This window comes from Rousettus aegyptiacus, unplaced genomic scaffold (assembly GCF_014176215.1).
Source record: "Rousettus aegyptiacus isolate mRouAeg1 unplaced genomic scaffold, mRouAeg1.p scaffold_m13_p_5, whole genome shotgun sequence".
NCBI lineage: Eukaryota > Metazoa > Chordata > Mammalia > Chiroptera > Pteropodidae > Rousettus > Rousettus aegyptiacus.
This window is the reverse complement of record NW_023416308.1, coordinates 75246952-75391130: the sequence shown is the minus strand read 5'-3', so window position 1 is coordinate 75391130 and position 144179 is coordinate 75246952. Positions and strand designations below refer to the sequence as shown.

Genomic DNA, 144179 nt, shown 5'->3' with positions numbered 1-144179 from the left:
CCAGTTCACTTTTGTGTACCTGGTGCCTGGCATGCAATAAATACGTGCTCGGCAAATATTTTCTAAACAAACCAACAATGGGAGAAGAGCATCTTGAGTGTCATTATTAAAGATGGCCATTCCATCAGTCAGCAGAGAGGGAGACTGAGGAGCTTACTAGAAAGGGCGTCAGGCCGGTAGACCTAAGTTCCAGCCCAGTCCTGCCATTGGCTTGCTGAGGTACCTGGGGCAAATCGCATCACCAATCTGGGCCTCAGTTTCCTCATTTGTTCAGTGAAAGGGTTGGACAAGAGAAGCTCTTGGGTAGCTTCTTGGCTCTCTGGTCCTTAGGATTTGCTAGGAGGTGACCATGTGTCCTCCCCATCTGGGTCCCTGATGACCACAGAACCACTCTCCTGGCCCTGCCTTTCTTCCCTTATGTTTTCTTTCTTCATTTTGCTATTTTTCACTCTGATTGGGCTATTTTCATTTGCAGAAGTTTAAATGCTGCTTTGGTATTTTTGTACAGATGTGACCTACCCCCTTACCCCTACACCATTTGGGGAGCTCCCTGTGGGCGGCACTGTCTCCACAACCTACCTTATAGGCGAGACTGACTTCCTCGTCAGCCAGCACATCCCTGCCCCCTTCTAATGGGGACATGTCTCATCTTCTCACTAGGTCTCTCCCCTGGATTGGACCCAAGGCTGTGACTGCCCTCACGACGGGTGGGGTGAGGGGTGGCAGAGTGACACACTTGCTGACAGACTGAGGCGGCGCACCGAGGGGAGCAGGCCAGCAGCCGCAAAGGTGCAGCCTGTGCCAGGTGGGCCTTGCCAGCCGAAGCTATTTTTAGAAGCCATGTTTGCAAATTTTGTGTTAATAGTGTCTCTGTCCAAGCTCTGGCTTCCAGGGCTTAGAGAGAGAGAGCAAGTCTGAGAAACCCTCCCTCCTTGCTCTTCTCCTTAGAGTTCTCCTCTTCACAGGTGGCTGGGATTAGTGGGGGATCACATCCAGCTATCAGTCTGTAGACACAGGAAACATTGGGGGGGGGCGGGGCTTAGAGCTCAGATTGCTAGAGGCCTAGTCTCAGAGGGGCAGCAGGACCCCAGCCACAGGAATCCTTTGTCAGCACTCATGTCACTGGATGGGAACTGTCAGTCAGTCGCCTGATCAGTCATTGCCTTAGGTAGTGAACTGGGGCCCCCACCAGGGTTCTGCATCTCTCTGACAATGGCCACCCTCACGCCAAGTCTCCCAACTGGGCCTTAAACTGAGCTTCTTCCAATCAGAGGAAATACTAACCAAATCAGCTTCCCAGCCCAGTTCATCAAGAGGGTACTGGTAGCAGACAGGTGAGCCAGGTCCATTCAGTCCCAGCCTCAGGTCTGGCAGGGAAGGCAATGACTTTGAGCAGATCACCACTTCTGTGATGGTTATTCCCAAGGTCACATGGTGGGTGCTCTGAGCTGACAACTGCAGCATAAGTAGAAGTCAGGTAAAAAGTGTGTGGAAGAGAGGTCCACATGGTAGGACCAAGTTCTCATTACAGGAGGTGGGAGCATAAAGGCCCAGAGCATGAGCCTAAGTGATTCTGTGACCTTAAAAGTCAGGGCATCCCTCCAACCACAGGGGCTCCCAAGGAGGAGACTCTCATCTCTTCCTGGTTCCCACCATCCACACAGACCTACACACAGCCCAATCCTGACTCCTAGTACAGCCCAGCATGGAAAGTACCTCCGCAGCAGGGCGGTGCCACTGTGCTTAGCTAGGGATTCTACAATCCGAGTTGAAGGGATGCTTGGAGAGCCACCACTAGGTGTATTTAGAGCTCTGTTTGAATACCCCAGCGCTGGGGAGCTTCCTTCAATGGGTAGCTTGATAGTAAACAGGCTGTGAGCAGGAAAATCCTTCCTGCAGAAACCCACCTTTCTGTGCCGCCCCCAACTGGCTCTAGCCCTGCTCTCCACCTGCTAGGAGGCAGCCTTCTGTAGCTTCTGGAGTCACACAGTCTTGGTTCCCCAGCCTTACTCCCTCATTTAAAGCTGTGTGATCTTGGGCAAGGTGCTCAACCGCTCTGGCTATTAGATATTGTAAAATAGAGATATTAGAGTTAGGGGGATTAAATAAAATGAAGTGAGAAAAGCCTTAGCACAGAACCTGGAATACATACAGTAAGCGATCAATAAATATTACTTCTTAGTAATACTACCAGGTTACCATCACTGATACGTAATACATAGGGAAACTGAGGCCCCGCGGGGAAGGGACTGGCCCAAGGTCGCCGGGGGCGGGGGGCGGGGGTGAGGACAGCCGAGCCGGGAGTAGGGTGCAGCCGGGCCTGGCGGCGGAGGGCGGCAGTGGCCTCAGGGGCCCTCTCCCGGCTCTGCTGCCCATGCCGCCAGGGCACTGGTCGGCTGCTGCGCTTTACGAGCAAAAACAAACACGTCCCACAAGCGGCCCCTGTGTCGTGCCGCGCCGCCCCGCGCCCGCCAGCGCCGCCGCCGCCGGGTCAAAGCCGGCTTTGTGCCCGCCCCGCCACCCCCGCGGCCCAGGCGATTTTAATTAGTGTCTGGGTCTGCGCCGGGAGATGGGAATCAAAGCCCGCGTTCTTCCAGCGCCCCGACCCCGACCCCCGCCTCCTGCTCCCCGGGTCCCCAGGGCTCTGCGTACCCCTGCTGGCAGCCACGGGAAGTGGAGCCCTCCCGGAGCCACCGCCTCGAGTTCGAATCTCACCTTTTACAGAGGAGGGCTCTGGGGCATGCCGTCGACGCTCAGAGCCTCGGTTTCCTCATATTATTCCCTAATAATAGCACTCAGATGAGTCAGCTAGCGCTTAAAATGTCGCTGGGAGGGTTGATGAGGTCTAACTTCAGCTGACATAACCACCAGAGGAACTGGGAGGAGGAGGATGCCTTGAGACTGTAGGCTGCCTCTTGGACAGCATTCTGGATGATGGAGATCTTGATCCTTAGGCTCTTGGGGGTTTCTTAAAGGTCCTGAAGGCCCACCCGGGGTAGTTGTTTAAAATTCCAGCACCTGGCCCGACTCCACGCCTACTGAATCAGAACCTTTGTGTCTGGGGCCCCCAAATCCACATTCTGAAGAATCCCTGTGTAGATTCTGGTGCATGAATGTGGGATGCACAGAGGATGAATAAGCCATAAATTGGAGGGAAAAATGTCTCTGGTCCCCATTCCTCCAGCACCAATACAAAAGTGGGACATTTGGCCCCAATACTTAATCTCATTCCCCTCATGGAGCACCATGTCCTTCAATGGACTTTAGTGTGCTTGCCCACAAAAGGGGCACAGCCTTGCTCATCCACTCACCTTCCTAGGACTTTGGGAGAATCAAAGGTGCCCTTGAAAGGAAAAGTCCTTTAGAAGCAGAAACCCTCTACAAACAGTCCCCTCTCCCACACCTGCCATCAACTCCTCTAAAGGCATTTTTGTGCATAGCTGCTGCTTCTCAACACCCTTCTGTTCCTCTGTTAAAGCACTGACTACCTTCTACACTGGTTAAACTCTTGGGTTTGGGAGTTTGACAAACATGGTTTGTTGCTGATACCACCACTGTGTGACCTTGAGCTAATCCCTTAACCTCTCTGAGCCTCTATTTCCTCCTCATGATTATTGAGGAGATTTGGGGACATAAGGAATGGGAAAGTACTTGGGGCAGTATCTAGTCAGGGCTTGGGGCAGTATCTAGTCAGGGCAGGGTCACGGTTAAGAGCGCAGACTCTGACTAGAGTGTGTGGGTTTGAAACCATGTTTCACATCCATTCACCGGCAGTATGACTTTGGATAAGATTACTAAACCCCTCTTTGCCTTAGTGTCCCCAACTCTATAATATGGATAATAATAGTAAGGCAGACAGTCTCTAGGGTGGTCCCCATGATCTTCGCACCCTGTATAATTCCTCTCTTTGAGTGAGGGTAGGACCTGTGATTTGCTTTCCAGCCAGTGAAATATGGCAAAAGTGAAAAGATTTTGCAGATATCATTAAGGTCCCAAATCAGTTGATTTTGAGTTACTCAAAAGGAAAACTATCCCGGGTAGGCCTGATTTAATCAAGTAAAAGCCCTTAAAAGAGGAATTAGACTTTCCCTGGAATCAGAGATTCTGTCCTTGACTTTGAAGAAGTAAGCTGCTATGCTGTGAGAGTCTATAATAGGGCCGTATGGCCATGTCTAGGAACCAGGAGTGGGTCCTGGCTGACAGCCAGCAAATTAATCTCCTATTACCACAAGGAGATTAATTTTGCCAATGACCTGAGGGAGCATGGAAGTGGATCTTTCTCCCAGTTGAGTCTCCGATGACCCAAACCCTTGCCGATACCTACGTGGACTGGTGACACCCTAAAGCAGAGAACCCAGCTAAACTATATCCAGACTTCTGACCTATATAAACTGTGAAATAATGTCTTTTACACTGTGAAATTTGTGGTAGTTTGTTACTAAGGATAGAACACCAATACAAATAGTATCCACCTTATAGGTTCTGGTAAAGATTAATCGAGGTCACTGGTTACCCTGGTGCCTGGCTCATGGGAGATGCTTAGTAATTGGTAGTAATTAGCTGCCATTGTTATTAGGTTTAGAATATAGCACTTTACAAAAATAAGCTTTTAATCATCAGCTTATTAATTAGCATGTTTTTTTAAAAAAGCACTACAGGATTGGCAGGCAGGAAACCTACTTTTGAGCAAACTTGCTTTAAGACCTTCATCTTACTGTTAGGATGCTTTAGGCTGCAAGTACAGAAAACCTGACTAATGGTGGCTCTCTTGGTTTGAGATTCCTAGAAGCAGAACTTGAAACGAGGAGTCATATGAAAGTAATGTATTAGGAAGTGTTTCCAAGACAAACCAGTAGTAGGGAAGTGGAGAAGTGGGACTGGGATGGGGAGTATGGTGTCCTGCCAAGCCCCATAAAGGGGAACTTTGGCTCCATCTTGCAGAGGAGCTGTAGAGACAGTGCAGATCACTCCTCAGAGCTGTCCAGGTCAGTGCAAAGCAGCTGGAGAACTGACACCTCCATACTCATCTGTCATGTGTTAATAGGCACCATTAGGGTAGGGTGTAAATTCCCAGGTGCTTCTGGTTTCCCATGCTCACAGGCAAAGTGGGCTCCAGCAGCCTGAGGGTGGTCCTCTGACAAGGAGAAGCAGGTGCTGACTGTTAAGCTTGAAAGCACACTGGGAGCCGGTGTGTACGAAAATGTTAAAGTGATGAGAGGGTCATTGGCAGCGCTACTACAGTGGCATAAGCTATAAGGACATCTGTTGTTTTCTTATCAAGAAATGTAGGTGGCGCCAGACTAGCTTAGTGTGGGTCATCAATGCCATTGAGGACTCAGCTCCCTACAGCCTTCCCCAGCATTGCTGACTTTCATAATCCTCAGCCTCATGGTCACAAGATGGCTGCTTCAGCTCCATGTCTCATGCCCTTAGCTAATAGCATCTGAAGTAGAAAGCACAAGGAGGGCAGCAGGTAAAAAAGGCTTTCTTCTCATGTGATTCTATCCTATGCGGAGGAATAGCTCTCCCACCCCAACACCTCACCAGAACTGGATTATGTACCCAGCCTTAGACCAGTCACTAGCAGAGGAAGGTTGGAATGCCAAGGCTGGCTTTGGTCAGTCATGACTCACCCCAGGTGCTAAACACCCATCCAACTGGAATTCTATTAGCAAAGAGGAGGTAGGGAATGGCTTCTGGGTGGGCAGGCAATGTTTGCCACAAGGCATCACTTTTTCTCATTTGCGAAATAGAAATATTGATACCTGCCTCTGAGATTCGTGCTGAGGATTAAATGTGCTGATTCTAATTGCTATGTATGTCCACGCTATTTCTTTGTTGCACTGTGAGTTCATTAAAGGCAGGGTCCCTGTCTGACTCACCCTGGCATTCAATGATTCTACCCTCTAAATAATGCTTAATCCCCTCCACTTCTTTCCATCTCTATTGCCACACCTGGGTCCAGACTTCCATCATCTCTCACTGATAGCTGCAATTACTTACGGATTGCTCTGCTTTCATTCTTGGTTCCAAGACTTTCTCCCACAGAAGCCTGAAAAATCTTGGTAAAACACAAATCTCATTGAGTCACATTCCAGCTGAAAAAAACTTCCAGGCTCAAAAAAATAGGGGTGATATTCAAAATAACTGCTGGTTTGGAGCAGGCCCTAGGCAATCAAAATAGGCACCAGTATTGACAACCATGCCAGCACATCCTCTGTGAACATAAGCCCTGTTCTGAGGGCTCTGGAAGAGCTGGCTTCTGCCTACCTCTCCAGGCTTCTCTCTGCTGACTGATACCCCACTCTCTGCTGCCTGCACCACCCGCCTCCACTGCCCAACGCAACTCTCTTGCCAGGCTGATCTGCTTGCATTTCCCCAAATGAACCACTCTTGCTTGTTGCCAGGCTTCTGAACACTCTACTTTCTAGAACTGAAATGTGATTTCTCTACTTTCTCTGGCTACTTTCTTAAAGTCTCCATTCCGACCTCCCCTAATAATTATCTTCCAGGATGCTTTCTCTGATACCTTCCCCACCATGGTTTCTCACAGTCCCCCTGGGCTTTCTTTTGTCAGACTGCTTATCATTCTCAATGCCATTTTTTATGTCTCTTTATCTCTCATCTAGACTGGGATCTTTTAAAGGGCACAGTGGGACGCAGAAGACAATTGCATCACCTATGCCAATAGTAATAGGTGGTGATAGTGGTGGTGATAAAAGTGTAGGGGAGGACCACTCAGATTCGTGGAAGAGGGACCTCCACCCTGGGCCCTCCTCTGACTCTCTTTCAGCTACACCTCTTTCCACACGGCACAAGGAGTCTGTGTGATCAAGGGGATGTGTACTGCCTACCTGCTTCTAGACCAGGATCCTGCAATTGTCTCCTCAAACAGTCCAAGTCTGCTTCCAGGACTGCACAGTCCTCTTCCTCAGGTCTATTCTCTAAGCCTGAGGGATAGTTTGTTGGGGTGGGGAAGAGGGGAGGCTTGGGTAAAACATGGATATTGTTCTACTTACTATGGCTACCTAACAAGTTTCTATAAAACTGAGCAAATTAAAACAACTATTTTCTTGTTGGTTTCTTTTGCTGTGAAGGAGCTTTAGTGTTTGATATAATCCCATTTATTTTTACATTTACTTTCCTTGGCTTTGAGGTCAAATTCATAAAATATGCTCTAAAACCAATATCCATGAGTTTAGTTAGTACCTATGTTTTCTTCTACGTAATTTATTATCTCAGGTCTTATATTTAGATCTTTGATCCATTTTCAGTTCATTTCGATGTATGGAGATAGCAGTTTAGTTTCATTCTTTTGCATGTAGCTTTCCAATTTTTCCAGCACCATTTATTGAAGAGGCTTTCTTATCTCCATCTGTGTTTTTGGTTCCTGTGTCAAAATTATTTACCCATATATATGTGGGCTTATTTCTGGGCTCTCAGTTCTGTTCCATTGGTCTGTGTGTCTTTCTGCCAATACCATGCTGTTTTAATTATTGTTGCTTTGTAGTATAATTTGAAATCAGGCAGTGTAATACTTACAACCATATTCTTCTTCCTCAGGATTGCTTTGGCTATTTTTTCATGATTTCATACAAATCTGATGATTTTGTTGGTTCTACTTCTTTTTAAAAAGTCATTGGGATTTCGATGGGGATAACATTAAATCTATATATTGTTTTGGGTAATATGGCCATTTTAACTATGTTGATTTTTTCAAACTATGGACACAGAATATCTTTCCATTTCTTTGTGTCTCCTTCAATTTTTTAATAATGTCTTGCAGTTTTCAGTGTATAGGTCCTTTACATGCTTTATTAAGTTTATTCCTAGATATTTTATTCTTTTTGTTGCATTTGCAAAAGGAATTGCTTTTTTTGTTTCATTTCTTTTTTCTGGAATTTCATTGCTAGTATATAAGAATGCAATGGATATTTGTACATTGATTTTGTATCCTGCAAATTTACTGTATTTGTTTATTGTTTCTAATAGGTTTTTTATTTGTTTGGTGGAGTTCCTAAGGTTTTCTATATAGAGAATTGTGTTATCTGCAAAAAGTGACAATTTGACTTCTTCATTCCCAATTTGAATGTTTTTCATATCTTCCTCTTGCCTGATTGTTCTAGCTAGGACTTCCAATACTATATTGAATAAGAATGGTGAGAGTGGGCATCTTTGTCTTGTTCCTAATCTTAGAGGAAAAGGTTTCAGTTTTTCACCATTAAGAATGATATTAGCTGAGGGTTTGTCATATGTGGCCTTTATTATGTTGAGGTACTTTTCTTCTATACCCATTTTATTGAGTGTTTTAATCATAAATGGATGCTGTATCTTGTCAAATGCTATATAATTTTATTAACCAATATCACTCCAATAAATTTAATATTAAAAAAGAATACACATGCAAAAAAAATAAACTATTTTGTAAAGCTGATAAATTCTGTAGATCAGAAACTTGGACAGGGCACAGTGGGAATGGTTAGTCTCTGCTACACAATGTTTGGAGACTTAGCTGAGAAGACTAAGTGGAGGGGTCTTGATCCACATGTTTGAAGATCGATGCTGGGGCGGTTGACTGGAGCACCTATACATGGCCTCTCTGTGTGCTTTGGGCTTCCTCACTGCATGGTGGCTTCAGAATAGTTGGACTTCTTATATAGTGGCTTAGGGCACCAAGAGCAGTATCTTGGTAAACAGAGCAGTATCTGCATTGCCTTTTCTGGCCTAGTATAATTTCTGCTTAATTCTATCAGTTACAAATGAATCACAGCCTAGATTTAAGGGGAGAGGACATGAGCCACATCTCTCAATGAGAAGAGATAAAAGCATTTGTATACATGTTTTAAAAACCACCAAAGACATGCAGACTGGGGTGTCCATCTGTATCCCCCTCACAATACAGGATAGAGCTGGGATGAGAGGAGAGGTGGACCGAAAGAGGGAAGCCAGGGGCCAAGGATTAGTCTCCCTGTGCCTCCATATTCTGGCAAAGAATTCAGAGAAGTATGAAAATTTTAAATTTGAATTTGGCCTTCTAGGTCATTAAGAAGGTATAATTTGTCAAGGTAGGAAGATAGGACATATTTATTTAATAGTTCGTTAGTTTGATTTATACCTTTTAAATATTTAGAATATGATATGTAGGCTCCATTTGTATTCCCACCTATAAATGTGAAGGGTGTTCCTGGTGGTGGAGGTAGCAGTAATGGTGGTGGTGGCAGTGATAATGGTGCCAACAATGGAGGCGATGATCATTCAAAGGCTCAACAACTACTTACTGAGCACCTACCATATGTCAGAGATCAACCACATCTCACAACCATTATCTTCACCATCAGTGTTGCTCTTCAATTCCTCATCTCCTTCTTCACTAAGCATGTATCGAACACCTCCTGGGGACTAGGAGCCATACCAGGGGCTGGGAATGCAAAGATGATCACTCCGTGGTCTCTGACTCAAGAAGATCATTGTCCAGTGGGAGAAAGGCTCAGAAACAGATCATTGCAGAACAAAAAAGATGAGTTGGATTACAGAAGAGCATACAATGCTGCAGCAGCAGAGAGGGCTCCTCTGAAGAGGACTTAAAGGATCAGCTGGAGTACAACAGGCAGAGAATAGGGAAAGGCATTCCAGAAAGCAGGAAAAGCATGTTTAAGATGTGGAAGAGAGGACGCTGGTTTAAGAAATGGTCTGAAGTTGTAGCTGTGGCAGCCTGGGGAAGAAATCCCTTTAGTGGCAAGTGTTTGCTGCCCATCCCCTTATTTGGTAGGAACTACTGCCCCCCTCAATCATTTGAGCCTAGTACCTCATCCCTGACCACTGAAGATCGATTATGCACCACCCTAGATGAACTGATCAGAGTCATTCCCCAGAATCTTTCAATTGGAAGGGACAGGCAGATCCTTTGTACGCTGTCTGATTGAGAGCTATTAAGATGCTGAGCAGTGTGCATGGCATCTCGTCTGCTTCTTGAAAGAGTTGGTTGGAAAGAAAGTGCTGATATGCAAGAGGCAACAGAGAATGTCTCGAGGGTATCTGAGTCCATGATTCAGGTCTTCCTGGAGCCCGGATCCACCCCAGCTTGGTCAGAAAGGGCAGCAACCTGAACCCTGGGGTGCTGCTGGGAGAGATGGTAAGGGAATAAGAGCTGAAGAGGCAGCAGAAGTCAGATCCTGGAGGTCTAGGAGAGGGAGCTTGGATGTTATTCTGAGGGAAGAGAGAAGGCATTGAAGGAAGGGCTTAATGATGGAGAGGTAGGCTAAGATTTGTGTTTTGGAAAAGTTATGTTGGGCTGATAGGCAAGACTTTCTGGGAAGGGAAAGAGGTGTAGGGGAGAGGCTGGTGGCAGAGAAGCTGGTGAGAAGGCTTTTCATCTTTGGCCCAGACACCATGGAGTCAAGAGAGGAGGCAAACTTTAGAGTTAGACCCAATAGGTTCCAGGCATATCCCCAACTCTCAGTTGCTATTCGACTTTGGGAAAATTATGTGAGCAAGTTATGTGAGCTCCCAGGGGTGGATAAAGTTGAGATGAGGGAGAGATGTCAAATGTCATGTGTCATTCAGACAGCCTTGGGCTGTGGGCCAGAGATCCAGGTCCTAATTGCCTATTCTAGGAGGTCTGAGATACCCTGTACATAGATACCCATGCCACCCCACCCCCTTCTAACCTTAGTCAACCTTGCATAGCACTTCCGGTTCATCTTCCATAAACTGACTCTGTAGGAGGAGAAGGAAGGCAGGGGTTATCTTCCAGAGACCAGGGAGAGCGGAAGGAGGGTGGTTGGACCTGCCCTGAAGAGAATGCCCGGTGGGGCCCCAGGACTTCCTTCACCCCCAGGCCAGCCCCAAACCACAGGCCACGTCCTGTTTCTCAGAAACACTGCCATTTACCAGAGCCCAGGCTTTGTGGGAGGATAGAGGGCGGTGGCTTCACAGCTGCTGGAGAAAGAAGAGGAAGCCTTTCCAGGGAACCTGGGGTCCAGGTTTGGCTTCATAATAGGATGATTAAGTTTCAACGCCAGGAGCCTACTTGGGAAGGTGGAGTGGAATAGAGGCTCTGAGCCCAGGCTGGCTGTGCCTGCCTCAGTCCAGGACCTGGCTCTAGATCAGTGCTGTGAGACCACCAGGGCACAGAATCACAGACCTTAGTTAGAATCCAACCCCTCCATTTACTAGTGTGTGATCTTGATTAGGTCACTTCCTCTCCCTGAGCCTTGGTTTCCCCATCTCTTAATGCAATATTCCCCACCTCACTGGGTTGTCTTAGGGATCAATGAGACAACAGACTTGAATGTGCTTTGTTAACTAATGGCCAGACATATGGGAGGGGATGTGACTACTTCACCTAGAACCCAGGCTGTGCCCAGCCTGGAACCAAGCTGGGCAGTGAATCTCGTGGGACTCCCTGCTGGAAACTTCCTGAGACCCATGAAGAGAAAGCCCAGCAGCTCTGGGACACTACTCTTTCCTACTCCCTCGTCACACTCATGGGAAGACCAGCCAAGGTTCACAGTGAGTTAATGGCTGAGGAAGAATGGATTTTAATGTGTTCCTAATCCTTTCTTTCCTCCATCCTCACTCCTATTTATTCTCCCTTTCCTTCTCCTGTGAGGTCTCCTAACTCCCAAGACTTGCTTAAATATCCTCCATCTGAAAATCCCTCTTCTTCCATCTCACATCCACTGCCAGCCACTGCCCTGCCTCTCTCTTCCCTTTACTACCAAAGTTCTTCAAAGACTTATCTTTTTCCTCACCTTTCAGACACTGCCTCAGCCTCCCAAAACTAGCTCCTGCCTTTCAGCTCTCCTGACATTGCCCATTGCCACAGGCACCAGAAACCCCCTTGTCCCCACTCTGGACCTTTTCCAGGCCTCATCTCATTGGACTCTCAGCTACCACACTCTACTGGCTTCTCCCTCATCCCCATGGTGGTTCCTTTGCTGATGCTCCAGGATTCAGTCCTAGTGCCCCTTCTCCTTTCACTCTACAGTTTCTCCCAGGATAGTGTCTCCCATCTCCTGGCCTTAGTTACCACCTGCTGGCCAACAGCTCCCAAATCCCTGTCTCTGGCCCAGCCTTCTCTCCAGACCCATAACAAACCAAAAGACCTAGGAGTATCTCTCGAGACTCACTCACTGTGTGCTCAGCTGAAAATTCTGGGCTCTCCCTGGTCACCACATGAAGAACCAGCTACACATCAGACTCTTTTTTCTTCCTCAGCCCTATGTCTACCAACAGCTTTGCCTTCTTCTCATTCCCATTACTTCTGTCCTGCCCAGGCTGTTGTCCCTCACATGGATTCTTACACCAGCTTCTGACCAGGTCTCTGCCTCACTCCACCCCACCGTTCGTCACTTAGCAGGCAGAGCCAGCTTTCTAAACCTCACATCTGACCTTTTCAAGCTCTGTGTTGCCATCGGGATGAAGCCAAATGATCTCAGCTGGGTATCAGCCCCATCTCCTTTGTTCTTTGCCTCAAACTCTCTTATCCAGCAATAGTGAGCTGTTTGATTCTCCCCAGAACATACTATTTTTCTTCTTTCATGCAGCTGTCTCTTTCTACACCGTCACCTACTCTCTTCCCTCCCTCTACCTTTTTTTCTAACTCCTGCTCATCTATCACAGCCTGCTGCAGTGTCCTCAGTTGGGGAAGGGCTGTGCTCCCTTCAGCCCTGCTGTCACAGTCCTTAGCACTTATGGTGTGATGTCTCATCTCCTTCTCAAGACTTTGGCTTCCTAAGGACAGGCAGAGCCTTACACTATATTGATGGTCTAGCATAAGGCCTGTTCCAGAGTAGCTCATGGAATATTTTATGAATGAATCCACAAAAAGGGAAGATAACAATTCAGAGAGGGGTAAAAGCATAGAGACCTGCTTAGACAAGCCTTGTATTTACACACTGAGAAAGGTCTGGACCAAAATGAGGAGATGCTGATATGCTGAACTGTGGAAGAGGTTTGGGGAGAATATCATAGGCTCTGGATAAGCCCATCAGAGAAACCAGGAAGGCAGTTGGCCTATAACACCAGGAAAAGCATACAGGGAAGTCCATTCCTGTCCTGAGGCCCTGGAGCTGCCTCCAACTTCATTCTCCATCAGAAGTGAGGGGCCATTGTGCAGGCAGCAGGGGTGGGGTGGTGGTGGCAGAGACAGCTTCACTAAGAAGAAGACGTCTGAGCTTAATTGAAAGATGACCAGAGTTTACCATGTGAATGACTGAGCTTCCAGATTTCTATGTTTTAAATGCCGGAGGCTCGGAATACATCCTTAGAGTTCCAAGTTAACCCCACATGGTGAGCAAGCGAGACCAGAATGATGAGTCTTCTCTAGGAGGGACAGGCAGAGGCTATGAGGAGCTTGATGTCTTCTGACTCACAGGATGAGGGGAGAGATTCCAGCCATGTTCTTCAAACCCCAGCCTGTCAAACCAGGCCCTTGGAAGCTAGCAGAGGTAGTTCAAAGAAGGTGACATCAGTCCCTGCTCAGTGAGGGCAGCATTGGTAGGCTGCTTAGTGTACTTCCTGAATGTCATACAACAAGGTATAAGACCAGGCTCTGAAGACAATAGCCAAGGCCCTCTAAGTGGCTGCAGGTGGTAGAACACCAGCCAACAGGCCACTTTCACTATCTCTCCATGGCTTCCAATCAGACTTGGGGTAGGGGAGGGGGCAGGCATGGCTGTACTGGGGAGCGAACAGGGGTCTGGTAGTCATTAGACCTAAGTTCTAGTACCAGCTTCACCACTTATCATTGTGAAGCTTTGGGTAAGACATTGGCCCATCACGAGCCTCTGTTTCCTCCTCTCTAAAATGGTGGTAAGGAAGGTCCAAGATGGCAGCAGCATAAGAGGACACTGAACTCACTCTCTCCCATGAACAAACTCTAATACACATGTATATATAGAGAAATTACTTCTGTGAGACAATTGAAGGCTGAATAAACACCTTCTGAACAACAAACAAGAGAGACAGAACAGGTAAGGCTAGGAAGCCGCAGGAGCACCCCGGGAGTTGTAGGAACCCTCTGGCCAAAGGAGCCAGTGAGCTATATTCCCCCTGACCTCGATAGAATGGGCTGGAGCTCTGTTTGGGTGCTTTGAGCTACCTACAAGATCACCACAGCAGTTCCCAGCTACATTGCCTAAAGCCTTTTGCTTTGGAACTAAGGGAGCAAGCAGGAACAACAGGGTGGCACCATGTGCCCCTTGCCTCCTTGCTGGGAGCCACTCTGGCCTGGCAAGCCAGTACCCCATGTGCTGTACGCACCTGCCAGGTCCCAAGCAGCTTGCCAAAACCACCCAGCACTTAAAGCCTACACAGAGGTCACATCTACACAAAACCAATTTTGATATAACAATACAGAGAGAAATTATACAGAGAAGGCTGGGGAGCCATGGAAGCTCTCCAGGGACTGTGTGAATTCTCAGGGGTTGGAGGGGCTGATAAGCACTATTGTTACATCCCCTTCCACCTCCATAGGGTGGGTGAGGACACTATCCAGGTGCTCTGGCTACCTACCTACAAGGTTGCTGCAGCAAGTACCAGGACACATCATCCAAATGAATTTTGGCCCCAAACACAGAAAGCAAGGACAATCAACAGGACATTACTACGTACACCTGCCCTCGTCACCTGGAGATGTTCTAGCTAGGTAGGCTAGAGCCTCGAATGCCTTAGGCACCTACTCCAGCCAATCTAAAGCATCCAGCACACACAGCCTACACAGAAGCTGCTTCTATATCAGGATAATTTTTTAAGGCTAGTAGAGGCAGCTATTTTGTCTAATTCAAATAAACAAACATAGAAAGTCAAACAAAATGAAAAGACAGGTGACTATTTATCAAATAAAGAAACAAAAAAAATCTCCAGGAAACAGAGGTAATTTGCCTGATAAATAATTCAAAGAAATGGTCATAAAGATGCTCACTAATCTTGAGACTGATAGAGAAACTTGGAAGAACATCAACAAAGAGTTAGAAAGTATAATAAAGAATCAAGTAGAGATGAAGAATACAATAATTGAAATAAAAAAAAATCAGCAACAGATTAGCTAATACAGAATGAATCTGTGACCTGGAAGACAGATTAATAGAAATCAACCAATCAGAACAGCAGAAAGTATTTTAAAAAAGAAAGAGAATAATTTAAGAGAACTCTGGCATCAAGGACTCAAACATTCGCATTATAGGGATTGCAGAAAAAGAAAAAAGAGAAGAAACAGACAATTTACTTAAAGAAATAATGGCTAAAAATTTTTCTAACCTGGAAAAGGAAACAGACATCCAGATCCAAACAAGATAAACCCAGAGACCCAAACAAATGAAAATGAAAACACAACTTTTCAAAATTTACAGGATGCAGCAAAGCAGTTCTAAAGCGAAATTCATAGCTATACAGATCTATCTTCAGAAACAAGAAAAATCTCAAATAGACAATTTAATTCTGCACCTAATGGAACTAGAAAAAGAACAAACAAAATCTAAAGTAAATGGAAAGAAGGAAATAGTTAAGATCAGAGCTGATATAAATGAAATAGAAATTTAAAAAGCAATAGGAAAGATCAATAAAACTAAGAGCTGGTTCTTTGAAAAGATATATAAAATTGGCAAACCTTTAGCCAAGCTCATTTTTAAAAAATCCCAAATAAATGACATCATAAATGAAAGAGAAGTTACAACCAACACCACAGAAAAACGAAGAAACATTAAAGAATACTGTGAATAATATGCCAACAAATTTGACAATCTACAAAGAATTGATAAATTTCTAGAAGTATATAACCTTCCAAGACTAAACCAGGAAGAAATATAAAATATAAACAGACCAATTATTAGCAATATAATTTAAGCAGTAATCGAAATACTCTCAATAAACAAAAGTCCAGGACCAGACAGCTTCACATGTGAATTCTACCAAACATTCATGAAGAATTAATACCTATCTTTCTTAAACTATTTCAAAAAATTAAAGAAGGAGAGATGCTTCCATACTCCTTCTCAGGAATTACCCTGATATCAAAACCAGTAAAAAATATTACTAAAAAATAAAATTACAGGCCAATATCCTTGATAAACATAGATGTGAAAATTCTCAACAAAATATTAGCAAACAAGATTCAACAATACATTAAAGGGATTATACACCATGAGCAAGTGTGATTCATCCCAGTGATGCAAGGAGGGTTCAACATCCATATATTAATTAACATGATACTCCACATTAACAAAATAAAGAATGAAAACCATATGATCAAATGCAGAAAAAGCATTTGACAAAATTCAACATTCTTTTATAATAAAAACTCTCAACAAAGTGGTATAGAGAGAACATATCTTAACAGAATAAAGGGTATATATGACAAACCCGCAGCTAATATCATACTCAATGGTGAAAAGCTGAAAGCCTTTTTTCTAAGATCAGGAGCAAGACAAGGATGCTCACTATCACGACTTCTATCCAACATAGTATTGGAAATCCTAGTTGCAGCAATTAGACAATAAAAAGAAATAAAAGGCATCCAAATTGGAAAAGAAGTAAAACTCTCATTATGTATAGATGACATAATACTATATATAGAAAACCCTAAAGACTCCAGCAAAAACAAAACAAAACAAACTATTAGAATAAATGAATTCAGTAAAGCTGCAGGATATAAAATCAATATACAGAAATCTGTTGCATTTCTATACACCCATAACAAACAATTGGAAGGGGAAATTAAGAAAATAATCCTAGGTATTTTCAACCAGAGGTGAAAGACCTGCACTCTGAAAACTCTAAGACATTGAGAAAGAAACTGAAAAAGACACAAATAAATGGAAGGATATACCTTGCTCATGAATGGAAAGAACTGATATTGTTAAAATGTCCTCACTACCTAAATATACAGATTCAGTGCAATTCCTACTATAATACCAACAGCATGCTTCTCAGACTTAGAACAACTAATCCTAAAATTTATATCAAATCACAAAAGATCTCATATAGGCAAAAATAAAAATAAAAATCTTAAGAAAGAACAAAGTGGGAAATATCATGCAAACCAATTTCAAACTATACTACAAAGCTATAAACAATCAAAACAGTATGGTACTGGCATACCGAATAGAATAGAGATCCTAGAAATAAATCCTTGTTTAAATGGTCAATTAATCTACAACGAAGGAGGTAAGGACATACAATAGGGTAAAGACAGTCTCTTCAATAAGTAGTGTCAGAAAAACTTGACAGATACATACAAAACAATAAAATTGGACCATTTTCTTATACCTTAGACAAAAATAAACTCAAAATGGACTAAAGAATTAAATGTAAGATCTGAAATAATATACTTTCTGGAAAACCTAGGCAGTAAACTCTTTGACATCGCTCTTAGAGATATATTTTTTAGATATGTTTCCTTGGGCAAAGGCAATGAAAGAAAAAATAAACAAATAGAACTACATCAAACTAATGAGTTTCTGCACAGCAAAGGAAACCATCAACAAAACAAAAAGCAACCTACCGAAGGGGAGAAGATATTTGCCAATGATACATCCAATAGGGGTTAATATCCAAACTATATAAGGAACTCATACAGCTTAACACCAAAAAAAAATCCAATTAAAAAATGGGCAGAAAGACGGGATAAAGGGGGTCAAATATAGGAGAGTAGGGGGAGGGCAAAGTGGGTAAAGGAGATCAAACATATGGTAGCTGAAGGAAACTGGACTTTGGGTAGTAACACACAATAGAATATACAGATGTCAAATTATAATGTACACCTGAAAATTATATAATTGTATTAACCAATGTTACCCCAAAAAACTTAATTAAAAAATAAAATAAAATAAAAATAAAAAATGGGCAGAACACCTGAATAGACATTTCTCCCAAGAGGACATACAAATAGCCAACAGATATATGAGAAGATACTCAACATCAGTAATCATCAGGGAAATACAAATTAAAATCACAAGGTGTTATCACCTCACATCTGTCAGATTGGCTATTATCAATAAATCGACAAATAGCAAGTGCTGATAAGGATGTGAAGAAAAGGGAACCCTTGTACACTCTTGGTAGGATTATAAATTAGAGCAGCCACTATGGAAAACAGCACGGAGATTCTTTTAAAAATTAAAAATAGAGCTGCCATACGATCCCGCAATTCTACTTCTGAGTATTTATCCAAAGAAAACAAGAACACTAACTCGAAAAGGTATTTGCACCCCTATGTTCATTGCAACATTACTAGTAATAGCCAAGACATTAAAGCAAACTAGATGTCCATCAACAGATGAGTAGATAAAGATGTGGTGTGTATGTATATATATATAAGCACATATGTGTACATACGGTATATATGTACATATATGTATATATGTACATATATGCACAATGAAATATTATTCAGCAATAAAAAAGGATATCTTCCTATTTGCAACAACATGAATGGACCTAGAAAGTATTAATGTTAAGTGAAATAAGTCAGAGAAAGACTGTATGATTCCACTTACATGTGGAATCTAAAAAAACAAAATGAATGAATAAACAAAACAAAACAGACCCATAGATGTAGAGAACAAGCTGATGGTGTCCAAAGGGACGGGAGATGAGAGGATGGGAGTTTTTTTAATTAATACATTTTTCTTAAATGGGGGTAATTCCTACATTTCACATTAAGTGAAATCATAGGCATTAAAATGTCTTTGAAATCACCAGGAACTGTGCACGTGGGCAACATAAATTATTGATGTTGTCTTTAATCGTAACTGTTAGCTCCCCAGACTGTGGTGCCAGCCTTAGCCATGTGACTGCCAAGTCTTCGAAATCCTCTGAGGTGAGATTATTTGGACATTGGTCACGGTGGAATGGGAGAAGAGTGCTAGCCTGGAGCAAGAGACCTGGCATCCACTTCCAAATCTGCTACAAACTACCCTGCTCTGAGGCTTCAGACAAATTATTGCTCCTCCCCAAACTTAGCTTCCTCATTGTAAAGTGTGGCCGACAATTGCAAACATCCCTGGAATATTTGCTGGGAAAGTGCTTTGAGGATATATTCACCCCCTCAGCTGGCTAACTAGAGTCAATCACTCTTTTTATGCTCAGCGCCAAAGAGCTCTGGGAGGGGAGCTGCCTATAAAAGCAGAAGTGCTGTGCTGGGGCCTTGGGACGGAAGTTGTACAGGCCTTGGGGGCAGACAAGGGCCTGGGCGAGGAGGCTGGGAGAACTAGTCCTGGCTCTGGTAACAACCCACCGTGAGGACAGGGTCTAGTCTCTTCTCCTGCTGCATCTCAGTTTCCAGCCCTGTAAAATGGGGATAACCAGGCCTGCCTTGAAGTCGTCGTGAGAACCCAGAGAGATTGGATATGAACTTAGCAGGCAGAGTTGAGGGATAATGCAACTTATTTATTAATATATAATAACAAAAATGATAAAGCTCATATCTGTAACTGTTTAGGTCTTTGTTATAAGGTCTTGGTCATTTTGTCTGAACTGGTCATAACCTTCGGCTCCGGGGTCTGGGCTAGGAAGACGTTCCAGTGACCTGTATGGAGGAAAGCAGAAGAGTTGTGTGTGTAGGTATAGGTGTAGGGGTGTGTGTGTGTGCACGCGCACGCACGCGCATGCGCAGAGATGTGTGGTATGTGTGTGGGGGTATACGGGGTGTGCACAACAGAGGCAGAGTGACTGGTGTGGGAAAAACAGAGTGAGGATGACTGCATAGACCTGGGTTTGCATCCCACAGGGAAGAAGGAAGTGGGTGTCCCCATCATACCTCCATATCTAGATCAGTTCTGATCCGGCCTTCAATAAACCAACAACTGGAGGCTGGGCTGGTTTCCTGATACTTTTTGGTGACACTCCCATGTGTAACTTCCTACCCCCAACCTGCGGTCCCACCTGGGTCCGCAGTGTACTAGTGTAGACCAAATTGAGGGCATCAGAAGGAAGTGGTTAGGAGGCTTTCAAAGGGAAATGTCCAAGTAAAAAGGAAGGAGGCAACACCTGTGTTTGGGGCTCAGACCTCCCACCTCTACAACCCTGTGTCCCCCACCCCAAGACCAAATCCAGCAGACTCTTCACTCTCCCGCTCCCAAGCACCGGAGTTGAGAAATCTCTGGCTCAGACGCCCACTGGATTCCTGTGCCGGGAACTGACGTCTGTGGCTGACAGCCCTCCCTCCTGGCACCAGCAGCCTGGAACTCCCCGAGAGGCCCTGGCGTCTAGCCAGACTCTCTTCCCAGGCCCCAGCCTCAGCCCAAGGTCCCACCTTCGTGGGTGCTGGTGAGCGGCCGGAAGTTCTGTGCCTCTTTCTGGAAGTCTTGCTTCCTGACTTTCTTGATCTGAATCAAGTGGAAGATTCCTGAGGGCAGAGACAAAGACATAAGCAGGAAAGGCGGGACCGTACATCAGGGAAATGAGGGAACATGGAATGAACCCCATCACCTTCCTCCCCTCCCCTGTTCTGGTCCGACACCAAAGCCTGCAGACTAGATTTCCTTAATATTTTGAGTCTGTTCTCTTGTCCCCACTGCTGCTCTCCCCATTCAGGTCCCATCATCTCTTGCTTGGGTCACTGAACTAGACTTCTGATCATTTTTACTCCCCCTCTAACCTGTGATCCTAACTGTGGTCATTTGAAAATACACGTGTTGCCCTGTCATTCCTCTTCCCTAACCTCCCATCACCTTGCCGCTGGCCCTGCCCCTGTCCTCATCTCCATCCTGTTCTCGCATCACTCACCTATCTACAGTGCAGAATGGAGGGGGGAGGGGGAATGGGAGGAAAGCTGCCAGACTTGTATGGATTGGTCAAGCCTTTTGCTGAGCATAGAACATATGATAAAAATCAATAGGCATGTTTATTCAGACACCAGAACACTAAGTGTTAGAGTTGTAGGCCCCCTTTCAGAGCAAGGCTCAGTTCACCTGACTCTCTAAGTGGTCTTGCCTATCCTCCAGCCCTAACCAACTACTTGAAGACCCCTGAGGGCCCAAGCCTTTACATATGCCACTCTATTTGCTGGAACTCCATCAGGCAAACTACTCATCCTCCAAGCCTTAGCTGGGAGTTTTTCTTGATCCCCTCCCTCAATTCCCACCTCAGGTAGTTATAACTTCCAATGAGCAAGCTACAACTATGCATAGCTCTTGGTTTCTATTGGTGATTGTATTTATTTCTAATGTGCTATGACTGTATCTATTCTTGCTTCCTCTACCAGATTTGGAACTTCTGGAGGGCCTGCCTCTCTGGGTCCCCTTGAGCTTGGCCCACATTAGGCATGTAGAATGAATGAATGAATGAATCCCTGGATGGATGGATGAATGAATGGATGGATGGATGGCTAAGCAAATATATGTGTACCCAGTCTAAGCCAGGCCTTAAGGAAGGATGAGGTATTAGCTGGATCTCCTGATGTTTGAATTCCATGGGGAGCTGGCCACTGGTACCACACACGGTGCTAAAGCCCTGAGCACATGGGCTATGTTTGCACCAGCTGTTACCACCAGGGTCTGTGGCCAGAAAGAACAGATGTGACAGCAAGGTCTCTGGTAGGCCAGTACCAGCCTCAAGGAAACCATGAACTGGCCTTGCTGATGGGAATCTGAGTATGACCCCATAGAAGAGAGTGTACAGCACAGGGTTCAGGACTGAGGTCCAGGAGGCCAGGAGTGTCTATCACCGTCCTCGGGATCCCCAGCCCAGATGCCAAGGACCAGGATGTGGGAAAGACTTACTCTAAAAGCCCAGGCTATGTCACAGCATAAGATGGGGATGAGTCCTTCTGTCCCAGGCCTGCCACTGCACACACCCCAGAACACAAATTGGAGAGGAGGTGACGGGGATGCAGGCAGGACCCCATACTGTAGCCTGTAAAACGTGATCGAAAGGACTAGCTCTTGGGTTCATGAGGGTCCCTCTTGCCCTTTGAAGGGCGTGAGAGGTCTGAGGGCAGCTGGACTCTGTGGACCCTTAGGGCAGAGGTAGCGCTGCTGGGTGAGTCCCTGGGGATAGGATAGGCTTGGCTTAGTGTGAAGACAAACCTTCTCTGGGAAGAGCCATCCACAGTGCTGGAACTCAATCATCTATCTAGAGCAGGGCGGGGGTATGTGCACTCAGGGGCTAGAGACTATCAGTGAGGCCACAGGGTTACTTCCTAGGTGGGGGTAGGAATTGAGATCCTTGAGGTCCTTTCTATTCTGAAACTCCAGAATCTAAAAGGCCCTTAACCCTAAGCCAACTGTCTACTCAGCTTCAGGGACCTGGGGCTGCCCCGCTGTGGTGTGGCCTCACTGGGCCCAGGTTTCACTGTCCACATACTCACTGTGTCTCCAAGTCAATTCTGCCCTTCCTCTCCCAGCCTTCATGGCCTGCTGTTCCACTCCTCTGCCCGAGGAAACAGTGCGGGTTTCCCACTGACAATCAGTTTGTGGGAAAGCGTTTGACTTCCACGGGCAGGGACAGCGATGTGATGGGAGGTGGACGGGACATTTAGGCCACCTAGGGGGGTCTGGAAATGGGGAAAGGGAGGTATGCTAGTAATAGAGTGGTAGGGCCTAGCACTGTGAAGTTGAAGAGTCCCCTCAATCTTGTTTCTTTTCTGCTGGGCCTGGTGGTAATGAGACTGGCCTTGAGCTAGAATGTCCCCCTTTGCGCCATCCTGGGCACACTTTGGCCTTCCTCAGGCACCTGCCTAAAAACATAAAGTCACCTCTGCAGAGGGAGCACTAGGGCCAGTCAGAACTGGGTTTGAGTCTTTGTTTTACTGCTTAAACTGTGTGACTTTGAGCAAGTCATTTTACCTCTCAGACTCAGTTTTCTTATTTGCAAAATGGGGTATTAATACATAGCCCTTGGTTTTCTTATGTTGATTAAATGAAGCACATTATACATAGTGCATGCTACACACCAATCCCAGTACACAGATCACATAAGCATGAGCTCTTGAGCCAGAGTTTGAGGCTGTCTCTGCCACCCTGCTTGCAATGTGCCCCTCTTGCCTTTCTAAATCCTGTCTAGCCCCAAACCCACCTTCCATGAAGCCTTCCCTGATCAGCTCAGCTCCCAGGGAGTCCTGCTGCAACCAGGTCACCTAAGGACAGAGGCTGGGTTCTATTACTCTCTATGGTCCCAGCACTGGTTGGGGTAGGAGAAGCCCAGAATAAACAAACATGCAGCCAGCACCTGTCCAGGGACTGATGGAGTCTCAAGGTATAAAGACTTATAAAGTTACTGAATCTAACTCCCAGTGGCTGGCAGAATCCCCATTAGTCCTTGCTTGCACACTCCCATGAACGGAGCTTGTTCCCTCCCTTCATTACAGAAAGGCTCTAAGTATGAGAAAGTCCTTCCTCACATTGGCTGAGACCTCCTTCTCTGCAATTCTGACTGATTGATGAAGTGGGATGAGAAGGATAGTGACATTGTCAGCACCTACTATAGGTCAGGGGCTGTGCCTATGTTATTCATTGAATCCTCCAGAAGCCCTCCCCCCACCCCAATTAACAGAAGAGAAAACTGAGGCCCAGAGAGGTCAAGTGATTACCCAAGGCCACACAGCTAAGAAATGGCAGAACTGGGATTCAAACCCAGCTCTGATTCCAAAGCCCCTGCTCGCTGTTCTGACCCCTATGGCCCGTCAGAACACAACGGCTCCCTCTGCCTGGGGCAGTCCTTCAGAGCCATGAAGCCAGCGGTCCTGTTCCCCTGAGTCTTCTCTTCTCCAGGCTGAACAGCTCCGCTTTCTTCGTCCATTCCTCCTACGACAGGGGGAAGAGTAGAGCAGGGAAAGAGCCGCGTCTGACGTCACAAGACATGGGCTCTAGCTCTTCTACTTACTGGCTGTGTGGCCTTGAGCCAGGCACTTCACCTCTCTGAGCCTCAGTTTCCTCATCTGTAAAATGGGGATAATAATACCTAACTCTCAGGATCGCTGAGGATCAAATGAGGTAATGAACATGAAAGCACTTTGGAAACTCTAAAGTGCTTTACACATTGGTTGTTATTATCATTGTTATCATTCTTATTATCCCCTTACTCCCCCTTCTTGTTGTCCCTTCTCCTCCCACCCCCACCCCCAGCCGAACCCATCAGTAGAGAAAAGCAACCTTAGAGCTAATTCACATTTAAAGGGTTAAAAAGTTTGTTTCACTCTGCTCAGGGGAATCTATGTTTCTTGAGGAGAGCCAGAAAACAGAACTGTCAGCAATTCCCATATCAATGAAACTCCTCTTGATTTTCATTTGGTGATATGAGCAGCCTGTTGAATAGGGTTTCTCACAGAATGAGAAGTACATTCTGATGTCAACTTACCTTGGAGGGATAGAATCTACCATACAGAAGAGGCTGAATGAGACTAGCCTTAAGTCTCTCCTACTTTGAGGATGCTTTGAGGGTCCTGCTGCCTGAAAAGACCTCGCCTCACAGAATGCTGGAATTCGCCAACTGACATCTCTCTATTTCATCAGGGTAGACATTACTCTGCCAGGGCTCCTTGCAAGATGCAACAACCCCTTCACTCCAGGAGAGGGAGCACTTCAAGGCCCTGCCATCTCAGAGTGGGTGAGCTTATCAGAACTTTCAGAGAAATCAGACAGATTCACTGTCTTCCTCTATCTCGAAATCAGGGACTCTTAAACCTGGTAAGCCAGCCAGTGGCAGGTCTTCCTGGGCCAGAGGCACTTGATCAACCAAATGCCCCAAGGCTCCCAGGGGGCCTGGAGCACAGGAAAGGGGACAGATCAGAGGTATGCCCAGCTGAGAGAATGCCAACGCTCACCTTTTACCAGCTTCCAGAGGTAGATGTCCACCTGCTCAGAGGCCTCACGCTCTAGGGCAAAGCGACGCAGGTTTTCTGGGCTTGGGGATACTGATGTGTGGATGAGGACCCGGCCCGGTGCCTTCGGACACCTGGTGGCGCTGATCTCACTGTGGCCAGGGTCTGCCTTGTCCTCTGAGAGAGACAAGGAGCTTTTGTGAATGCTCTGTCTCCCCACCCCCTGGTAGGCTCAAAAAGAGGGGCCACTGGTCTGACATCCCCCTCAGGGTCTCTATGATCCTTGGGAAACTTCTGGTGCCCCCGGAAGAGAAGGAGGTCTCTGGGGAAGAGAGAGGGGGCATCTTCCCTATTCACCTCCCATTGATTAGCATATCAGAAAACTTCTCACCCTTCAGGACCCAGCTCGCCTTCCACCTTCTCCACACAGCCCACCTGGAACGGCTTAGCTCACCCTGTTTTCTTCCACTCATAGCTTTTAAAACCCTTCCTGTTTATGCCTCCCACTCATGCCCTTAATCCCACACTGCCTTGCATTGCCTTGTAATTGTTTCACTTGGGTATGTTTTCTTTTTAAAAGAGAACCGCAAGGTGAAGGGCAGGAACCATGTCCTCCAAGTCTTTTGAGTCGCTCGCACCAAGCTCTTAATGAATACACATAGAATAAAAAGTTTGAGAGGGGCAGAGGTGATCATGGCAGTAACGATAATGATGGTTGTGACAATAGAAGAGGTGGTGATGGTGATCAAGGCGATGGCAACTGCAGTGGGGTGAGGCATGCTGGGGGCGACAATGGAGATGGTGGGGATGGTGGTAATGTTGTTCAGGGCCAAACTGGATCCAGTCCTAACGCTCTGACATGTTGGAATTCCATGGACATTCTCCAGAACTTTCCATGTATCAACATTCTCTATTTTTTAAGGACTGAAGTAGTAAGTCCCTATACATGCATCCCCTTCTAGACTCTTACTAGTTATGAAGCCCTTAGATATGTCCAGCTAAGAGCTGTTACAGTCTCTGTATTTTTCAGGGGAAATGGACTAGCGTCTGGTGACAGAGCCCAAGACCAGGTGTGTTTGTGAAGAAGCCCAGGAGTGAGCCTCAGCCAGTCTCATAGAGAGTCAAGTTGAACCCGCACTCCTCATGCGTTCAAGCACCATCCCATCATGCGCCCTCCCTGACCCTGTCCCAATAGCATGCCACTCTGATAAGTAATAGTTATTCTTGATGTTTGGATCTTGACTTACAATTCGTAAAGCATTTTCATCAACTCTGTATCTGAGACTCAGAAAGGTAAAGTAACTTGTCTAAGCTCAGAACAGGAAGTTAGGTAAGTAAGTAAGTAAGTCAGTAAGCAAGCTAATGCAAATTCAAATTTCCTGATGTTAAATGGTGGGGTAGGTGGAGACTCAGGGTAATTGTAGCCACTCAGTCATCTCATTTGTGAAATAACTGAGCTGTGAGGATTAAACGAAACACGTGGAATCATCTGGCACTAGTAGATTCTCAGCGCATGTTTCCTTTCTCTTTTTCTTTTCTGTTCTTCTCCTTTCAGCTTTGCCAACCCAGCCCTCGAACCAGGTGTGGTCAGGGCAAGACCTTATCTTGCACCTCCTACCCCACCTTCCAGGCTGCTGAGAACGTGCCTGCCCCTCACAACAGCTACTGTTGACACTCACAGTCTATGCTTCTCACTCAAATAACTCTTTCAGCACACTTATTAATTCTAAGGTCACATGACATTGTTGAAAGAACTCAGCCGGCAAGTCTAGAGGCCTGAGTTCTAGTTCCAGCTCCACTCACTATGACTTTGCTGTGTGACTTAGGAAAGTCCCTTCTCTTCTCTGGGTCTCAGTTTTCTCATTTGTATTGAAAGGAATGGCTTGAAAGAAGACAACAGAAGTCAAGAGTATGGTCTTTGGAGCAAGAACAGGGCTCAAACCCCAGCTCTGCTGCTTGCAGTTGTATGACCTGGGATAAGCCTCTGCACTATGCCCTCTTCTAGACTTATATTCTCTCTGTGTAAATAGAGATAGATATCTGCCATATCCATTGTAGTAAGGGTTACACAAATTCATGCATACAAAATACCCACCTGGCCCATGGTAAGTGCTTGATAAACACTGGCTATTTCTCTTAAAAGTTCTGATATCCTAATATGTTATGACCTCGTAGAATCCAGAACATTATTTGAGTCTATGTATATACGAGAGCCTCGGGATCTGTCTCTACCACATTAGATGGCTCCATAAGTAATATGTTACAAGTCTGTAATTTCCCACTGTTGTGCTTCTAACATACTGTGCACCTAAAATTCTTGCATCCTGTGGCTCTGAGTCCCTGCCCCATCCATGTCAGAAATGTTCCAAGTGCCTGTGCCCTGACAAGAGAGACCCAGGGCTCACTAGCGCCTTCTCAGCCCCCAGCATCTCTTTGTACCTGGGCAAGTCTTGCAGCACTTCCCAGCCACTCTCTCGGGGTGATGGCAGGGATACTCAGTGGGGCAGATCACCCGCTGGCAGTCTTGGCGGCCGTCCTGACAGGTGCACAGGATGCAGGGCAGGGGTCCAAAGGAGCGGAAGGCTGGGTGCCACACCTCCCCATGGGAGTACGTCTTTCCGCCATGCACACAGGCTGGGCCAAAGAGGGCAGGAAGGGAGGAGGGTCAGTGCCTTGGACTCCCTCCAGAGTCCAGTAATAGGTGAGGATGGGGTCTTGGGGAGCCCCTGTTCCACCAATCTGCCCAGCCACACTGCCTGCAAAATGGTGGCCAGGGTATAAAACTGGTCCCACATCCCCGACATCCCCCATCTCAGCTCTCAAGACTGAGATGTGCCCAGTAAGGACTTTCTGAAGATGAAGAGTCCCATTCCCCTCCGAGCCCCTCTGGCGGGGCAAGGAGGGGAATGGCCTGACAGTAGAACTGACATCAAGTCCTGCACTACCTAGCTGTGTGAGCTCTGGCAGTCCCCTCCCCCTTTCTCAGCCTCAGTGTCCCATCTGCACAAGAGGTTCTGGGACAGATGCCTCTGCAGCCACCCCCACTCCACCAGTTGAGGTGCTCTGCAGTGAAGCCTCTTTGCTCCACTGTGCTGCAATGGCTGCCCAAGTGGCCTCCTTCCACTGCCCTCCCACAGCCCAGCTCTGTTCCCTCCTTCCTTTGTCAAAACCTTTCCCTCAGCATTTTCTTATATGATCGTTATTTACATGCCTGGGGCCCCTCGAAGACAAGGACCATTCTCCATCTCTCTGTTCTATGCCCCTCGATTCCCAGCAAAGACATGGCAGATGCTCAAAAAAATACTGTTATACTGACCCTCAGTCCTGATTCTAGGACTGGTTCTCTCTCTAACTCAATACTCTGAACCTCAGGGTTCTCATCTGTCAAATGAAGGTTTAGACATGATGCTCTTTAAGGGTACCTTAGTTTTGATGTTCTATAAGTCTACAAGCTCATGCCCAAGTTGAGATTGGAGAACCACTGAGTCAGGGGGGTGCAGGGACGGGAGGTGGGAGCAGTCGGGGCCCCCTTTTCCCACCTCAGGAGTTGGTTGGAGAGGTTTCGGTCCCCACCTTTCTTATGTTTCTCCTTCAGGACGATCTTGACTGTCGTGCTGCCTGCCCCCTTTGGTCGGAAGTGGCGAGGAATGAAGCTCAGAGGGGAGCTGAGCCCAGTGGGGGCAGGGGTGCTCAGGCCACTCTTTCTCCCACCATCCCCTGAACATGGGTCCTGGGACTGTCTCTGCAAATGGCAGGAAGGATGGAGATCACTGATGGGCCTCTCCCAGTGGAGAAGCAGCGAGACAGAGGCTACAGTGAGCAGCCTAAGGGTAGACACCAGCATGACTCCCCAGTGAAGAGAGGGCACAGGCTAGGGACAGAAAGATGATCTGGATGAGGTCTAAGACATTTTCAGACAAGGGATTTTTGAAAACTCTCAGAGGATAGTGGTTTGGAGATGCAGCCTCCACTAAGTTCCTCTCAGGCCTCTCAGAGCCGGGCCTTGGGGCTGGGGTGGGCAGAGGGCGCTGAGGTCTTCATCTGGGAGACATAAGTGATTAAGGACCTGGAGAACTTGATATTTAAGAAATAGAAGGTGAGAATGTAGTGAGGATGAGAGTCAGGAAATTCTTCTTTGAAAAGATTTAGGTGATGGGACGAGGGGATAGGCCTCTGAAGATCCCACCAGACCCCTCAGATGCCCTGGCGCAGGAAAACTAGGAGAAGGCCCCAACCAGAGACAGAGGGTCTCCAGAGCTCAGGTCTCCTTTCCTGAGCCCCTGGATCCAAGATCTCAAGACCCTGCCCCTCCAGATCAGGTCTTGGGAAGGCTGACAGTACCAGCAAAGGGTGTGTGGCGAGGGCAGTGTAATGGGGCAGGAGCTTCACAGCTCATAGTTTGGGGACTGGCAACTCCAGGTTATGGGAGAGGAGCAAGTGACTGGCTTGGGGGAAGAGGCAGAGCTTCTCATCCCCTTTGCTGACCCCCAAGTCAATCACATTCCTTCTCCTACAGTCCCTTGCTGTCCCGTAGTGTTTTAGTCAGTCCTCAGATGGCTGGACTGAGTCCACAAGAACTCTCAGAGTAGAAACTGTGTCTTGGGACCCAGCACAGGCCCAGGCACAAAAGAAACTCCCAGGAATGCTTGTCAAGTGGAATGGAGGCAAGAAGGAATCGAAGGGCCCAACCCCCAAATGGTGACTTGCCCACATTATCCAGTAAGCAGTTGCTCAGGGCTTTACTTCACGCATTGCTTCCTAGGGAGAAAAATGGAAGGAGAAGGAATGCCCTGGCTCAGGTCCTGGGGCACAGAGGACCCCACAGCTGATCGGCCTGGCTGGGAAAGGAGGATGAGTTGGCAGAGGAGAAGGGAGAGTATATTGGTTCACACCCCTGGGGACTCTCTGGGAAGGGAAGCCTAGCCTCCAGTCCCCCAGGGACCAAGTGACCCAGGTGGAGTTGTTCACTTTGTAGACACAACACAGATGGAGGATAGGGACTTGTTTCATTGTGTGAGCCCATTCTCCCACCTCTTTCTACTCCAACCACAGAGGACTGGGCAGTTTGGCCCATCCTAGCTCTAGACCAGGATAAGAGGAGTCAAGACAGGGGGTGGGGGGAACAGAGAGGTAGTCCCCAGACAAAGAGCTGGTGCCTCAGAAGCTGGGTGGGGAAGGCCGACCCTAGTCAGAGGCCACTCTGTCAGGGGAACATGCTGCCCAGAGGTGGCCCGAATAAACACAGACACAAGCTCTGGATGGAACAATGTCAAAGAGATTCCTAGGAGGGAAATCAGTAAGTTTGGGGCCTGCTCCTACCTGTGTGGTGCTTTTTTCCCAGGCCCCTTCTGGCCCATTGGTCACAATGGGAGCCATAATGGGAGGCTAGAGAGAGAAGCTGGACATGGTGGGGTAACGGAGCTGACCCAGGTGACCAATGAGAAATGAAGACAATAACTAGTATTGTCTGCTCTACAGTCATGGAGAGTTAGGCCCTGGATACCAGCCCGCCTCACCTCCTCTAACCACCTCTTCAGTAAGGCTGTGCACTCACCAACCCATGGTGTGACTGTGTGGTGTCCTCTTCAGCTGATTTCTCACTTGACTGATCTGAAAACCCAAAGGAAAGTTGGGTCAGCCTCTGCCTCCTCAGCCTTGCTGGCTGCTACCCTGCAGGTCTCCACCTCTAGGCTCTGCCATTCCAAGGCCTAGTGCCATTTCTGCACCTCCCATGCTCCAGCAGGTCCCTTTCATCCAGTGGAGACTTATCCTTACTTCTCATCATAGCCTCATCACCCTTGGGTTGGTGCCTCAGTTTCCACACTGACTTCCTGGTCACCATGAGGACTGAACGGCTTGGCTGGGGCACAGTATCTAGTTAAGCACCCGTCATGGATGGCTCAGAATCCCATCCCTGCAGCTTGCTTAGTTGTAGTCCCCCGGGCAGTCACTTTTGAAATCACAAGGCCTTGGTCTACACATTACGCTCCTGGGTAACACCTGTCCCTCACTGCCCAGCCCCTCTGCCCCTCCAGCTCGGATACTCTAGGACTCCTCCATCTTCCACCCCATGAGGCACCAGGACACAAGGCCTGTTGGAGCCCTGGGACTTCGTAATGCCTGGAGTGGACCTCTCTCTCCCACGCCCCTGCCTCACATATAGTCTGGCTCCCTCCAAGCATTCTTGGTTCAAAGACCAAGAACACTGGAATTATACTGTCGATTAGGAATCACTGAGGCCAACCTCTCAGTGTATTTTGGCATAGCTGAGGCCCAGAGAGGGGAAGGGATCTGCAGGAAATAGCTGAAAGAACCAGGACTAAACTGGAGTCACCTGGCTCCTGGTCCCGTGCCTTTCCACAACACCAACATCCAGGGAAGCATTCTACTGGGGTACACTCCCCTCCCCTAGTCCTGCCTCCTCCAGGAAGCTTTCCTGGACTACCCTAGCCAGTAGGGAACAGTTCGACCATCTGCGCACTTCCGCTTAAGCTGTCTGTCCTTCACTAGCTGAGGTGTTGGCGTATCTCTGTCCTATACAGAAATTCTACCTGGATTCTTCTTGACACGCATGCTCTGAGCCCAGGCCTAGGCCCAGCTCTGCTGTGAGGAAGACAGGAGGAGATGTGGTCCCTGCCTGTACAGACCCCTCTCCTGTGCCTCTTCTGATCCTCTCAGCTTCATCTAACCATGGGGATCTCAACTACTTGTTACAGACATGCAGCAGCGCCCTCTCCACATGGGCTCTAACCGACCTCCCTCAGGCTCAGCCTGCAAGCACCTGACCTCACGCTCGCACCTCCTGTCATGTCTCCTGGCCCCCACTTCTTACTCCATCCCATTCCTTCCTTCTGCTCCCAGGAAGACCTAGCACCCATGTGTGCACATACGAGGGGGGACCATGAGGGCATTCCCACCCTTGGGTGAACCTTTGACCAATGGAAGTTGGTGGCTTGTGGACAAATTCTTACCCTTCCTCTACCACCTCCAGACTTTTCTGAGAAGCAGATGACTTAGAGCAAGCAGAGGCAGTTCCCCAATACATTCTTGTGTTGCTTCCCCTTCCTTCCCTGCTTACCTCCCCCTTTCCCTCCTTCCTGTTCCCTGGAATTGCAATAAAAATGCACATCAGCCTTTGCCACAGGCTTAGTTTTCTGGAGGAAGGAGCAGGCTAAGCTACCTCAAAGGAGTGGTCGGCTACATGCGTGGTGTCCCCCGAGGTTCCCCCAGCTCTGATAGTCCATGGCTGAGCCCCTGGGGTGGGGTGAGCAAGCACTGCCAGATCCAGGGACAGACTCACCTTTGCAGACCTGGCAGCAGGTGGCGGGCAGCGGGAGGGGTGCAGGGCAGCCTGGTTCTGGGCAGGTCATGAGGCCGCAGTAGATCTGGCCCTCCTGACAGACAGAGCAAACAGGAGCTGGGAAATGAGCTCTGAGGAGGCCTAGCCTTGGGGCTAGGAGAGTCCCCTGCCCTTGAGGCATATATTCCTGAAGTCTCCCCTGAGGTGGGGGAGGGAAGGAGCAGCAGAGCATCCTGGGCAAGGCCCAGCCAGCTCAGAGGAGGAATCCTCTGTACCCTCCCCACTCCCACTCCAGGCCCTAAGGTAATGGTCATCCTTCAGATTCTGAAGCATTTTCACAGGCTCTCCCAGCCACCAGATGAAGTGGGATCTTCCCATCTGACAGATGGGGAGAGCCTGCAGAGGAACCTGGGCTGCCTGAAGTCAGAGACACAGCCAGACAGAATGGACTAGAGCCTAGTCTTTAGGCTTTTCCTACTGAAATCAATGTCCTCCCTTGGCCTGGAACAAGTGGCCCAGCATAGGAACGGGAAATAGATCGGGAACACCTTAGGCTCATCTTGCTCTTACTGAAAACCCTAGGTCCCCAACTTTAGGACTCAGCCTAGAGAGGCAAGCCTGCAGGGGAAAGGGCCTTCTGGGAATCAAGAGGCGAGATGACCTTTGGTGAGTCACTTCTCTGCTCTGGGTCTCAGTTTCCTCCTCTGGGAAATGGGGGCACTCCCATCTGGGCTGTGAAGATCAAGTGAGGGAATGACTGTGAAAACCCTTTTTAAACTGTAACGCACACTAGTAGGTATAATGGACTAGACCACTGCAAGAAGCTTAGGCCGTGCAAAAATTTTCACTCTCTAGGTTGACTTACAAGTAGCCACCCTTGTCATCTGTAAATTGTTTGCTCTGGAGCACTGAGATTTTAAGGTTCAAAGCCTAAAACTGATGTGATCCTCTCACTGACCAGTTGGAGAGATAGGCCTAAGAGAAGCGACTCGCTCAAGGCCACAGAGGGAGCCATGGCAGAGTTGGAGCTCAAACATGGTATTTGACACCTAGTCTAGGACTTCTCCCCTCACATGACTGCTAAATCTGATGATTATTTTAGACAGAGAGGACATTAGAGAGCGCCTGGTCAGACTCACTACACACACAGAGGAACTGGGGTCCAGAGAAGTTTGGTGATCAGGCAGTAAGGAAACTGGAACAGCAGAAGAAACTCCTGCCAATGTACAGATGAGGAGCTAAACCCAAAGGTAAGAATGACATGCTGAAAGCCACCTATAAACCTGTAAAAAGGCCACACCTAGGACCGCTCTGAGGAGGAGGGTGAAGACTTCCCAAATCGGGCGTTGTTTGACTTCAGTCTCTTGTTCCCTGATAGTACTGCAGAGTCAGTCCTGCCTGTCCCTAGGCCCAACTCTGACCACAGCAAGGGGGAGTTTAAGCAACTTCAAATTAAATTTCATTTGCTATAGTCTGGCCCTGTCTCTGTGCCCTAGGATGGATAACCGATCATTCACTCATTCACTCATTCATTCATTCATTCAGTCAGTCATTCAACAATCATTACAGATATCCTCTGTGCGCCAGGCCCTGGGCTGAGACCAGCAGTGGATACAGAAAGAAATGGGTATATCCCCTCCCCTCCAAGAATGCAGAGTCTACTGGGAAAACAGAAAAAGAATGGGCAAACGTCATTGTGAGGTGACTGATGCTGTAACAGGCAGCTCAGAGAGTGCAGAAGCCCTGAGAAGGGCAGAATGTTCTAAAATCCAATGTTCCCTTCCTCCTGAGCCGGTTTGCTCTCACTTTGTTTTGAATAGGGGGAACAATTCCCCACCCCCATCCTGCCATACACACCACCATGTTTTGCAGGCTCAGACCACTGGCCCGGGCTAAAGGGAAGGGAGAGGTCTTACGATACAGCTGCAGAGGACACACTGGTTGGGCAGGCGGGAAGGGAACAGCTCCTGGGCACTGAAAATCTCTCCATGTTGGTACATGGTCCCGTTGTGCTGGCAGGATTTTGGGGGGGCCCGGAGCCCAGAGGGGGTATGAGGTTCTGCAGGTGGGGAGGGGCAAGAGGAAGAAGAAAGTAAGGTTTCATGTGATCTAAGAGCTTTAATTAAGAATTAATTAAGACTCACCATGTGACACTTTCTAAAGATTTTGCATTTTACCCCATCGTGGCATTTAAACCAAGCTCTGGCTTCAGCCCTCCCAGCCAGTCCCCATATCAGCTAACCAAGAAGACATCCCCCTGACACCTACATCCAAATTTGTCACTCCCCCGCCCCCACCCCATGGCTCCTCACAATGGTCTTTCAGCTCCTCAGCGTCTGATCTGGTCCTGACCAGAGCAAGAAGGCAAGACCAGAAGCTTCAGCTCCACTGCGCCCCACTCAGTGGGGACCTGTGTTAGTTCACTCAGTATTCAAGGAGCATCCCTGGAGCACCTCCCAGTGCTAGGCACTGCTCCAGGTGGTGGGGACACAGTAGCAAACAGAACAGAGTCCCTCTTGGAGTGACATCCTAGTGGAATCAGCTGAGATGACCTAGACTGTCACTGTGCTTAAGGTAAGCTCCTGTCATTCACTGGCTGCCAGAACCCTCCCCATTGCCTGCCAATCATCCAGTCCTCATCCTGCTGGGTAGAGGGTTAAGTCTCTAAGCCTCCAGTCCTGAGAGAACTCACTCATTCTTTCGAGACACCTTTACTAAACACCTTCTCTGTACTGGTACCATGCTAGACATTGGGAATGGAGTGCCAAACAAGATCAGTCCCTCCCATCAAGAAATTCATGATCTATGCCATGACATGAACGGACCTAGAGGGTATTATCCTAAGTGAAATAAGTCAGACAGAGAAAGATAAATACCTTACGATATCACTTATATGTGGAATCTAAAGAACAAAATAAACTAACAAACAAAACAGAAACAGACTCATAGATACAGAGAACGAAACGGTGATTGCCAGATGAGATGGGGGTTCAGGGGCTGGGTGAAAACAGTGAAGGGATTAAGAAGTACAAATTGGTAGTTACAAAATAGTCATGGGGATATAAGTACAGCACAGGGAATATAGTCAATAATATTGTAATAACTACGTATAGCGCCAGATGGGTATTGGACCAATCGCGGGGATCACTTCGTAAATTATATAAATGTCTAACTACTATGCTGCACACCTGAGGCTAATATAAAATAATATCGAATGTCAACCCTAATTGAAAAAAAATCAAAATCTAATTGGTAGAGAGACATGTCATAAGCTGTGACACCGTCACATGGTGAGGACTGGGGCACAGAGGAGGAGTTGCTAACTCAGCTACTTTATGGGAGTGGGGTCTGGGAAGGCTTCCTGGAGGGGCTGATGGCTGAGCTGAGTTATGAAGAAAATGTAGAGCCAGGCAGGTGAAAGGGCAGGGCCAGAAAAGACAGAAGGAGAGAGGAGCATGTGAGGAAGAAGGGGACTGGGCCAAGGCACAGTCAGCAAGGAGCCGCCAGGACTCCTGGGGTCAGCCTCAGAGAGGGCGAAGGCATAATGCCCACACCTCGTTCGGCACTAGGCAGGATGAAGTTCAGAACTCCTGCTCCTTGAAGGAACCCTGATCCAGGAATCTCTGTGACCCAAGGCAGAGCCATGATCAGATGCTACTGGGGTCCCACTTGGAAAATAAACCTCTCTATACCCACTCTGCACAGGTCCCTAGCTCACCAGGAGAACCCCAATTCCAGAGCCTAGAGGCTGAGGCTATAATCTGGAGCTTCCCTTCATTACCTTCTTGATGCTTCTAAACAATGATTCTTCTCTCAAGATCCTTCCACCTCCACCCCTCTAACTCTCCTAAGTTGTCCTCCCTGCTGGCTGCCTCTTATTGGACACTTGGTTATGCCAGTTTCTTCTCAAACCACCTCTCCACTCCTCTCTCTTACCTCTACTTCCAAGAATCCTAGTCTTAGAAGCTCTTAGTGTCTTAAAATCATTGGATCTTAGACATTTAGCATCAGGACACGCAGAGTCCCTGAAACTCTACACTGGGAGGAATCTCAGAGCACATGTACTCCAGCTCCTTCAACCATTCCTAGCCCCAGGGTGGAAATCCTGGGGTCTCCCTGCAAGCCCTCCCAGTCCCAGCTCACTCATTGCCACTTACACAAGCATGTCCATTCCCTATGGCTACTACAGCTAGCCAGAGGGAGACTGGAGCCTGAGTGTGCCATCGATAGGCCAAGCATGCCCCAATTCCTTCAGCTACTCTCCACATTTTCTCTCTCCTTCTGCCAAGCACAGCTACTTAAAAATGAGATATTTGCTGCTTGGGGATCCAGGATGTTTTTTCCTCCTTTGAACCTTTGCATCAACACCTCCGATGGCTAGAGACTGCCCTTCTCATTCCAGGGGCCTCCTTCTGCCAGAGGCCTGCATCGGGAGTGGGATAAGAGTCAGTTGTCACAAGGGGAAGAGCAAGGCTACTTACCCATACACCGGGGACAGCACTGCTGTGGCTCGGTCACAGGCTGGGGACAGTGGACAGGTGGGCAGTGGAGGCGGTAACAATTCACATGGGCACTCTGCAGAGGACACAGGGGTCGGTCCTGGTTCCGAAGAGCCATTGCGTCCCACCTGAACCCATCCTCCCCCCAAAATCCCCATCCCAACTGTGGGGCGCTGCGCTCATTTTAAGCCTGTGATGGGATAAAAACAATCGACTCATGTGTCCAGCCTCGCTTCTTCCCTGTTCACTTGCGTGACTCACTCATCCATGACCATCCCCTGCCACTGAGTGGGGCACAGAATGTATGGGTTTGTGCAGATTTTGTATCCCCTTCATGGTGTTTGAGACATACAAGTAAAAACATTAAGTTATTTTGACATTGATCTTGACTGTGTTATTTTAATTCCAAGGCTTTGTTCTTTGATCTCTGGGCCTAAGCTTCATGGTTAAGAGAGTAACGTGACACATGAGAGCAAGTGACAGGGATGGGAACTAGAGACCTGATGTGGAGAAGACAGGGTTTCGTGATCTATTCCTTAAATCTCTGGGAGGTTTGGGTGACCCTGCACGAAGTCCTTGGAGTTGGCACCAGAGACAGAGGAGCCTGAAGTTCTTAACACTTTTCCAAGTACAGCAAATGAAAGAAGGGAGCAGAGAAACGCACAGAGAGAGATGAGGAGCTGGAGAGAGAGAAGCTACCCTGCTTTTGGCTGTTTTCCCAGCTCCCCAGGCAGTTTGTCAGCCCATCCAAAGCTTCCCACACCTCTCATCTCCTCTGCCATAGAGGTCATTGCACTGTGTTGTCACGAACCATTGACCTCTGTCTCATCTATTCCACCACAAATTCCCAAGAACAAGGACCAAGCCTCATTCTAGTCATCTCTGAATCGTCAGCAGAGGGCCCGGCTCCAAGTTAGTGCCTGCTAAAGTTCGAGTGAATGAATGACAACAAGGAGGGGAAGGATAAATGATTTCTCTCTTAGAGGAATGGAGGCAGCTTTGTTCATACTTTGAAGTCGGCAAGTTTGTTTCCAGCCTCCTTGACCACATGAGTGCCCTCAGCATTTCTCCTAGAGGCAGCCTTTTGCTCCATGGAAAACCCTGGACTAGGCCCTCGTCCCTCTGGAGTCACTGCTTCCCAAGATGGCCAGAAGTGATCATAAGGATTAATCAGTGCTACAGAGCATCATAGAGTCCACAGTACTGGGCTGAGCTCTAAGAGGGGCCTTCTAAACTGAGGCCCTCAGATATGAAAATAGGGTGGAGCGAAAGGAACCGTGTGGCCTGAAGAGTTAGAATCTCTCTTGATTCTGGCCTTGAAGGAACCAAGGGACGGAGAGGATCAGTGACGTACAATAGGAGATAAGACGGAGACACATTAGGGGTTAAAAGGCAGGTGGCCTTGCAGCCACACAGCGCCTCTTGGGAAAGCCATAACTGCCATGCATTGAGAGGCTACTTGGTAGGGATTTTATGTGATATAGAAACATATTATCTCACTTTGTCTTCTCAACAACGCCAGGAGTAGATACTATGATTCGCACTTTCAAAATGAGAACAGAGCCTCTGAGAGGTTAAGTCGCCTAAGACAACACAGCAGGTAAGCACTACCTCCAGGGCTGTGTACTTTCCGCGATGCTAAGCTGCCTCTGGTGGGTGGGGCAGGGACTCCCGTATTCACTCAATATTAACTGTATGACTGCTGAGTGCCAGGAACATAGCAGGGAGTGAGACCGACAAGGTGTCTCTGCTCTCACAGAGCTTACACACTAGCAGGGGGAAACAGAACATAAAAAATAAACGAGTAGGATCTAGATCATTTTAGATGTTAAATTTACGGTAGTAATCAAACAGGGTAATGCGATTGAGTTAACGGAGTTAGACTATTTTTGAAACAGCAGTCAGAGAAAGCCTCATAAGGAGGTAACATTTCTGTTATGAACTGCGGGATGAGAAGGAACCATTTACAAGAAGATTTAGGGAAAGAACATTCCAGGTGGAGGAACAAGTACGTCGGCACAGGTAGAACAAGGCAGAAGCTGGATCATATAGAGCACAGCAGGGAGTTTGAATTTTACTTTAGGTGCAAAAAAAAAAGAAAGAAAAAAAATCGTTTGGAGAGTTTTAAAAGCTTCTGGAATGACATGATGAGTTTAATGTTCAGAAAAAATCCTCCGGGCCACTGTGCAAGAGGGAGCAGGGCGACCCGTTGGGAAGCTCAAGTAACATCCAGGTGAGAGATGAAGGTGACTTAGATTAGGGGGAGCAGTGACGGTGAAAGATGTGGAGTATTCAGGGTCTATTTGTGGGGTATCAGGGTGTTGGCTATAGCCTTTCGGATTGAGGAAACTGTATGTGTGAACTCTGGGGACAGAGAAGTGATTAGCTCCAGTGGATCACAAAACTTGGACTTTGTCAACTGGATCTCATGCTATGTCTGGAATTTTTCTGTTATGGTTTCCTTCCTGTTCTTTGACTATATTTCATTAAGTTCTTTTTGAAAAGCTGATTGGTCTCAGATGTGCTAAGGAAGGGGAGGCAGTCGTCAGGGTTGTGCCCCCGTTGGCATCAGAGTTCTACCTGGGGCCAACATGTTGGAAGCAGTGGAGAATCGGAGGGAAAGGTCCCAGGAGGACAGAGAGCCCAGTGGTCAGAGTCAGGAGAGAGGCTGGCCCTGACCCCTCTATCTCCCAGTGTCCCCTCAGAAGCTCTTCTCTGCTCCCCCCATGAGCTGAGGACTGTTGTAATAAGGAAAGCTGTTACTGGCTTTCTGCATTCTTCTCTTGGCTTTGTGTAGGGAAAGAGAGGACCCAAGGCACTGGCTCCAGCTGAAAAATAGGTACCCTCTCTTTGCAGTTACCAGCATCCAGAAAATGCTGAGGATATCATGACAACCAGGCTGGGCCTCTGGCAGCTGAGCTAAAGCCAAGGGTATTTCAAGCCTCTTAAATCCCTTCTCTCTTGCCCACCCTCCAACCTCACACCTGGCCTAAGAATTCTGAACCATATGAAGGTCTCATTTATTCCACCCAGTTGATTGTGCAAGACCCTGTGGAAGATGCTGGGCTGGGGGTAGAGTGGCAGGAGACAGAAGGGAACAAGAAGACATGGTCTCTGCCCCAGTTTGTTCAGCCTTCAGCAGGACACGGAACTGGGCATGAAGGAGCCCCTAGGAAGACCTGCTCTTGGGCTCCACCTACCTAGGAGGTGCAGTAACTGGCAAACATAGATAACTATTATACCTGGCAACAGCAGTCGGGAGAAAGGGATGGAGAAACTTACATGGGATCCCAGAAGAAGAAAATACTTGCAGGTGAGAGATTGAGTAAGCCTACTAGTTGAGGTAGCATTAGGCCAAAGCCTTGAAGAACAACTCTTTGGATCAGTGGAATTCGGGGAATGCGTACTAAGGCAGGGCGGCAAGAGAGGCCTGGGAGAAATAGTATGAGGAAAGGAAGGAATGGGAGGCCAGGTCTGTCTGCTGTGCGGGAGGTAGGGAGGCTGGTACCAGCAGAGGTGTAAAGGCTGGGATGAGAGATGGGAGACTCAAGTCTCCAGCCAGCCCGGCCACCGATCCATTGAATGACTCATCTCTGAGAGGTGCACAGCAGTGGTAGCAGGTACTGAGTACTCGGTTGTGAAGTGGCATGGCCCCAAGTCCCCCAGCTGTAGTTAGAAGAGCATAATTCTAGAAGGCCTGGTTCTGGAGTGCCTCTGACCTTTAGAGTCAGGCGCCCTCCCTTTTCCCTAGAGCGACTTCTCCCAGAGATACCTGACACAGGTGGCTGGGTGGCTAGAGGAACGTACCTCAGAGCAAGTGCAGCGCAGGCAGTACATCAGGCCCTGTGGCTCCAAGTAGGGGTGCCAGCTCTCGCCGGGGGAGTATCTCTTCCCATGGAAAAGGCAGAACATGTCCGGGCCTGGCAAACCAAGCAGGGCTTTGTCAGTTCCAGGAGGCTCCAGCCCAAAGACCATGCCTCATCCCTCCTTTTTTCTGGTTCTAGGAAGGATGTCATCTGGACCACTCAGGCAAAAGTGAGTTTGTTGGACATGCTCTCCCAGTCAGGGGGCCAGAATGTCCAAGGAGTCTGAATCTCTGCTTGACCACTCACTTACTGTGTGACTTTGGGCATGTCACTGTCCCGCTCTGAACTTTAACAGTGGTATAAATCTAGTTATTACAATTAGATGAATAGTCTGAGGCCCAGAGAAGACAAATTATACCTCTGAGGTCACATAGCAAGTCAGTCACCAAGCAGTGACGAAAGCCCAAGTCTCCAGATTTACAGTCCAGTGCTCCTTCTGCCCATATAATCACACTTGCTTCCTCTCGTCTCATTTTGTTTATTTATTTACTACACCTCTGTACCCTAGACTCTCTTACCCTCTGCTGTTGCTTTATTCTCTCTCTCACCTACCTTTTCAATAAAGACACTCACGGTAGCTTTCTTGTTTTCATATTATACTGTGTCCCATGATGGGAAGTGCTTGAATTGGGAAAACGAAGTGCTGCCTAATAAAAGATTAGAAAATTGACTTTTAACCCATTTCCATTGCCCCGAGAACACTCTCCAGTGGCGCTTGCAGCTGCAGCATTTACCCCGAGATAATTCACGGATTACAGTCCTAACCTTATCTCCAAAGTTTGGCATAAAATATCTCGCTTTTAATATTTTCGCATTGCTCTAGTATATCAATAGTCTTTGGAAACAAACAACATCATTTTATTTATTGCATTCTGTTTTTAGTAGTAGTACTTCCATTTACAAAATACAGTAATTCTCAATTGCTGAAAATGTCAAATCCTAGAAAATGTAGCATTCCTACACGTGAAGTTAAATTAACACTGGCAGCGAGCTGCACTTTTTTTTCTTAAATGGGAAATGGGTTAAATATCCTTAAAAACAGTCATAGGTGCTACTGTGATTGCAATCAATTGATTATTGTGTGTGGGACTGCACATCAATTGATTATTTTTGTAATCTGCATATCAGTTGTCAATATGTAGACAAATCCTTCTAAGAGTGATTGAAATTGTTTTCTTATGTGGATTAGATACCTTTCCTGCAAACCTGCTTTCTTGAAGCCCCAACCTCTTACCTATTACAGCCAACCATTTGCCCAGGCTTTTGGGCTCTCTCTAGGACTCACCTGCCCTCACCTCTCATCTGCTCACCAACAAGCCATGAGTCAGGGTTCCCGGTCCAGCTCACAGCCGCTGGTCCCACCCCTCTGCCTCTTGCCCTATTGCTGCCAACCTTCCTCCACTCAGGCACCTGGTGATTTTTACCACCCAGAAAGGATGATGCTACCATTCCAATAGAAAAACTGTCCATTACCTACCTAAAGAATATCTGAGTTCTTTTAGGAAAAAACTGGGAGACCCAGCACAAGTGAAGTGTCCACAAAGGCTTGCTGAATTAAATAAGATTAAAATATGGAAAAAGGAACCAACATTCATTGACTATCTTCTCTGCACATCACTTATCTCATTAACATTGTTGTTTGGAGAATTCAATTGGAAAACACTTGTAAAGTGCTTACTTAGCCCAGTTCCCAACACTTAGTTGAATGCTATTATTATGATAATCATGGTAAGGACCCAGCAAGACGGACATTATCATCTCAAATAGATTTTTATACTCACAGAATCCCAGAGCACCAAAAGCAGTACACTTGTAAGGGGGAGCTCAAATGCAAGGCAGAAATTCCCTCAGTGCTGGTGGTGGGGTGGGCTGGAGGGCAGCCCCCGACCCACAGCAATAGACCCGAGGAGTTCAAGGGCCATTCCCAACCTTTAGAAAGTTGCCTTTGTAAGAAGCAGAAATCGGCCTCTGGCTCCTTGCACTGCTCATGCCCTGCCTCTTGGGCCTCCCAGAACAAAGGTCTGAGGTCATGGTTTTGATGCCCTCAGAGGCTGTATTTTGATGGCCACTGGGGACCAAGGAACACAAGGCTTAGTTCTCTCCCCACCCCCTCCAAACCCCCAAAGCAGAGGAGGGGATCAGACAGCAGATCCCGTTCCCAGCAAGGCCTCGGCTGGCCCGGGCCCGTATCAAATGAACTGTTTATCTCAGCCTCCGCTGGCAGTGAGGGCGGTACACAGGTCCAGCTGGGGTGCTTGTCAGAGTCAGCCCAACTCTCCAAGGACTGAATAATGTCTTTCTTCCTCAATCCCCTCCTCCCGCCAGGGAGGGGGGCGATTACAACACTACTGTGGCCTTAGGTCTCAGCCTTGCTGCTGAAGAAACCTGTGTTCCACCTTCCTTGGGGCAGCCCTTTATCCTGGCCCCTGAGCCAATTGGCATCCCCTCTCCCTCACAGATTGCTCAGAGCATGAAGACAGAGAGAATGTCTCAGCCCAAGGCCAGGCCTGGAGGCCCCTTCCCCTCATCAACAGACCTGGCAGCAGCTGAGAGTGTGGGGGGCCTGGCAGGCCATCCCTCAACCCCAGGAGGCCTGCTGGAACCATAATCCCCACCTTATCACACCCTCCTAGGTGAGAGGCACAAGGAAGGGAGGCATCTCTGGAGCTCCCTCGTCTTCTAAGGAGGAAAGTGCCCAGGGCCATGCTAAAACCAGGCAGGGGGTAGAATCGCCAGGCAGGCGGTGGCCTCTGCCTCTATCCCTGCAGTCCTGGCACTAGCCCCAATCCCCGCACGTGGCTGGTGGAAGGAGCTCTAGCTCTTTGTGCCACAAATGCACTGTATGACGTTGCAGACGAGTCTTTCTGAGCCTCAGATTCCCATATGCAAAATTAAGTGTGTGTCTGGAAGTGAACTTTTATCTTCAAAGGTTTTCTGCGCAGATGGTTTATGAATTCATGCATGATTCCCAAATTCTGTGACTCTAAGGTTCTAGGTTTCCAAGATTCGAGATTTGAAAATTCCATGCTTCTAAGAGTCTGCATTTCATTAGAACATGAAGATTTTGTGGTTCTAAGATTTGATCATTTTAAGCTTCCACCATTTAGGATGTGTTTGCGGTTCCATACACCCAGACTCTCAGGGGCCCCAAGGAGGATTAGGATGAGGTTCGGGGAGCCAGTGGGGCCTATCCCGAGTGACGTGGAGGAGACAAAGTTTGTCTCTCACATCTCCTCCCTTCCACTTCTGCCCTGGCTTTGGGCCTGCCCTGCTTCCTCTCCCCACCCACCACTATATCTCATCCCACCAACCTGTGCCCATATCTCTCTCCCCAACTCAGGGGGCTAACGAGGCTCTCTGTCAGAGATCTTAGAATTAATGTCTGTGATGTCTAACCTGGGGAAAAGACTGTTAGTGGGGGAAGTTTACGTTTGAGGACAATTGGCCCTGTTCCAGGCTTTAGAGAAAAAGATAAGAATTAAATTTGGACAGGTCTCATACCCCTCAAAACTCCTCATTCAGTGGATATGTGTATATAGTCTAAAGACCCTGTCTTCAGAGTTAGATAGGCCAGGGTTTACATAGGATTTGCTTTCATCTACAGCCTGAGGTTAGACAAATTACTTAACCATTTCAGGACTGTTTCCACATCTGTTGAATGGAATTGGTAATAATCTCTACATTTGGGGGTTACCATAGAATTAAATCAGGGAATATATGTAATACACCTTGTGCCTGACACATATTAGATGCTCAATTAAATGGTAGGTTAAAAACGGACAAAAAGCAGATCTGGGTGCTGACTCATTAACTTCCCTAACAGTCTGTTTCCCATGGTAGTTTTTACTCACAGAATTCAATGAAAAGCTCCAGGTTCGTAAGGGCAAAGGAAAGCCACAGAAAAGCTTCAAACTGGGGTGTGTCAGTTGTCAGGTTTGCATTTTAGAATCATCGCTATGGCCACAGGAATAGAGAATGAATTGGAGGGAAAGACTGGAGGCAGAGAGACCAGGCCGTTGCCATCATCTGTTTTGAGACCATGCTGGCCTAGATCAAGACAGAAGCAGTGTCCATGGGCAAAAGTGCAGGTTTGAGAAACACTTAGTAGGTACAGAGGGCAGGCTTTGGGACAGACTGGACTTGGATGGAGAGGGTGAAAGAGCAATCAGGATGGAATAGAGCTTTCAGGCTGGAACAAATAGCTCGGTGTGGGGTATTTGGCACAACAAGCAGTAAATGTAATTATCATTAGTTATGATGCTATCATCATTAGTAATAGTAATATTACTTCCCACTATTCATTTATTGAGCTTTTACTATATCAAATCTTATACTAGTCATGGGTCTGGTACATGACTAACTAAGACACAGTCCCCATCCTCGAGGAGCTCACAGACTAAGGAAGAAGACAGATAGATGTAATGCATACAATCTGACAAATGCTGTGATAGTACAGAAGCATAGGCTCTTCAGGGAAGCTTCCCTGGGAAGATGCCTGAGCTGGGTCTTGAGGAGCTAACGAGGTATCGACAGGCAGCAGAAGCATCATGCAAAAGCACAGTTGGGTGACCATGGTTCTTGCAGGCCATTGTGGGGGGCTAGGGCGGGCTGGGTGCCAACTCCCCTTCCTGCAGTGTCCAATCGGATAAGACACAGCCAAAGCTCTTCATCTAGCTGGATACTGACTAAAGTGATTGGATTTAGTTGGCCTACCCTGAATTCAGGACAGCAATGTTTACCAGACTCCAAATGTTATCAGGTCACCCTTGCCTGTCACGAGCTAGCTCCCACCTGCTTTTCCAGAAAAACTCTGTGGTAGCCCTGTTTTCAGCCTCATCTCCTCTTGCTGAATTTCTTACTCTTCCACCACCCCCGCCAGGCTCCTTCACACTTTTGTCTTCACACATGCTGTTTCCTCCACTTGGAATGTGATTCCCCATCTCCAGTGTCTGACCAACTGGTTCTTCAAGAGCTTGTTTAAGTGTCACCTCTTCTGTGAAGCTGCTCCAAACTTCCAGGCCACTGGCCAGTCCTTCTTCAGGTCTCCCACAGAACTGAGTCCAGCCCTCTATTACAACTCTTCTCAGACTGGTGTAAAAGTACCCATTAAGTGGGTTCTTCTTGCTTACTCAGTTGTGAGCTTCTTGAGAAAAAGAACTAGATTTCATTAATTTTTGTATCTCCAGTGCACTGTGCAGAACCCACATAGAGATGATGCTTGCAGAATAGATGTACAATGAAAGAATGGAGTCAACAGAGAGGGAAGCTCCGGAAGAGAAGGTGATTGATGGCTCTTATTCCTGAAAACCACTTTCTTTAACAAAAAAGAAAACTTCATTAGGTGATAGGAGAGCCAAATTCCTCTCAGCATCACTTTGATCTTACCACCCAACAGGAATTAGCCCCTTTCCAGCTCTCACCATCTGAACCCCCAATCACCTACCAAACCAAACACCATGTACAAAAAGGTCAGGAACCTGGGCAGGTAAGGGAATGAGTGATTCCATGATTTTCACATGTAAGTCAAAAGTTCCAAACTGTTCCATCCAAGGTCATCCACTCTGCCTTGAAACTCCCATGTTATGACAAATGTCTTGTAAGGGGTAGTTAGGAGTGGGTAGTGTAGTTGGGAATTCTTCCAATAGGAAGCAGAAAATTCAACCAGAAAGAAGCTTCTGGGCTACAGGAGAGGCTGGAGGGGACTGGGAGGAACTTGGGTGTGAGGAGAGAGGCCTGGAACTGTGGCTGGCCTGTCCCCAGCCTGCAAGGGCTCAGGAGACCAGAGTGAGCCAGGCTGTGCAGAAATGTGAGAACGTTTACATCTTTTCCCTTGCGCCCACACAGCCATATTTTCTCTATTTATTTATAGTCCTCTTTTCTCCAAAACAAACTTGCTCCCCTCTAAGACATAAGCTCTGCTCTGGTACCCGATGTGGGAGGCCTCCTAAGGGAATCAGAAGTGAAAACCTCAGCTCCTCAGGGGCTGAGCTGTGCAACCTAGGGAAAGGGTCTTCACTCCTCTGATGCTGACTCCTCTAATCTGGCATGTGACAGATGTGCAGGAGCCTTGAATGACCTCAAAATTGAGAACCATCAAATCAGGAAAGGCAGCTCTGATACCCAACAAGAATCCGGGGGCAATGTTGAGACTGTTTATATTCTATTCTGCCTTGAACATATACACTTTAGATTCACAGAATCTTAGGAAAACTAGGGACTTAAAGATGACATCCAATCCTCTATTTTACAGATGTGAAAACTGAGTCCTCGAAAGGGATTGGGAGTTGCTTAAGATCATTGATTTATGCCAGCACAAACTCCAATGTCAGTCTTCAGATCCGAAGGGGGCGCTTATAGAAACATCCATTCTCTAAGGGATAGGATCGGAAGAAATGGCTTTAAATGACAAACAAAAGGATCCAGGTGAGACATAAAGAAGAATCCAATTACAAGATGGGTAACAGAAGAATACTGTGGAACGGTCTTCCCTGGGATGGGCTTCTGCCCAGAGGCAGAGGCAGGCCTGAAATGATCTCCGCAATCGCACCTCGCAGCGGCACCACTCTCACACCAGTCCTTTTATTTGGGAGTCCAAGAGAGTCAAGGTCCCTCTCCCAGAGCCCGGCGGGGGCGCCGTGGCCAGTGGCTGGGGGAACTTGAGAGGCCAGTCCTGGAACAGGTGCAACAGCTGGAGCAACGGGCGCAGCTGTTGCCCAGCTCCTGCTCAGCAGTTTGCAAGTGAGTGAGTGAGACAGAGACCTCTACTGGTGGGAGAGAGGAGGTGCAGAACCTCCCAGATAGGCTCAGAGAGGGGCCTGCCTGGAGACAAATGTCCCACCTTTCCTCAGGTGCCTGCCACTCCCTCAGGTACATCTTGACAGGTGGATGGGGATGCGACTAAGCCGAACAGCAGGGCAGGGTCCCCACTGGAGAGTCTCCCTCTACATCCACTGTCCGAGGCTCTCTAGGTACTTTCTCTTGAGGGTCTGTCTGTCTACTCCTCTCTGGGGCAAAGGCAGGAGTGTCATGTTGCACACCCACACTTGCCCAACTCCCTTTTCTGAAGGTCTGAGTAGACTCAGAATAAAGACACTAGCATCGTTGGATCTTAAAGTCCTAGAATCATGAGATGTTAAAGCTAGAATGGTCCTCAGTGATTATCTATTTATGTCCAACCATCTTACTTCACAGCCAGGAAAACTGAGGGGCAGAGAAAAGCAACTTGCCCTGTGCCACAGTTGGAATTGGTGGCCGAGCCAGGTGCTGGAGCTCTGACCTTCTGATTCCAAGTTTGTCTTTTGCAACACATTATACCATGGGAGCTCCCTTTCTGCCCCATCTCTGCTTCTGGGGTCTGGGATTCTGTCACTGGGGAACAGAAGCTTCGAGCCCCTCAAAGAAAGAATAGAGAGATCAATGTTTTTACTTGATAACTTGACTCTCCCGAAAGTGGGATTGGATGGAGGGAGGGGAGAGAAAGCAGAAGCATGCTGGATACCTTGTAGGGGGAGACAATTAGTAAGGGTAGGGTACAAAGGAGAGGAGCTGATAAGGGGACACAGCTCTGGAGAGGAAGTCAGGATACTAGGCAGATTCTCCTTCCATAGAGGGATGAGTGATCAACATTATGCATGCATGTGACTCTGCCTGGGGCTGGAATCAGTCCTGTTTAGAGACCAAGTTGGGGACTCAGAATTGGGGTTCAATCTGTGGTCAGGATTTGAGGATCAGGGCTCAGCCTGTAGCTGGAGTTGAGGCTCAGTCTGGGTTGGGATCACAACTCAATCTGTGCCTGGAAATAGAGCCGAAGATAGAATAATCTTTGTTTGAATAGCCTTGTAATTTAACCAAGGAGCAAGCTGCCATGCATGCTCACAGGCCCTTGGCATTTGCAAGGCTGGGCCACCTCAAGAGTCTGACACCACAGAGACTTGAGAATTTCCATCTGTCGGCACCACTCCTAAAAGCACCTAAGATGCCACCAGGAGATTTCCTACTCACAACAGGCCTAGGAACTTACTTAAACTAAGACAAGGACCTTCATAAGAGACTTTCAAATAGGACCCTGGCAAATAACTATAGTATTTATACATTGTCATCAATAGACAAAATGAAGCTCAGAGAAGGGAAGTGATTTTCCCAATTCATACAACCAGTAAGTGACAAATCAGAAACTACAAGCCAGGTCTCTATTCTTTTCTTTAATAAATTTGCTGTGTGACCTTGGGTAAGCCGTTCACCCTTTCTGTGCTTAGTTTAACTATAAGGATAGGAAAATCGAGGGGTAGAAGCAGATGACTTTCAAAGGCTTTTCCAGCTCTGACATCTCAGAATTTTAACACAACCCTCTGAATACCAGACCACCTCAACTTAACTTAATAAGTCTGCTCTGAGTTATTATGTGTCTCGAGTTAAGCTCCGGGCTGTAGGAGAGACTGCATAGTGGCAGGACCCAGTGAGAAGTATGGACCTGAAGGCCAGTGGAGGCATAGAAGAAGGAGATCAGAGTGGATCTGGTGGCCAGGGAAAAGTTTGCTGAAAGGTGTATCTAAGCAAGGTGAATGGCTGACGAGATACGGGAGGCAAAGAGGGGTATGGGTAGGACATGAGCAATCCTGCATAATGATCTGATTCTAGGGCATCTTTCCAAGATGCATCAAGGGCAATGATATCTGGAGAAAAACTCTGAGACTGAGAACAATGTGCCAAGTAGGAGAGAGGCGGTCATGGAGGGCATCCTGTGCTTAATCCCTTTTAAGAAGCAACAGGTAAAATTGTTAAGAGGAAACCTCTAGGGCTCAAGGAGGGGGAGGAGACATTTACTGAGTACTAGGCATTGTACTGTACTGAGCACTTTAACAGTCACCTCCTTTCATCCTCTCAAGAACCCTTTGGATTCCAGGTGAATATGTCTGAGACAGATGACGACATCAAGGCGCAGAGAAGTTGTGACTTATGAAAAGGAGCAAAGCCAGAACTTGAACCCAACACTGAGCTCTTCCCATTACTTGTTACTAAGGACATCTATAAGTCTCATGCTGCTGGCAGCCCGGGGAGGACTAGACATGAAGCCTGCCTTCGCTGGGAGAGACAGGAATGAAACAAAATCCAGCCCCATAGGCTCAGAAAGTCACAAGCAAAAGAAAGGCAGATATGGGGGAGCTGAGCTGTGGGGAGGAAATAGCATTAGCCTGGGAGGTGGAAAACTGGGGTCTTCATCCCAGGGTCTGCCCAGTGTAACCTAGAGCAAAACCACTGCCCCTCCTGGGCCTCCGATTACTGGATATTCAGGTTTTGAACCAAGTGCCTTCCTTCTTATTAAGAGAACCTTTAGTTTTGTTATCCATTCTCACAGCATTCTAAGAAATTGGCAGGGAATGGGGATGGGGTCCACCAGCCTATTTGGGCGTTAGGGAGGAAACTGAGGTTTAGAGAGATTATATAAACTGTGTAAGGTTACACTGTATCCAAGTGGAAAAGCATGAATTAGAAAATTAATATTTTTAAAGAACCTATCATGTACCAGCTAGATGCTGATGCTAGTTGCTTTACATGTTTTCTCTAATTTGATTCTCACAACAGTCCTGGAATTTTTACTCCTATGTAATAGATTAGGAAACTGAGGCTCAGAGAGGTACCCTCCATGCTTGCCTCACACCAACTGGTATTCACCAGACCTGGGATAATGAATATTGGGCTCTCTCACTGTGCCCTGCTGCCTTCCAGGGTCTCACAACTCTAAATCAGGGTCCCCCCCCAGACCCTGTGGGGCAGGGGAAGAAAGCACAGGATTTGGAATTGGAGAACCCTGGCTTTGGATGGTTTACTAGCTCTGTAAATGTGGGCAAGTTTCTTTCAGCCTAAGTTTTCTCATCTATAAAATGATACCCACCTCTTCGGAGTGAAGATCAAGAGAGATAAGGGATGAGGACCGTTATCCTAGTTAGCTCTCTCCACGGGTTCTCTTTAAAAGCAGCCCTGCAGCTAAACACATGGGACTCTCTGATAGAAAAAAACACCCCCACCCCTAAAGCAGTGATCTACCCTCTTTCCCGATGCCCTCGGTCTTCTATTCTCAGGTCCATGGCAGCAGTACCCTTGGCTCTGAGTCTTGCCAAGTTCCACCCAGTCTCCCAGTCATCAGCCCATACTAGTCCGCAGAGGAGCGCCACCCTTTCGGCACAGGTGCTGCCTGAACGGCAGTCAGAACACCTTGAGGTTCCCAAGTCTGCCACTTTCCCGCACATCCCAGGGGCCTGAACCCCTCTTCTGCCCTCCCAGCGACCCGCGCCTCCCGCCATCTACTTACGAACTCGAGCGTGGGAGTCCAGGGGGAACCAGAGCAGCGCGAGTCCCAGCAAGGAGGAGAGGACCCTTCCCTCGAGAACCATCCTTCTTTCCCCCAGGGACAGGCCACTAGGCTCTGAGCCGGGAGGGGAGTCAGAGACAGTGAGATGAGGGGGACACTGAGGCACAGGGGCACAACGTAATCGACAGCCCAGGGGAAGGCTGCTGCTACAGTGGGGAGAGAAGGGACTAGAAGGTGGTGAGGACAGAAAGGGAGGTCTAAGGTGGGAATAAGAGGAAGGTGTTAAGAGAATATGTGAAAAGGAGGGAGAGAGATGGAGAGAGGAGGAAGGTACGGCAAGGGGTAAAGGTAATAAAAGCAAAGGAGAAGGTGAGAGGAAGGGGAGGAGAAGAAAGACGGGCGAGGACAGAAGTCTGCAGAGCGCGCAGCGTTGGGCGAGGCGCGCGGGGCCAGCAGGCTGTTCTGGGCGCGTGGGCTAGAAGCGGCCGGCGCCCCCAGTTCGGTGCGCTCGGGGTCGGGCCGCGGGGTCCTGGGGCCTGGCGGGGCGGCGGTCCCGGCGGTGGCGACGGCGCGGCGGCCGCAGGGGAAGGCTGCACGGGGGCTGGCTGTGCACGCCAAGGGCGCCAGGCGCCGCGCTCGGGCGCATTTGTACTTTGCCGCGGGAAGCAGGCAGCCCCGGCCTGGCGCTGGCCTAGCACTGGCGCCTCCTCTGGGGCACCGCGGGCTCGGTGGATTGGCCACCCGAGAAACAGGCCCACTTTTTCCCCTCCTCTCTCGTGCCGGTCTCCGGGACCGACGCTCCAGGCGCGGCGCCGAGAGGAGGCGAGGGGGCTGGGGAGGGGGAAGGGGCCACCCGGGCCACGGGTTTTAACCCCTGACTCCCCGCGACGCCCAGAGTGCGGGAGGACAAAATCCAGTTTGGCTTCAGGTGGAACTTTCCGAGGGGGAAGGATGAGATGTCGGGGTCGGAGAGGGGAAGCCGGCTGGAAACAGAGTGGCGCTCAGGTTGGGGAGCTCGGTGGTGCTTGCACAGAACTCAGGCTCTGGATGGAATCAGGACACATGCTATTCTTGTCTGTTGTGACCTTGTCCAGTCCACCTCAGAGCCTGTTTCCCCTTCTCTAAAATGGGGATCTTAATATCTCCGGTATCTCTAATATTTTTAGTATCTTCCCACAATTGTTTGGCTCCTACTTATCATTGCCACCTATTCTACACCTACGAAATTAAATGATAATGAACAAACGTCAAAGCACTCAAATCTGGAAAAGTAGGGGTCATAATTCCAGGCTCCTAGAATGTCCTTACCAGTTCCCCCTTTGTACCCACATATGCATGGCCAGGCTAAAATCCAGCCCAGCTAGATCTTTGGCCTTTCTTTCTTCTGGAAGTCATCTTCTGTTTCCCCCATTCCACCCCAAAAGCAGGACACAGTCTTTCCTTTGCCTCTGCAAATAAGTCCTCCACTTCACCAAGAGTCTTGGCATGTTGGTCCTCCTCAGTAAAAGCTGGCTGTCACAATGCTGTCTCTCCCAAAAGAGGGTGAGCTCCCCAAAGGCCCGGCCCTGAAGCTCCCCAACCTCAGCCCACGGTTGGTGTTTCATACTTTGTGTTAAATGACTGTGTGAATTAATAGGATCCAAAGAAGAAAACCACCAACTGTTCAGTCAAGAAACATCCAGACTGAAATCAAAAGGGCAGGGTCCTTGTCCTGGCTCTGCCCCCAACTTGCTGGGACATTCTAGGTAACTACTACATCCATCCCTGCTTTAGACCTCAGCTTCCTGAGACCTCTTCTTACAGAGCTGCTGGAAACTCCAATGAGTGTTGGAGGGGAGAACACTGGGAATAGTTAGAAATGAGATGGGATCTTGAGGTACTTCCCGCTCTGGTGGAGAATCACATTTCCAGGCTGAAACACTTCTGACTGGCTGTCTGTTAAGACATCTTCCTGGTCCGAGGCTGTGCTCCCCTCTGCTGTGCTGCCATTCTGTGCCATCCAGAACCGACAGCACTGGGAACAAACAGTTATCCCTGGAACAGCTTTCCCCAAGCTCTCAGAATCAGGGACAAACATGACCTGCCCCCTGGGTGCCCTTCAGACTTTACTTCTCCATTCCAATCTAGCAAGTCTAGTCCTCTCTCGTGTGTATTTTAACAGATGATGAAAGCCATGTATGTCATCATGCTTCCCTTTTTGCCTTGGCTTTCAAGGAGCTCAGATTTAAATCTGGTGCTTAACTGCAGGAAAAAAAATCTCATTCCAAGAATTGGGGACAAAGATCTTGTCCTTTTTCCACCTTTGTTTAAAGTCTACTATACACATATATTCACATCTTTGGTGTAAGAGGTGGATTAAGATTGGCTTCCCCTACATTCTGCTCATTCTGCTTCGGGAAAGGTCTCTATAGTGAAACCCAAAAAGGTTTCAACATTCTTCTCTATGCTGGAGTTCAGGCCATTATCATCCCTGAACTGGACTTTCTGAACAACATCTTAACAACCCTCCCACCACTAGTCTGGGCCCCTCCAGTCTATTTTCCTCACATCTGTCTTAAAAATTATGGTGATCATTTTCATTGACAATTCTGATCACATCACTTTTCCATGTAAAACCTATCATTGGAAATAAAAATAAATAAATAACAGTAAATGCAACTGGTATCCTAGATTGGATTCTGGGACAGTATAAGGACATTAGTGGAAAAACTGGTGAACAAAGTCTATACTTTAGCTAATAGTAATGTACCAATATTGGTTTCTTAGTCATGACAAATGTGCCGTAGCTATGTAAGATGTTGCCACTGGAGGAAGCAGGGCGAAAGATATGGTTCTTAGATAAGAACTTTATACTTTGCAACTTTTCTGTAAATCTAAAATCCTTCCAGAATAAAAGTTTATTAATAAATAACAGGAAAAAAAAACTACACACACACACACATTGTCTTCCTATCATTTACAGGTTAAAATTGTTAGCACTGGATTCAAGGCCATGCATGTTTGGGCTCCTGCTTACCATTACCACCTACCCTACATCTTCACCAACCACTCACCCACCCCCACCCCTATCCCCGCAAACTAGTCATACATTTTCACAGCCCCCGATCTTTATATATATATTCCTTCTGCTTGGACTACTTTCTCCTTTCTTTAGGGAATTCCTTTTTGCTTTTCGAAAGTCAGTTCTCTTCATCCTCTCCCCACCCTGATGTTCTTCTCCTTTGGTAAAAGGGGTCAAATATATGGTGACAGAAGACTCAACTTCTGGTGGTGAGCACACAGTAGAGAATACAGATGTCATATTCTGAAGTTGTACACCTCAAATTTATGTAATGTTATTAACTGTTATCCCAATAAATTAAATAATAAAAAAAGGTTGGCTCTGAGTCACTTTCTCTCTGAGGCCTTTTCTGAGTCCCCTTAGCAAAGTGAATTTTTGGTAGCACTTTGTATTTTAAGCTTTTTAAGTGTAAATGTTTATTTGCACTTAAACCCTGCACTGTGGGGGCAGGGGTCTCTCTCTTTTTTTTTTTTTCGTTTCTATCTATATTTTATCTAGCACTTAGCAAAGTCCCTGACACACAAAGATACTAAATAATTGTTTCATGGATGAATGTAGAGCTCCATAATTTGAAAGCAAATATTTTTTGATGAGAGAACCTTCAGCACCCCTATTGCCCTCAGCTTTAATCAATGACTGGCATTAGAAATAAGCACTTGAGGGAAGTTTGTGTCTTCTGTACAATTGGTATTGAGATGGTTGTCCGTATATTATCTCATGTACTTTAAGAAAAGAGATTTGATAAATTCTTCCAAAATCTTGTCAGGAAAAAAGTTTCTACCCATAGTAATTTTTTGCAACCTGCTTGCTTCCCTCTTAGGGAACTTGCTCATTGCCTTCCAAGGCAGCCCATTTCACTGTTGGACAGCTCTACTAGAAAGTTCTTTAACTGAATTCTGATTTTCTGACTCCCTGCACTGCTCTCAGCTCTGTCCCCAGGGCCGCACAGAGCAAGCCAACTCCTTTTCTTTTGAGACCTCTATAGAGATGAAACAGAGAACCCCTCTTTCCACACCCTCATCCTTACCAGTTTCAGCCCCTGGACCCCTCATGCTACACTGAACTTTCTCGTTCTTTAGATGTGCTGAGCTGTTTTGTCCCCATACCTCTGCACATTGTTTTTTTCTAATGTCTTCACTATACCCACTCTTACTTGTCTAGCAAGCTTATTTTTCCAGGGTCAAGGTAACTGCTTCCTTATTCATTCATTTGACAGTTATTGAATGCCAACCCTGTGCCAGGCACTATTATGCAAGGTGCTGGGGATAAGACAGACATTGATGTTTATAGTCCAGGTTCTTGTGAAGTCTCTTTCATCGCCTCTAAGTTAGCTTTTCTCTCCTCCATTATAGCATGTATTACATTGTATTATCAAAGGTTTTTTTGTCACTTCCTTTAAAGTGAGTTCCTCAAGAACACAGACTATTTATCTAACATCTTCCCTAGCCTTCAGCAACCAGCTTTGCATGTAAGTAGCTGCTAAATAAAGGTTTGTTGAATAATATCCTTGTTCCTTCAAATGCTCCTTGTATAATCTTATTTTTGGCTAAAAGGCCTCCTCCTGGGCTGCAGGCTGCTTGATTATGAAAATTACCATAGTGATAAGAATCATAGATATCAGTGCCAAGGAAAGACTTCCTAACCCAGTCCACCTAATTCTGTAAGACTGAAAAGCAGATTCACCATGAGAATTAGTATAAGAGGTCTATACAGTAGAGACGCTACCCCAGTGGTGTGCTAATAAATGTTTAACAACATGCTGTACAGGGGACAAAAGCTCTGTTTTATAGCAGCTGCCAATTTTCATGGTGTAAATACTCCCATCACGGCCAATTTCAAGCGACCAAGCTGACATCATTGAATGTGGAGTTGAGGAGAGACGCATAGTAGGACACCATTATGTAGTATTTCCATCATACGGATACAATAGATGTAAATAATTTCAAGAACATTGATAGCAAAATGTAGTAAAATAATTAGGAGATGATGAGTTTGACTGTTATAAATGTAACTTATTTAATTGTAAGTCTATAAATTTAATTTTAGTTATGACTGAGTTGAACAACCCGCATGCAAAATTATTGAAAATTTAATGCTCAGCTTTCCTGAGCCCTTATAAGTCAGTTCTAGGACATTGCTGTTACTTTTTTTTTTTATTGAGGTATAATTGACATACAACATAATAATCCAATTTGTATATATTGTGAAATGATCATCACAATCAACATAGTTAACATTTGTCACCACACACAGATTTTTTTCCTTGTGATGAGAATTTTAAAGATCTAATCTCTTAGAAATTTCAGATAAGTAATACAGTATTATTAACTGTAGTTGCCATATACTGCCTTTACGTGGTGATGTTCTGAAAGGGTGAACAAATTGATTCTTTAAAGCTGGGTCAAATTTAGATATATTAGGAGGAAAGTCTTATTTAAAAAGAGATATCTGAGTTAATAATTTTGTAAAGTGAACAATCTCCATTCTACTCCTGCCCTTCAGCCAGGCCAGAGTTACTTAGCCATGTACCTCTGTTCTACTATTCTTTTAGCACATCTTCCTTTGGATTTCCAGATATTGTGCATATAGTTGGCCTAAATAAATGTTTGAGAATGAATGATTGAATCCTTAAATTCTAAAATAATGCCTGGTAAATTGTGGATGTTCAATAAACATCAGTGTGAATGAGTTAATGGATCTTCCTAAAGTGAGGCTCACTTTAAGAAGATTCTGTGTTGATTTGTATGGGTTCTTATGTGACTATGTGAATATCTCCATGTCTTTTTTCTCCCTTAGTGGGCCAACTCTTCCCAGGACAACCTGCCACAGAAATTCTGATGGAGGTGGTATTGGGAAACCAGGACGAAGGAACACTCAGTCGAAAACATGGAGTAGGATCATTCTTCATCAAGGTCCTAAGCTTGGCCACCAACCAGAGGCCTCAGCTATAGCAGGTGTCATCACTAACCAAGAACCAAGGAGAATGAAACTTCTGCTTCTGTATCCTCCATGATAAGGACTTTTGAAAAGCATTTTGTCCTCCAACACTTCTTTCTATAGGTCGATGAAGATGTAGTTAGCGTGCCAGAGAACAGTGCCAAATAACTTGGGTCCTACAGCCAGATGGCACCAGGCATTGTATCCATCTGAAGGTGGGAATGAGGAGCCACCAGAGTTAGCTTCTAATATGTAAATCAGGTCATGTCACTTCCTTGTTTAAAACCTCTCCATTGTGCTTAGAATAAAACTCAAACCCTGTACATTTTGTAAATCCCTCCATGACCTGGTCTCTGCCTACCCTCCGACTTTAGCCATTCTCCTTGTGCTGGCTCTGTTCTACCACACTGGTCTTCTTTCTGTCCCATCAAGGGTATATCAAGCTTTCGGGACCCTCTGCAGGGTCTCTGCCCTTGAGAGCTACTCCTACTTAGAATGCTCTTCCCTCAGCTTTTTCCTGGGCTGACACTTCATTCAGCTAAAAAGCCACTTCCTCGGTGAGGTTTCCTGGTCCAAGCTATCATGATTTCTTTCTCCAGTCATTTTCTATCATATTGCCTTGTTTTATTTCCTTTCTGTCACTTATCATTATCTGAAATATATTTCTTCACTTGTATATTATCTGCCTCCCCTATGGGCATGAAAGCGCCATGACAGCCTGGACCTTAATTCTTGATCACTGCTATGTACCTAGTTCCTATAAATAGTCCCTAGCACATAGTAGAGGCTTACTGAATATTTTCTTAAATAAATGGAAATGGAAGATAGAATATTTATCTGAATCATGCGAGAAATGAACCCTAAGCTGAAGACTTTAAATCCTTGGAATTCAACTACAGTAGTATTTTCATCATTATTGCTACTACCTTCACTTTTATTCATCTCACAACCATCATTATCAACAAGTGCTACATGGCACACAGGGGTACTTACTGTCTGTTGAATGAATGAATAAACCTCAACTTCACTGCTGACCTCAAACTTCCTTTCTAGTCTTATTTACTATCCCTTTCCAGTCCAGCTTCTTATATATACTGTATTCTAGCTACTTAGAAGCCATAGTTTTCATCTAACACACCATGTCTTCATGTCTTCGTGTTGGCCTATTCCGCTATTCCTTTTATTGAGAATTCCCATTCCTTCTTTGATGAGTTCTCATTCTCAGTCTTCCTTTAGGACCCAATTTTGTATCCTGATAGTCACTTCCTGTTCCATGCTTCCATACCGCTTTGCCTACACAGCTGTTAAAAATTCATGTTCTGGGAAGGGAGAGAGAGGGGAGGTAGATGGGAGAAGAAGAAAAAAAAAAGAATAAAAAATTTAAATAATTTCTTCAATTAGAAAATTAATTAATTAAAAAAATTCATCTCTTGAGTTATAGTTGTTGACATACCTGCCTTCTGTCTTAGTGAGCTCCTTGAGAACAGGGACAGTACATTTTCATCTCTGTATTTTCAGGAATCATTGCTGGATCTGCCACACAGCAGTTTCACAATATTTGCTGAAATGCTCCATCTGATATCAGGCATAGGCTACCTGCAGTGCCATGTGCTAGGTGCTAGAGGAAATGATATACAGTACTAGTCAAAATATGGTCCCTGATCCCAGAGACTTACAATCTAATTGTAGAGACAAGTCTTTTACATAGAAGAGATATCACTAAAAGCCACTAAAAAAGATATCACTAAAATTCTGAAATCATTGGAATGAAATATGAGACAGGAGAAGCTTGGCGTGGTCAAACGTGTAGGACTAGGGTAGCCAGCAGGCTTGGTTTCTGGTTCCTACTTTACCATCAACTCACTGTGGGGTTTGACAAATTGATTCCCTCCTTTAGACCTTGTTTTTTTTTCTCTGTAAATGAAGAAGTTTGCTCAGAAGCCTTGGATGATTTCTAAAGCCCATTACAGCTCTTGACATTCTGTGGAAACAGGGTGGAAGAGACTGGGGAGAGCTCAGTAGTCTTGGTTTGCCCCCTGGTGGTCGCTCAGCAACATCACAGTCCCAGGAGACTTGGCTGTAGGCTTTGCCCAGGAACGCAGCTAGAGCTCAGAGCCTAGTAAACAAAGAACTGTGGGACAATGACCATTCTAGAAGAGAACCAATCAGGTTTCTCACTGGTCACTGGTCAAATGATATAGAATCCTATCCTCCTTCAGGTCCAAGGAACTGAGAGATCGTGCTCTCTGTTCTCAGCCTCCAGCAGAACTCACCTCCTACCTGTTTCTTTCAAAACTAGAGGAAGTCAATCTCTGAGAGACTGTTTCATATGCCCCTGACTTTTTCTTCTGCGTCCATCACAGTGCTCTCATCCGAGGCAAATTCTCCATTCTGGTCAGTATAACTATGTATTTATTTATGATAAAATGGGGGCTTTCTCTCCCTCTTACTCTTTTCCTGGAGCACGGCCATGAGCCCCTCCTCTGGGGCACTTGGTCCAGATAAAGTGAAAGTAGAAGGATTTCTTTGAGGTGGGAAAAAGAGATAGACTCCACTATAATAATACATGTTCTTTATATATTGTAAAAGGTGATCAATACCAGCAGAGGAAGATTTGTTGTTTAGTTGTTTCACTGTGAAGTGAGGTTAGCAGGGGTATTTGCCCATTTATTTCCTTATTCTCTATATGTTGAACTTAAAGGACTTCTTAAAGCCATCTCTATCCCCTCCGGAAAAAGAACAACTAAATCAAAGAATGAATTGGTTTCCAGGGATTGGAACCTCTGGCCAGAGCCTAGAGAAAAAAGGATAATGGACTCTGAGGGTAGGCAAGAGAGGAAGAAAGACCAAGGGGATGGGAGGGAGGTGAAGAGACAGAGACTCTAGGTGGATTTATGGATATCTAAATTTAAAGAAATTATACAACTATTTTCTCCACTAATGTGCTTGTTAAACAGAATTTTGTTTTTTCTGACAATGTACTGTGCTTCGAACCGTGCTAAACATTAAAGGCATAATTAAGGGGATAATATCCATTCATTCCACAGCAACTGGAAAATGCCAAACATTGTACCTAAAGCTGGGCAAATCAAAACTGGCTTAGCATCCATACCTTGCTTGCCTTGCTCACTGCTGAATTCTCAGTACCTATATTATCTTGTCACATAGTAGGTGCTCAACTCATAGTTGTTGAATAAATTAATGTTAGCTGCATGTACTTTTGCCAATGATATCTCAACTCCATGGGGTGGGATGAAGTCTACTTAAATTATTTTTACTCCTCACTGATAATTATAGAATCAAGAATTATTCTTATAAAATATAAATCTATATGTAACATTCTCTTGATATAAATATTAAATAATTTAATGTTTCCCCAATACCCTGAGTTTATTTCTCTGTAAAATGGAGACAATATACTAACTTCACAGGGCAACTTCAGGTTTAAATGAGCTATATTATTGCTTGACATGTGCCCAGCATGTGGTAGCTGCTTAATAAATTCTAGTTCATTTTCTTCTCCAATTTTCTAGCTTCATTTCCAACCCAATGTTCTAGCTGTTTCGAATTTCTTATCAGTCTCACTCAGATCCTGAACTTTTATACTTTTGTGCCTCTGCTTGTTTTCCCTTTACCTGGAGTGCCTTCCCTGATCTACCTGGTGAACTCCTCCTCATCCTTCAAAATAGAGCTCAAATGTCCCCTCCCCTGTGAAACATTTTCCAACACTGCCCCTCGCCGCCCTGCTTCCATAGCACCTTCTATGTGGTTGTTATGCAGCTTGTAATTTTGTTATAATTATTTTTTTTGTGTTATAATTATTTATTAATACTGTTGCCTGTTAGACTGTGATCTTGAGGGAGGCAGGAAGAAAGTCTTATTTGTGTTTGCAGAGTGTTTGGAAAGAATATGGAGGAGGCTGGCAAGATGACAGGTAGAAGGTTTAGCTTTGCAAAAAGAACTAGTTCTTCCTCTGAAACAAAAGGGAAGGAACTGAAGATGAGTGATAGTAAGGATGTAGCAAGCATCTTTAAAGCATTAGAGAAGGGGTTAAATCTCAAGGGGACATCTGGCTTGAGGGGAGGAAAGAACAGGAAGAAGATGCCATCAGAAGAGGGGAGGAGGGTAAAGGAGAGGTGTTACTGGTGCGGCCTATGGGGCTGAGCCTCCTCCTTTCTAGATGTGTGAGGTCTCAGGATGGACTCGGTGCCCAGGATGTCAAGAGGATGTCAAGAAAGGGCGCTTGGACTGTAGGGAGAAATAGCCTGTCTCCACCTGGAAGGAGGAGGAACAGCCTTGCATGAGCATCTTTCAGTCCAGTAGGGAGAAGCTGGCGCCTCGAGCTGGAGGAGGGAAGGTTCGTAGTGATATGGATGAGTGCTGAAGAGATAGTGGTCATATGAACCAGGGAGAGCTACCTGTGTAGAGAAGGATGGTAGGGAATTTTGGCAATGCAATCTTCAGAAAGTATGGCAGGAGGGGCAGAACAAAAGCAGCTGGAGAGGCAGCCTTGGTAGGTGTGGCTGCACAAACTGTTCCAGTTGGCATCCTGCATGACTGCATTGAGTCTGTGAGTCCCTCTTCTCTTGGTGGTACAGGTGGGGGCACAGAAAAAAAGCGATGCATAACACTCAAGCTAGTTCTACTCTAGGCTTTCAGACTAAGCTGCGCAGATCATTTTATAACTTACAAAACAACCCTGACAACCATTTTCAGGTGACACTTCAAAAACAATAAAACAATGTCTCAGAGTACTGTGATGCAAACAACAGAATTTGTAATTTAACAAAAAAAGAAATTTGCTGAAAGGATGCAAAGAATTGACAGGAAGGCTGGAGAGTCAGATATGGAAAATGGGTGGTAACTTAGGAAGTCCAGGCAGCAGGCACCACAACCAAGTTCACACCTTGGGAACAATCTGGCATGGTCACCATCACCATGGTAGCGACACCACCCTTCCATACCCAACTCCCAACCCACTGTGGTTGGACACCTAGTGTCACTGTTGCTGTGAATAATCCTAAATTTGGAAATATGTCTTTGTGTCATTCCCTGAAGATCCAAACTTAAGAGGAGAGTTGCTAAGTGGCTAAGCCCAGGCCATATGCCATGTTCTGGCTACTAGGGGTTAGGGAGAAGAGTATCTCCTTGCTTTGGCTCCCACAATCAGCAATACTACATAGAATGGGGCATTCCCCCAAATAGGAAGATTTGGATGCCAATGGTAAACTAAACAAAATATCTACCATGCCCTCATTTTTCAGACTGCTTTTCCTTTCTAGTTATTCTGTTTTTGTTAGTTGTCAATTGTGATCATAATCTCAGGCTCCTGGGCTTCACACTTTAGAATCATCCTCCTCTCCTTCATTTTCCTACACAGATTACTTAGATTTGCTTTGCTTTCTGTCCCTGCTACTGCTTTAGTAGGATTACTTTGGCAACAGCAAAGCGGTAGAGAAGGGACTAGAAATTGGGAGTCAGACTTCTAGAATGTTAGAACTAGAAGAGACCTTTGAATTTATTGTAATGGTCTTATCTAGGAGTATTTATTAGAATTCCTATGGCATTAAAAACAAAACAAAACACATGTTGGCATCCCATCCTCATTTTTTGGGTTTGGTAGATTTGAGGTGGGGCTTTAGGGTGTGTGTGTGTGTGTGTGTGTGTGTGTGTGTGTGTGTGTCTTTCTGAGGTGCGTCCCAGATTGAGAACTGCTGAATTCCAACACCCAGTTTTAAAGATGAGGAGATTGAGGCCCAGAGAAAAGTTACCTATTTGAAATCACACGTCATGAGTTAATAAAAGGGGGAAAGGGGCCAGGACCAATCCCAGATCTCCTGGCTTTTGGTCCAGTGCTATTCAGACCTCTTGCTTTTTCTCTCTGCAAAAGGAAATTTCCTGTCTTTACTTGTCTCCAAGAAAGCATGCTACACTTCTATGGTTCAGCTCCTCCAACAGTAAATAGGTTTTAGATTAAGAACTCCAAACTGTTAAGAGTGAATAGTCCATCCCAAGGGCTCTGTTTCTAATAGTAGTTAGCTTGGTCCACAGGCCTACCTTGTCAGAATTTGGGCAAAGCATCCTCAAGAACCTCAAGTGGGGAGAGAAATGAGGAGGACCTCTGGATAAAGGGCAGTCCAGCTGAGGCTGTGTTTGGCAGGATTCTAACTGTCTGGGCCTCTGTAAACACAAGTCCTTGTTTCAATTATTCATTGACTCTTCTTCAGTTTTTGACTATTCTTCAGCCATCTGGTTTTCATCTTGGGAATCCACTTCTTTCTTCTTTCTGTTCTTTGACTTCCACCAATCACTCAGCCTTGGGTCTGGTTTACCACCACCTCAGGCACTATTGCCGTGTGACCTAATGGAAACCCAGGGCCTCTGACACCTTTCATTACATTAGGATGCTTTTTTGACTTTGTTCTCCCTATAAAACTTAGGTTTTTCTATAAAGATTCCCAATAGGAAATGCCATTTGCTTAAGACCTTCCTGCTCCATATCTACCTTAGTGCAAGGAAAACGAAGGGTGCAAGAATTGCTATACCAGAAATATCTCTATCGGGGGAAGCTATTCTTTCTCCCAGAAAGGGGGCTGACATCAAATTCTGAGCACCTCGCCTGGTGACTAGACCAAGCAGGGATGACATGTCAGAGCTGTCCTTTAGGGAGAAGTTCTAAGAGCTATGGAGGATGAATTGGAGTAAGAGAGGCTATGGGCAGGGAGATAATCTATTGAAGCTACTGCAGTCATCTAGGTGAGAGATTATGAGACTTGAATTTGGCAATGAAAGAGGGATGAAGAAGAGAGACTAGGAGGGAAAATAGTCATTTTGAGGAGAATTGACAGGACTAAGATACTGACAGATGTGGGAAATGAGGGAGAAGTAAAGATCATTCATTAGGTTTGGAGCTTGATGAACTGGAAGGATAGTATGTATCTTCAATAGAATGAGGAAAATGAGAAGAGCCCTTCTGAAAAGAGGGTAGAAGGCAATGACTTGTTTTGCACATGTGGAATGCAGTCATTCAAGATGTTTCCATCAGGCAGTTGAATATGTAGAGCTGGACTTGGGAGCTGGACTTGGGAGGTCTAGACTTCCGATATCATTTCGAGAGTTTCAACTGCAAGAAAGTGTGAGGTGGAGGTGGCGGGGAATAGGCAAAGTGAGAGAAGAAGCCTGAGGCCTGAGCCTACATGAACACCCGTTTAAGCCCAAAACAAGAGGAGAGAGGATCAAGGAAGGAGTCTGAGAATAAGCTGAGGGAATGGGAAAATCCAGGAAAATATGGTTTGCCAGCCAGGGGAGGAGTTTTCAGGAAGGGATGTGGATATGAGGAATGACAATAAGTTATTTTTGGCAGTTAGTTTTTGGTCACAATAGCTACCCTCACATCAAATGAAGCACTGAGACAGGGTTCTGGATAATTTACTTGCTCCCCATTCACTTCAGCTTCAGTCATCAGGGTCTTGTGGGATAAATAAGTGTAATTACTCCATAAAGTTTAATGTCGCTTAGATTTTCCAAATAAACCCCTCAGTTCTCACCTTTATTTGGTTCAATAAAAGGAAATTGCAAAGACTGGAGGAGGAAGCTGAAAACATGTACGCAAAGTAGAACTAACAAATATTAATAAGGCTTCACCTACCGCCAACCAGGTCCGGAGAGAACCTCCCTCGGGCTCCCTGGAACCCCGCCCCCTCGTGAATATGTAGATAGCGCTGCCCGCCGCGCACTGCCCCGCCCTCTACTCTTCTCCCTCGCAACGGACTCTCCCCTCAAACTGGAAGCAAGATGGCGGCGGCAGGTCCGAGTACTCGGGCCTCTTCCGCGGCGGCAGCAGCAGCTCTCAGTCGGCGGGGCCGGCGGGGCCGCTGTGATGAGAAGGCGGCAGCCAAGACTGGGGCCTCGGTCCCGGCCTCTGGCCCCGCGCTGCTGGTGTTGCCGCCGCCGTTGATGCAGCCGCCACCGCCGCGGTCGGAGGAGTCGGGCTGCGCCGGGTGCCTGGAGACCCCGGGGGAAGCAACGGTCCTTCCTTGCGGCCACTCGCTGTGCCGGAGCTGCGCCCAACGCATCGCCGATGCAGCGGGCCCCAGTTGTCCGCGCTGCCGCGCCCGCGGCCCGGGTTGGGCCCGCCGTCGGGCCCGCGACGACGGCCAGGCCGACGTGGAAGTGCAGGGCGAGCGCGCCCGTCGCGGCCAGCCAGAGCGCTGCCGCCTGCGCCGGGACGGGGGCGCGGCCGCCGCGGGGCCCAAGCCGGAGCAGGAGCCGCGCGCCGTACCCGCGGAGCCAGGTGGAGCCTCCCCTCCCCTTGGGGTCCTGAGCGAGGCCGAGCGCGCCCGGCCAGGCCTGGTTAGCGGGTGGGGAGTCCGAGGCCCTACTTGAGCGGGCGTGGAGAGTTCTCATGGGGTTGGGACCGGGGTCTGCCCAACTGCATTATGTTTCTAAATTTTGAACTTTGGAATGAAGTACGGGCACGATGGATTTAGAGGAGCATTGAAGGGATCCTGCGCCTTATGTAAGTCAGAAGTTTGGAGGGAACCACAGCAGTCTTGTAACAAGTTAGGGCCAGATTGGAATTACGGTGTGGAAGGAGACTACTGAAGTTCGCAGGGGCGCTGGAAGATCAGAGAAGTGCTTGGTATAGTGTTGAGTGAAGAACTTGGGGTCCAGTTGCTTGTGGGCTTAAGTGGATCAGTAAGAAATGTGGAGTGTTTGGAGTTTAGTGGACAGGTTGAATTTGAGGATGTGAAAGGAGCTTTTCAGACGAGTAGAATGCGTTGAGGGAATGACTTCACGTGCAGTTTTCACAAAATCGTAAAACATGCATACATAGCACAGAGCTTGGCACATAGCGAGTAAGCAATAAATGACGGCTATTATAATACTAATGAGGTCCAATGGTGCGCGACCAAAAAAAAAAAAAAAAGCTAAAAGGGGTTTAAAAGTTTAGTAAACAGGGATTGGTTGGCGGGGGCTGCTTCTGTCTCCATGATAGTGTAGGTTTCCTGCTACCATCCTGGTAATTAAAAGTTTCAGAATTGTTGCCTTCAACTTTGCCTTTTTTACCTCCCGCAGCCTTCCACTCTTTTGTGCTAAGCTTGACGTAGAAACCGCCGTATTGAAAACAAAACAAAACGGTTAGAGCGTATTTCAGGACTCCGAGGCACACACCCCGTCAACACATCTACAGCTCTTTGATAAAAAATGCTTATCTAGGAGATTTTCAAGAAACATAATCAGGAAAGGCCAGATATTTGCACCTTTTGTGTTGGGAATTCTGCCATGTGTTATTTTCAATAGGGTAAAGGAGGCATTGCTTGTGTGTGAATGTGCAGTCCCTAGAAACTACAGGTCCCAGAATGCAGTGTTTTGATTCAAGCAGTCAGACACCTGCCACTGTCTTAAGATATCTTACTTTTGTTTGTCTTACTTTTTATGTTTCTCAAATTTTGAGCTTCACAACATCCATATGAAATAGGTACTTTTGTTACCATTTTACAGATGAAACTGAGGCCCAGAGGGATTAAGTAGCTTGACTAAGGATTAAAACCTAATTCCACCTGATTTGCTATTCAAATCAGGGATGAAGGACTCCTCAAACATCATCTAGTTCGTGCATACTGTTTGATGATCTCATATACTATTTAATTGGCTTCAAATTCTGAGATTATGGCCAAAAAATAAGACAATATTTCACTGGTCTCCTTCTTAGTTCTGTCGATTATATGGTCAAATAGGATAGAAATGTCTATTTTCTATTTCCAAAGCCTGGACTCCTGTGTGAATTATCAGGTCTGAAATTTGAATCAGAGGAGTATGGCTCTATGATTGTAATTGTATGATCTTTTTTTCCCTTGAAGAAATTTAACATAAAATGTATCAGTGATTTAGGAAAACTACCTAAAATAAGATTCCAAAATAGAATCTTTTGAGCCACAGAGTATCCACTGAGTATCCAGTTACTTTCTATGTTTATTATGAGTGAGGACCATAATGCAAAATATTTTTTCTTAAATGTTCTTGTGTTTGGGTCATTGAGTATATAATTATATGCTTATTAACTCACAGCATTATAGGAGAATATTGCTGAACAGGATTTGGGAATTATCTTCTAGCTTCAGTGGGTTGTCTGGTCCTCTTGAGGTTATATACAATATTTTTTTAATTTAAAATTTTAACAGGCAATGCATTCACATAATTTAAACAAAAATATAAAATATGCAATGAAAAGATTCCTCCTACCCCTTTCTTCATTTCCCACTCCCACCAAAGATTCTTGTTTATTCTTTCAGTTTCTTTATGCTTATACATGAAAATTAAAATATACTTTACTTTTTGATCTTTTTACACAAAGGTTGTATAATATACACACTGTTCTGTAACTTGCTGTTTTCATGTAACAATAATGGAAATCTTTTCATATTAGTAATAGATAGTTTTTTTCATTCTATTAACAGTTGCAAGGAATTACACTGATTGGATTTAACAGTTTAAGCATCTATTGGTAGACATTCAGGTCATTTCCAGTATTTTGCTATTATAAATAATGGTTTTTAAAACTGTTATACAAGTGTGTATGTGCATTTTTATGGAGAGGTCACCTGTAGCTTTCACCAGATTCTCAAAGGATTACAAAAATGTTAAAAGAACCATTGTTTTAACTTAGATCCCTCATTATACTGAAGAGAGAAAGGCTCAGAACAAAGTAGAGAGTGACGAGCTAAAGGTCATCAAGAGTTAGCAAATTAACAAGGGCTGAAAGGGTGACCCATTAATAAGAGCTAAGACATAGCCTAATTCAGTTAAATGCTCATGATGGCTTATTTTAATAGGGAAAACTAAAAATACCAGTTTCATAAATATTTACATTGCACTTTTAGGAGTGGGGAACAGCAAGAGAGTTAGCAATTTTAGATATATTCAGAAGTATATTGCTTAGCAGTATTTTAATGTAGTTAGGTAAATTGATAAAAGAAAAAGATCAGGCCTGCTTTATAATACTGGAAATAACATTTTTTAGTAAATACACTGGTGTTTCAGTGAAATTCTTAAGATTTTTAAATTTTGTTGAAGCCCATGGCTCTTTTGGAGTCAAATTGTGTATTTAAAAAAGTGCAAGAGTTTGCTTGTTGAAAATTTTGGTTGTGCCAATGCCTTTTTTGTTTTTGCCAGCTTCTTGGCAAGCTTTAAAGTTTAAAACCTTAAGGTTTCTGTGTAAAATATTTTCTTAAATGCATTGTCAATTTGTTGATTTGTGTAACACTGTAGGAAGGCTAAGTCTGTGATCATTTTAAGATGAACCCAAACTTCAGCTTTATGTTCTTTGAATATCTGTAGCTCATTGTATATATTGAGATATTAAGCATTTAGACCATCTTGAACAGTATTCAGCATGTATGTAATGAATGCGTACTCTGTGCCAGGCCCTGTTCTAGGTCTTTGGGAGACGTCAAGGAATGAAATATTCAAAGATCTCTCCCTCTTGGAGCTTATATTGTAAATGTAGAGACGATCCTGGCCCATTGATTTTTAAAGAAGAAAATTTAGCACACAGGTATACATAGGTAGATTTGTAATTATGTACAACAGGCCTCACTGATAATAGTTAACAAATGTTAAGAATTCATTTAGCCTTATGATATGAAATCACGTATTCTTGATCATCCTAAATTACACTGCCTTTGAACTTGAAACTAAGACCTTTTCAGGATAGTTCTTTTTCTTTTACCATGAGTAATAAAGAGAAAAGCTAGACAAAAGCTGATGAATTTTTTAAATTGGCAGTTAAATTTTTTTTTTAAATCAATTTGTAGTGTTAAAAGTACATTTCAAAAATTGAATAGATCAAAACAATTGAATAGTGCCTCTTTTATCCCTTCCCTTTATCCCACTCCAGTCTTCCTGTTCACTTAGGGTTAACATTTTTACATTTAAGAAATTTCCTCTTTCTGTGAAAAACAAGTAGTTCCAGTTTATTACTAAGTTGGCAGACAATGTTTGCTATGTGTGCAACCTAAATTGCATTTAGGACTAATGAATAATGAAATCATGTGATTGTAGTGTAAAAGGACAGGAATTTCCCTCGCCTGTAAGGATTTGTTTTCAGATGTATAAATGACTCAACTTTTTATCCTTAATGACACACATTCTGGAATTTAAGAGTGTCCTTATGTGTTATACTAATGCAGGAAATATTTGCCATATGATTATATGTTTTTTTAAAACACAGGATGAGGTTATTTCACCAACTAAACATTAATCACCAATGAAGGAATAGTTCCATTCTATAGAATTCAGGATTGAACAGCAGGAATTTAGAAGGTATCTGTTTTTGTTCATTCATATTTCCACTCCCTTTCTAACTTCGTTAATCTTGGAAGAGTTGCCTACTTTGAATTCATTTATAGCTGAGTTACCTTGCAGGTAGAATATGTTTTGTCACATTTCATTCCACTAATTCAGTGAGCATTTTGGGAGCGCACACTGTAAGATAATACAATAAAAAAGATGAATAAGATATGGTCCTTGTTCTTTAAGATTCCACAGTCGGGTTGGGTAAATGCACCTTATCAAATAACAATACAACATAGTAAGTGAGGTAAATGTGTGATGCCAACAGAGTATAGTATAGGAGTGGAATAACGGGCCGTCTGGAGGAATCCTGAGGAAGACATTTGAGCTGAAAGTTGAAAAAAAAAAGTAAGAATTCATCAAGTGAGAGAGGAAGGGATGGTCATTCCAGGCAGAACCTGCACGTACAAAGGTGTAAAGTGCTTGGTATATTCGTGGACTGACAAGAAACTAAATATAAATAGAATGTGAGATTGGAGTGGGGAAGAAGAGAAAAGACTGCAGAAGTTAGATCATGAAGGTCATGGTATGTCATGCTAAAAGAATTTGGGATTTTATTCTATTATAGACAGTACGGATGTCTTAAAGATTTTTATTAGTGGAGTTACATCATCTTAACGTGGTTTAGAAAGACGGTATTGGTTGGAGTATGAAGGAAAGAGGCGTGTGAGTAGAAACTGGAGGAAAGGAATCCTGTTAGGGAGCCTGTTTTAGTGGTTAAGGTGAGATAAAGAGGGGCTGGACCTTACTAAAGCTGTATTGTGTGCTGGTTTCCCTTCTGTCATTCATTCATTTAGTAACCATTTGAGGACCTTCTGTGTGCTAGGCACTAGAGCTACAAATAGAAACAAAGCATGATTTCTGTCTCTTAAAAGTCTGTGTAGTTGGGAAAATCTGTATATAAACATGCAACTGAAATGTGGTGTAATGCAATTATAGCTATAATACAAGATATAATTGTAGAAGGCAATAAATATAGTATAGAGGAAGGTCAGAGACTACCTCTGTTTGAATTCCAGCTCTGCCATTTATAACTGTGTGTCATTGGATACACTGCTTAACCTCTCGGTACCTTAATTTACTTATTTTGAAAATTGAAAGGTTCTTGTTAAGACTGAGTTATTAGAATGCTTGACCCGATAAATATTAGTTATTTTCACAAAAAGAGAACCCAACTTCATTGAAAGGCAGACACTTGGCTATGAGTATTCAGTAAGTGGATAAGGGCAGGATAAAAATGAGGGAAAATAGTACATTTAAAAGTATGGGAGTATGAAACAACAAGGAGTTTTAGGGATTGTGAAAAAGAGTTATTGGAGTATAGAGTACATGAGGGAAAGTGGAAGGAGGTGGAATTGGCAGAAATTAGCAGTTACTTGGTAGTAGTTGGACTTTGGATACGTTAAGGAGTGAGGGTCTACTAAAGAGTTTTAAAGCATTAATTTTCTCATTTTAGAGGGATCGCTCTTATGAGTGTGCTGTAGCAAATGGATTAGAGAAGCTAAATTCTCTTTTAGCAAGATGACTGAGAACCTGAAGACTCTTCTGCTACAAATATCCAGAAAAGCTGGATGACATAAAACAACAGTTTTAAATGCATTCCCGAGCTTGTAGGAAAGAAAAGAAAAGAAAAGAAAATCCCCAGGTTCCAGAAACAAAAATGGAACTAAAAACCAAAGCTTTAGTATTCCCTTGTGCTCACGTGGTTGCCCTGGAGCAAGGTGAAGGGGTAGAGTGAGGGACTGTTTCTAGTTTTCTGTTTCTGTCTTGACTGCATTTTAACCATGTGGAAGAAGGGACCAAAACTACGACTTCTACATTAAGCTTAGATCTTGATGTCCAGCATCTTAGGTGAAAGAGAGATAGGGAAAATTCTTCCCATTGACACGAGGTAATAAAAATAAATCTTGTCTTGATTTGCTTGGGCTCTATGCAAAGAAGAAATGGCAAAAAAGCTTACTTGAGAAGCATAAGACTGGCTCATATTTGGGATCTGAGTTTGTATTACAGGGCTCAGGTATCTGCATACTGAGAAAGTAATATAAAAGCTGACTCCAAGTTAGTGATAACCCTGGGTCACCTGGAGAAAGGAAAAATGAGATTCTAAGGGATACTTCCATATCTCAGGCCACAAGAGTTTCTTAAAGAAGAAATAAGCCCAAGTGAAGATGAATTTATAATAAAAAATAACACAACAAAAGTTTTCTATCATAAATGAGAGTCAGCAGATGTAACAAGCAAGAGGATTATAGTTCCAAAAACTGGGATAGAAGAATGGCAGTTTGAAAGGTAATTTAAATTAGTATATTTTAAGTAACGATTAACATCCCAAGAAATGAACAATAAAATAGGCACATCTGAAATAGAACCAAACATAATGAAAAATGGTCAGGTTAAAAAACTCAGTAAATAAGCAAAAGTCTGTACAGATGAAGAGAAAATCAGTAAGCTGGGAGTTAGATGTGAGGAAGTCCTGAGAATGCAAAACAGTAAGATGAAGGAAAATATGAAAGAGAGGTAAAGTTAAATGGAAGACAGATCAGGAAGATCCAATATCTAATATTAAATCCAGGAGAAATGTAGAAAGAGAGAGACATGGAATTTAAAGAGATGATGAGAATATTTAGGAATTAATAAAAACAAACGAATCCTTAGGTTTAAGACTCATGAGGGATTAAATGAACAACAACAAAATCTCACAACTAAACATATTGCAATGAAACGGCAGAACATCAAAGACGCTTTTAAAAGCAACCAGAGAGGAAAGACAGGAGCAACAATCAGACTGAGAGCAGAGGTCTCTTATAAGAGAGGCCAGAAGAAAATCGAATGCTATCTTCCAAATGTTGAGAGATGTGAATTTCCTACTGAGCTAAGTTATTCAAGAGTGAGTACAAAATAAAAATACTTTCAGATAAAAAGAGAATTTAACGCGTTTCTGAAAGAACAATTAAAGAATGTACTTTAGGAAGAAAAAGTAACAAGTGATAGGGTAGGATATAAGAAGTCTTAATGAACAAAGAAATTGGCAGGTAAACTAAGCCAACATTGACTGTATAAAACAAAAATAACTACAACTAATTTGTAGGGGCTAAAACCAAGGTGGGACTAGGACACCAGATGGATAAAATGTAAGTTGGGATGGAAAGTGATTAGTATTAATGAGTTCTAAGGTTCTATATATAGTTCAAGAGGAGGATAGAGATATTGATTAACTTTAGGCTTTCAGTCAAATGCGTATTAAAAATTTAAGGGTAACCACTGAAAAATACAATGTACAACTAGATCTGTATACATATAGAACCATCTCTCAAATTAGAGAATATACATTCTTTTTAAACATATATGGAACAGTTACATAATTAGGCATAAAGAAAGTTTCAATAAATATCAAAGATTGATATATAAACCATGTTATCTGTTTCAGTATAATAAAATTAGAAATTAATAATAAATATATCCAATTCCCCCGTCTCTAGTTTTCTTGGGAAATTAAAAAACAAAAAAACTTCTAGGATAGATGAAGAACAAAATCATGAAAATTGGAAAATATTTAGAATTGAATAACAATAGGAACACTATCTCAAGATCTGTGAAATACAGGTGAAGCAATACTAAGGGAAATTTAAGTGCCTATATCGTATTTCACTGAATCTTAAGGTACCATCATTTATAAGATGCATTGTTACTTTCCAAATACAGTGCTTTCCTATTAGACTTTTAACTTTATACTTATTGAAAAAGCTCTTATAAATTTATTTAGATATGCATTTAGCATATTGTGCCTATATGTATAAAAAATGAAATAATACATTAGAATATTTCTGTGACTTCCATAGTCTAATTCTTGTAAATCATTTTCTGAGTCATAGAGGTTTGTATTTTTCTACATAGTATTGCTCACTATGTCTTTGAGAGTGTTGGTATACAGCATTTCTTAAAAGAGTGCTTCACAGCTATTCCCAGCATTTTCTTTCAAACTGCTGGCATCCATAAAGTTTTTATGTTGATGCTTTCTTGAGCTTGCCAGAAGGTATCAACCAAAGTTTTTCAAATGGAGTAAGAGTTCTTCCTCAGATGGTCTGTAACAGGTTTGTTGGCTAACTTGAGGTCATACTTGTCCAGTCATGCCACTAGAGACAACCACCAAATCACTACATGTTTTTGCAAGCTTATTCTTTGTCTTAAGTTCTTAATATATGTAAGCAATGACAGTGGCATCATCACTACTGCCTGGCTGACAGTGATTTTAAGATTCCAATAGTAAGAAACATTCCAATTTCATATATATATATATAATCTATAAGATATATATATATATAATCTATAAGATATTTGAATAGAAGAAAGGCTGAAAATTAAGTGCCCAACTGAAGAACTTAGAAAAGTAACAGCAGATTAAACCTAAAGGAAACATAAGATAGGAAAGAATAAAGGTAAGAACATAAATTAATGGAATAGAAAATAATAAAACCAAAATTTATCAATAATAATAACATAGGATCTATATTATAGACAAATCTCTGACAAAACTGGTCAAAGAAAAACCAATAAAGCATCAAGTTAGGAGTGAAACGGAATGCAAATTTGGTTAAAGATTTTTAAAAGCCTGTAAATACAGAAATGGAAAACTTTATGCCCATGAATTTGAAAAACTGTATAAAACAGTCTTCTGAAAAAGTACAACCTATTACAGCTGATTCAAGACTAAGTAGAAGATATGACTAGAAATTAACTAAAAACCAAATTGAACAAATAGTAAAATCTACCCATTAAGTAATAAAGTGGATGCAATGAGCAAAACCCAGAATATGGAAACTAGAGGACAGATACCGATTTTCCTACACAAATGTGTGAAGAAGAAAACAATAGACAGGAAACCTACAGATTAAAAGAAAACCAGTTTAACCAGTATGAACTTATTTGGTTCCTGATTTTGGAAAACTAAAAACATTGGATAGGAATTGATGACTGGTTGGATGTTTGTTGGTATTAAAGGTTATCAAGTTTTTAGTGTAACAGCAGTTTTCTGGTGACATTTTAAGAGTCCTTATATTTAAGAGAGATGTTATAGGTAAGACGATATGTTGGATTTGCTTCAGAATCATTCAAAGGGAGAGGGGGCAGGTAATTAAGGGAATAGATACAATAAGATTGACAATTAATTGTTGAAGCTGGTTGATGGATATTTTGGGATTCTCTAATATTTGAGACTTTTCCATTAAAAAAAAAGCAGAAAATTTTATTTAAAAATCACCAGAAACAGTTTTACAAGTTACCCAAATGTTACAGGATGGATGATCCTTATGCACACTGTTCCAGAGAATGAAAAAATGTTTCCAGACTCATTTGGGGAGCTTTTACAACTTGATATCAGAATCACCCAAAGGTAGTATAAGAAATGAAAAATACAGGCTGATCTCATGAATGCAGATTTTTACAATTCCAAATAAAATAAACACTAATCTGTATTATTTTAAGAAAATCACAAACTAGTAGCATTTATTCTGGGAATAGGAGTTCATAAGAATCTAATGTAATTCACCATATTAATAAACTAAAGGAGAATAAAACCATATGATCATCTCAAGAAATACTCAAAAGAGCATTTGACAAAATTTACCATTATTTAAAAAGCTAGACTACTTGGGATAGAAGGGAACTTTGTATTTTTTAAGTGCAACTTGTCAATAAGGATGATTAGTACCTAATACAGTCAAGACGATTTGGAGCACACTGCTTTGCTTTATCAAATGTTCAACTATTATAAATATTAATCAAAGCAGGTATTGGTATTAGGGTAGTTGAATGGCCCATGTTAAATGATTAAAGAGTTAAAAAAAAAAATAGGGTCCAGTAACATACCCTCATATAGTTGGTAGGTGACTGGTGGCATTACAAATCAGTAAGGCAAAAGTTAGCTTATTCAGTTGTGGATAGTTAACTAACTTATAGGAAATAGGAAAAATAGATCTTTACCTCAGACCATCTACAAAGAGTTAACTCCACATGGACTCAAGGTCAAACTATAAAACAAAATACTAGTAGTATCTCTATGAAATGGGATAAAGAAGGATTCTTTATATGAACAAACAAACAAACAAAAAAGCAGAAAGGAAAAGGTTGATACTTTGGCCACATTAAAAAAAAACTGCAGAGTAGGAGAAAATATTTACAATGAAATAACTGACAAAAGAGTAATGTCCAGAATATAGGAAGGACTACAAGTTACTATGACAAATATCTCACAAATAGAAGATTTGAATGGACATTTTACAAAAGAGGAAAAGTGAAAGGCCAATAAACATTTGAAATGATGCTCAATATCATTTGTAATTGAGGAAATGCACATTAAACCAATGATTGGAGGCCATCAGATTGGCATAATTTATTAATTATAATTAATAATAGGAACCTATATACTACTGGGGGAGTATAAGTCAGTACGCCTGGAAGCAATTTGGCCATACCTGGTATAGCTGAAGAAAGAAATCCTTTGCCACGTGGTGATTCCTTTAACAGGTTGTCTGCCCTTGTGAAACACATACAATGAGCTATAACAAATGATGCTCATTACCATACTATAGTACTGGGAAAAGTAATAACAGCTATCCTTGATAGGAAAAAGGGTAAAAAGATAAATTGTGGTTGAGACAAATATTGTCTCACCAGAGAAAACCATTATTAATGACTGCATAGTGCCTGCCAGACTTTACTAGCTTTTTTATATGTAAATATTATGTATGGCTTTTTAATTATTAAATTAATAAAGAAATGGCTTTGCTTTTATTTGATACATTGGGTCATATTTACTCACTTAGGTGTTTTTAGAGACTTGGAAGCTTCTGTTGCCTCAGGATATCACTCACATATATCCTGTAGTATCTGAAATTCAATAGATAATCTCATGAGGTCCCATGTTCTTGTGGTTCTCTTAAGATGGGGATACTTCTAAGAGAGAGAAATAAACTTATTCATGTAGGATATGAAGGAATTTTCAAATGTATGCATTGTTCCTTAACGTTGGGAGTTTTGGAGAGGGGAGAATTAGTATTTATGGAACAAATGCTTTGTACTTGCTCCTGTAGCTTAGGTTTTTTTAGTTTATTCACTAGAGATTTATATAGTGCCTTCTATGTATGAGGTGTTGAACTAGGTGTTTAAAAGGATGGACTTGAAGAGAGCAAGAATGTATAAAAAAGAGGAACACTGAAGGAAAAATTATTTTTCACTCAATAAGTATGCTTCAGTCCATTTTAAAAGAGTAGGTTAAAATGAGTATTAGATAATTGAGATGGAGAAATGAAAGCAAAGAATAGTGTTTGCTGATTATTCATACTGATAATGATGTGAGCCTGTCCAATTTCACCATCTCACTATTTCTGTTTTCCAGAGGAAGTGGATAGTACTACTGTGAAGCTAGTTGTAAGCTAAAGCTGAGCAGCCTTATCCCAGACCAATACCTTCGATAAGACTGGTATTAGCTGTTTTGATTTCTAAGATCCTTAGTTCTCAGGCAAAAAATTCTGTTTATCAAATTATACCTATTCATTGAACTCTTTTGTGCCCATTCTATAAACACTTCGGTACCTTGAAGGTATTTCTTGGTGACTTTATTGAGAGCAGTTTTGGTAGAGTGGTGGGGGAAGAACAGGGCTCTAATACAATGGGTTGAAGTGAGAAGGCAGAAACTGAATATAGAGGCTATTCTTTGGAAGAGTTTGCTGTAAAGGGGGAGGTGGGGGCAGAGAAATGGGTACCTGCTGGGGGACAGGAGTTCAGGAGTTTTTTTTAAAGATAGATGATACTGTTATGTTTGTATGTTAGACTTGTATTATCATAGTAGAAGGGGAAAAAGTAATGGTGCTGGAGAGAGTGGAGAAAACAAAGAGCTAAGTTCATGAAGAGGCGAGAAAAGATGAGATCTGGACTACCAGGGAGAGATTTATCTTACACATGAATTGGGATACTTCTCCCTTTCTGGTGACTGTACTCATTGCTCTCTATTTTTGGACAATATTAGTTGTTCGAAAGTTAAGTTTTCTAGTGAATTAAAATCTGCTCCCCTAGTTTCAGTATTCAGATATTTAGAGACCATGATTATTTCTATCTAAATTTCTACATTTAACTTCTCAAATTCATCCCTTTGGTCATCATCCTCCCTTTTTCAAGATTCTAGTCATACTCATCATTTAGAGTTCTTGGAATATAGTTTGCTTTTTGAAACCTTTTGACCTTTTGTCACCTATGATTATTCTACCTGGAATACTCTTTTCACGTATTCTCCTGTTAATTATACTCATCTTTTAAACCCAGGTGAAACATAAGTAGTCTGTGAAATTTTTTCTCACTCAAATAGGAGTTGATTACCTTCCTTTATGCCATCACATGAGTATCTGCATCCCTCATCTTACTGGATTTCAGTTCCTTGGTTGTGTGTCTGTCTCTAGTATTACACTGAACTCTTTGAGGTCAGAAATTATGTCTTCGTGAATTCAACACGATATGGTACCTAGAACGTATTAGATACTCAGTAAATGTTTAACGAAAGAGATTCTTAAAAAAATCCCTAAAATAGTTTTTGGTCACATGTCATGATTCCTTTACTGTACTGGTCATCTTTAAATATGCCACTCGGACCTGACCCTCATATTTGAAATAATGGTTGACTAGTGCGAAGTGTAGTGAGGCTTACTGTTTCTCCTATCCAGATGCTAAATTCTCATTAATACTGCCAAAGACTGCATTGGCCTTGCTCATACTGAATTTGTAGGCAACAAAACTGCCTTTTTTTTTTTTTCATTAACTGCTGTTAAGGCAGCCTTCATTATCACATGAGTGTACAATTAATTTTTAAGTCAAAAGACAACTTACATCCAGTTTTGGTTTTTATTTTTCTGAAAAACTGAACTTATTTTTTCTTTACTTCCATTTTGTCATTTCTTTTGTGTTATGTCTGGTGTTTGGTTCTGTAAAATTATAATAAAACCTGAAGATCGGACTCCATTAATTTGTAGTTTACTTAGACTTAAGTTTACCTTTGCCTTAATTGTAAAGAAAAGCTTTACTAAATTCAGCTCCCTTCAGACAGCAAACTCTTCGAAAGACCTTAGTAAAAATGGTGCTGGTATTAAAGCAGTTTATCGTTAGTTCATTCAATAAAAAATATTTAAGCCAGTCTTACACTGAACCATCTACCTAGAGATCATCCCTACTGATCTTTTAAAGAAATCTAGTTTGGGGAGTCAGAGGCAGATACAAGTACTTATAACACAGGTAATAAATGATATGACAAGTGCAGAATGATGTGTGGGCTTATAGGAAACTAATGTAATTCTCTCTGGGTTAGTGGGAAAAGCTTCACAAAGGAGAGGGCAGTAAACAGGGTTTTGAACTAATTATGTAGTGAAAAGGAGAAAAAGTATTCTGGGAAGAGGAAGTGGTGCATATAAAATCATAGAGAAGCAAAAGGCATGGAATATATAGGAATAGTCAGATGTATGGAGGCTGGGGAGGGGAAAATATTAAGGGAATGGTAGAAAATGTGGCTGGAGTGGTAGACTGAGTCCTATTTATAAATCATGGAGGCAGAGGGAAGCCAATGAAAGTTATCACGTAGAAGGATGAGAGGGTAGGTCTTTGTTATAAAAAACTGGAGAAACAGTGTTGAAAATGGAAAGACAAAGAGTGCTAAGAGATAGGCCAGTTAGGCTACCATTTAGTACACAATCTGTACCAAGTAGGTATCAGAGGATTAGATGAGATAAACAACACTATTAAGGTAGGTGTTACTCCCATTTTATGGATGAAGAAACAGGCTTAGCAAGGATAAATACTGGTAGGTACAAACCCAGTGGGTGGTAGATTTGAATGTAGGTTGGTATGGTTCCAAATCCTGCTCTTCTCATTTTGGTATCATTCCATCTTGTGGACTATTGTGAGTGATTCTTTGCTTCAGAGCAGAAGTTTAAGTTTTATTGGAACACAGCCAAAGGATTTCATACTAGGGTGGTAGTAGATATAGTAATGTGTATAATATCACAGTCTTGTTTTGCCTAGGTTTGTGGGGCTTCATCTCTGCAGCATTCCTATACCTATATTTGTGACTTTTATTTTGTGTCTCATTTTGCTTTGACTTAATGTGGGCTGTTTAACTGTGCCCTGTTGTTTAGGCCATTTCTGGATTCAACAAAGAACTTTATTTGCTCTTGTTTAATACCTGCTTTTATTAAATCCTGTTGATCTCTACTCTCTAACACTTTGTCTTTCTCTAATCCAGAAAATTTAGTCAATTCAGGCTGCTATAACAATACCATGGACTGAGTGGCTTATAAACAATACAAATTTATTCCTCACAACCACAGACACTCAGAAGTCAACAATCAAGATGCTGGTAGATTTGATGTCTTGTGAGGGCCCACGTCCTGGTTCATGGACAACTGTCATCTTGCTATGTTTTCACTTGGTGGAAGGGGCAAAGGAGCTCTCAGGAGTGTCTTTTTTTTTCTATAACGGTGCCAATCCCATTCAAGAGGCTTTGCCCTCATGACCTAATCATCTTTCCAAGGCCCATCTCTAGATACCATCACATTTGGGATTATGTTTCAATGTGCATTTTGAGGAGACATAAGCATTCAGTTTACAGCACTAGGGGTTAACAAACTATTGTCCGCAGACCAGATCCAGCCTGCTGCTTATTTTGGTAAATAAAGTTTTATTGGAATACAGCCATACTCATTCATATTGTCTACAGCTCTCTTCATGCTACAACAGTAGAGTTAACAGTCGTGACAGAGACTTTATGTTCTGCAAAGCCAAAAATACTACCTGGCCATGAGTCTACACAACCGCAGGCTGCTTAGGACTCCTCATTATTCTTTCCAGATCATGGTATAAATCAGGTTAAAATTTTCAGCTAAAGGAGCAAGATGCAACTTGGAATTTGAATATTATTATTAATTTTTATTAGCAGTTAATAAGTAAGCACTTTCCAGTTGCCCACTAATATATAGAAAAAAATATTTTGGTGCCATTTTTTTTTTCACATTGAAATTCTTATACTTTTCCTACAATTCTGAGAAATTCTATCCCTGAAAAGATTAAGTAGAATTTTTCTCTTTTCATATAGGAAAATATCTAACATTTAATGAGTATCAGTTATATACCCAATACTGAACAGACATTACATTACATAACAATTTATTTGAGGAAGATACTATCCTTTTGGAAAGTGGGGAAACAGGGCTAGAGAAGTTGTAGCATGCCCAGTGTCAACAATGATAAGCAATGGAGTATGATGGTCTCCACAGCCCAGGGTCTTTCTTATAGAAGTTATCAAGCATACTAATGTGTCGGTCAAGTGCTTTGTTAAAGAAAAATGTTTAACTGAGTAACCAACCCAGAGTTCCTGATGTAGCTCCCACACACAGCATGCAGAGAAGATTCGGCCCAAATCTGGCATTGTTACCACATAAAATTAAAGAATACCCTATTCCCCAAGCATTCTAGATAACTGAGGTTTTATTGTTTATTAATAGTCTTACCATAATCATAAGATTAAATGTGGTGGTATTATTGCTGACAGGGTAAAGTTTAGATTCTTAGCCTAATGTTGAAAGTTCTCTACTATATGGACTCAATGTACTTTTCTGGCCTATACACCGCTCTTACATAAACATTTTGCTGTAGCAAAACAAATTTATTCACTATCCAGCCTCCACACTTAAAACATTTTTTGAAATTGTGGTTAAAAACACATGACATGAAACTTACCATCTTAACCTTTTAAGAGTGCATTTCAGAGCTGTTATCATACTTTCGATCATGCTCTGTTCTCATGAAGTGCTCTTCCCCCATCTTTTCGCTTATCTGAGTTTTACCAGTGAGACTCAGCTTTAGCCCACCTTCTTAAGCCATTGTCTCTCCTTCCCAGTTTGTCCTCTTCCTCCTACAGATGCTGTGGCAACATTTGTGTGTAAAATTCATTTGGCAGTTGTTTCGTGACATTACATCTGTCATCGTCTCTGGCTAAAAGTTTTTAAAACATTTATGAATTTGTCTTAATAAGGTATATTATAAAGGCTTTGGGGAAAAGGTTTCATGCCTTTTTATGTGTGTATTTTCTCTTCCCACAGTATTCTTTTCACTGCTCATTCACTCTTTAACTTTCTAATCTCTGGTAATGGTTTCTATTATTTTTGCACATGTATATGTGATAAATTGATATCACAAATATTTCCTTTTTCTCCCTTCATGACTTCTACAGTTATATTGCTTTTTCCATTTGTATTGCCATTTCTATGTTTAACATTTTTTCATGTTTCAAATTATAGGACATATTTCAATCTGAAGATTTGCATTTCTCGTTTAACTTAAATGGTTTCCTATCTTGTTAAAAGCAATACGTTATTTAAAAAAATCATTCTATATAATTTTAATGGCAGAATAATAGTACATTATATGGCTTATCCATAATGAGCTTAACCATTCCCTCAATGTTGGACATTTAGGTTATTCTCAGTTTTGTTTTATAGTTATAAATAATGTTGCAATGAAAATCTTATATAAAAGCTATTCTGTATTTTAGATTATTTTCTTAGACTCCTAGAAATTAAATTATTAGGTTAAAGGTTACAAACATTTTATAAGTCCTTGGTATGTGGGCTGTGACATTTTGATTTGATTAGTTCTTTGCCAGAGGATAACCTTAAAACACAGAAAGTGTAAATTAATATAGTAGTGATTGGTGGTGTTAATTATGGTGCTAAAGTAAGCAGCCTTAAAATTTGGTATTAACATTTTATTACCTTTTAACTTTTTCTCTGTGTACTTCCTTTTCTTCCCAGGTAAACACTATATTGCCAACTGTAAATTGTTACTTGTCTTGAGCAAATAAATAAATGAACCATTGCATCAGTTTCAGACAGATGGTACTTGGTTGTCATATGCACTCTTGGAGAGAGGAGAAAACCAAAAAATAGTAGATAAAATGGAAACCACTGTAGTTTGGTTTTAGAACATATTTGTGGTTCATAACCTGTGTTTCTGCCTTCCTACTTCTTCTGGGATGCTTAATTTAACATTAAAATTTCCTGTTGCATATTCCAGTGACAGATGACAGTGGCTGTTCAGAAGTTTGGTAGAATAAGCAGGTAACCTTGAGATTAATACAAATAATAGCCCCTTGTTTCATGTGCATCTCTGCACTTAATGTATGTTTTGCTACCTCTTGGTGTTCTATGCAGCACTTAGGTGTTTAATTTTATAATTCTGAAGTTCTATACTTGTTTCACTCATGTATGTTTTTCTTCCCTAGTGAGATCGTAAGTTTCTTTAGGACTTAGATCACACATGTTCTGCCTTGATTATATTCCTTTCTTGACTTTCTCAAAGGAATATGCTCTACTTTTGTCTTCTTCCTCACTGCCTTCTCCCTCTTTGGTAATGGTTTGTGGTTCCATGATAAGAATCTTGTCTTCTCCTGTGATTATGAAAAATGTAGATTTTTGCTCCTGGCTATGATGGGAACAGATTGAAGCAGACCAAAACTCCTGCTGGGAATAACTAGAAAAGCTTGATTTTAAAAAAATCTATATGAAGGCATTGGTAAGTTGCCAAGGCAACTGGGGCTTCAGGCATTTGTGGATTCTTGGCAAAGGGTGAGTGCAGCTATCAAGAGGCAGAAAAGCCAGCAGAGCTTTCTTCATGGGGCTGGAGATACAAAAAAAATTGTAGTTCAGGGCTGCCAAGGCAACCAGAACTTGAGAGGGCCAAGATACCAGAGAAAAAGGAGGTAATTCCCCCTCCACCTGCTTTTTTCTCGAGGCATTTGCTGATTCTTAATTGTGCGGGGTAAAAACCAGAGGCTTCAGAGAAAGCTACTGAAAAGCAAAGCACTTTTTAGCAATTTTTCAGTGTTGAGAAGAAAAATGTTCAGGACCGTCGTCTAGTAGGCTTGGTAAGCAACCCCCAGACTCTCAGTTGGACCCTTGGAGGGCTACAAACTAGGGTAGAATGAGCCTTACAAAGACTGCAGCCAGCCTTGAATCAGCTCCTGATTGGATTGGGAGGTGATTGCTCCTCATTCATACTGCCTGTCAGAGAACATAGTGAATCCTCTGTAGAAGTAGAATATCATCCAGAGCCTCTGTTTTTCATACACAATGAATGATGTTCTAACAAAAATTACCAGGTGAATGAAGAAACCAGACCAGGAATGAAAATATAGTATAGAAATACCAGTATAGAAATAGATCCATGATATCCCAGTTATCTGATAATTTATTCAATTTGTCTCTAATTGAAGGACATTTTAGTTATTTCCAGTCTTTAGTATTGAATGGTTTGTAGCGAATATTCTTGTTTGTGTATCTTTGTACATGTTTGACGTATCAGTGAGGTAAAAGATGCCCTTGCTAACCTTTCCTTTATCAATCTTTTTGATCTCTGCCAAAGTGTTTTGGTTTAAAAGGCTTTAATTTCTTGAAATATGAGTGAAACTGCACATATTTTAATATGTTTATAAGTCATTTGATTTTTTTTAATAAGGCGCCTGTTCATGTCCTTTGCCCACTGTTATATAGGGTTGTTAGGCTGCTTTTTTTTTTTTTTTAGTTTTTTTTTTTTTTTATTAAAGAGCTAATAAGACATAGTAAGAGCATAGATCCTGCCGCCAGATTGCCTGGGTTTAAATCATAGCTCTTTTGCTTACAGCAGTGTAGCCATAGTAAGTTAAACTTTTTGTGCCTCAGTTTTCTCATTTGTAAAATGAGGATAATATTATCTCTCCATTGGGTCATTATGAAGATTAAATGAGTTATAAAGAGCTTAGAAATGGGCCTGGCATAATGTGCTACATAACTGCTAGCCATCGTAATGATGCTGCTGGTGGTGAGATGGAAATTAACCAAAGAGATTTTTTTTATTTGTCCAAAGGCAAATAGCTAGTGAGTCTGTATTCAGATAAGGATCTAGGTCTTAGGACTCTAAATCCAAAGTTAAAAGGTATCATCTTCTCAATACAGTTTGGTGAGGTTCTTTTTCTAATTTTGTATCAAATGTGGATACTTTGACAATGAATGACTCCTCATTCTTGATGGTTTGGTGAAGTTAACAAAATACTTGTAGTTTGTTTGTTTGCCTTTATTAATAACCAGTCACCTTGCCCCAGAGACAATCCTTTTTAGGAAGGAACTTCGAGAAAGTATAGCTGCTCTTATGGTTTATATTAGACTAAATGTGATGATCAGCTTAGGTCAACGGCTACAGGCGTGTGTCATTCTTAAGGCATCATATTGTTAGGGAGTTTCTCTTACTGTTAAACATAGTAGTAGTCAGTGGACAGACTGAAACACTTGAAAATCCCTATAGAAGCCAGTGGAGGGATTGGTGGGTTTGGGACTAATTCCTTTGGACTAAGGAATAAGGATGGTGGTGGTGCTTTTTCTGGTTCATTTGATGCAGGACAGGGCAAATCTCCCTTAGTGGGGACTTAAGCTGTACGCCTGCCTAGAGAGAGAGGGTCCTTCACTCCCATGAAGGAAAGGATTCAAGTGAGAGCCAGAATTAGAGACAAAAGGAAAGTTTATTAGAGAAGAAATAACACTCCACAGACAGAGACATGATCTTCTCTCAAAGCTAGAGAATGAGAACGCAGGTGTGTGAGGAATTGAGTTTAAATCTGTTTTCCTTTCTGGGTATGGCTACGCAGAGTTAAAAGTATGGGGAAGTAGTTGTTAGCAATCTCAGTGAGAATCTTCCTGTAGGTTCCTTGTGGTCTGGCCGTTTGCAGCAGATAAGCCAGGTTCCCGTGTCTAGCAGCACGTAGCAGGATCTGAATACAACCTGGTTTAATATTTAATCAATTTATGTAGTTCTCGTGCCCTTTTCCTGTATTATTTTAGCATCTTGTTGCTTTGCTTATTATTTTTAAAGAATTTATTTTGAGTACTTTTAGTTTCACAACAAAATTGAGAGGAAGGTACAGATATTTTCCATGTACTTCCTGCTTCTATACATACTTAGCCTCATCAATATCACTCACAAGAATTGTAAATTTGTTACCAAGGATGAACCTACAATGTTACAATCACCCAACATCCATGGTTTACTTTAGGTAGTGTTGGACATTCTGTGGATTTTGGCACATGTATAATGACATATATCCATCATTATAATATCATACAGAGTATTTCCATGGCCCTAAGAATCCTCTATGCTCTGCCTGCCCCGCCCCCCTCCCCATCCCTGGCAACACCTGATGAATGTAAATTGGTACCCCACCCCTAATCCTGCCCATTTTCTTTTACTCTCGAATTAAATCAAGGCATAGTAAGATTTCAGTTAGTATGCAGTTTCTACATGGCCTTATATATGAAATTTGAGATTTCTTAATAAATATCCCAAAATGAATTTAGCTTTTCATATATGTGTCAAAGCAGTTAAGTCTTCATCTTTTTTTCTTATAAATTGTTACAAGTAAATCAGACCAAACCACAAGTTCTTTATCTCACTAACACCAAAAACAATTTTATAGTTATTAGATCCTACTGCATGACACTCTACTGGTTGAAATATTTTGCACAGTGTTTTTGCTCTTGTTATACTCACTCGATCCTCATAATGATCTGTCATGATAGATATTATTCTGATTTTATAGAAGTAGGTGAGATTGGCTTATCCAAGGCTCTGGAAACTTCTAAGTTGGGGATCCGGCTTCTAACTTTGTATTATTTACACTGTATAATGAAGATGTTACGTTCTTTGGACATCTTGTTCTAAATGTCAGCGAGAACCATTTTAGAGAAAGCAAATTTTCCAACAGTATGTAAAAATTATCATTTCTACCAGGCTATCATTAAAATATTTTTGGTTCTTTGTGTTGTGTTGGATAGCAGACTAATTGTAAGCCTGAATAAGATTATGCTCCTTACATTGTTCCCCAAGTAAAAATAAAGATTTTGAATTTTTAAAAGCAAATATTAGAAGAATCTTATACTTTGTACCAGAAGAAACTATGACAGAATTTGTTATTATATCCTGCCCTGAGGAAGATCTTTCTAAATATGATACAAAATAAAGAAGTTAGAAAAGAGATGTTTGATTGATATAACTACATAAAAATAACCACCGTAGGCAAAGTCAAGACAAATAATAAAGTACAAAAAGTGTTGCTGTTCAAGTGGCATAGGCTAATTTTCCTTATCCAGAAAGAGCTTTAACAAATCAAGAAGAATGTTAACTCAGTGAAAGTAAAAGAAATTCATGTACCTTTCATGTCAAAGGAAATGCAAGTTACAAACATGAAAAGCACTCAATTTTACTCATAAGTATATAATATATAAAATTTTACCTATTAGATTGGCAAAGCTAAAAAGTTTCAACATTCATTGTGTTGGAAAAGGTGTTTAGAAATGGCACTTTCATTTATTGCTGGTGGAACTTTTAATCCATATAGGCAGCTTCGTGAAGGAAGGGGAATTTGGTATTCTCTGTTAGAATTACAAATGCATATAGTCTTTGACCCCCAGCAGTTGATTCCAGCATTTTAATCAATGGCTATACTTGGAGGCATGCAAAATAATATGTATGCAAGATCATTCCTTACAGCATTGTTTTAATAGTCTCTGGAAATTTAAACTCATCTCGATATCTCTATTTTGGTCCTCTTTGTTCTTAGTATTAATTTGTCTTCTCTTTTTTTTCTTAACTAGTTTATTGGTCATTCCATAGCTCTACATAAAAAAAACCGTCGACCAGGGTTGTTGGTTTTAATCAGTAGAACTCTACTCTGGCAAATTTAAGCAGAAAGTGAATTTGAGAAAGAATATTGGGCAAACCAGAATAATCATCCAGATAGCTAGAAAGCTTGACTTGGAAATAGCACTTATGATCCAAGAGCAAAGTCTGTATAATATGAATCCTTTGAAATTTTTTGAAACGTCTTTGTAACCTGTTGTATTTTTAATTATTCTTTATTTGCTTTAAGAAATATATATTCTATTCATTGGGCACATACCTATATATAAATATACATGATCAAATTTGTTCATTTTATTGGTCAGTTTTTCTCTATTTTTACTCTTGGTCTCCTTGATCTGTTTTTAATTGTGGATTTATTAATTTCTCCTTATATTAGTTTTTGCTGCGATGTGTGTTCATTTAAGTTCATGATTATTATATCTTGACGGGTTGCCTTTTTAATCATTATGTAATTTCTCTATTCTTATTAATGCTTTTCTCTTGGTTTTGCCATATACTAGTTCTGTGGCCTTGAGCAAGTCATTAAAGTCTCATTTTCCTTATTGTAAAATATAATACCTACCTTTCTGTGAAGTTTTACTGAGAAAATATGTATGATATGAAGTATCCTAAATTCAACATAAATATATTGAAAGTACTTTTTTTGCCTTAAGGGTTTTGCTTTTCCTTCTCTCCTTCTTTTTTAAAACATCTCATTTTAAATACGATCTGCCTATAGTTGGAAATGTGCCTCGAGAATATGATTGAAATAGTCATCAGGACTTTTTTTTAAGTAAGTGAAGGTGATGGAATGTTTTATTTCCCAAACCCAGGGTCTAACAATTCTCTAGTACTTGGTGGACTTTTTTACTGTTCCCTGCATCTCTGCATTAGGTAGTGTTATTGAGTACCTTTCACATTTCTCAGAGCCTTTCTAAAATAGTTGAGACAATTGAAAAAGGACAAAAGTCAACTTTTTTGAGGAGCCTACTTTTCTACAACAAATATTTATCAACCTCAAGGGGATGTAGAGTTATTAATAAATCAAAATACCGTTTCACTATGTACATAGGGGTATACAGAAGTGTCATGTACATTTTAGGAGGTAGAAGTGCGTACTTTCCCCCTCCTTTTTGATAGCATGTAGGACTTATCTTTTATCCCTGTTTATATAACCAACATGTCTTGTTTGCCTCCTGTGGGCCTGGATATCTTAGATTTATAATACATAAAGAGAAGAGGGAAAAAACAGATTTTCAGCTGAGAAAACAGCATAAAAGACTTAACTATATGACATATATTGTAACTAAGTAGTCAAGGGCTGAGAGATACAGTGCTTTAGAAAGGTAAAGTTATGCTGAGTCTCTGGAGAACCTAGAATGACATGTTGAAGAGCTCTGACTTTTTTCTGTAGGAATATCAAAACCACTAAAGCCTTTGAGAATAAAAAAAAAAATCAGGTTATATACTGAAAATATTTATAGGTTGTATATAGAAAAATACTCTGGCGGCACTATTGAAAAAGGAATAGAAAAAATATAGTATTATGAATAACACTTCAGCTCATTTAAAATGTTATTTTGTAACACTAAATTAAGCTTTAAAGTTTTTCCTTGAGGCCTTTTAATATGTTACTTTATCAATGCGGCCCTTCCAGACTACTCTACATAAAATAATCTCTTTCATCCTACATATATTTTCCTCCATAGCACTTAGTATTCCATCAGTTATAGTATATACACACATTTGTTTATTGTATACTCCATGAGGACTTTGTTTGATCAGTGCTTAAAACTGTCCCTGGTTTATACCCTTTAATAAATATTTGTTGAATGAATGAATTTCCAAATTAAGATGACCACAATTTTTAATGCAGTTTATAATGTGGGGACAGCAGTAGGACAAGGTGTTGGTTTCTTCCTAGAAAGTCCTGTTAAAAAGTGTCTTCTCCTTTTCTTCCAGAGTTTATATTCAGAACACCAATCAAATTAAGTAAGCCTGGGGAACTTCGTGAGGAATATGAAAGCCTGAGAAAGGTATGGTATAGATATTATCATGTCATTCATTTTCTTAAATTGAAATAATAACATTAGGGAATGCTTAGTGATTTACCTACGAGTTTTTAAATTTTACAATGCAGAGCCTGTCTTTCTCCACACTACCTTATACTGGCATAATTAGATTCTGTAGCTATAATGGAAGTAGAGTAAACCTTAACTAAGAACCCCTTTTAAGCTGTCCTTTCAAAGATGAAAATGTAGCTCATAGTGCCCATCACGCACCTGCTGCAATAACTGGCCAAGAGAGGTATTCTTGGCATTCAGATATTAGTTAAAAGCCAGCACTTAAGCTTTAATAATGGCTTGTATTATTTTTCCTTATCTTGCAAGGTTCTTCAATTTACATGTAACTGGTGTTATCTTTTATTGCTTTCACTCTTTTAAGTACACCAGAAAAACTATAACTTAGGGCAGTAAGGGAATAGTGGAATAATTTCCTAGAGAATATTTACCATGGGGAAAGCATTTAACTATGTCCACATTATCTTATTTTTGTTATTTTCAAGCTAATTGTCTGGGAATCACTTAGACAATTAAGACTTCAAAAAGGCTGGTAATAAGAAGTATGTTACGAGGTTTGTATCATCCTTCCCCAGCTCTCTTCCTGCAGCACCATCCCTTACCCATTTTCATAAATATTAGATCATTATTCTACATGTGGACATTTAATATTTTATAAAGGTTAGGTAATCCACTTAATCTGTATCAGACATCTTCATAAAACAGAGATGAGACAGTAACATTATTGTTATTCAGAGTTTTAAACTGAATGAAAAAAATCAGTCTTAACAAGGTCATGTTAAGGAGAAAAGATACTTAATTACTATACATTCTTTGACCCTTTTTAAATGCGGTCATTAGATGTTGACTTGGGTCCTCATGCTTTTATGTTGGTATTGTGAAATTATTTTTTTGTTCATTTTTTGGGGTTTAAAAAAATCAATTACAAAGCTTTTTTCCACATAGTAAGAAATTATTCTCAGAGACCACATCAAAAACACCACAAATGCCTCTTAAATAAAATTCCAGAATATGCAGACTCTTTGTTATGGTATACCTTTTCAGAACTTGGAGAATATAGAAAATTTAAAGTTATCAGCTTGAAGATAGAGAGAAAACAGGGCTTGGCGGTAGGAAAAAAGAGGTAAACCAGAAGGCATAGTAAGAGGTAGAGGTTTTTTATAAGCCTTGGGAGAGAGAAGAAGCCTTGAGGCACTGTACTTTTGTTTTTCTTAGGAGGAACAGGAAGATAATTTTACAAGGGACTAGTAGCTTAATGTTGTTGAATGAAACTAGGAGAGTTCCTCCTGTATAAACTGGATTGGGTTTGTAAAACACTCTCCTATGTTATTTAGATTAAATAAAAGTTAGCTATAGGTCCCTCTCCCCTATACCCCAAATATCCAAGTTATCCTGCATCCATTGTACAACCTGGAAAATGGAAATTCAAGTCATAAAATCAAATGTCAGTAGTATGGCACATCCATATATTGGAAAACTATTCAGCAATAAAAAGGAATGAACCATTGATTGATACATACTACTACATGCTAAATGAAAGAAGCCAGATACAAGAGATGACACATTGTATGATTATGTTTATAAAAATGTTCTAAATAGACAAAAGTATAGAGACAAACAATAGATTAATGGTTGTTGGTAGGAGGGAGTGGAAATGAGGATTAACTGTAAAAGGGTATGAGCGACTTTATTATAGTGGTAAAGATTTCTAAAATTGAGTTAAGGTGTGTTCCACAACATATATGTAAAATATGCCTCAATATAGTTATAAAAAAAATTAAAAGACACTAGACATTTGTATGGAGAACGTGATAAAGATCTTTCTCAGAATGCATATTTTCTGAAACAAAACAAAGTAGATATATAATTATCTGGGAATCTCTAGGGGAGGAAGGTCTTTAAAAGTTGCTACTGAGCAAGGGAATGGTAAGTAGAAATTAACTCTACTGAACTCGTTATTAATTTGATGTATAATATACTACTAATATATTTTTTATTTGGTATACTTTGTTATTTTGTATAAGTGGCAGTAAAAACCTTTATAAGGGTTATAAAAAGTTAACAAGAACTTTTATTCCCTTAATACTAGTTCTTTTAAGATGTTTAAATTTTCTTCATGCCATGTGTTATAGTTGTCTTTTTTAAATAAAAATAACAGGAACATGCAGAGCAAATGTGAAAGTTCTTCTTTTCCTTATTTCCTATTCTCTTCCTCAGAAGTAACTGTGTCAACAGTTCAGTGTATATCCTAGATCCTTTATCTGCTTATATACCACCCCCCACATACCCCAAAAGCTTTAATCTTTTTCCATATAGATGAGATCATGATGTGTATTCATTTATTCATTGTGTCCCTACCGTGTGCCAAATATTAGGGATATGGTGCTAAAGAAGATACCCAAGGTTCTTGCCCTCAGGGAGATTCCATTTTATTGGGGAAGATAGTAAATAAGCAAGCATATATTTAACATATATTAATAAAGCAGGATAAGACGAGTTAAGGGGAATGGAAGAGAAACTTGAGGAGACACAAAAATACTTTTAGTTAGAGTGATTAGGGAAGGTCTCTCAGAGAAGGCAGCATTTGAATTACAAGCTAAAACATGAGGGAGCAAACCAAGTAAAGGTATGAGAGTAAAGAGCTGTCCAGGCAAAAGGAACAGCAAAGGCCCTGAGACAGAAAGAAGTTTGGCTCATTCAAGGTAGTGTGGCTGGAGCTGCGTGTGCAAGTGGTGGATGGAAAAGTAGTATAGGGATTTGATGGGGGATAAACTAGGAGAGATAGAAAAGCCAGACCAAAGAAAGCCTGATTGGCCTGGCAAGGAGCCTAAATTTAAGCGTGATGGGATGCTAGTAATATGACCTGGCTTTACACTTTTAAAAGGTCTCTGGCTGCTGCATAGGGAATAAACTGTAATGGGCCTAGGAGTTAGTAATTGTGAATAATAAGGACCCCAAAATAATGACTCAAACAAAAGAGGAGTTTTATTTTTCTCAAGTAACAAAAACCAAAAACCAGAGGTAGGCAGTCTAGGACTGATATGGCAGCTCTGTGACATCAGAGATTCAGGCTCTTTTTGTCTTTCTGTTTGACATCTTCTAAGTGTGCCTGTCTCATTGTGGTATAAATTGGCTGATCCTTCTGTAGAATCACATCTAGACAGAAGGCAAAAGAGCACATGTTAGCTGAATTGGGTCCCTTTAAAGAGCTTTCTCTAAGGCCCCACCCAGTGACTTCACCTTTTATTTTATAGTTCAGTATCACAGACTTTATCTAGATGCCAGAGAGGCTAGGAAGCGTAGTATTTTAGCTGGGTACGTTAACTTCCTAAGTAAAATCAGGGTTCTCTTTTTAAGGAAGAGAGAATAGATATTGGGTAGGCATATGGCAGTCTCTGCCTCATGGATCAAGAATGGAAATAAGACCAATTAAGACTCTTTTGGAGTAACCAATGTGTTGGGTTTAACCAGGGTTTAGGTTTTACCAGAAATAGGGATAGATGTCAGTCGACTTGAAGGTATGTACAAGGAAGTTGTTATAGTTTTAGACTATGGTCATTTATAGAGCGAATTGAGAACATAGTGTACATGATGGACAGTAAGAGTTGTACAATCAATGCACTGGAAGTTTTGAACAGTGATAAAGAATTGTAAAAGTAGGGCTACTAGCATACAAATAAAGCCGGAAAGCTAGGAAGTGGTGGTTTAAATGTGAGAGGCTTAAAAGTGAGAATAGGAGGTGGGTTAGTTATTGGACATGCAAAAGTTTAAGGTATGATCATAAGAATAGATAACTGAAGTAGGATAGACAAAAAGACTTAGAAGGAAGTAAAGGAATTGAGACAGTATACTGATATTGACAGCTTCAGGAATGATCCCTGGGAGTAGTTGGAGATAAACTTAGATGGTCAGCTTCTCTGTGCATTAGCAGAATTGACAGAGGTAGGTGACTACCCACAAAGAAGGGCAGTAGGTGTTGCAGTCTGATGGTAAATACTTCAAAGAAACTAGAATTTTTAAGGAATATGATCTACTCTGTAATTTGCTTATTTTTTACTAACAATATAATTTTAGGGGGCAAAGGGGCTTTCATATAGGTATTTTTCCATTCTGAATGATATTTCATAGTATGGATGAGGTATAATTCACTTGGTTAATGGTTGTTCCATTATTATTGGTCATTTAAACTGTTTCCCATTTCGTCTACGGCCATGCTGCCCTGAATAAGCCCGATCCTGTCTGATCTTGGAAGCTAAGCAGAGTCAGGCCTGGTTAGTACTTAGGCGACCACCTAGGAAGACCAGGTCCTGTAGGCGTAAAAAATAAAAAAATAAGGGATTGTAAAGCGACAAGATCCTTGCAGTCTGTGAGGTCAACCAAGGGTTGCCTCGCCTATAAGGAAGGAAGGGAGGAAGGGAGGAAGAAAGGAAGTAAATTAGTTTCCCGTTTCCCTCAATTTAAGAGATAACTGCACTGAACATACATGAACATATGTTAGCAAATACTTCCTTTAGGTTAGATTCCTAGAAGTGAAAGTGCAGGGTCAGATGGTATATGCACTCTGTGTTTTGGTGGATATTAACAAATTACTTTTTAAAAAGACTTTTCAGCTTACTCTCTCAACAACAGTAAAAGAGATTCCCTTTTTTTCAAATCTTTGCCAAACCATTATCTTTAATATTTTGTTAATCTGAATAAAATGGTATCTCATTTTAATTTACATTTCCGTAATTACCAGAGAAGAGGAGCATCTTATGTTTATTGGCCAGTCATGTGTTTCCTGTGAATTGCTTGTTTATAAACTTTAGAGGTGAAAACCAGTTCCATCTTTTGGATATTTGTGATTTTAACTGCTAATGGCATGCTTTTTTTTGGTTGCTTTTCTGAAAAAGAAGTTTTCTGACATTTTATGGGGTTTTAAGGAGAAAGGGTATTAGCATGTGCTCAGTCCTCCATCTTGCTACACTGCTTAAGGAATTATTCATTCTTAAAAAAATATATATATATATGTACATGCACATTTTTGTTATATTCTTGTGTGTAGTAAATATGTTGAAATGAAAAAATTTTTAGGGAGAAGTTATTTCAATATTGATTTCATTTTATATTTCCATTCTCTATATGAGTGTCATTTTTGTCTTTTGAAATAATTTATTCCTTTCTATAAGTTCTATTTGTTGATTTTAGCTTATTTACATCATTATTCTGCATAGAGTATGTTAGGTCGTTAGCTTTGACCAGGTGGTTAAATAATAGTTGTTTTATGTTAGAGCTGGGAAACATACAATCCAGCATACTCTTGTTTGTCTGGGAATCACTGGACTTGAAGGTTGAAAGGAGGGGAAAAAACAACCTTTGCTTCTAGACTGCCTGTCTACCTGCTTTCTGTAGTGGGAAAGATGAACTGCTTTTGATAATTCTGTGAATCACGAGCAGTTTAGGCTTTCTCTGAATTGGTTTACTGACTTACCCATTTTCTTTTTTTCTCCTTCCCCACTGGTTTGTTTTTCTGGAGTATTTTCCTCCCCATTGCTGGCTAAATTTTTCAAGCAGTAAGCATGCAGTTCTTAGGTTTAGCCAGGGCACAGAGTAATCAGATATGGTCAATGAGTTGCTGAAGTGAATAATGTCTCTATAAGGCAGACATTAACTTTTGTGAAGGAATTTTTTTAAAGGTAAGTAAACTTTAAGACCTAATTATCTTTGAAATTATAGTCCCTTTAAAGTCCCTTTTATTCTTTTTCTTCCATGAACTATAAAATATAGCATGCTTTATTAAAACTTGAACATTTAACTTAAATCTATTTGGTTATATAGTGCATCATGAGCTAAATGTTGAGTTGGCTTTACTGCCACCACCCCCGCCTTTTAAAATTTACTTATTTTAAAAGAAGCTTGTGTTTACTTGGTAAGTTTAAAATATGTTCTGTCACATTGCAGAAGCAGCAGGTTATTTGCTTGTAAATTTTTTTCCTATTAGGTTATAAAATCTTTCAAGATGGATGTGTGTTTAGTCTCTTTAACTCTCCATTGCATCTAATTTAGTATCTTGCACAGAGGTATTCATTAGATGCTGATTGAATCATTGATCATATAGTTTCAAAGCCCCTTCTTTTAAGAGAAATGTCTTGTATAAGGATGTACAGCTGGCTCATGATAGAACTAGATATATTTTAAGATTTCTAGAGTTCTTTTTGCTACATGTTTTTTTTTTTTTCTTTTTTTCTTCCTCTGAAATGTTGTTATGTAATCTTTGAGGAAATGCTTACTTTTGGCATGTGCTGACATGCCTCTTTCTGGAAACAGAAAACAGATACAGAAATCTCCTAGTACATCTTTAAGAGCAGGTAAGCTGTATGTTATTAAGAAGCAAAAACTGAAAAGAGTAAGTTTTAGTTTTGTTGGCATGAAGGGAGAACAGTTATCTTATGGGATGCTCAAAATTTTTAAATGTTTTATATGGCTATTTTTTTCCTTTTGCTACTTACAGCTACTCAGATGAGAAACAACTTTATCAAGTAATGTGTTTATTAAAGAAAACACATTTGGAAAATTCAAAGCATGATCAGATTTAATTAGAATAGCAAGTTATTCATGTTATTTCTACAATGTGCTCTTTCCTTGTCTCTTTCATTTATGTAGTTATGTTTATTCAGTAGTTATAAGATTACAGTATAGCACAATAGTTTTTTATGGTTTAGAGAATAGTTTAAATAAAGTCATTTCAATGCTACCTGAAAGCCAAACTAGAGAATTTTCTAGGAGTAGTTGCAACCCTTCTATCTCTTAATAAAAAGTAAATTATTTTGTTGATTAGTGAGGGTTTTAGTAAGTTAAAATAGGTTTACTTTTCCTGTTTATAAAAGCAGAATTATAAAGAAAAAAAGTTAAGATTACAAAATTTGAAGGGAAAACTACCAGTAATCCAGCTAATAACCACATTAAAATTTTTATCATAAATTTAAGCTTAAGATTTCTTACAAAACAGATTAAGAATTATGTTATATTGCCCTTTTTACTAATTTTTTAATATAGCATATCAGATGAAGCTTTCCATATCAATAAATTTAGATACATGCCAACATTTTTAATGACTGTATAGGATAACAGGAAATATCATTGTAATATATCAAATGTATACCAGTATTTTTCTAATAGCCCAACCATTCAAGAATCAGAAATAACTTTAGAAAATATAGTATTTAAAAAAAAATTCCACAATATAATTAAATTTCCTATCTCTAGCCAAATTTGTGTAAAAATTCACAAGTAATCTGCTTTTGGTGAAATTACAAGCTTGGTTTATTTTTCTGGATTCAAATGAGAGTTTAGAGTCTCATTTGTTGCTTACATCTGAGAGTCAACTTTTTGTTTATCTCAGACTTTAAAAAAAAAAAAATGCAGGTGCTCAACAAATCACAGTACAGATGATGAGGCTCTTTTACCCTAATCTGAGAGACAGTATATTATAGTTAAATAAGAGCTAACTGAGTTCAAATTTTGACTCTGCATGTGAATTTGGGCAAGTTAATCTCTGTGTCTAGTTTTCTGGCTTATAAAATGGACATTATAGTTAGCTTATAAGGTTACTGTGAAATAGTGCCTGGCACATAGTAATCCACATATAATTATTATTTTTTAAAAGTTAGAATTCTAAAAAAAAATCTAGCACAAAGTCACCTCCTTCCATTGCTGTTATTAGTTATTTGTTCATTTGAGTAAAAAATGGCTGTCATATTTGAAAGCTGGAAAATTAGTGGTATGAAGTACAAATGAATTCCCAATTTTCTTGAACTCTGGACAAGCAGGCCTGTCTTTGCTTTTTTATAATCAGTGATTTAGAAATTATTTTCTGCTTGTCTTAAAGTGAATGTCCTTCCTTTCATTCAGCCTTTTAGCTTGGCAACTAAACTTTTAACTTACATAGTATCTGCTGGTTCAATTTATGTGTAAACTTGAATGCCTACAATGAATTTTATATGTATTTTTTCATAATGCATATAATAATCTCAAAACGAGAAGTAATTTTAAACACCTTATTACATAAAGGAAATTTACAAAATGTTTTCTTGGCATAAATATTTAGATATGCTTAATTCTAAACATAACATTTAAATTGAAGGGTGGTTGAGAATTTAAAACAAAGCAAGTATATCATCAGTGTAATTTCCTTAAAATTAGGTTAAGTGTCATAATAGCAAATCAGTTGCTTTGGTGCTATTATGTGATTGCTCAAATAGATGTCATCATGGCTCTAGTCTTATGTGCACAAGTTCATTTGCTATGATTTCAGGATGCTGTAAAATGGAAGCTGTAAGTAGTCCTAGTTTTTCTGTGGGCAGCATCAGCAATAGTAACCAATTAGATCCTATAGAAGTGGTAACTGTTAGTACCAAATGATAGTCTAGGAACCATATAAAGTATTAATTGCTGTCCATACCAAAGCAAATTGAAGTGCTCTGACACAAATTTAATTAACAAGTTCGTGTTTTGATGCAGTGGTTCTGAAGCAATAGTCCCCAATTTTATCAGCTTGTATTATATTACTTTCATAATCCCCATAAGAATTTAAAATATTTTTTAATGTTTTCTATTAAAGAATAAATCCTAGACAGCACCAAAATATAGTCAATCTATTTATTGAGATAGTGATAGTTAGTGGGTACAATCTTATGGACATAAGTATATTTGTTAGATTGCTAAAAATATATTGAAAATTAACTTCCAATTTTCCAATTACTACCTTTGTAAACTCCTTAGGGGTCTGGGGTTCCAGTACCTTTGGTCCACAGATAACTAGAAAATGTAGAAAATGAGTTAAATGTATGTAACTCATATAATTTACTGAATGTTTTCACATGTCATTTTATAGGGAAAAAAAAATCCATTTTTACTTGTGTGTTAGGGGTAAGATTAATGAAACACCACGAGGTGGTACGGCCCCACAACTAACTCTCACAAAGTATTTCTGAAGTCTACTATCATTGGGTGGTGGACCATTTTACCAATTCAGATATGAAAATTACAGATGCATGAATATGTGATCTTTAAAGTGCTATTGGGCAGCACTCCTCCCATCAGCCCTGTCTGTGCCCATGGTACTATCAGGTTGGTTACCTTTTACTGTGGAATTGAGAGAAACTCACTAAAGCCTGGGGACTGGTACAATCATTAAAATAGATATAGTTCGTGTCATAAGAGAATGTTTGTTGGAAAGATCTTTTAGAATTTGGTTAGTCCAACCTCATCATTCATTTAATCACATTCTACTAGAATGTAAGCCCCATGTGAACAACTCCTTTTTGGTCAGGGATGTCTACCATTAGAAATAGTGCCTAATACAGACTGTTGTGCTCTGCAAAGATTTGTGGAACTGAACTTATTGAATACACACCCTGTGTCTAGAACTCAAGTTAGAGAATGAATAGAACATGGTCCATGATCAAAAGAAGCTCATAGTGTCTGAGGAAGAGGCCTGAAAACAAGTAACTGGACACAGTAATTCATGTTTCAAACCCATCATAGAAGTATATTCTGGGTGTTGTGAAATGTATTTATAAATACTTCATTTGAAATACTGTGGTATGTTTATGTGTTTATTCTATACTCTAAGGATGGCTAGTTAACGTGAAGTACTAATAGAGAATATACACTCTGGGGTGGTTACTTAGCATTTGAAAGACTGTAATCAGAACCTTCACTAAATATGTTCTTCTAAGTCCTTCAGTTATTTCTATCATCACCTAATACCCGAGTGAGGTGTGTTACCTATCATTAGAAATGATTTCTAGGCCTTTCGAGCCAAACTTCTCTTGCTCAGGCCCGCTTCCACATATGGAAGTGTACTTTCCCTTCTAATAAACTTTTAAAAACAATGATTTCTAAATTTTAGATTTTTGTAATATTCAAACAGATATAAAAGTTGAGAACAATAAAATGAAACCTCATATACCTATTACCCAGATTCTACAATTATGAACATAAATACTTTTTCATGGTGAAATGAATATTACTCAAGACATGTGGATTAGCTATAAATACTGTACAGGCAGTTCTACCCTTGCATGAACAGGATTTAAGAATCTAGTGATTTCAGTAGCTAGTTCCTTCTATAGAACATTGCCCTGTGGGAAGTAAATTCTATTTGGCTATGTGCTTAGCTGTTAGTGGAAAATTCACCTACCTGATTGTGAACAGGCTACATTTTAGCAGCCTTGAATGAACATAGCATGCAAGATATTTATTGTAGTATCTAAAATGATAGAGAGCTAGCTGGGACTTTATGATACTTGCAGAGTACATTATATGACTTGTAAAAAAAAAATTAAGTGCTATAAAATATATGTAACATAAACTTTGCCACTTTAACTCTAAAATTCAGTATACTTAAGTACATTCACAATGTTGTGCAACCATCACTGCTATGTTTTTCTACAAGTTTTTTATTACTCCTAACAGAAACTCTGTACCTTTGAATCAGTAACTCCCTATTCTGTCATCCCCCCAGCCCTTGGTAACCTCTAGCCTTTTTATTTCTATCAATTTGCCTATTCTAGATATATAAGTAAAGGCATACAATATTTGCCCTTTTGTGTTTGGCTTATTTCACTTGGCATAATGTTTTTAAAATTCATCCACACTATAGCATGTTTTAATACTTCATTCCTTTTTTACAGCTGAATACTATTCCACTGTATGTATATATCACATTTTGTTTATCCATTCATCTCTTGATGGACATAGGTTATTTTCACTTTTTGGCTATTGTGAATAATGCTGTGACGAACACTGCCATACAAGTATCTGTTTGAGTCTGTTTTCTGTTCTCTTGGATATATACCCAGGAGTGGAATTGCTGGGTCATACAATAATTGTATGTTTAATTTTTTGAGAAATCGTCAAACTGTTTTCCACAGCAACTGCACCATTTTAAATTCCTACCAGCAATAAGTGATTTTCAACTTTTTCTATCTGGCTTATTTCGCTTAGCATGATTATTTGAAGGTTCATTCATGTTGTTGCAAATGGCAATATTTCATCTCTTCTTATGGCTGAGTAATAATATTCCACTGTATATATGTATCACAGCCTCTTTAGCCAATTATATATCATAGGACACTTCGGTTGCTTCCATGTCCTGGCCACTGTGAATAATGCCGCTATAAACATCAGTGTGCACATTTTACAGATATGAGTTTTCAAGTCTTTGGGATAAATACCCAGTAGAGGGATGGCTGGATCATATGAGTGATCAATTCTTAGTTTTTTTGAGGAACTTCCACACTGTTTTCCATAGCGGCTGTACCAATTTGCAGTTTCACCAGCAGTGTATGAGGGTTCTTTTTCCTCCACATCCCCTCCAGCATTTGTCATTACTTGTCCTTTTGAGTATAGCTATTCTAACAGGTGTGAGATGGTATCTCATTGTGGTTTTGATTTGCATTTCCCTAACAGCTAGGGATGTTGAACATCTTTTTATATATTTGTTGGCCATTTGTATGTTCTCTGGGGAGAAGTGTCTGTTCAGGTCCTCTGCTCTCTTTTGGGTTGGACTGTTTGTTGTTGTTGTTATTGCTGTTGTTGTTGTTATTGAGTCTTATGAGTTCTTTGTATGTTTTGGATATTCTGTATGTTTTGGATATTCGGCCCTTATTGGAGGTATTGCTTGCAGATATATTTTCCCATTCTGATGGTTGTCTCTTTACCTTGTTGACGATTTCTCTTACTGAGCAGAAGCTTTTTAGTTTGATGTAGTCCTATCCATTTATTTTTGCTTTTACTTCTCTTGCCTTTGACGTCAAATTCATAAAATCTTCTTTAAGTCCAAGGTCCTTGAATTTCGTTCCTATGTTTTCTTCTATGCAATTTATTATTTCAGGTCTTATATTCAGGTTCTTAATCCATGTTGAGTTAATTTTGATATGTGGTGATAGACAACAGTCTAGTTTCATTCTTTTGCAGGTAGCTTTCCAGTTTTCCCAGCACCATTTATTGAAGAGGCTTTCCTTTTTCCACTGTATGATTTTGGCTTTTTTTGTCAAAAATTATTTGCCCATATAAATATGGGTTTACTTCTGGAAGAAAAACATTTTTGATCTTAGGGTAAACAAAGATTTTCTAGACAGGAACACAAAAAAATCCTAATAACAGAAAAAATATATATATATGTTAGACTTCATTGATGTTATAAACTTCCAGTCATTAAGGAAGTAAAAAGGCAAAGACAATGGAGAACATGCTCTCAAAATGGATCTCTAACAATGGACTTGTATCCAGAATTTATATAACTCTTGCACTTAGTAACAAAAATAGGGTAAAAGGTTTGAACAGGTATTTCACAGAAGATATGCTACTAAGCACATGAGAGGATGCTCAACACAATTAGCCAGCAGGGAAATACTTATTAAATCCACCTTACACACTCTAGATTGGCTAAAATTAAAAGGCTAACAATTCCAAGTGTGAGAATGATGTGAAGATGTGAATTACCTGAAATTCTCATGCATTGTAGTGGGAGTATACCAGGCATACCTCATTTTTATTGCTCTATGTTTTATTGCACTTCACAGATGTTGCCTTTTTTAAAAACTGAAAGCAACATTCTCTACCAGCAAAAAACATAAAGCAAGTATCACAAAACTCGCTTTATTGTGGTGGTCTGGGACCGAACCCACTATATCTCAGGTATGCTGGTAAAGTGTTTAGTATAACCGCCATGGGAAACATTTGGGCAGTTGCTTTATAAATTTAAACATATACATTATGATCCCGCAATTCCACTTGTTGTTATTTCAAGCAAAATAAAAACATCTGTCCACAAAAAGACATGAATGTTCATAGCAGCTTTATTCATAAAAGCCCCAAACTAAATAAAACTTAAATGTCCAGTACTTGAATGGATAAATGAATTGTAATTCATTCATACAATGGAATATAACTCATCCATAAAAAGAATGTCTTAATAATAAACTCAGTAGCATGGATGCATCTCAAAAATATGCTGAGTGAATTAAGCCAACATAAAGGAATATATGCTGTATGATTTTATAATAGGCAAAAGTAATCTAAGGTCATAGTTATCAAATTAGGGGTTGCCTAGGGCAGTGGGAAAGGTGATTGATTGCTTGTGGGCTGCAAGGGTCTTTCTTGGGTGGCAAAAAATGTTCTCTATTTTGATTACAGAGATGGTTACATGGATATATACATTTGTCAAAACTCATTGAGCTGTACATTCCATATGTGTTTATTTTATCATATGTAGATTATGCTTTCACATAGTTGATTTAAAAAAAATCAATTCTAAGTGGATCGTCGATCTAAATCTGAAAGGTCAAATAAGCTCCTTAAAGATTTCTTAAACAGGATATAAAAAGCACTAACATTAAACTGTATTAAAACCTGGGACTTCTTGTCTTCAAAGAATACTATTAAAAGAGTGAAAAAGGTAAGCTACTGTGTGTGAAGGGGAAAAATTTACACACACACACACACACACACACACACACCCCTTGTGCAATAGTCCTCCCTTATTTGTGGAAGATATGTTCTAAGACCCCCAGTAAATGCCTGAAATAGTAGATAGGACTAAACCCTACATATACTATGTTTTTCCCTAAAGTTTAACTTACAAATTAGGCACCATAAGAGTAATTATAACAATAAAATAAGGGTCACCTGAACATGAGTGCTGTGATACAACAGTCAATCTGATAACCAAAATGGCTACTCAGTGACTAACAGATGGGGAATGTACCGTATAGATTTGCTGGACAAAGGGATGATTCATATCCTGGGGTTAGATGGGGGAGGACAGTGCAAGATTTCATCAAGTGACTCAGAACAGCACAAAATTTAAAACTTAGGAATTGTTTATTTCTAGAATTTTCCATTAACTATTTTCTGACCATGATTGACTGCAGGTAAATGAAACTGCAGAAAGCGAAATCGCAAATAATGGAAGACTGCTTTATGTACACACACACACAGACACACACACACACATATGTATATTTTTTTTTTTGAAAATTGCCTCAAATCCAAAAAAATGTCAATAACTCCTACAAATTACTAGGGAAAAAACCCAAATACCTAAAAGATAAAAGGGGAACTATGTGAATGGGCACTTTATAAAAGAGGATTTCCAAATAGTAAACATACAATAAAATGGTGCTCTACATCTTTAGTCAGAGGAGAGATGCAAATTGAAGTCATAATGCAGTACCAGTATACACTCAATGGAATGCCTGCAAAAGACAAATAGTACTGAGTGATGTTTAACAAGGCTGAGAGCAGCTGTCATTTTGCTAACTGGGGGATGGGAGTGTAATTTGTACAACCAGTTCAGAAAACTGTGGCAGTGTACCCATACCTTTTGACTAAACAGTTTCTCTTCTAGAATATACCCCACAGACAGTATGTGTATCATGATACATATTCAAAGATATTCACAGCAGTTTATGTATAAATGGCCAAAAATTAGCAACTACTCAAAGTTCCATTAGCAATAGAAGGGTTAAATTTTGTACTCTAACAACAGAATACTGTAAAACAATGAGAAAGAACAAATTGTATATCTATGTGGATGAATCTCACAAGAGTTCAGTAAACGATAACAAATATTATAATGCTAAAACATGTTCTCTTTTGTGCCACTCTACTTTTCTATCCTCTAGAAGTGAAACACCCTTTGGTGTAGCCTACGGTCAAGTTGTTTAACAAGAATTTCTCATATAAGATCATTGGAAAGCACTGATCTTTTATGTGGGTAGTCAGTATAGACTTCAGGTTCGCTTTCTCCCTGACTATGTATAGATTTGCTTTTGTTCCTCTTGTGTTGTTTGACTTGGGCAGAGTTGGAAGTACCTTATTTCATTTGAATCTGTTCCTGACAGAACACTGTGTATGGTGTTCTTTAACTATTCATAATTCTTATTAGACTCAATGTGTTAAAGACTAATTCAGGCTTATAGGAATCAGATCTATAGTAATTGGAAAGACAAGACTAAATATTGTTACTGTTTTGTTTTTTTAACCAAGGCAAGAGCCAGTGAAAATATTTATTCTTTGGCTTTTTTTTTTTGCAAGTATGATTAAAAATATTAGTAGCCTGTAATTGCTTTGATATACATTATGTCATTTAAATCTCACTTAAACCCTGGGCAGTAAAGAAAATAAATGATCAAGAAAGGAAGTTCTTGATGTAAGTAAGTGCACAGCAAGACATTAATACACTGAGTAATTAATTATCATTTACTTATAACAATATCTGCAAAGTAATTAGCATTATCCCTGTTTTGTAGGTGAGCATTTGATGGCTCGTTTGCCAAAGATCATATCGCTGATAAAAAAGTGACACGACCACTAGAACCCAGGTTTTATTGCAAAGCCTATCTTATTTTCATGACATGCTACCTTCTCCAAATGAGGAGCATGTGCCTTTGCCTTACATTTCTTTGTAGGTCATATAATCTTGCCCTATTCTTTGGACCACAAGATAATAGCGTAAATTATAGACTGTGAGAAGTCATTTTTTCTGTTGCTCCTGGCGTAAAGACCTGGCCTGCCTAGCCAGACTTCTCTGGCTCTCTTTGACCTACATCTCTGCTGTTCTCCTGATTCAATAAATTTATATCTGGTTTATGGGAATAAGAAAGTTTTTAGGTTCAGCCTTTTTTGGCAAACTGAATAAGCCTTATTTTTTGATTGTGTATTATCTTAGTTTTTATGGTTTCACATTGCTCAAGAATGCAAAGCAGTTAAATCTTAACCCATGAAGCATATGTTTGGCAAGACTCAAGCAAAAGACTCATTAAAAATTAAGAGGGCTTTATAGTGAGTAAGGAAAATGTCATCAAAACTGCCATGTGATCTGTTTATTCTAATAGACCACTGAGTAAAAGATGTTTTTAAGTCTATAGTCACCTAAAACTCTATTGTCTTTGTGTGATTTGTATTTTTAGCTGAAAGAAGAAAAGCTACAAGAGGAGAAAACCTCTGAAGATCAAATCCACAAACTGTTACCAGAGGATACAGAAACAGGGAAAAGGAAAATGGATGAACAGAAAAAAAGAGATGAGCCACTAGTACTGAAAACAAATCTGGAGCGTGTAAGTAGATCACCTTTTTGATGGACTTCTGCCTCAAAATCAGCCATTAGCCCAAGTGACATGGATCTGAAAAACCTATGTTGGTGAACTATGAGACCAGTAACAGTCATCTGACTATGCAGCTGAAGAGTAATGAAGATCTTAGTGTCCAGATGAGAATTGGAGAAAATAATTTACAAAAGGGACAATGAGGCTTATGTGGAAAGATTAAGGGACTGGGGGGAAAGATGAGAGGAGAAACCTGATATAGTATACTACTTGTGCTAAGTTTTACATGTATATTATCATTTTGACATAATGTGTTGTCATTTAACATTTGAATTTTGTCTTATATCCTTTACTAGGTTTCCTTAAATCTTAAGTTTTACTTCCCTTTATTTTTTATAATGGCTTAAGCAGCACAGTGCTAGATATAAGGTATTATATTATATTATATTATATCGTATTATATTAGATACTTAATTTAAATTTAACCTTATTAGACTTCTAATTGGGCAAAATCTTGCTTGAATTTCCCCCACCCCCCAGCTTTATTGAAATATAATAGACAATTAGTTGCTCATTTTTACATATTTACATTGTATAATTCAATGAGTTTTTTTTCAGTTATAGTTGGCATACATTAGTTTAGTTGTACAGCATAGTAATTAGAGATCTATATAACTCACAAAGTAATTACCTCTCTAAATTAGGTGCCCCCTTTCCCCCTTACATATTACATTATTGACTATTTTCCTTATGCTACACTTTATATCTCCATGACCATTTTGTAACTATCCATTTGTACTTCTGAATCCCTTTGCCCCTTTTCACTATCCTTCCAGTCTCACTCCCATCTAATAGCCATCAAAATATTATCTGTATCTATGAGTTTGTTTCTGTTTTTGTTGTTATTTAATTTTGATTCCACATGTACATGAAATCATGTGGTATTTGTCTTTCTCTATCAGATTTACTCCATTCAGCACAATATCTTTTTCCATCTGTGTGTGTCTTTTAATCTGAAATCTCTTGTAGGTTGCATATGTCAGGGTCCTGTTTTCTTATCCATTCAGCCACCCTATCTTTTGTTTGGAGCACTTCATTCTTTTCTGTTTGAGCTACCTGTTCATAGATATGTAATTATTATCATTCTTTATTCATGTTTTTGATACGTTTTTCTTCTTATATAAGTTCCTCCAACATTTCCTGTAATACTGGCTTGGGGTTGATGAATTCCTTTAGCTTTTTTTTTTGGTCTGGGAAGTTCTTTATCTGTCTTACAACTCTTAAATGATAGCTTTGCTGATAAAGTATTTTTGGTTGTAGATTCCAGCTTTTCACCACTTTAAATATTTTGTGCCAAGCCCTTCTGTCCTGCAAAGTTTTTTTTGAGAAATCAGCTACCAGTCTTCTGAGTACTCCCTTGTAGATAGATAACTGCTTTTCTCTTGCTGCTTTTAAGATTCTCTCTTTGTATTTACACTGTTGGCATTTTAATTATGATGTGTCTTGGTATGGGGGCCTCTTTGGGTTCCTCTTTTTTGGGACTCTCTAAGCTTTCAGGGGTTGTGTATCTATTTTCTTCACCATATTGGGGAAGTTTTCCATCATTACTCCTTCAAATAGGTTTTCAACTTCATATTCTCTCTCTTCTCTTTCAGGTACCCCTCTGACACAGATGTTGTCACATTTAATTTTGTCCCATAGGCTCCTTAAATAATTATTTTAATCTTAGCTTTTTTCTTGCCATTCTGATTGAGTGTCCTTGGCTTCCTCTTCTATGTTAGTGGTTCAATCCTCTTCTTCATCCACTATCAATTCCTTCTAATATACATATCACCTCTGTGTCTGTTAATATGTACTAAGCAAAGCTCCTAAGTCTCCTGGTCCTAGTACCATGGCTTTGTGTAGTACGTGCCCAGTGGCACGGTGTTGAGAGGGGTTCAGCTCCAGGCCAAATTTAGCCCCAGCATGTGTTGTCCCTCTGTTAAGATTCAGCAAGCAGTCCACAAATACTGTATTTATAGTTGCCTCAAGAAGCCACTCCAGAAACCAAGGTCAGCTGCCACCAGTATGGGTCTTGGAGCTGCTCACCAAGGGGCACAGGACTTTCTGAGGATACAATGAATGTGGCTTAGGTGGGGCAGTGAGTTGGGGGAGGCGGAGTTTCAGAGAATCCTCTGGGCAGAGTGACCTCTGTTATCCAGTTTGATGATGTCTCAGATATGGTGGCACTGCCTCTGCTGGCTGGGAGCACAAGAAGCTTAACAGAGGAACAATGGATACCTCCAGCAGAAGCCTCACCTCAGGCCCTTGCTCTGACAACTCAGCGTGCCCCTGTAAGTCCTTGGTGCCCCCTGAGCAGCCAACCTGGAGCTGGTGCTCAGAACAAGCAGGTCTAAAAGACCACTTGTGGACATGGCCCCTTTAAGAAGCACCTGCAGCTGCCATAGTCTCTGTCCCACTCAGCTGCTCGGGACCAGGCAGCCTCGTGTCTTTGCTCCCTCCTACCTTCTACCATTGCAGGGTAATTGATTTCTCTCCCTAGTTGTAAGGTTTCTGTTCATCTAGACCCTAGGTGGCTCTGCTTGCTGTTTGCTCTGTGTTTCTGTCACAACTTTGATGTGGTCGCAAGAGAAGATGAACAAAGCCTCTTATTATCTATGCCATTTTGGCCAGTCTCCCCTTACCCTAATTTTTAAATTACTTATTTAGTAAGCAAAATAAGTGGTATATTTAACCTACATACAAAAGCAATTTTTCAGGGTCCACTGGTTAGCCAAATGGGTAATTACAATTTAGTTTTTTCTTCTTTAGTAAGTCATATTGGATTGGACATCTTTTATTGCTTGCTGAATGTACTTATTAACATATCGTTAAAGTCCTATCTTTTAAAATATTCTGTAATTCAGGCTTGGTAGTATTTTAGTTAGCTAATTAGCCAGAATTAATAAAGTTTTACTGTATGTAAACACAAACAACATAGCAGAATAGAGGGGAAAAAAATCTCTGGATTGTAAGTCAGCCTCTTAAACAGGTCCCAGCATTAAAACTGACTTTGGCCAGGTTACTTAATTTCTCTCTGCTTCTGGTTTACTCTTTGCAAAGGCATTTTTCCTGAATTTCAAGAATTTATATTATTTAAGCTTTCTTGAGTTGTTAATATTTGCTGATTGTCAACAGACATGTGGGACTTTTTGATTCCAGTTATAATAACAATAATTTTTGTTAATTAAAAATAACCACTTGTGTTTTATAGGGTTTCAGCCTTTTAAAAGATTAACAAACTGGAAATGCTCATATGCTCTTAATGCTATGTTCATTGGGAACTGCAAAAGGAAAGACTGCTCCCAGAGTATATTTAGCTAGGAAGTCAAGCATGAAATACATGATAGTCTCATGCATATAGTATGTCTTCTGTCTAACAGCCCCATTTATAGTCTGTGGTCTCTAAGGACTGCAGTTCTGCCTCTGACTTCCACCCAGCAGGACTGTCCATTAGAGCCATCAGGCAAAACAACTAAGAAGCAAGCTTATCCTTCACTATGGTTTTTTGATAGAAAGAAACTGTTTTGGGCCTTGCCAGATCCAGGTTTCCTCCAGGAAATGATCTCTAGTATTAATTCCATGTCAAACGTGGAAATTGCTCTAATGATTTTTTCTTTTGCCACTACCATCTTTGAAACAAATCAGTTGCATCAATCTAATATTAATACTAAAAAGAATTAGGATGTGCAGATTCTCAGACTAATTTTTTTTGGTAATAGCCAGTTACGCAAAATTTTTTATGCAGAAATACATTGAATAAAATCTGATCTATGAACATTTCACGTTTTAGATTTTTGTAATTTTCACCTTTTCTGTTTTCTTTTATACTCTTAAGGATTTTTAAATGGCTCTAATTTTGCTGTTGGTGTTGAACAAATAATTTTGTTTATTTTTGCCAAGGCTACATTCAAACTGGGACCAAAGAGCAGCTCAGGTAGACTTCAGTGGAAAGCCAGATAAAGGATTATATTTTATAGAGACAGTATTATGATTAGAGACGGATTGATTATTTCATACTTGCCCTGCAAACCTCATGACTCCTTATTACCTCTGGAATTAAATGAGAACTTTTTACCCCAATATTAAGTTCTTTAGTATTATTCTAGCTTATATTTCCATCCTTGCTTACACCTCAAAATTCTAAGGAATGGAGCTGTTTGCTTTCCTCCAAATATATATTCTGTATTTTCCTTCCTTGAGTCTTTGCTCTCTCATTGAGAGTAAATTTCATCTCACTGAAAATGCTACCCAACTTTCCTGAGCTATTACAGTAAGCTACAGTAAGAGACTTCAGGATAATGACTGAATACTTCAGTATAATACAATAATCTTCAAAACCAGACTCAGCCTTCTTTCATGGTTTCTCTCACACCAGTTCCCACACAGGGAACTCCTTGAGCTCTAATACAATCAAACTACTTTCTACTCTTCACATCGTAGTCTTTCAAAACCTCTATTCTTATGGCCATGCTAATCCCTTTGCCCAATATTCCCCTTCCACATTTTCTGCCTATAAACTAGTCATTGGCCTTTCAGAGGCATCTTAAATGTCACTTTCTCTGCAAGGGCTTCCATATACCCCTAGAGTCAGCTTTTTCCATCATGTTGATATTCATTTACTTTCATTTTATTTCAGAGTCTCTTTCTGAGTCTTTCAATTTATATTTGAAGTTTTTTTTACATGTGCACTTAGAAAAGAAGTCTGGAAGGATATTTAAAATGTTTTCTAATAATTCAAATTATTGATATTAATTTTACCATAACAAAGAATATAAAGCAGAAAGTGAAAAATTGCTTGTCATCATCCCACAACCTAGAGATAACCCCTGTAAACATTTTAGCTACTTATTAACTCTACAAATTTAGGCAAATTAACTACTCTGCACCTCAATTTGCCATCTTTAAGACAGGTAATCCTTCTGCCTATATGAAGTCTGTAGAGCTGATACAGAATAAATGAAATAAAATATTTAGAAGTGTTAGGGTACTCAAAACATCTATATAATGTTATGATTTCAAAGAAAGGGAAAGTAATAGGTGGCATTGAGGCTTCTAGTTGGCTTGGTGGTGGGGCTTAGTGAAGATTAATGGTGAGTTTGGTTTTGGATATATTAAGTTTGAGCTACATTTGGGATATGTAGATTGGGATCTCCAGGAGGCAGTTGGAAATACAGATTAGAGCTCAGACAGAAATGACATATAATAGATTTCAAACAATAGCTATGGGAAATCGAATTGCGACCCCAAATGGACAGTGTTGTCTTCCTTGTCTCCTGCCAGTGTCCTGCACGTCTCTCAGATTCAGAGAATGAAGAACCTTCCCGAGGCAAGATGACACAGATGCATCGCTCGGCATTTGTTTCCAAGAACAGCTCCTACTCCTTAGCTTTCCTGGCAGGGTAAGAGACTGATACTGAATTCAGTCAGGGTTCTTTCATTTTGGGGGGTAAGACAAAGGAACTGGGGGAGCAAAAGTTTGTTGTAGCTACTTTGGGGGATGTAGAAGTGTAGAAAAGAAGTGGGAATTGGTTTTCAAATATGGATTGGGGACAAGGGGCTGACCTGAATTTTTAAAGAAAAGTAAATTTTACCCTTTTCTAGTATCTTCAGGGTAAGACTGTGCTAATTGCATGGCTGCAAAGTGTAAACTTTCCATCCTGGGAGGAAACAATAAGGCTTTTATCAGCGGACAATATCCGTGGGTTCTCTCTGTGGACTTTTTTCTCTTAGGAAGTGAAGCCAGAGTTGACTTTATTTTCAATGCCTAGAACTAAAATATATCTCGATGGGTTTCAAGAAGGCAAACTGAAAAGTTTTTACAACCTTTGCCAAGGAACCTCTTGATCCTTTAGATTTTGCAGGCTGTGGGGAAGAGAGAAAGTAGACTGGATGTCAGATTATTGGGAAAAAATAAAGGGCTAAATGAAAGGAAGGGAGGGAGTAATAGAAGAAGGTGGGAAGGAAGCAATCATTTAACAGACGTTTTGTAAACAGCTACTATGTGCCATGCTGTTTCAATAAAGATGATTCAAGACAACTTTTATCCCATTTCATTACCATTTTTGTTTATAGCTGATATTGCTCACTCTCTTCTTTCCCAGTAGCACTGTGAAATAGTTTTGCCCCTATGCACATATACCTGGACTCTTTTTACCTTCTGGTTTATAGCTAGTTACTAATCACTGGGACCAAAAAAGCTACCAAGTTTAATAATGTTATGAAGTATATACTATTGTAATCCCTGATATAGTTTTTGTATCTTAATCTTTTTTGGTATATATTCTTTTTGAGCAGTCCGATTTCTTGTTATTTCTTAGGATAAAATTCACAACCTACCTCCCACTCCTGCACCTTTTCCTTAAAGCTCTCCCCTTCTCTAGGTAGTGGTAACTCCTTCCAGGAAGTCCCTTTATTCACTCATTTAGCATTTGGTTGAATGGACACTATATTTTCACCACTTAGACTTGACTGATGTAATCAGGACCCAATAAGGTGTAAACCAGTGTACTTTACATTTATGGTGAAGATGAAACTCTTGCTTTGTGCACATGAGCTTGAACTACAGATGCCCTCTAAAATTAAAAAAGATTGCTTGACTAAGAAGCTCCTGATTGTGTATACGGATTCCCTCCACCCCCCATTTATAGCAGGCATATCTTAATGATTATAAGAGGGATCTACCAAAAAGAGAAAAAGATCATTCTTCCAAACAAGTCACAGTGAATACTGAAACAGATAAATATTGCTTCAGGCAACCTGTGATTAGTTAATATTTCATAATTTGGAATGACTTGGAAAAAAGGAAAATTTTATTACAATCCAAATATGATGCCAAAACCAAACTACCCTAATTAGCTGGAGTGGATATTAAACAGGTGAATTACTTATCACCAATTCCAGTTTCTACCTTTGTGATTCATTCTTTTAAAGTTGGTAGCATGTTAATATGTTATTACTCGGACATGCCTATCAAGAAACTTAGAAAACTCTTCTCTAAAGGGTAAAACATAAAGCCTATACAATGGGATGTGCTTTTGATTATGTGCAGCTTGATTATCTGTTATATGTATCTATATATATAGATATAGATACAGATCTCTCTTCTTGTTCTTTGACCCATCCTTGCCCTTATCCTATTGAGCCACAGTGGAACTAATTTATAGGAAAATACTCAACATTTTACTGTAAAAAATTGTGATCAGTATTACACATTTCTAGATTTTAGTGTTTTTCCCCAGATATCCAAGGTTGTGAGCTGAGTTCAGTTATTAGTACAGTTATTAAAACAATTGTATTTGGTTGATAGGAAATGGTGTGCTGATGTCATGGAAACCTTAGGCTGGAAAATCTATTATAGTAATAGTGTGAATTGCATCATTTATTTAGTCAACATGTTTTCTTCCTTAGATAAAAATATATTAAGTTCCAGTTGCAAATGATATTTAGGAAAATGATATGGAGTTATTGGTGCTGACAATGAGATGTAGCATATGGATGTACTGAAAAAGAATTTTAACTTAGTGATGGTTGCACAACAATGTGGCTGTAAACTTAAAATGGTTAAAATTTACCACAGTAAAAAAAATTAGCATTGTTAATGGTTTTTGGAGATTTCAAATGCATTTTTTTCTATGTTAACAAAAGGTTTCTCTGCAAGTTCTTTTTTCTAAAGAGTGTCCATATGTAAAAGCTTTTAAAGTTTTTACAACTGTATTTAAGTAAATCTGCATTTGTTTTCATATCTACTTTATAAACTTTTCTTTCTTAAGCCCCAAGGCATGGAGATAAGAGTAAGTAGGCCTGCGGATGGTTATTTTAGGAGCCAATCGATAGTCTCTGGCTATGAATCTGCTATGAACCAGCAGCTTAGTCTATCTTCATTTGAAAAATACAAAGCAAAGAGGGCTTTGCAGCACTATTAACGAAGGTCTACAGCCCTATGATAATGAAATTTCTTCTAAAAAGGCAGCTAGGATAATAGTTAATCCTAGGTCATTCCTAAGTTAATCACAAAATATGTTAATTGAAAAAAAATTGGAGACGGGGAAGATGGAGTACTAGGTAAAAGCAGGGTTCGTCTCCTCCCAGGACCACACTGAAGTTACAACCAAATTATGAAATAATCAACATGGAGAATCACCTGAAGTCCAGCTGATCATTAACACCTATATCTGATAACATAAAGGAGCCACATTGAAGCTGGTAGGAGGGGCAAAGTCCCGAATTGGGCTGGACCCGTACCCATGCGTGGTGGAGGATCACTGGGAGGGAGAGTGAGGCTGCAGAGGCTCTCCTGAAGGAGGCGGTGGTGGGGGGAGGGTGTCCTGGTTTCATCTGGGGGCTCCCCAGCCCAGGGAAGAGGAGATTCCAATAACTCTGACTGTAGAAACTAGAGGGGATTCTGCCCTTCTGAATGAGACAGTAGGTGACTGAGCCCCTAGATGTCCTTTTGAAGGACCCGTACGTGCAAAGGTTTTCTGACCTGCAGACACTCACCTGGGACATCAGCGGTGGGTCTGAGGCTCGCGTGGGATTCGTTCTGAAAAAGTATCCATTACCTGGAGTCAGAAAGGGCTAGAAAGGCAGCCACTATTGTACTTTAGTCCGGCCCCCCTAGAGACCATGCCAGTTGATTTTGCAGACCCCTCTCACAGAGCCATTAGGAGACGCTGGTCTGAGGAAATCAGCCGGCCCCACCTAACCTGCAGACTGCTGGGGGAAGCTGTTTATGGTTGGCTGCCAAGCCCTGAGCTGAGTGACTGAGAGTGAAGTATTCACAGGAGGGCAGCCATTGTCCTGAGCAACGTTTCTAATCACAGCGACAGCAGAGCTGTGAGCCCCATTTCAGAGATACGGTCAGGCAGATCGCTGCTGCCAACATGAACTTGGGCAGATATCGAGGACTTGGGGGCCAGTCCCAGACAGCCGTTGGTCTTGCTGTGATCTGGGTCATCTGCAGGAACTTAGAATAGTCACTAAATTTCCAGCAAGACTGAGGCTATTTTCATCTGACAGACATTGTCTCTCTGAGACCCAACCTGCAGACTACCCAGGGCAGGTATTATTGGCTTGCCGCCAAGCTCAGGTCCGAGTGATTCAGAACTAAGTGTTCACAGCTGGGTAGCCATTGCTGCGAGTGGCCTTTCCAATCGCAGCAAAAGCAGCCAGCCCCGTAAGCTACATTTCCATTCCCAGCAGGTGATCAGTGCTGTGAGCCGTACTTCATAGGTAGGGGTAGGCAGATTATCGAAGGCCTGAGGGCCAGTCTCAGACAGCAGCTGGTCTTGCTATGACCTGGGTCTTATGTGGGAACTCAGCAGTTACCAAATTTGCAGCAAGACTGAAGCTGTATTGATCTGATTGCCACTGTCTCTCTGAGACCCCACCCTACCCAACCTTCAGACTTCCCAGGGCACTGTTTGTTATTGGCTTGCTGCCAAGCTCAGCTCTGAATGATTCAGGACCAAGTGTTCACAGCTGGGCAGCCATCGCCGTTAGTGGCCTTTCCAATTGCAGCAAAAGCTGCTAGCCCTGTAAACTACATTTCAATTCCCAGCAGGTGACCAGTGCTGTAAGCTGCATTTCAACAGAAAACATGGCGGAGTGAGAGACCTCCCCAGACCTCTCCCCTTGAAACAATAAGCTGAACATCTAAAACTCAACAAAATCACCCAAACTGCACACCAGCACGTCTGAGCGTGGGATCTGCACATAAGAGCTACCACAGGTACTTTAAGGCATTATATAAAGCAGGGATCCGAGAGGCTTAAACGCCACCTACTGGAAACCAAAAGAAAAGCACCTTCTTTGCTACTAATTACAGACAGACCTTTATATAATAAACCTTCTTTCTGGAAAATAGCATAATACACTTCCATTAATGCCCAGGCAGAGACATAATCGATTAAACACCATGAACAACCAAGGTGACAAAGAAAGATAAAAATCTCCAGAAAATAAACTTACATAGAAATATGTAACTTAAATGACAGAATTTAGGAGGGTATTTCTGAAAAAAACTCAATGAGATTGAAAACAAATCATATCAACAATTTCGGGAACTGAAAAAACAACTAGATGAGCAGAGCAAGAAGAATGAACCCCCCCCCCAAAAAAAAAAACCCAAAAACAAATAGAACTTCTAGAGATAAAGAACACACTGCAAGAGTTGAAAAATAAAATAGCAAGCTTGGGAAATAGAGTCGACCAAATGGAGGAAAGAACCAGTGATATCAAAGACACAAATCTAGAAATGCATCAGAAGGAAGACGAAAGAAACCAAAGAATGAAAAATAATGAAAGAGAAATACAAGAACTAGCTGATACCATCAGGAGAGGAAACATAAGAATAATAGGCATTACTGAAGGGAAGGAAAAGGAGCAGTGACTAGAAAGCATTTTTAGACAAATAATGAATGAGAATTTCCCAAATCTAAGAAATGAGCTGGAGCTTGGAATTCAAGAAGTCAACAGAACACCCAATTATCTCAACCTAAAAAGGCCTTCACCAAGACACATTGTATTAAAGTTACCAAAAATCAACAAAGATAGAATTCTTAAAGCAGCCAGGGAGAGAAGAAAATGGTAACATATAAAGATTATCATTGGACTTCTCAGCACAAACCTTACAAGCCAGAAAGGAATGGAATAAAATATTTAAACTATTAAGTGAAAGGAACTACCAGCCTAGAATAATGTATCCAGCTAAGCTCTCCTTTAGATATGAAGGAGATATTAAGACCTTTCCAGACATACAAAAATTGAAGAAATTCTCCAATACAAGACCTGCACTACAGGAAAGGGGTCAGCTCACCTAAAGCAAAATAATAACAACAACAACAAAAATACATAATTAGGAGTAAAGTGACTATCAGGCAGATAGAAGCAGAGTGCAACCCTTACTGAGAACAGGGCATTATAGCTTAAATAATAAGTGAATTGTTATAACAAGATAGTCATGAACATTCAGTATACGTAGGGACAAACTGAGACAACAATGACTGAAAAGAGGAGGATTCAAAGATCCAAATTCGAAAAGGGGAATGGAGATAAGGCATGTGCAGAAGAAAATGCATGACCATAAATAAAATAAATACACACACACACGCACACACGCACTATCCTTTTCATATTCAAAATGGTAACCACACATGAAAGATTCAGGACTGAAGTTTATAACATAAAACAAGAAGAACCAGAAGCAAAACCCACAAAGCCAACCAAAATAAAGGAAACAGGCACACAAGGACAGGGAAGCAATGGAAACACCGAGCTACCAGAAAGCAAAAGATAAAATGGCTATAAGAAGACCTCATAATCACCCTAAATGTAAATGGGCTATAAAAGGCAGAGTTGCAGATTGGATCAAAAAACAAAACCCAACTATATGCTGCCTCCAGGAGACACATCTCCGTTCCAAAGATGTATAGACTCAAAGTGAAAGGGTGGAAAATGATATTTCAAGCAAATGGCATTCAGAGAAGAGTGGGAGTAGCGGTATTAATATCGGATGAACCAAACTTCAAAATAAAAAAGGTAAAGAAAGATAACCGAGGGACACTTCATAATGATAAAGGGAATCATGCACCAAGAAGACATAACAATTATTAATATCTATGCTTCCAATCAGAGAGCCCCAAAATATGTAAAGCAATTACTAACAGAACTAAAAGGAGAAACAGACCAAAACACTATCGTAGGAGATCTAAGTACCCCACTGTCAGATATGGACAGATCATCCAAATAGAAAATCAATAAGGAAATAACACCTTAAATGACACATTAGACCAACTGGACATAACTGACATTTACAGAGCCTTCCACCCCACAAATACAGCTGCTTATACATTCTTCTCCAGAGCACATGGAACATTCTCAAGAATTGACCACATATGGGACACAGAGATAGCCTCAACAAATATAAGAGGGTTGAAATCATACCAACCATATTCTCTTCTTTGAAGCTGTAGATCAACTGTAAAAAGAAAGAGGGAAGAACCACAAATACATGGAGATTAAACAACAAGCTACTAAATACTGACTGGGTCAGAGAAGAAATAAAGAGATCAAGAGATACATAGTAATGATAATGACAGTACAACATATCAAAACTTTTGGGACACGACAAAAGCAGTCATAAGAGGAAGGTTCATATCATTTACAGGCCTACCTCCAAAAACAAGAACGAGCCCAAATGAACAACCTAATGCTTCATCTTAAAAAACTAGAAAAGGAAGAACAATTGAAGCCTAAAGTCAGCAGAAGGAAAGAAATCATCAAAACTAGAGCAGAAATAACTGAAATTGAAAACAAAACAAATGAACAAAAATAAAAATAGAAAAAGTAAATGCAACAAAGAGCTGGTTCTTTGAGAAGGTTAATAAAATTGACAAACTCCTGGCTAGACTAACTAAAGAAAAAAGAGAAAGGACACAAATAAAATCAGGGATGAAAGAAGGGAAATTATGACTGATATCGGAGAAATACAAAAGATCATACAAGAATACTATGAAAAAGTACATAACACTAACTATAATAACCTAGAAGAAATGAACCAGTACTTGGAAAAATATAATCTTCTTAGACTGAATCAAGAAGAACAGGAAAATCTAAAGAGACCAATCAGCAGTATGGAAATTGAAACAATCATCAAAAATCTAAAGTCCAGGACCAGATGGCTTCCCCAGTAAATTCTACCAAACATTCACATAAGATTTAATACTTCAAACTCTTCCAAAAAAGCAAAGAGGAGGCAATACTTCCCAAATCATTTTATGATGCCAATATTAACCTGATACTGAAACCTGATAAAGATAACACAAAAAGAAAACTACAGACCAATATCTCTCATGAACAGAGATGCAAAAATCTTAAATAAGATACTAGCAAACCAAATACATGTTAAAAAGATTATACACCATGATCAAGTGGGCTTCATTCCAGGGGCACAGGGATGGTTCAACATATGCAAATCGATTAATGTGATACATCACATAAACAAATTAAAAAATAAGATCATATGACCATATCAATAGATGCAGAAAAAGTCTTCCACAAGACACAGCATCCATTTATGACCAAACACTTCACAAAATCGGTATAGAAGGAAAGTACCGTAACATAATAAAGGTCATCTATGACAAACCCTCAGCCAACATTATACTAAATGGTGAAAAAACTAAAAACCTTCTTCTAAGATCAGGAACAAGGCAAGGCTGCCCACTATTGCCACTGTTATTCAATATAACATTGGAGGGCCTAGCGAGTGCAATCAGACACGAGAAAGATATAAAAGGCATCCAAATAGAAAACAAAGAAGTCAAACTGTCACCATTTGCGGATGACATGATTCTCTATATAGAAAACCCTAAAGACTCCACAAGAACACTACTAGAATAAACAAATACAGTAAAGTTTCTGGATACAAAATCAAAGTTCAAAAATCCATAGCATTCCTATACTCTTAACAACAAAGTGTCAGAAAAAGAAAAAATAATTCCTTCCGCAATTGCAACAAAAAGAATAAAATACCTAGGAATAAATTTAATGAAACATGTAAGGACCTATATAATGAAAACTACAAGACTCTATTAAAAGAAATCGAAGCAGTTACAAAGAAATGGAAAGATGTTCCGTGTTCTTGGATTGGAAGAACCAACATAGTTAAAATGACCCTATTACCTAAAGAATTATACAGATTTAATGCAATCCCCATCTAAATCCCATTGGCATTTTTTAAATGGAACAAAAAATCATCAGATTCATATGGAAGCACAAAAGACCCCAAATTGCCAAAGCCATCCTGAGACAAAAGAACAAGGCTGGAGGCATCACTCTGCCCGACTTCATATTACAAAGTGACAGTAATCAAAACGGCATGGTACTGGCAGCAAAACAGACATACTTACCACTGGAACAGAATCAAGAGTCCAGAAGTAAACCCATGTTTATGTGGGCAAATAATTTTCAACAGAAGAGCCAAAATCATACAGTGGAGAAAGGAAAGCCTCTTCAATAAATAAATGGTTGCTGGAAAAACTGGAAAGCCACCTGCTAAAGAATGAAACTAGACTGTTGTCTATCAACACACACCAAAATTAACTCAAAATGGGTAAAAGACCTGACTATAAGGTCTGAAACAATAAGATGCATAGAAGAAAACATAGGAACAAAACTCAAGGGCCTTGAACTAAAAGAGGATTTTATGAATTTTACCTCAAAGGCAAAGGAAGTAAAAGCAAATATAAGTGAATGGAACTACATCAAACTAGAAAGCTTTTGCTCAGCAAAGGAAACCATCAACAAGGTCAAGAGACAACCATCAGAATGAGAAAATATATTTGCAAGCAACGGCTTCAGTAAGGGCCTACCATCCAAAATATACAAAGAACTCATAAGACTCAATAACAAAAAAAAAAACAAATGACCCAATCAAAAAATGGGCAGAGGATCTGAACGACACTTCTCCCCAGAGGACATACAAATGGTCAACAAACATATGAAAAGATGCTCAGCATCGCTAGCTATTAGGGAAATGCAAATCAAAACCACAATGAAATACCATCTCATACCTGTTAGAACAGCTATAATCAACAGGACAAGTAATAACAAATGCTGGAGAGGATGCAGAGAAAAAGGAACCTTCATACACTGCTGGTGGGACTGCAAATTGGTATAGGCACTATGGAAATCAATATGGAGGTTCCTCAAAAAACTACGGATTGATCTACCAAATGATCTAGCAATCTCTACTAGCTATTTACCACAGAGACTTAAAAAATCATATCCATAAAGATATTTGTACACCAATGTTCAGAGCAGCATTATTCACAGTGGCCAGGACATGGAAGCAACCGAAATGTCCTACGATAGATGACTAGCTAAAGAAGCTGTGGTACATATTACAATGGAATATTACTAAGCCGTAAGAAGAGATGAGATACAGCCATTTGCAACAACATGAATGGAACTTGAGATAATCATGCTAAGTGAAATAAGCCAGCCAAAAAAGTTGAAAATCACATATCACTTATATGTGGGATATCAACCTAAAAGCAACAAATGAGCAAGACAAACAGAAACTCATGGACATGGACTATAGACTAGCGGTTACGAGAGGGTATGGGTTGGTGGAGAAGGGGGGAGGGAGATAGGGTAAAGGGGATCAAATATATGGACGCTGAAGGAAACTGGACTTTGTATGGTAACACAATATACAGATGTTAAATTGTAATGTACACCTGAAAATTATATCTGTATTAACCAGTGTTACCCCAATAAACTTAATTTTTTTTTAAAAAAAGAAAAAAATTAATAGTATATAATTATAAAGTCAATCTTCTGTTTTAAATATCTGAAAAACTGGTTTGTTTGTTTTTAAAATTTATTTCCCTTCTAATTCCTCTCTTCCCCACTAGAATCAAACAAAAAACTTTGTTGTAAACTTTTCTAAAAGCTCAGCCTGGAATTACTTTGTCTCTTGAGCTAGTGTCTTTTCTAAGATATACATGACTAGTTGTGTTTTCCTCTTTGCTTTGGTTGTAATAAGTTTAGGATTAGGACAGAGTTTTCAGTTCATTCAGTCATCATGGCCTTCCATCATCTGTTCCAGAACAGAAAGAATTAATCTTCAGTGTCCACTCCCCTCACCTGCCCTGGCATTGGCAGAACCAAAGGGTTCCAGTGTCCAAGCTCTGGTTATGTCCTGTTCCTTTGGTTCTGCTGGGGTAGTGAGACTTTGGTTTGGGATGCAATGGGGTCAAAGTTCTCTCCTCTGTGCACGCTTTAGCTGTATGACTTGCAGTTTTGGTTTGTTGTCTCAGAAAAGCAATTCAGTATCTCATGAAACAGGAAAGAACAGATTCCCCCTTTTTATTGTTCACTGCTCAATCTTGAGGGAAATAGGGCAACCCCATCCAGGTTCAATTAAGATGGAGGATTACCTTCAAGATAGATTTGTCTACCCATTTGCCCCTCTTATCTGGCTCTTACAATCTCACATGCCCACCTCCTTTCATAGCAGAACCTAAGCCTTAGACGGGGCATTCCGGGTGTTTAATTTACAACCCAAGACCTTAGCAACAGCATGGGTAACAGCAGGCCAGGATATCTGTACCCTAGTATGAGGCAAAGAATAAAGAGTGACTTGTTATGTTCCCCAGGATCCAAATCATGACGATCATAATGACAGTCATTGGGAAACATGTCTAGCTGCAGTGTGAAATTGCAAAGCTCGGGAAAGGGCAGTTTTAGTTTTCAATGATTTCTATTCAAAGGATGGGAGAAAAACTGGAAGAATGTTTGGAAAATCATAGGTGGCAGATATTGGAGGAAACTAGAAGAATTCAAGATCTAGTCCAGTTTACAAGTAGAAAACAAAACAAAACTCAAAAGACAGTGAAGAGTACTAGATTCTAATATCCACAGGTATATTATAGTTTCTACGGAAACAAAATTTTTCTCTAAAAATCACCATTTTTACCAAGGATAGCCAAATTAAGACAAATTTGCAAAATAAGTCTAGTTTCAATAAACTCGGCCTACTATTTGTATAAGTTCAGCAAGAATAGTAATTAACTATATAAACACTTTTAAATCTGCTTTGCTGGAATTTTTTCATAAGCAATCCTCAGACTGAACTTAACAGGGCCTCTCAAGGCCAGAAGAGCCAAGGACTTGCCATCAGAGGATACCTGTAATACCTGTAGTTTTGGTCACTTCCTCTCTGCTTGAGGTCCCCAACATATCCTGAGGTTCTTTCCTCTAGTTACAATTAAGTGCAGTGGTGTTGTCTCTATCATTTAACATGTGTGCAACTTGTGGGTTTTGTGCAGGCGGTGAATATCAGGCATGTTGCCCAAGGGATGAAGGCTCTGGGATCATTTGCAACGTGAGCAGAGTGGCAAAAGACCATTGTTGCTCTTGGTAGCTATTCCAAGTATTTTAACTGACTTCAACAGGATCAGTGGAGATCACTTTAACTGGCTCGGACATACCTCTCTCTCTAGCAAGAGGTATCCTATCCAACTTGGGAGAAGTTGCCAGTCCATCCCCCATTCAAGTATTTCCTCCCCTGGTTGGGTATCTCAAGGAGCTATGAACAGTAGCTCACGCTGGTCCTTTATCAGCTCTGGTGCTAAGGCATCAGGCCATAGCCTTTAATAGACATGTCTAGAGGAACTTCCTTGACATCTGTTCCTAGGACTTAGTAAGGAGCCAGCCCCATACAATTATTGGTTGAAGTCATTTTTCTAACTTTCTTGGCAATAACCTTCACCAACCTGTGCAAGGTAGGGGATTATTATAGCCTGCAGCTGCTGCTTGAAGGTGTAAACCTAGGGGCGTAAGGAACGGAACTGCTTTGTACCTTTTTCCAAATTTTTTGTGTGTGTGCCTGGTTGGGCACTATTGTCCAGTATTACTAGTATATTGATGACCTGGTCTACAGCTCTTAATCAATAGTTGACCAATGCACAGATACCACCCTGTTCGGCTAGAGTATAAACCAAAGCAGTTCAGTTATCTGATAACTTTGGCCAGAGAGTCTAAAGCCTCCCTTTTAAGAGACTATGGCTTAAGCGGTTTCGTTGGCTATTATTCCTGAAGTTACTGAAAGATTTCTAAATCATGTATTCATGGGCTCCCACTCCCCACCTGGGAGAAAAGGTCCTGCTAAATGTTGGCCAAAAACCATCTTCCTGATAGCCAGGGTAGATAGAATATTGGGGAGCTTCCCTTTTGAGTTTGTTAAATATATTTAAAGAAAGCTAATTCAATTTTGTATGTACAAAGGAGATGATTTAAAACCAAGTACAATATTAGAAATACAGGCAAGTAGAGTGAAGACACACGGAAGTGAGTTGTGCATTACTTATCTTTTGTCAGTTGTTAAACGGTCGCTTGAGATCTGTTAGGGGTTGTATCAGTATTCTCACTGTTAGGGCATGTCTGTGGCCAGAACTGGAGTATATCCCCCTCTGATTTCTGGAAGCCTTTGGAATGAATTTTCACAAGTGGTGGGCTGTCCCGGGTGTTCTTAAGAGCCAAATAAATTTAACAGAGGAGGGTACTTAAAAGAACCTGATAGGGCCCCACCCACTTGAGCTCAAGCTGATCATCAGGATGTTTGTTTTTCCATGATTTTAAATAATATCCAATCTCTGGGACTGTAGAGATACAGAGGTGCATCAATCAGGTCCATCATCCAGCTTAGAAGCAAACTTATGAATAGGTACTATTAGACCTAAGGACTGACTGTAAATGACAAAAAACTTAAGATGGCATGATTATAGATTTGATTAAAATGCAGTTAATAAAATTTTCTTCTGAAACATAACATTTTAAGATAACAAATGAAAATATAGCAGGACATTGTAGACTCTTAGAGATTAGAATCTTCAGAATTCATTTAGTAATAATAAATGCATACAAATATAACATAAGTACTTCTTTATTTGACAAAGCTTCCCATGTAATTTTATTGTATCAAATAGACCTAATTATTTTAAATTTCCTTTTTTATACAGAGAGAGAGAACAAATCTTTGAGGCACTCCAGTGGCCCACTGGAATAACCGAAAGCCATTTCCAGGTTAGGAAAAGACTCCTTTTAAACCCTGAACTCTGGGAAGTTTGTCAAACCGTATCAAAAGTTTTGAACATTTGACTAAATAGGATCATTAGTCATTGTGAAGCAATACTTATTATCTATTTAAGCAAAGTGACAATAAAAAACAAATAACAGAAGTTTACATATAATTGTATGCAAAACTTAGTTCTTATTGAGCTTGTTTTTTTAACTAATCAAGGCCTGATTAAGACAACATAAAACACAGAAAATTACTTTGATAAAACACAAAATCTTTGCTTTCTAGGCAGAAAGCTTTTTCATAGTATCAGTAGCAGACCAGTAGTCTAAGAAATTGTCCTTTTTAGCAGAAAGAGAAAACCAAACTCTAATTTTGCATCAGTATACTTTTGATATTTCCTTTCTCAGGATTTTCTTTCCATAAACCTTCTACAACTTTCCTTTTTCCATCCAGATTTTGTCTTTTTGTTTTGTTTTCTCTTTCTGAAACAACTAGCATTATTTCAGGAAAATATTTTTCTTTCTTTCAAAGAAAAAATTTCCATACCTTTTACCTTCTTTACTGAAAGCATATTATTTTCTTTTACATTAATTAGAATGCTTAACTCTTAGAAACTTTTATTCTTAGTGACAACTAAATAAACAATTATTTACATTTTTTAGAAATGTTTTTTAATATAGTACATTTGTTTTAACAGATCCAAATTTATCTTTTAGTTTCTCTGTAATAAGAAGCCCAAGGTAGATAAACTTAGACTTACCTGGCAGTTTCAGTATATCATGTTGTTTGGATAGTCAATAATTTTTATCACTTACTTAAAATTCTAAAGTTTTAAGTTACCAAATGGATTTAGAAAACCATTTAAGTACAAATATAATTACTTCTAAAGAGATAACCTAAAAGAAACTTTTAATCCCATTTACATTTATTTAATTTAGTTGCTCCTAAAAATTTAGATTATGAAAATTTTTATCCTACCAAGTTAATTTTCTTGCTGACAAATATTGCAACAGAGATAACATGAACTCATTTGACTAATAACCTCAGGCAGAAGAAAAATATCATTCGATCCTGATGATTCTAAACAGATGCTTATTTAACCAAACCAGAATCAAACTGGCTTTAATATCAGATTTTACCAGATGAGATTCTGAAAAGTATTTGGATTAGTTTATTGGGTATTTTTTTGAGAATTCTCATAAGTGCTTATTTGTTTAAGCCAACTGAATATTACAAATTATCAGTGTCATCCAGTGATATAAATTTGCTACATCCAGAACATACATATGTAGACAGAAACATACAGAGATCTCATAGCTTTCATTTTAAAATGTTAGCTTTTATGTCCCAGGTGTAATGCAAACTCAGAGGAAAAACTTGATCTACATTACGTTTTGGCAGACAGACCAAGTTAAAATTTTCCTCAGATGGCCAAAGCTTTGCATGCTGTAAGAATTCATTTAAAGCCATTTTAAAATTAATTTATAATCAATCATATGTATTCCATCAACTCTGAGAGGCCTGAGATTCTCTCCTTCGAGGGGGCCTTTAAAAATAGACTTGTCTACAAACATAAATGACAGAGGAGAGTGTGCACAATAAAGTTGTAAATCTCTGAGAATAAACAGTGGCTTCAGATCACCGGAATTTAAAGTGGCATATTTTCCTAGAAGAAGGCGGCACTGGGAAGGAGCTTGAGCACAAGATGGCGGGCTCCCACATGTTTAGAGAGGAAAAACATGGGGGAAGTGGGGAGGAGAGGCCACGACGCCATTTTACTCTTCAATAGGGGCAGGCTGCAAAAAGGAGAGGGCTTTTCTCTTTCATAGTGGCTAAAGCAAACGAGGCATGGGATAAACTCTGGGAACTGAACTGGGGCTGCAATGGTGAGAGCACCAAATCCTAACCACTAGAACGGAAGCCAGGGAGGTGGAGGTTAAACTCTGACCGTGTGCCATATGGATTCCTCTCCCGCACCACCGAAGTTCAGGTGAGTAAACCCTAGATGCTGCCAGCTGCTTTACCATGTTCAGTGAAAGCGCAGGAGGGGTGGATAAAGTGCCCAGTCCCCTGGGAACGACTCGGGGCCAGAGGGAGCGGTGCCTCTATTCTGTGGGGCCGGGACGCTCACACAAAGGAGTTTGCTATGGCCACCAAGCAATTCAGTTCTTCAGAGTCACATCATTTAAAAGAAAATCGATAACATTCCTCACTCATATTCATAGAGCTACCTCCCCACACACCCACACGTACACAGCTTCAGACTTGATTTGCCAGCTCCAGATCAAAACTGGTTTCAAGTTAAAAACAAAATTCCACGGGCCAGGTTCAAACAAGCCAAATGATTTCACCCCAGATTACCAAGGTAACTTGTCTTACAGACCAGTGAGAAATTACCTAGCCACCAGAAAGGGAGAGTTTCTTTGGTGTCATCGCACATGAAATTACTCACCAAGAGATGTCTTCCACCAAGTACCCACTTTCTCTCACTGCAAAATAAAACCGCTACAGGTCAGTCACATGCGGTCAGTGGCGAGCACCGCAGGTCTGTCACTGGGCCAGTCAGTCCAGGCAGCTGCTCGGATGGAACCTGGAGAAACCGCCGCTGGTCAAAGTCGCCGAACGGTGGCGAAAAGCCCAGTCCGGGCCGAGTTCCTTAGGAGCCGCCATTTTTGTCAGGGAGCAGAAAGCGTTCTTTTATGTGGCGCTAGCAGAGCCAAACACTAAACGCCAAGAGCTGCAGTAAAGAAAAATTAACTCTTTTATTATGAATGGCGCCACCCAAGAGAACGGGAATCTAATGCACAAAAGCCCGAACTCCTCAATCTAGAGTTCGTGGCAGGTTTTTAAGGGTATAGGGGGAACGGATATGCGGAAGCGCTGGCAAGGCAAGTTTTAATTGGAGAACCTTGGAGCTTGGCCATTTATGGTAAGAGGCGTCATCACAAGATCTTCCTGGACTACACACTCTCTGCTTCTGAAAGGGTTCTGGTGTTCAAGTTCCGGTTAAATCCCAGTCCTTTGGTTCCACAGAGAGTGGGGCAAGCGACACTTTATTTCCTGATGCCGCCGGAGGTCAAATTTCGCTCGTCCACACATGCTTCTGCTTTGGTTGCTTGCTTGTGGTTTTGGACTGTTGTCTCTGAAAAACAGCTCAGTATCTCATTAAACAGAATAGGACCTTTTTGAGCTCGTTCTTCGGTTACACGTGGACCATACTTAAAAAAAAATACTGGTATACTCTTCCCATATTTATTACTTAATGTGGTTTTTATTTTCTTAGGGCTCAGTCTTTATGTATTTTTACTGTAAGTCACTTAAAATTCTTGGGAATAGGGAATAACCTATTAATCAAACTATCCACTTACCAGTTTAAAATAATAGAAAGTGATGCAGTAATGCCAGTACTGCCCATTACATTAAAAATCGTATCTTAAATAAATGGTACCTAGCGGGATTGCTGGCACATGATAAAGTGAGTGTTGTTGCTGCTGTTTTGTTATCTTTTAGAAATAGGATTCTTAGAAATGAAAAGGACCTTAAACATTGTCTTAGCTAATTCTTTTGTTTTGTTGAATGAAAAGACTAAAGCCCAGAGAGAGAATATGGCTTGCCAAATCTTAGACTGCTGGAACAGTAGGAAACTGAGTTAGAACTGAGGTTTCTCGGCTCTTCTACCATACCTCATTATCCCCCAGGAACATATAAGATCCCTTTGCTGCTGCTGTCTCTGCCAGTCTTCCCACTAGACTTATTCCTTTGCAGTCAGGGACAACCTCTTGCTCACCGTTATATTTGCAAGACTTAGTACAGTGCCTGGCACATAGTAGAGGCTCAGTAAATGCTTGTGGAATGTTTGAATCAGTTCTCGTGCCTGGGGTAGGTAAACTGAGGCTTTGTCAGAATTGTCAAACTTGCAGCATAGGGTCTCAAGGAGGGAGGGCTCCAGGAGACGAGCTTTTATGTTGTAAAGTTGCATTTAGCTTTCTACTGCATTAGCAATTGCTTGTGATAATACTTATTATAGTCTATAAAAGAAAAATCCATGTCCTACTGAGTAGTAATTAAGCCTTATTAAGTAAAAAATTAGCTATATTATTTTGTTTTCTAATATCCAAATATTTTAAGCTTGAGTCTGTGGTTCAGAGTGTAGCACTTCAGAAGAGACCCAAAGTGTCTCTGCTTACTGTAATATGTATAAGGAGAGATTTAAAGAGACTGACTGACAGACTCAGCAATGTTAAATGCATGCCCAATGTGGAGTGAATTAAAATACGCAGACTTGTTCCTCTCCCTTAAAATGAACAAATGAAAATTAGGTGCCTCTCAGGTAGTAGATACCAAACAACACGTAAATGTTATGATATTGGAGGACTAGCTCTCGAACTGATGAAACTAGGCAAAGTCAGAGAGGTCGAGGGTGGGGAAGCTAGTTTAGGGGGAAGTTTTAGGGTAGCAGTGTGAACTTGAATAAAATCAGTTGACTTTATTCCATCTCATCTGTGTAAAATGCCGGTTGTTATGTCCTGCCTACTTCCTGGGCAGGGAATTTTACTGAATGATTTAAGGTTCTTTCCACCTCTAAAATCAAAGTGTCTAGAAGTGGCTTAAGCAGAATTTTAAAGGGTGGAGGCATGAAAAGAAAGGAGTGAGGACAATTATAAAGTTTTGTAAAACTCTAAGAATTAGACTTAGCAAGTGTGTGTAGGGAATAATCAAAGCAGTAACCACAAGGGAGAGGGAGACTATAAGAGGAAGATGAGGAAGTGAGTTAAGAGAAACCACAAGGCTTGATGATGGCCTAGTACAGATCGCGTAGGGGTGAGGGGAGGGAGGGATAAATGAATTGAAACAGATCAAGTGAACGAGCCGGTTATTAAGAGGACAAATCTTGTTAAAAGTAATGGAATTAGTTGGAAAAGGAAGATAGCTTAAGGAGAACTGATGTGGAACTTAAGGAGAACGGCAGATTTTAGAGGTGTCAATAACATCTCTGACATATTAGGATAGAAATATCTGTGTAGTTCTCAGAGGAGAGTGGCAGGATGGTGAGGAAACTCACCTTTTCTCAGCGTTTCCTGCCACGTTGAGTACTTTACATACCTTATTTTATTTAGTTCTTACATTAATCCTACAAAATTTGTAATACTCCCATTTTACAGCTAAGGAAAATACAGTTTAAGAGGTTAAGTAACACCCAAGGACTTCTCATCTCAGTAGAGTGACAGATACCAAATAGGAACTCAGGTCTCTCTTGTTTGCCTACCTATGCTCTATCAAACCATTGTCAAAACCCTATGCTTGCATCTTTGTCTTGAAATGGTCTACCTTTGCAGGAGAAGGCTTTCTTCTTTTTCATAATGTATACAAAGATACAGGTTGTTCAAAAAAAGTTACAAAGTTGCTACAAAGATGGGTAAGAAGCTGTTCAGTTATCTTGCTGTTTGAGAGGACTCACATCCTGTTGCATTCATTATGCTAGGCCTTTTGGAATACAACTGTGGAAATAGTGTTCCTATCTATCTTCAAATAAATACTATTATATGTTCAGAAAGGGGAAATATGTAGAGACGGAAGGTAGATCAGTGGTTGCTTAAGGCTAGAGGAGAAATGGGTTTAGAAGTGATAGCTGAAGGATATGCGGTTTCTTTACGAGATAATGGAAATGTTCTAAAATTGATTATGAAGATGGTTAATAACTCTGCGAATGTAGTAAAAACAAATTGTACACTTAAGAAAAAGAATATTAATGTGTAGAAGGGAAAAAACCCAGATCATAAATACACAAGGGAAAGATTGTAACAAAATCTCACCCATTTTGGGGTACGTGGCAGCTACAGCTAGGCCTAAGGAAGCTGCTGGTTTCTTTCAGCTGTGGGTGGGAGTGGGTATGAGGGAGGCCAACACACCCAGGCCAGGGACTGGGAGGAGGGTCCCCTCCAGCCTTCAGCTTCTTGGAGGGACTCAGCTCTGCCAGACGTGGGAGTTTATTAAGAAACTAATGTGGTGTGGGTATGTGAAAGTAGAGTGATGAGCGAGCAGTTGAGAACGTGAACTGTCTAATGTTTTATATTATGTATTACCATTTGAAAATCCTTTAAGCAGTGTTTTATAAGCATTAAATCTTCTAACTTTCCAGCTGCATGTCTATACTGGCTGTCCCTCCTTTTCTTTGTTTGTTAAGTCATCAGACTCATTGTGGTTATGGGTATTTTTAGGCTAACTAGACATCCCAGAAACCATCTGGTCTCTTGGCAGGGAAATTTTAAGCCAGTTGCCTTTCAGACAATGCTGCATTCTCTTGTTTATAACTTCATAATGCTTTTGGAAGAGAGAGCTTCCCTAGGCATACAGGGTCTGTTCTATGGCAGAGTAGAATAGGATGTAAGATCAGTGTATGCTGTGGTAGAAAGAGCATAGGCCTTAGAATCATAGAGATAACAGGTTTAAATCTTGGCTTCAGCTGTGTACCTTGGAAAGATCACTTGCCTCAGTTTTTCATAAATTGAGGATAATGATACGTATCCCATAGGGTTTCTGTATAGATTAAATGAGATACAGTATATTAAAAACACAGCAGAGTGCCTGACCGTTAAGAGGTTCCTAATAAATGTTTAAGTTTTCTTAAATTGGGGAAAGGTATCTGTACACATTTTTATTCATTTATAAGAAATTTATTGATGTATCCACTGTGTGCCAGGCACTGTGTCAGGATCTGGGATACAGAAATGGGTCTGTACTAGATGGGAAGAGTAGTTACTTCCCTTATTTTTAGCAAAGGATTGTTTGAGCTCTTTCAGTCCTAAGAATGTTATCAAGTTCACTGTTGTTGACCAGTATTTTGAAGCCTCTTAACGTGACCAAACACTACAATAATATCTGTATGTTATGTTTATGGTTTATACAATATTTTCATATTCATGGTTTTTGTGTTTTTTTGTGTCATGACACATTGGAGGGATAGAGCTATATAGGATCAAAGGATTTTTATGCTATTGAAATTGAGTTGATAGTAATTTGAAATAGATTGTTATAAATCAAGATATTAACATAATCAATCCACAGGGGAACCATTAAGAAAATAAACTTACACAATACTATATGTCAATTACATCTCAGTAAAACTGGAAAAAAAAAAAGGAAAAGCATCTAGATTGCAAAGAAAGAAGCAAAACTATCACTATTCACAGGTGGCATGATATTTTTCATAAGAAATCCTAAAGAATTCATGAAAAAATAAAATATAAATAATAAACTAGCAAAGTTGCAGGATATAAGATTATCGCACAAAAATCAGTTGAATTTCTATACACTAATAGTGAACAATACGAAAATGTAATTAGGACAGCAATTCCATTAAAATAACATCAAAAAGAATAGAATAGTTATGAATAACTTTAAACAAGAAGGTGTAAGACTTGTACAGTGAAAAGTATAAGACATTGTTGAAAGAAATTAAAGACCTAAATAAAAGGAAAGAACTGTGCTAGTGGATTAGAAGACTTAATATTGTTATTATGGTAGTACTTCCCGACTTGTTTTACAGATTCATTGCAATACCTATTAAAATTCCCATCTCCTTTTTTGCAGAAATGAAAAGCTGTTACTAAAATTCACATATGGAATTGCAAAGGATCCCAGATAGCCAAAACAATCTTGAAAAAGAACAAAGGTGAAGGACTCACACTTTCTGATTTCAGAACTTACTGCAAAGCTACAGCAATCAAAAGAGTGTGGTATTGAAATAAGGATAGATATATTGATCTTTGGAATAGAATTGAAAGTCCAGAAATAAACTCATACATCTGTGATCAGTTGATTTTCAATAAGGATGCCAAGACCATTCAATAGGGAAACGAATATTCTCTTTGCATATGTTGTTGGGACAGCTGGATATCCACATGCCAAAGAATAAAGTTAGACCCCAACCTCACATCATACATAAAAATTAAGTCAAATTGAATCAGATACCTAAATGTGAGAGCTAAAACTCTAAAACCCTTGGAGAGTTTAGCTGTATAATTACTGTTCTCCTGTAGCACTTGAATGCTTGGTGTGGTGGACTTCAGTGACTAGATGCTTCTGTCTCCAGTGCTTTGCATGGAGTTGGTGCTTAATAAAATCTGATGACCAAATGAAGAAGAGACAAGGACAGCCTTAACTATCCTGAGGATTACCAAAAAGATTTTAGATTTGAGCGCTGCAAAGGCCCCTTCCTGGGCCTTTTCTTTCACCATAATGAAGAGGTTCTCCCCAGCTATAGGTAGTTGTCATTTATACATCTGATAACTTGAGCATGTAGCCAGTGTCAATTCTGTTACTGCTGACAAAATGGATTCATAGCCTGTTTTTTAAAATTACGTTAAGCTAATTCTTAATCGTGGAATTTTAGACCTTAGAGTATAGATGTGACCTCAGTTTGAACACTTCTAATGACATGGAAATCATTACCTCTCAAGGCAGCTATCAGTGAACTGCTCTGACTATTGAAAGTTATAAAGTTCTTTAGTTGATCAGAAAAAATTTTCCTCTAAGTGTCTACTTGTTTCTCCAATGGAATCATGGCAACCAAGTCCTATATTTGAAATAATCATGCAATGTCTTTCAGCTCTGTCCATTCCTCCTATAACTCAAAGTATATGTTATTCACCCCACCATTTTAATCTGCCATCCAGTTTGCTTCTGGGGGCCTACACCCCTGACAGTTTGTGTGAGTTCTGGGAATGCAAATGATTTCAGTACTATTCTAGGTAAAATACAAACTAAGCAGCAGCCTTTTTAGGGTGATATTGAAGTTTCCTACCTGCTCCAAAGTATATCTCCCTAAATAGTACAACTATCACATTATTTGTTTAGGTTCAGTGTTGAGTTTTCTTGGCAAAATGCAGACATCTGATATAGCTTTGCTACCACTTTCTCCTATTAATACCATAGCATAGATTAGTCCAACAGATTGGAGCCATCTAGTAAGGTGACACAGCCATGAGACATATGATGAGAAGGTTTTGAATGGGAGGAATAACATGGAAATGGTGGAATAGAAGCCATTGTGGGTAGGTAGGACAGGCCTTTGCTAGAGATGTAGGGCATGGAGAGGCATCCTGGGAATACACCTTATTACCAGCTTTTTAAGTTTTCTCTGAGCTCATCTTGGCATAGTAAAAATTTAAAGTAAATCTTTTGCTACAAAAAGTAGATATGATGTATTCTATTCCAAAGCTAAATAGAACTGTTCAAGGAAATAATTTCTGTTTGGGATCATCTGCTTGTCTGTGTCTACCTTGACTTCTGGAAAATTCTTATTTATCCTTCAAAATATAAATGCCACAAAAAAGGCTTTTCCAACCCTGCTCTCACTCCATCTCAGGTAATTAAAAACTCCCTCTTTTAAGACAATCTTTTAGGCACATTTTTTATTGTTGTTGTTGTACCATTTCACTATATTATATTGAACTATTTATTTGTGTACCTCATTGGCCTCTGATTCCTTGAAGACTTAGACTGTGTCTCATTCTTCTCTGTATTTTCAGTGCCCACACAGTGCTCTCATCATCTGGCTTATAGAAAGTGTATGATAAATGCTTGTTTAATAGAGTTGTAGCATAGGTATGTATCACTTGCAAACTTTTGTAAAAGCGTTATTCTCACCAGACATGTATGAGGCAAGAGTTGGAGAGTAGAAAACAAAGGTGAGTAATAGGATAATCAAGAATTTCTATTTAATCTGTGGGTTAGGTGACAGTCATCTGCATGTAATTCTTACACAGTAAGATCAATGTTATAATACAGTTACTGTGGAATTTGGTTGGGTTGTAAAGTCATAATGTAATGCATACGTAAGGCAAAAAAAATTATGTGTTCTTGAAATTTCTTAAATCACCAGGATTTATGCCTTTGGAATCTCAAGTGTAATGGATTAAAGGAGAGAGTACATTTAATTTTGACTCCCTATATAAAAACCTAGTGCATTGCTATTTATTTCATAAGTACTTAAGTATTTGTTTCAGGGCTTATTAGATTGCTTGAGGAGACATTTGGAGGGGGAAAAGTCTGTTGTTTGCAAAGGTGATTTAGCTTTGTATCCACCCTGTTAAGGAAGGTAGAGTATACTTACATCTCTCAAAGTATGAGCAAGACAGCTATTGGTCTTGTGTCCATTAAGCAGATCTTGTTTGGAAAGAAAGACTGAAATCAAATGCCCCCTCTGGATATCTCTTTCTCTTTTGAAGGGATTTGTTCCTAGAATATATTTTGTTAGTAAAATAACTAATTTTCTATTGTAGTTGCCCAAGGGAATTGTTTTTCTTGGTGGGTGGCTTCGAAAGTACATTATGGCCTACTCTTGACTATTTGTCTTTTATTTATTCTTTTTTAGGAACCTAAATTCCAAGGTGGAAAGGAGTCAGAGCTGCAGTGACACTGCTCAGGACAGAGCAAAGGGCAGACTCAGAGCAGCAAGCAAAGCCAAGGTATGTATCAGACACTGGCTTCTGGGCCTCTCTACTCCCATCTCATAACCTCCTGCCTTTGGCCACAAAAGAAGCCACTCCAGATGAGAAAGGTAGAATGGATGCTAAGCATACTAGTTATGTTGGAGAATTTAACAGATAGATGTGAAGGAAGAGAGTTTAAATTAGTAGCCAGATGGGTGGTATGAGGGTTGGTAAAAGTTCTAGATAAGGTTTTTTTCCCTCCGTAGATTTTAAATTGTATTAATCGTTCAAGTGTGTAGGAATTTCAGCAAATGGTATACGTTTTAGGTTAGGGCTTTTCCACATTTCCTAGGCTCACATCACCTTTTATCCCTTTTCTTACTTTTTCCTTACCTATCACTCTTCCATTATGAAGAAATTATGAAGAAATATATATGTGTATATATATATATACATATATATAAATACGCACACATGTACACACATGTATGAATATGTATACACGTGCGTGTATGTATGTATGTATAATCTTTTAAATCTCTTTTAGGTCACAACTATAACCCCAACCTCCAACCCCATCATTGGTGTCCTCTTGTCCACTCAAAACAACCGCTGCCTCTCGGCCCCTGACTTAACTGTTGAAAAGCGTCTGCCCTTCAGCTCCCTCTCATCCTTGGCTTCCTTGCACAAGCCAGAGCGCTCCATCAGCCCTGAGAGCAATGACAGCATCTCCGAAGAACTCAACCATTTCAAACCCATTGTCTGCTCACCATGTACTCCTCCCAAGAGACTCCCTGATGGCCGTGTGCTGAGTCCCCTCATCATCAAATCAACACCCCGCAATCTAAACAGAAGCCTGCAGAAGCAGACTTCTTATGAGGCCAGTCCACGGATCCTTAAAAAGTGGGAACAGATCTTTCAGGAGCGACAGATAAAAAAAACCTTTTCAAAAGCCACCCTCACTTCCCTGGCTCCAGAAATGGGGGAAGACTTGCTAGTCTCTGAAGTTATCCATTCTAGCAAGGAGAAGCCACTTCTGGCTTTAAATACAAGACTGTCCAGTGGGCATGCACTCTCTGAGTACACTGGACCCACCTCTGCTGACCTTGATTATTTCCCCTCTGTTAGCCAAACAAAAGCAGGACAGGGCAGTGGTAGCAAAAAGAGCACTGAGATCCCACTGGAAACCTGCTGTTCCTCAGAACTCAAAGTGGGATCCAGTGGAACTTCTTTGGAGAGAGAGCAATTTGAAGGGTTAGGGTCAAGCCCAGATGCCAAGTTAGACAAAACCTGTATAAGCACAGCCATGAAAATCTCGGCAGTTAATTCAGCACTACCCAAAAACAATGTTTTGGGTGGGGTCCTCAAAACAAAGAAACAGCTGAAAACAGTGAATCATTTTGACCTGCCTAATGGCATCCTGGCAGACAACCTAGGTGAGGAGCCACTGCCTTCCTTGCGTCGGGGCCGGAAAAGACACTGTAAGACCAAGCACTTGGAACAAAACGGCTCTCTTAAGAAACGGCGACAAAGTAGTGGTGAGATGGGTCTGGCCCCAACAGACCCAGTACTTCGAGAGAGGGAGCAGAAATTGCAGCAAGAGGAAGAGGACCGACAGCTGGCTCTGCAGTTGCAGCGCATGTTTGACAATGAGAGGCGGACTGTAAGTCGGCGGAAAGGAAGCGTGGATCAGTATCTCTTACGGTCCAGCAGCATGGCCGGGGCCAAGTAGCACCGAATAGAACAGTGTTGCCTATTTTTAAGAGGTCTTTTGGCTTGATCATTTATCCTGTAGAGCCGAATGTTCTCACTTTGGGTTTCTTTTTATGTCTGGTGGTTCTGAGAGGTTCCAGGACCTTCGTAGTCTGTATCCAAGGAAACTGTGTCTCTGCCTCCCTATGACCCAGTCCAGAAGCACTCCCCACCCCATAAGCGACCCATGCCCAAGGGCTGTTCTGGGCCAAATCTGGCAGCACCCACTTAGAATGAGATTCAGGAGCACAATGGCCAGAGTTAGAAATGGTAGAGGAAAGAGGGGATACCTTTTCAGACTGATTGACCTCCTGACTTCTTTCAGCAGGTTTTTTTTAAATCAGCCTTGCAGATGAAAATTAGTTCCCTCTTTTTCAAAGAAGTGGCACAGTATTGTTCTCTACAGATCCAAAAAGGTTATGACCCCCCCCCCTTTCCTTACCCTTGCCCCACAAGTAAATATACCTAATGAAATCTATTGGATTCATGCTTCTACAAAAGCTAATTCACCATCCCTGTTTTAAAAATAACATGTTTAATGCCATGTAGTTGACAGACCATGTTTAGTTATGGTTTAATTTGATCTTCCCAGGAGACCTAATGTGTAAGTAAGATTGGCCTCATTTTTAGATGATGAAACTGCTGTGCAGATGTTCAGGTTCTCTCTCACCTACTAAGTGGCACAGCCCAGACTGACTTCTGGGTCTCCCAACAACAAATCTCATGGATTTTCCACACTAACAGGTTGCCATAATAGACTGCAATACAAAGGCATGCCAGGGGATCATAGGGAAAGCTGGCTAGGTATTGCGTACCCATTGTGCAAAATCCATGCGCAGATAATAGAGATTGACTGGAAGCATAAACATACACATACATTCATCCCCCTGCCCACACAGTTTACAGTCTTCTCTTTTCCTGGTGATCCCACCCTGTGAGATAAATTACAGTTGGATGTTGTTATTACTCTCCTCATGGCCAAGGGTTATCTGCAATGTTGACCTAAAATCCAAAAATCTTTGCCCAGGAGTCAGGCAAGAACAATGCTGAAACTCCGTACTGTGGAAACAAGGTATCTAGCTGGATGCAGCTGGTAAATTCAGTCCCATGGACCTTTGGGGTTTATTTTCCTTAGCAGCTGACACCATGTGTCTTTTGCATCCCTGGTGGTGCTTGGTGCTTCTGCCCATCTGGGCTCATTGAGAATAGGGATTAAGATATGATTTTAGGGAATCTCAGGCTGGCATTCCCTGTGCATGTATGAGCTGTTACTATAAAGTCATGTGACTAGCATTTTAACAAACCTTTCAGAGCTATATATCCCAATGTCTGTTTTTCCCCTTGAGTGGCCCAAGCAGGATACTGCATAATTTTTAACAATGATGTTTCCCTTGGTGAAAAGATTTCTGGAATTGTTCTCAAAGCCTAGAAACATAGACTCCACACATATCAGAACTGGAAGGGGCCTTAATGGTCATCTCTTCCAGCTTCTTTCTCTTATTAAAGGAGAAGCTAAGATCTGGAACAGTGGCTCACTCACTGATCAAGGTCAGTAGGGATTTACTAAAACTTTTCTCAGGAGATTTGCCTCCCATCTCTGGGCAAATCTTTACTATTTTGGGGTTATAGGAGAGAGAATTTTAAGTTTGAAACTAGTCAGAAGCTATTTGAAGCCTCCGGAAGAGAAGGTGAGTGGGTTAATAAGAAGGTTTGGAGTCATATATGAAATGCAGCTATAAAGTAGAGCCATTTTGTGTGCGTGTGTGTGGCTTATAAACAGTTCCCAGAGAGAAGTTCCAGAGATGTCTTAAGCATTTTGGTGATCATCGAGATACGTGGAACCTCCTCAGTGACTACTTTGGTGGGGAGTGTCACCCACCTGAATGTATGTTTTCTGTATTCTGTGTGTGCACACGTGCAGATGTATGCTTAAAAAAACATACATCAGTCTCATGACTTTATATTCACACCATTTCAGTTTTAGGTCCTATCAGCAACATATATCCTCCAAAGGCTACTGGAGGGCCTATTGGTGCCCAAGATGAAAGAGTTGGCACTGGTCTGCAGAGAGGGTGACTTAGCAAATGCCCTTAGAGAAAACATTAGTTACTCCCATTTCATATAGTCCCTTTTTCATCTTAGTAAATATTATTGGAAGGCTAGTCTCATTGGTTATAGCAAAAACACTTATTTTTCCACTTGTCACCATTTTCTATATCTCCAATAATTTGAAAAACACTTTTCAGTTGGAACCGATTTTTGTTTTTGAAAAAAAAGATAAATATTTTTAATAGAAAAGATATATATTTTAAATATTTTCCCAAAGTAATACTTTCATTTGAAGAAGTTGCATATCTGTAGCAACAAGTTTTAGCTTCAGGTGCAGAGTAAAAATCTACTTCTTGTTAAAACAGTGAATATTCTGAACTCTGAATCTATCTTACTTTCCCCCTTACATCTGCATCAGTGGTATTGACAGTTGTCCTTTGCCAGACTTCCAGCTGAGCAGTAGTCCTTGGAATATAGGCAAAGCAGTGGAGGCTAAAGAGGGAGGAGGCTTAATCTTTTATCTGCTTGGCTTTGAAGAAAGAAAAAAACCACTAAGGTATTATCTGTATTTTAAGATGCTTCCCATACTTAATAACTCCAACCTGGACACTTTTTCTTTCTGAAAAATTTCCCTCTCCCGTTGCTTGTGAAGTTGCTCACAAATGGAGTTGCTGATGTGAATTCTTTGGAGGAAAAAGAAAGACAAGGAACAAAAATAAAATGAAGGGGAGGGTTTCTGAGCTAGAATGAGAGGTACACTATTTTCACAAAACATTGTCACAAATCATTGGAATTCAATTCATCATACAAATTTCCCTTTTGTTCTAACACTTATTGAGGGGAAAGTTATGAGAGGTTAGAGGATGGAGGTCATTCTGATGGAAAATATAAGAAACGTGGTGCCCTGAGAATAGGTCTCTCAGCCCTTTTCTGTAGAGTAGAAGACACTTTGGAATCATGATTCCATTGATTACATCTGCCTGGAAGAAGTCATCTGGGCCTGTTGGGTTGGTGTCAAATCATGGGAGTATTTATCCAGCCCCTGGCCTCTTTCATATACTTGCCTCTTTTTAAAAGGTTAATTCTTGGCTGAGGCTTCCCAGGAAAACCTTTTATAACTGGCTTCATTTCTTTTCTTAAAATTAATTTTTAAATTTATGCCTGGAGGGAACACTAGTGATGAATGCCTTCTGTGTTTCTGTTCATTTTCCCCGAAAAAAATGATCTTGAGAGATTAAAGCTGCTTAATTGCTGTATGATTACAAACTGACTAAAATGGGAAGCTGCCACTGTGCTTGACTGGTGAAGCCGATGACCGAAGGCTGTGCTGTTTGTCCTTTCTGTTCCATTTGACAGACGTTTCCTGAGTTTACACTTGCGCCAATCTTGTTCTTGGTCATGGAGATATAAAGATGTAAAGGACAGCCCCTGATCTTGTGGAGCTCAATGTCCAATGGAATGTATTTGAATGTATATGTGGCTGGAGAGTTTGTTAATGGTCTTACGAAAGGCCACTTCTTTCATAGTGTTGATCTTGAATGGTCCAGCACCAAGCAGGCTGCCTTGAACATTTTAGATATCCCCATCAGTATTTGTGAATTTGATTGTAACACTATTTTCCATTTTCTCAGTAATTTTACCAAGGGAGAATGAATTTTCTCCTTCAATGATGATAGGACAGTAAGGTCTCTTTAATAGCTGCTTTAGCATGAGCCCCAAGAAATGAGGCAGGTTATGGATCACTGATGTGGTCAGAGGAGGCCCACATCTCAACTTAGTAACCTCCTAAGCTCTAACCCAGTCAGACTTCTCAACTGCACTGACAGCAGCTTGGAATTCCTTTCCTCTTTCGCATCTGGCTTTTCATTGAGATGGAAGGTCAGCAGAAGGAAGGAAGGAAAGGAAAACTGAAGACCAGATCATAATCATAAAATGTTATATAGCTGGGATGGGCATGGAAATCAAGTCAAACTCTCCCCCTTGCCACCCCTCATCTTTTTTAATAAATTAGGAACTTGATATTCAATGCCCTATTTTGTACTCTAGTTTTCTAGAGTCTGAATAAACAGTCTTTTAAGTTACACACACACACACACACACACTCACTTTGCTAACGAGGGGTCACCCAAATAATTTAGACTTTTTAGCAGCTTTTCTTCCTGATTTTTTCGGCTAGAATTTAAATGTACCTATCTATATCCCCTGAATACACCCAGGAAGGGGAAACTCCCATAGGATATGGAATCTAGGGAAGTGGTATATTTTTATTGAAAGTCATTTTAACTACCAAGGGTTAAAAGCCAGCCAGCCCTGCATTTTTCTTTGAAAATCAAGAACTCCTTAAGGATTGAAATTTTTCTCAGCCAAATCTTTCCTTCGACCCATAGAGTGGTCTTCTGGCCTTTTAGAAGTGAATATAGTTGCTTATAAATTCTTGAGACTCAATGAGAAAGCAGATCCGCATTTCTGGTGGGAGGGTGTGTGGAGGAGGAGGGTAGGGAGTGGAATTCTAGGGAAAGAGGCTGCTGAATAGATTTTCCTCCAAAGATGATCCAGAAATGCATCTTTACACATAATTATTATCCACTGTAACTTTCTGAAAAAGACTGTTCTACAGAAAAAAAACAGAGGTCACCAGTTTAGAGATTGGTTAAATTGGATGATGGAAAAGTGCCAAGACTGTATGTTACATTGTTCTATGTATTATCAGTATTTTTTCTTCCTAAGAAAAATATTTACACATTTTGTGAGTAAATGCTTCCTTAATGTCTTGTCGGTAAGTGTGGGAGGCAGCTTCAACTGGGGGCAGGCTCCCTCTTTTCTGGTGTCTTAAGTAGAGAACTAGTTGGAAAAAGCCAAGTTAAGGCCAGGCTTGCTCATTTTCCTTTCCTCTAATAAAGGGTAAAAACAAGCAATGCACTCCTCAAAGATCACGTAATTAAGAGTTCAAGAGTAGCTTTTGTGCCCTGGCTCCAGAAGGTAGCAGTCAGATTCTCCCTTGTCCTTGCCCATCCTCTTAAGCTGTGCCACCAAAGGAAGCAGGGGCTCCCCCTCAGTGGCTTTCACCCTTAGCCTCCAGTGGAACATTCAAAGTCCCAATGAGAACATGGATAACTATGTGAGGAAAAACGGTTACCTTAAATGCCAACTAATAGATTTGGAGGGGGTAGTACTTGATATACTATTTACTCTCAGTTGTGTTAATGCAAACACAGTTGTCATTAGGGCCTTTCTCCCTCCCACCTAGGAATACAGAATGAGTTGTATATTGGTTTTATTCAACCTGCTGTCTGCCTTAGAGTTGGAGAAGGGACATGGAGCTGTGTGGACTGCCACAGCTGGCTGTCTCCTCAGACTCATCATAAAGAGCATTTTGACAAGAGAGGACTCAGAACAGAGCATCCCCTATCAGGGATGCTTCTGCCAACCAGGAAATGGCACGAACTCAAATGGGATGTGATGTGTTATTAGAACAGTACCAAAGTCCATTCTTCAATGTATGCTTACCTGCTTGAGGAGAGGCCCAAGTTGAGTAAAGCACTCATGAAAGTGAATGTTCTGTTTCTAGTCAAAGTTTTATCTCTGGAGAGCAATCTCAGGCAAATCTGGGCTAAGCTTAGACTACATATGTTTGTTATTTGATGGGAGATGCCCCACGTTGGAATGTCTTGCTTTGGCATTCAGAATGATGAGAGGAATTAGTTGGGATGGGGTTTATTTCCATGGTGTACAACTGTCTTTTGAGCTCTAAGTTATTTCTGATTTATGACTCTTATTGCCATATTCAACCATTCTTCTAATGAAGGCACCAAGAAAGGGTTTGAGTGAAGAACAGATGTATAGGATTACGTTGTCCTTGCACATTAGGGATATACTCAGTCCTCTTGGAAGCTTGCTCAGGAACCCATTAGAATCCCCTTGGTATCGTTTCTCATCCAAAAGAGAACAAATGTTTCCTTGTTCCATATAAACTTGTAAAACCAATTTGAAGTACTGATGTAAGAGTCCTTGTCACATGTGGTAAACCAGCACTTGAGGGACCTTTGAAATCATCTGGCCCAATCTTCTAAAGGAGGGTTGTTAAAATGATTTGCAAGAAACAATGCAGCTAGTCCGAGTACAACAAAACTTGATTGTCCCTTGGCTCATAAAGTAACAGAAAATGCCCTACATGCCAAATTCATTAATTCCCTTATAGCTTGGTGCAGTGAAAGAGGTGGCCCTCATTTGCAAATAGGAAACTGGCCCTGATAGCTTGGAAGTCAGGTCCTCTGACTCCAAAGCCACTGACTGCTTTTTCTGCTGCCCCAGTTCAAATCGGTCTCAGGGTGGTGCCATCTTCTTCTGCTGGCCTTCCCTAACAGTATAGTTCATTTGCTTTCTGGGTTGGATTTCCTCCTAGACTGGGCCTGACAGGGCTAAAAGGATCAGCCATCCCTCTGCGCCCACTATAAGGGTGGGAGGTATCCTGAGGTAGCAAGGATTGTGAGGCACAATCTGCAACTAAATCAGTCCTCCTGTGGCCACATCCATCTCTCCCTGGGTAATCACTGGCACCTTGGATAAATGACTAGGAAAACATGGCAGAATTTAAAGAATTGGTGGTAGGAGAAAATATTTCTTCTGGTTTGCTCCTGTTAGACTGAAGAAGGCTCAGAAGAGTGGCAGCCAGCTTCCTATCTCCTTATGGAGAAGGAAGTGGGTTCTGGGTGAGAGCCAGCCAAGGAAGATGAAGTACCTAATGATAGATCAGATATGTTCAGGTGAGTGAGCGACTACGTGGCAACAAGAAGGGTGGCTACCACCCAAATGGCCTCCTTGATTAGTTATGAATTCCAGTTCATTTGACAAATCTAGTTTGAGGCTTTGTTGAGACGAAGATTAGGTCATGTCTCTTCAAAAGCACAAAATTCAGGAAACCAAGCAACTGAGACCTCAAAATGTGTTTTTAACACCAAAAGGACCCGTAGAAATTGAAAACCCCATTGATGCTATGGGTAAAGTTAAATGAGCTGCCCTACCTATATTATACAGCAAATAAGAGAGGGAGAGTTAAAAAATGAACCCTAGTAATGTGACACAGTCAGGATTACTCCTGAGATACAAAACAATTGGACATAACTGGTAAATGATTGTATGGTTTCCAGAAATGCAGCAATTCACCTGTATGGGAGGGTGGAGGAGTAGACAGTCTGATACCCTCCCTGCCTTAAAACATCGGGCAGGTTGGAATGGTGTTTTATTCTTGAATGTGGTGGTTTTAAAGGGATGCCAAGGTACTGCCTATGGGAGTGTCCTCAGCACTGGCTCCTAGTCGCCTTAGCCATAGCTGTGTATAATCTCCTTAAGATGAGAAAGCTAATTATCAGGAATGCAAATAATCTTGGCAGCCTGGAGACTAAGATGATGAAATGTAGAAAATCCTGCATTGGATGTCAAAGATCAATTTCAAGTATAAAAAAGGGAAAGCAGTTCTGGTATTAGTAATCTGCTGATAAAGGCTTAATAAAAGCCAAAGGGATAATGCCATTGGTTTTAAGAATGAGCAAACGACCAATAAAATGTTTGGCTCTATAAAATTGTCCTATTCAGAGAAGGGAGCGGGCAATGGTGCTGTGTGCTGTGCTGGACACAGCTGGAGTACTGCATCTCAGGTATCATGAGTAGGGAGAAAAACCCCAAACTTGGCAAGTCCAGGAAAGGCAACCAATTTAGTCAGATGGTATTCTATGTGGAATAACTGAGAAAGTTAAGTGCCTGGCCTGGATAAGTGTAGCCTCTTCAGAATGTTTTCACAATGGTGAACAGTTGGCCTGGCTGGGCAGAGAAAGCAGATAAATACTCTTGGCCAAAAAGCAGAGCCAGGACAACCAAAGGGTTTAGATAGCTTAGCCCAATTCCTGGAACTGTTCTATAGTTTTCTCAACAAAGTAAGGGACAGCCTTTGGAAGGAATGAGCTCCCTGTCACTAGATGTGCAAGCAGGAGTTGAATGAGCCGTTGTGGAGTTTGCAAGAGGCTTCCTCCCTCGAGGTTGGGAGATGTTTCCAGGAGACATTCAGGCCTGAGAGCCTATGAGAGTCTATTTCTATAGAACCGGAACCTAGCGAGGTTTAGTGTGAATGTTGGGGTGGATTCTCTTCCCTGACATTAGGGGAAGGGTGGTCTTTGGCCGCAGGAGATCCAAGGTAGTGAGTCAGCAATGTGCCCGTGCACAGGAGATCCAAGGTAGTGAGTCAGCAATGTGCCCGTGCACAGGAGTGCTGCTGTGGGTAATGCTATTACCTGTATCTGTCCAGGTGCCTGTGTGAATGAGTG

General features: G+C 41.2%; 2 protein-coding genes, 1 long non-coding RNA gene and 1 pseudogene across 6 annotated transcripts; 2 read left to right on the top strand and 2 right to left on the bottom strand.

Moving 5' to 3' along the window:
* Window positions 1–19368: 19368 nt before the first annotated feature.
* On the bottom strand, window positions 19369–51462 carry CHRDL2 (chordin like 2). 4 transcript variants are annotated; one of them, XM_016161490.2, is made up of 12 exons: window positions 50735–51462; window positions 40367–40479; window positions 36545–36635; window positions 33977–34122; window positions 32061–32154; window positions 30315–30370; window positions 28334–28502; window positions 27200–27394; window positions 24764–24937; window positions 23824–23878; window positions 20255–20347; window positions 19369–19528 (listed from the first exon to the last, which is right to left on the bottom strand). In XM_016161490.2, exons 1-12 carry the CDS (start codon window positions 50814–50816, stop codon window positions 19438–19440), a joined length of 1359 nt encoding a protein of 452 aa, XP_016016976.2. In that variant the 5' UTR covers window positions 50817–51462; the 3' UTR covers window positions 19369–19437. The 4 variants fall into 4 exon arrangements, with proteins under 4 accessions (XP_016016976.2, XP_016016975.2, XP_016016977.2 ...); XM_016161489.2 differs by having other exon boundaries at window positions 33977–34119; window positions 36542–36635; window positions 50735–51460; XM_016161491.2 differs by lacking the exon at window positions 23824–23878 and having other exon boundaries at window positions 33977–34119; window positions 36542–36635; window positions 50735–51455.
* A 5781-nt stretch (window positions 51463–57243) lies between these two features.
* LOC118602886 lies at window positions 57244–64428 on the bottom strand. The gene is made up of 3 exons (XR_004950948.1): window positions 64381–64428; window positions 58186–58350; window positions 57244–58051 (listed from the first exon to the last, which is right to left on the bottom strand). It is a non-coding gene; the product is annotated as an uncharacterized LOC118602886 (long non-coding RNA).
* Window positions 64429–64505: 77 nt separating this feature from the next.
* RNF169 (ring finger protein 169) lies at window positions 64506–140617 on the top strand. Its single transcript, XM_016161483.2, has 6 exons — window positions 64506–65025; window positions 88788–88861; window positions 104866–105012; window positions 110323–110441; window positions 134004–134097; window positions 134609–140617. Exons 1-6 carry the CDS (start codon window positions 64527–64529, stop codon window positions 135791–135793), a joined length of 2118 nt encoding a protein of 705 aa, XP_016016969.1. The 5' UTR covers window positions 64506–64526; the 3' UTR covers window positions 135794–140617.
* LOC118603184 lies at window positions 93108–93222 on the top strand (annotated as a pseudogene).
* Window positions 140618–144179: the final 3562 nt, after the last annotated feature.

Excerpts from the sequence above, each read along its gene's own strand:
- CHRDL2 (XM_016161490.2), bottom strand. The coding sequence starts at position 50,816 with ATGGTTCTCGAGGGAAGGGTCCTCTCCTCCTTGCTGGGACTCGCGCTG. Across the intron at positions 36,636-40,366 it reads TGCGCTGCACTTGCTCTGAG|AGTGCCCATGTGAATTGTTA; the intron begins GTACGTTCCTCT and ends TGTCCTCTGCAG. Across the intron at positions 32,155-33,976 it reads GTGTCCTCTGCAGCTGTATC|GAGGGCCAGATCTACTGCGG; the intron begins GTAAGACCTCTC and ends TCTGTCTGTCAG.
- RNF169 (XM_016161483.2), top strand. The coding sequence starts at position 64,527 with ATGGCGGCGGCAGGTCCGAGTACTCGGGCCTCTTCCGCGGCGGCAGCA. Across the intron at positions 88,862-104,865 it reads AATATGAAAGCCTGAGAAAG|CTGAAAGAAGAAAAGCTACA; the intron begins GTATGGTATAGA and ends TTGTATTTTTAG. Across the intron at positions 110,442-134,003 it reads TCCTTAGCTTTCCTGGCAGG|GAACCTAAATTCCAAGGTGG; the intron begins GTAAGAGACTGA and ends ATTCTTTTTTAG.